Here is a 118,964-nt window from a genome sequence, read left to right on the forward strand (position 1 = left end):
AGACTGACCTATAAGGTCTGGATTATGATTGGCTGGCAGGCTTGGGTAAAAGGTCAGGCTGGAGATAGAGTTCAGGCAGGGGTCGGACAATCCCCAGGCGTCATTACAGGAACATGGCTGCTCGTGGTAGACGCTGCAGGAGACGACCCCACCTGGAAAACAAAACAGCTTCTGTCCAGGTTCACTTTTATTTCTCTTCCTACCTTCATCCTGCTACTGCAATCATCACTTGTTCTAATTAGTAGAATGACAAAATTCATGCATGTGTGTGTTCCCAGCTGTAAGTATGCACATTTATCTATACAATCTCCTATTCTAATGGTTGCAGTGATGGAGGAGTGGAGGTGTAAGCGGGCCTGTAATGAGAAGCTGAGGTGAGAGGGAGGAAGGGAGAAGCAGAGAGCCTGCTGGCTGAGAGGACCGAAGCCTGGGGCGGTGAGGTGGATCTCCTGCTGCGGAGGTTGTTTCAGCTAGAGTGATATTAACACAGGACCATCAGCTTTACTCATCAGTCTGCTGTGTGGTCTGGTACCACGGTAATCAATGTGTCTGCTCTGCAGATACATTCATCTGACATGTTTAATCTATTGTCTAGAGTCTTGTTTTTTGCTTTTAAAACACAGGAATAGAAGTAGCCAGGGAGAATAGTCATTTCTTGCAATTTGAAACAACTTGTTTCAGAGATGCTCTTGCATCAATATCATTTTCTTGATATGAGTCGGGTGACTTTCTTCTGCTTTAGAAAATTCCTGAAAACAATTAAACAGAAAAACATGGATGTAGAATCCATGACTTCACCAAAAGGTTTTCTGAAATATAGAAAATCAAATAAGATTAAATCATTTACTTAACCAGCTAACCTGTGAAGTCACTGTGAAGTGTCTTAAAGTCAACGCCAGGCTGCTTAAAGTACATTTCCATCGGCCTCGAGATGCCAGCTTCAAGAAAACTGTAGAGCAGTAATGTCCCAATTCCATACATACTAAGAACATACTATTTTAAGTCAGAAATGCGCTGATACAAGAAAAGTGAAAAAATAAATAATATACTCAAATATGTCAGTATGTATAAGACACTTGATTGATTTTTGGAGTGTGATGTTGAAGGATCTTCATCTATCTTTCGAAAAACGAAAGAGCTACTAACGGTAGGACAAATGTAACGAAATTGTGAACGATATAAAAATAGAATTAAAGAAAGTGTTAAATCTCACAGTTAGACTAAAGTCCATTATTCATCTTGAATCATTCCAACTGCCAAAACGATAGAAACAAATGTACTCATATACACACAAATACACTCACTATTTTACCTTCCATATTCAGTTTGCTGCTGCATTTCCTGATTCCCAGAATTCCACTGATGGAATAGGTGGACTCAGAGGAATATGCTGTTCCCATGGCAACAGATGATGCTGATGACACTGCAGGGTCAGAGGTCAACATCAGGAAACATTAGAGACACACAGATAGGCCAAGAGAGAGTAAAAGGAACAGATCAACTTACCAACTTCACAAGACTCGGGCTGGACTTTGTTTCTGATGATCCTGTAAAGACAGAAGGAACTTACTTAAGACTTATTTTAACAATCTGTGCTGTCAAACACACACACACACACACACACAGTCATCTACACCTGTTGATGGAGCTGATGCTGGGCACGCTGTCGTGGTCGCACACTCGCTCCAGCAGCAGCCTGTCTCGGATCTCCCAGGCGAACATGGTGGGGTTGGAGTGTTTCAGATGCAGGATCATTTGTACAACTCTTGGAGTGGCCACTTTGGGCTTTGAGCCTCCAATCATTCCTGGTATGATGCTTCCTGTCTCATTGTACCTGAATTCACAATATTGATATCTTTCAGCAGGGTTAACATTTTACTTGAGGAGAAAGTTTAATAAATATAGATGCTGATGTGAGTCATGCATCTATACAATTTGGAGAAAAAAATGTGACAAAACCACATGGTTTTAAGATTAAATTATATAAAAAAGAAATACATTTCTGAATAATGCATGCATCGTGGGATAACCACATAGGCTATATTAAATACAATTGTAGTAGGCTACATTTACACATGGATAGTAAAATATAAGGCTACATGTAAATAGATTTATGCATTTAAGCACAATGTATGAACATTTCCAAATGACATAAACATTTTAACTTTGTTTGAAAAGTGTTACACAAATAAAGGTTATTATTATTATTATTATTACATGTAACACTAATGTTAAAATATGTAGCGTATAAATCTACTTCATTAGCCTAAAGATAATAATGTATATTAATAAATAGCCTATATAAATAACCAAGCAGAGTGCCTTTACCTGACTAGTATTTTGCTGACACAGCCGTGACTGACGCGCAGGCGGCGGGAGATCTCACAGGGACGCACACCCCGTTGGGCGAGCTCCACGATGCGCTGTCTCACCAGGTGCGGTAACGGGCGCCCGTTAATGAAGACCCCGCCAAGTTGGTTCACCCCGCCGTGTCCTGAGCACCGGAGCGGATCAAAGAAACACCAATCACAATGAATGGCGGGCTACATACATAAGCGGTAGCCTATAACTTACTCTACGTAGCCTATAATAGGCTACAGGTGGCACCTAATAACTTTAATCTAATAAGAAACATCGTTAACTTACTGTGCGTAACGGTGAGCGGCACCTGTCCAAAGCGTCTGTCCATCACAGACTAAAAAAGTATTTAGTCGTGCTTTAGATGTTGTATGGTATAAAGTGTAGTTGGTTTCGAGGACGAAACATGTACTCATTCAACAGCTGGAAAAAATATTTTTTTAACAGCGCACTGTTCAGATGTTGTCCTGTATATTTTTGTTTGCGGTGCGTGACAGCAGTGTGCCTTCAGCACCTGAGCGGTGGACAGCACCAGCCTTTGATTGGACGCACATGCACGGGTGCACGCGCGCCATTATCTTTTTGCTTTTTGTAGTGAAGGCGCTATATGATATAAGAATATCAATCAGATTGTAGCCAGGATTTTAAAAGAACATACGCACCCACAAGTCTCAAAAAGTAGCCTATACATTAATTAGGCTAGATTTTTTCATTCAGTTAACTGTTCATTTACATTTTATTTTCCAATATGATGGTCCAAACAGTTATCAATACACACAGTGAACTGTGCTAAATGTTGAGTGGGCATTCCTAAGCCAAGTAGGCTATGAAATCGTGTTTCAAAGTCTTCTCCCATTTACCAGGAATCAAATTCCGGTGAAGAATTCCATATACTCAAGTATTTTAAGTATTTTTAGTCTAGAAATGTTGGAATCGGCCCATAAAACAAAACCAGCGTGCATTTGTAAGTTTGGAGAATGAAACCCTCCAAGTTCCCTGCAGAAAAATACCTAAGAAATTATCTCAATAGGCCTACATAATTTATTCTAGGATTCAGCCTGCAAGACTGTAAAACAAGAAGTGTGAAATATCATTCAACTTGTCATCATTCAGAGTAGCCTATCCAATTTAAATGTTAAATGTTAGTAGCCTATCTTGAATTAAAACAAAGAAAAAAGGTAGACCGCTGCCTTAGAAAGCATTTGAAAAAAATGACATATGTCATACTAAAACAAACAAACTAATTTGTACAGTGGGAGCACACTGAGTTCACCAAAGGAAAATAAACTGAAATTTTCCTAATTATTAACCTAGGCCCATATGCATATATTTGGGCATTATCATGTTAGCATTTTAACTAGACTATAGGCCAGTGGTGGAATGTGACAAATTAGCCTTCACTTAAAGTATTAGTATTAAATATTAGGCTGTAGATATTCTTAGTACTATTATGTAGGTCTACAAATATCATACTTTTTACTCCATTACATTTGTCTGACAGCTAGGCCTATATTACTAATTCCTCAACAGACGGATTAGAAATCGTTTCTATGGCAACAACAAACTGCTAATAAACTTAGTCATTTAAAATGTTTCCTTTATTAAATAATCATTTAACAATATTTATGAGTACTATATTACAAATGGTAACAAAAAAATACTCAACTCCATGGTTTCCGGGAGTGAACAGTCAACCTCCGTGTTTTCAAACGCAGGAGGCAGTTTTGGTTGTCCAATATTTTAACTCCCGGAAACGTCGCCGGTAAAATGCGTGCTTCAAACGTAAACAAGATTGCAAGTAACAACCCATTCAGTTGTATGGAGGGGATTGTTCATTGTGTGAGGTCGCAACCGGCATATAGGAAACTACAAACGGTAAGCACCCGTAAAGTGCCATTATAGACTTATTTCACTTGGTTGTGTTCGCTAATTAACGCTAAGCTCTTCGGCTACTACGTTAGCTAACGTTAGCCTGATGTTAACCCACGTGTTAATATATTTTCAATGTTTACATACTCGCCTTATAATTACACGTTTTAAGAAAAATAAACATAACCAGGCAATTTTACGTCTGCCAGGTGCTACCTAACGTTAGTTCTTAGGAAAAAAGTTGTACATTACTTAAATGAGCCAACACCGCTGTTTGAAAGCAGTGCAGTGAGCCGTTGTTGGGTGGAGCTGTGCGGCTGCTGTTTTTGAGGTTGTATACTATGGACTATAACAAGGAAAATAAAGATGATGATGATGATGATGGTAAGGAAGGCGGAAAAGACGACCGCTTCTTTATTGAGGACTCCTATAGCTCAGAAGGAGAAGAAGAGATTAAGTTCAGTCACCAGAAACATCACAGCAGCTGTAAACAAGCTGCACGGCTCAGCAGGGAAAGCTCTCCTCCGCTCCTCCTGGCGTTCAACATCACCTCTGGACGGCCACTTCAGCTCAGCAGTCCTACTTCCAGTTTGGACTTCCAGGAAGAAGAGAAGGAGGACAGTGAGCAGCCCATCGAGGAGTGGATGATCTTGGGAGGAGAGGAGCAGGTGGAAGACTCAAGCATCCAGCTCAACATGAGCTACTGGAGGAGCTCTGAAGATGACTCTGGAGATGAAGGTTAGACTATACTTGAGCTCACTCTATCATACTTTTTTATTTTTTATAGTAGTTGAATTTGCATTGCAGGAATCTAAAATGTTTAGGCTACCTGAAGGAAAAAGTACAATTGTTATGTCCAAGAGTGTCCAGCAACATGTGTTGAATGATATGCTTTGCCATGTAATATTTTAAAAAAATAACTATACAAGAATGAAACAAAAAAAATCCACAGCCTCTCTGTAAACTATGTTTAGGCTCAGGCAGTGCTGTTGACATATGCTACAACTGTGTGGCTTAACCTCTGAAGTTGGTGGATACAGTATGTGTGTGTAATGAGATTATCACTGTTTATTATCTCCTACAGCATACAAGATAACTCCATGAGCAGTAATATGTCATAGTCAGACATATAGATAGTGCAGAAGAGTTGCCTGCTCAGACAGTTATGTGTGTCAATGTTCCGACACGGGATATTGACAAAAGAGAGAGACAAAGAGTTCAGACGGAAATACATTTCTGTATTTACGTTTCATGCACATTTTTGTAAATCTATGGGAGTGCAATTTATTTATTAATAGTATTCAGAGACAGCATGCACAGATTTTTTCAGATATGCTCTACTTCACATTAGTGAAGATACTCATATTCACACCAGGGAGCTGCCCGGCCTGCACAACCACTACATCTTGTCTTGCCAGCCAGCAGCTCCACTGGAGCAGAGAGGTTTTTCAGTTTTCCACTTACATCTCACCTCAGTGATTGTTATTATGGGAAGGTGTTTTCTAAGTCCTGAGAGCAACAGCTTTTATAAGACCTTGGAAAGACTAAATTTACTAGGCTTTGGAAAAACCCCTGATCCATCCTTGATTTGTAAAAGTTTTTTTATTTTTTTTATTGCGTGTTGCATTTGAAGAGGTATCCTGCCTGAGAACCGCATGATTATGTCTTTAATTGTCGAGTACATTTACAAAACTTAGCCTAATGTTCTCCTTGGTCATTCTCTACATCATAGATCAGAATGTGAAATCAGTGAAGAATACCTGGGCTGTATCAGAGAAAGACAAGGTAACTTGTGATATCTATTAATTTTCAAGGTAACTTGTGATATCTATTAATTTTCAGGAATACTACAGTAGAGATTTTGTTGTTCATGGAAATGTGCATCTACTGTTATTATCCATGTTTCTGTTAAGGGGTGTCATAATTTAAAAGCAAATATTGTTCAAATAAATTGAAATGTGTATATTTAATCCATGCCTTTTTAAATATTGTCATGTTTTTGTCCTCTCACGTTATCCAGTGTGGTGCTTACCAGTCTCTGCCTAGCCGCTATTTTGCGGCTGGTCGTTCTCTGATCTGTAACATTTGCAACAGGACGGGACACATTGCCAAAAGCTGTTACTACCACAAGGTAAGGTTTTCTTTTACATACGCATAATATACTTTCACACCATCATTAAGTAGGTATAAAACATATATCACTGTCTTGTAGAAGAAATAGCCATTGAAGAAGTTTGATACAGTTATTGAATAATAACACTGATTCAGGTTGAAATACCTACCCAACTGCTGAAATGTCCCATTGATCTCCTGTTATAGTCCAGCTTATATCCTACTCTCCTTCTCTGTGTTTCCTGCTGCTCAATATGCTATCACAAGAAATAATGCTGTTAAGTGAAACCTTTTCTCTGTATGTTCCTGATGATTTTTTTTTCTCCTCCAACTGACTAGTCATAACAGACTGCCATAAATTGCACTAGAGAGATGTGTTGATGTAATTCCATGGTTACCTGTAGAGGTTGACTGAAAAGATCATAACACCCATCCTAACACTATTGTAAAACATCTTTTTTTGTATCAGCAGAAGTGTTCCACTTGTGTCCTTTGTGGGATCCAGGGCCACATCCAAAGGGACTGTCCGGGCCGCCCCTGCCCCACCTGTGGACTGCCTTTACATGGCCTCAGGCCCTGTGAAAGGCCCCCAGTGTGGAACCAACACTGCCAGCGCTGTGGGATATCGGGGCACCTCTCTGATGTGAGTTTGTCCGTTAGTCCCCAGGTCTGGCCCCTGTGGTTGTGTTTCTGTGTTGAAAGAAACTTTAAAAGGATTTGTCAGTTGTGTGTTGACATATTCTGTAGCCTCAGGCATGTGTGGGCCTCTTTTATGAAGTGTTATTTGACATTGAGCGGCTGTGGCTCAGTGGTAGAGAGGTCGCCTGAATCGGAAGGTTGGTGGTTTGATCCCTGGCCCTGCAGTCCCATGTCTTGCCCAAGTGTCCTTGGGCAAGACACTGAACCCCAAGTTACCCCCGATGCTGCGCATTGGAGTGTAAATGTGAGTGTTTATCTGATGAGTAGGTGGCACCTTGTACGGCAGCCTCAGCCACAGCGTGTGAATGGTGAATGGTTCCTGTACTATGTTAAAGCGCTTTGAGTAGTTGTTAAGACTAGAAAAGCACTATATAAAAACAGTACATTTACATTGGTAGTAACTCTTTTGTACAATGCTCTTTTCTGTATTCTTGCTCAAGAGTCATTTTCTCCTTTGCTTTCTGGATTTTCCTCAGGTCTGCCCTGATACATGGAGACAATATCACTTGACAGTGAGTTGACGTATTGCCCTTTTCTTATCTCATGTTCTCCACTAAGCAAGATGCATAATGCTTTTAAATAGGGCTGACAATTGATTAAATTTTTTTTAATCACAATTAATCGCATGAGTGCCCAAGTTAACTCAAGTTTTTATCTGTTCTAAATATATTTTAAAAGGGATATTTTTTTGATGCTCATTTGGTATTTGAAACTGGATGTACTTTGGGGGCAGTTCACATTGACAGCACATGCAAATAACTTTAGTCTTATGGAGAGAACCATCTGGAAAGGCTTTGAAATTCAACTTGCCATTCAAAAGACCCTTTCCTTTATCCATTTCTGCTCAAAGAGCTTTGTTTCTGCTTCCACTCCCGTTCATGGATGCATTATAAGACCCACTCCTGTTCTGCTGTCTCTTCTCTGAATGCATGGGTGTGTACTGATAAAACTTCAAATATATCAAATTACTTTTTTTCCACTTTTAAAAGTGTTCTTTGTTTGACCTTTATTCCAGATCCGGCTAGAGCTTCCAGTCAGGCCATGGACAGTCCATACCCACAAACCTAAGAAATGCCCCGCTCATTGTTTTAACTGCTCCAAGAGGGGACATTATGGCTATGTAAGTGGCTAATGAAAGGAATCCTTCTCTCACTTTTACCATTTCTTCTTGACTTGATTCTTGCCTTCCATAATGTTATCAGTCACGGCTGTGTCAGTTTTTTTTACACTGTCAGGTCTCTCTCTGCTTTCCTCTTCTTCCCTCTGTATACCTCTGTACAACATACTCTCCCTCTCTCTTTTATTTTGTATCTTCTTTTGGATTGGACTTTACTGTGCTGCTCTTCTTGCTCACTCACTTTCAATTGTATCTACTCTACTCTGTCGGTATCAGGAGTGCACCAAGAGGAGGATGATCAGTGGGATTTTTCCTTCACTGCCCTACGTTTGCCACTATGACACCATGGAGAATGTCCTTCGATGTCATACCAGGAAGCAGAAAAAAGCCAAAGGTTACAAAACGTATATTATAGTATAAACTATATAATTGTACATGCAATGATTACAAACACTTTCAAAAAATAGTGTGTTTTATCTGTGAACATTTCACTTTATGGGTATCATTGATATAAATGGGCTGGATAAAAATAATAGATAACACAATACAATTCAACAGCACCACAAATTGCAGCCTCCAAAATGATCATACAATTGAATAACACCTCTCTAAAGAAAATTACATCCATAAAGATAGGATTTATTGGCAGGACTGTTGTATTACACTACATTAGTATGAGCTACTGTAGGTGTACCTAATACACTGGAAACTAAGTGTGAATCCAATATTAGTCGCTTTTCAGCTGTGTTTTATCTGGCTGTTTAGCTACCATTATGTTCACCAGCTGGTTGCTAACTTTAGCTTTCTGCCGTTTGGTGCTGGGCAAGTAGCGTATTTTAGTTTTATCAGTTATTTAACTGGAAACATCTGCCTGCTGCGGACAATTTTTAGGTTTTAATGAGAGCAGTGAGTGTAAATCAAAACAGTAAATTTGCGGGCCGTAAAACCAACACAATAAATTGAAAGGCGCTTTGTGATCGGAGTTGGTTGATAATTGGCTGTGGCTTTGTCTGGGTGAGCAACCCCTTTTAACATTACATTTGACCTATTGTTTAAATATTAATGAGCTCAGCTGTAAACAACATTCTCTTTTAACTTATTGTTCAACTATACAGGCATACAAATTATCAAGTAAATTTTTTTCTATCAATGCTGTGTTTTCAGAGCTATTGAGTGCTGGATCACTGCCTCTCTCAGACCAGCAGCACTTGTCTGAACTAACAGGCGAGAGTGGTGAGGAGAATCAGGGGACGAGCAGTACAAAGCAGGAGACATGTAGCCGTGCTGGCAGGAGGAAGAAGTGGCCTGAGAGGCGCAGAGAGAGACGGGAGGTGAAGAGGCTTAGGAGAGAGGCTCAAGTCAGACGAGAAGGAGGACTAATGGGGAGATCCCGGTGGAACTTTGATGATGAATTTTGCCCTGCAGACCCCTTCAGGTCTGCACTCCACGGTCCCAAGCAATCCACACCCCCTCCACAGAAGAAGAGGAGGGATGAGGCAGGTGGCAGGAGCAGAAAGAGCAGAGAGGCCGAGAGGTGGAAGAAGAGAGGAGGGATAAAACGTGGGGATTTATATCCCCATGGTGACACAGACATCAGTAGTGAAAGCCTTCTTTCCCCAAAACAAAGAGTACGCCACAGACGAAGATAAGGAGTAACAAATGTAACTGGCAAACAAAAAAATATTTTGTCTTTCATTGATTCATTTATACAAAAAACTGTAGAATAGTATACACAGTTGAAGGTGCTCGTCTTCAGTGTAGCTGGTAAGAATGTACTTTTGTACTCTACTTAGTTAGTTAGTTAGTTAGTTAGTTATGTTTTATTTCTGTGTCATGCCAAACAGTTTGGCCCATCCCACATGGGATTACAAGACACCACAAATGTACTTATTTAACAAACATCTTCCTGTCGCATATACAAATAATTTGGAGAAATACATGAATACAAATATATACATACTTGTATGTACACATAAATACAAAATACAGATTTCAACATGCAGTATTTTGGATGGATTATGTTTTTACACACTATGCGTGCTTTTTTGGCTCATGTACTGTGTTGTAGGGGGTGTTTGTTATTCCCATAAATATAATGCTAGTTTTACAGTACCATGTCATTCTCTGTCAATAAAATACTTGAGGCGCAAAACTGTGATTTGCTTCTGTAAAGTAATATTTATATTGTAAAGACAACAACAATAAACATGGATTTCCAGATAACCTCGTTGATCATTTGTGTTCAAGTATAGAGGATTATTGTGTGACGCCTGATGCGTGAAACATAAGAATGGGGTTTTAGGTTTACGGAGAACGCTTTAAGCAACGACATATGTAGAGCTCATCTACCTGAAAAGCTGTAGGAAGCCAGTGGCGTTCAAAGCGTTGTCCTATAGTATTTCTGGTATGAAGCTACTGAATTATTAATGAACTGAGCAGCTGCCCGGGGTTTGCCAGGCTAAAGTAGTCAACTCGGATAACAAGCTGCTGCTTAAATTCGACCTTGACGGCCGCTAATTAAAAAAATCTTTCTTTGACAGATGTTGCACGAATTTTAACGTTTCCTTGCTTGTGGGTTAGTGTTACTTACTGACGAAAACATCGCGGGAACGGCCTGTGAAGAGCTACATGATTCTCTGTGATCGATTGGACTGACTTGGCAGAGATGTGGAACTCCCATTGATTGATCTCCACAACACTCCCCGCTGAACAGAGAAAACACTCGGTAGCGAATGCAAGAGGGGATTTAAATCGGACAAATATTGTCCTCGTTACTTGACGGATAAGGTAGCTATCGGTTTTCTCATGCAGTCTGAGGTAATCCGCTATTAGCATTGTTTAACGACTAGCCTAACATCAATACAGTGCGACGTTAGCTAGCTTGTAATGTCGGCACTGTTGGACTTGTTTTCCCCTCTAGACCCCGCTTCCTGTTAGCCTTGGGCTAGCTTGAAAATCGAAAATATGCTAATGAACGAACAGGTATAGTTAGCCAACGCAAAGGGGTGTAACTTTACTACTTACAGTAGACTACCGGTTGCAATTTAGCTGGAATTGATTCACGAATATATGCTGATAACTTTTTTTTTTACAGCCAGCTATTAGAGCAGCTGGTTTCCTTTAGTTTGCTAACGCTCGACAGCTAGCTAGCCATCTTGCTTGTGTTGAGGGATTTAAGTATTTAACTTGACAAGCTTTTGGTGGCAGAGAGCGAGCGATATAACTTCAGTTACATATTAATATATGCGGCAATGGTCTCACTTGTATAGGACCCAATTTCTTGCGACTAACGTTAATGCCTTAAAATACTTGGTTTTACTGTGGAAAGCCTGACAGTGTTTCACTGTGAGCAGACAATAGAGAACCGGAGACTTGCTGAGCTGTTGTTCTGGTAACGACGAAAACCACAGATAAATAACGTAGAGAAAATTGTATTTTGATTAATGTTTTGTTACATCGCATGCTGATATAAGTACAATACTTTTAAAATAACGTTAGCTACATTTGTAAGTTTATAAGCGGCAAAATAAATAAGCAGTTGACCCGCACAAATAGCTTGGGGGACAGTGGACGCTTGTGCGACATATGGACTGTTTCCCTGAACCCGCTGCTTTCAGGTATCTCATCTCATTATATTAGCTTACACAACCGCTTTATTAAATGCCTCAGAAAACACTCGCAGTAGCCGGTAGTCATCAGAGGTAACTAGGTGGATAGAGAGACGCGTAGAAGCAGTCTGAAGAGGGAGGCTCCTGCCCGTTTCTGGACGTCCATCTCTCCAGCCTACCTTCATCACGTCCATCCACCACCGCCCTCCCCAGCCATGGACCCCCCGAGGACTCGGTCACGGTCTCGGTCTGGTTTCTATCATTTCGGCAACGTTGGGAGTAATAGCAGTGGTAACGCGGTTGGTAACGGGAGCATGATGAACGCCAGCGGAGGTGGAGTGAGCTACCCGCAGCAGAGCAACCCTGGCTGGGCGCCGCACCACGGTGGCCGTAGCTACCCGGAGAGCCAGCAGCAACACACCCAGGGGAGCTATCTGTCCGCAGGGGCGCAGCGCCACTCCTCACACGGAGCCCACAGACACCCCGGGGCCGGTAAGCTGTGTTGAGTAAACAGGGCCTACAGCCCGGCTAGATGCATCATTACATACACTCACACATGATACACCCACTGAGGGATGCAGGCAGACCATTAGCAGCTTAACAGGCTTTAAGACATTTAACTAAAAGGCTTGGTGCTTTCACTGCCAGCTGTTGCTTGAAAGGCCAACTAATTATATATCAGGTGGTGTAGTGGAGACTATGCTTCAGAGGTTTGAATAGCATTTATTTAGGTGAATAGGGTAAAGTCGTTCCCTAAGTAACCATATATACTCACTGTTCAGAATATTTCATGAAGTTGCTGTACTTACTATTTTTGCGTTGGACCCCACGAAGAGTAGCTGCTACATTGTTAGCAGCTAATGGGGATCCGAAATAAAGAAAGTATCCACATGTTTGAATGCACTTATTGTAAGTTACTTTGGATAAAAGTGTCTGCTAAATAAATGTAAAGTATTTAATTGCCGGGCTCACCTGCAAATTATACTGGCCCTAAATAGGAATTTGGCACTGCAGAATTTCCCTTTGGATAGTCCAGGCATGGTGGTGCTGAATTAAGTCATATTATGTTACTCCTGTTGTCAAGGCACAGAGAAAGAAACCCTATAGGTGTAATTAATTAATAAACTTATATTATAACTTATATTAGAATTACAGTGATATGCTGAGATATATTCTATAAAAAGGTGGGTCAGTGGAAATCTTGTGGATTCAAACTAATATTGATGGCTAGAGAGCAGTATTTTTTTCACAGATTAGAGACATTTGGCCAGTGGTTTAGACTGCCTACATACTCTTCTATAGTCTTCACACAACCTACATTAAAAAAGTCTAATTAAGGAGCAGTTTGGAGCCTTTAACAAGCCTTGAAATAGTTTCAAGTTAAAAAAGAAAAAGAAAAAAGAATTGTAACAAAGAAACAGGAGTGAACAATGGAGTTGCTTAAGCATGTTGTTGGTTTATACACTTTGTGAAGTTATATGTATTTGCATTGCCCAGTATTATACAAACTGTTATTCAATACCCTCATGCCCCCAACAGCAATGGTTACTAACCCAATCCCAAAGAAGACAATGAAAAACTCCTTAAAACCTTTAAGAAGAAAGAGGAAGAAACAAATGAAACTGCCAGAGAGAAAATCCCAAGTGAGACTGCACCCCAGTCTCCTTTTTAATTGTATTCAACATGGACACCAGTCTGTTTAGTGTTGGTTTCCATTGCTGACCATTGAATAAATGTGACTGGAGGAACCTTCTGTAATACCAGATTGGATTCCCTCAAAGGCAAAAAAGTGCTGTGAATGAATGAAAGCAGGCTTTTAATGGGTCTTTGTCGTAATAGCATCACTGTTGCCAAACACCCAAAATAACCCACACAGAGGGGACATGCACAAAAATGCCAAATTAAGAGACTACAGAGAGGTTTGTGTAAATGACTTAAACAGTATATCTCTCTCAGCTGTTTGATCTTCCTTGATCTTCTTAACAGCTGCACATGGCTCTTCTTAGATGGCCTGTGTGTGTTCTGTGTGTAAGCAAAAATAAGAGTGAGTATGTTTAATTGCATAATACAGATTTCCTGTTTGTCTGTGCTTGCTTGTTTTTGTACGTACGTATGTCACAGTATTATGCCTCTTGGCATCACTATGCAGAATGTGTCAGGGTTGGATTTGGGGGTGTTAAAAATGTGTCCCTCTGTCTAGCCTGTTTTTTCTCCTCTTCCTCTCCCCATTATCAACTTGAGTTTTTACCCAGAGTAGCTTTAATAGTGAGTGTTGCATCCCACAACCTGTCCCTTAATAGGAACCAGTTTTTACAGATCTTCATTAATACTGTTATCACCCGAGATCTCTGCCGATTTTGTGGGTGAAATAGAAATAGTTTCTCTATTTTTGGCTGGTCTCTTCTAAATAATGGTTCAAGTCTTTGAAGAACAGGCTCAAATTGCAACTTGTTGACAGCTCATACTCTTAAGTTCACTATCCTGCTTGCCTGACTGGATTGTCTGTCGTAAAATAAATGGTGTCAGTCTTCCCCAGCAGTCATGCTAGGAGGAAAACAAAGTTGTGTCTGCTTGCCAACAGAACCCGTACAGTCTGGCTCACCATCCCCTCTCACATGGCCCCTGGGTTGAATTAGCATTAACAGACCTAGTTCTCCTCAAAACACATGGGTGGCTGAGGCCCAGGACACTATGAGGTCTGAAAAAAAGGCATGGTAGATAAAATAAAGAGATAAGCCAGTGTGTTGGCCCTACTGTCAGCTAGTCAGTCAACTGACTGTCCCTCTGTTCTCCGCAGCCGCTAGCAGGGCGTCTTTGAGCTGTCACTATCAGCAGACTTCACATGGCTCTGGAGTGGCGTTGCAAAGACAAGAAAGGGGTGAAGGGTTGCTTTAAGATCTGTTGTTTCTGGGGCTACAGAATGGGGTGTTTGAGGGAGGCATAGAGGGAGAAATAGAAAGATGTTTCCCCCCTCCTCTTTTTGATGATTAAAGGTTTTTGAGGGACTGCTTAGAGGAAACTCTTGTCAGCTGAGTTCAAGGACATCCTTCTTAAGCTGCTGAAATGTCTGTATGCGCATGCTTTGTCCAGATTGCACATGTGGTCTGCCAGATAAACAGCTGGGAGAGCATTGTGTTTTTCAGAGATTATGTTATGGTATTACTGCTTTATTCAGTTATGTGATTTTTTTTCTTTTTTTAGTATTTCATTTTTTTGGTGCTAATCTCATATCATTAGGGAGTCTTTTTTGTGATGGCCTGTTGATCTTTGGAGCGAGATTTTTATCTCATGTTCACCACAAGGAGATAAAACAAAAATGGGGAAGAAACACTGTACTGAGCTTTTGCAGAGCTAATAATGGTTCACTGCCTTGTTCAGGGACACACAGACTGCATGCCAACACACAACCATAATGGTTAGTTAGTTTTCTCCAGTTGGCTTAGGGCTGCAACTAACGATTTGCATTGACTAATCTGTCGTTAATGTTTTTTTATTAATAAAATGTCAAAGAACTGTGAAAATGCCTTAAACAATTCCCAAAACCCAAGGTGATGTCTTTAAATAGCTTCTTTTGCCCAACCAAAACCAAAAGATATTGAAGTTACAAAGATGTAAAACAAAGAAAAACAGCAAATCTTCACATTTGAGAAGCTGAAACAAGGTAATGGGTGATTAATGACTTAAACGATTACAGATTCATTTTCAATAGATTCATTATTTCGTGATGGTATTTTGGAGAAGAGTGATGGTGACAGTTGAGCTAATGACTGGAGACAAAAGTCATTCTCTAAATTCAAACAATGTGTCCTATGCAAAGACCAGAAGATGCTCTGGAGTGTTGTACACGTTTTGATAAGTGGATGTGTGTGGATGATGTGGATGTTTCTGTGAGTCTGCACTGACTTTTCATGGTAGATCAAAGGGAATGATTTGTTTGTGAGAACCAGAGGATTAGTCCAGTGTTGACGTCTTCCAGGGATGGCTCCCTCCTTTGTCTGCTTGTTAACAGCAGGACATTCAAAACCCTGTTTGAAAGACAGACCCTTGCTAAAGACAGAGGACTGTTAACTCTGTGAAGCAAGATGTATGATGCACTTTTTTGTTGTCACTGTTGGATTTTGTAGTGTTAAGACTGTGGAACTGTTTAAACAAACCAGCCAGGCTTCATGGTGATCCAATGAGTCTTAGAATGGAAAATCAAATCAAAGACAACCAGCTGCCTGTGTGTTGGTGTTGTTGTTGTACTTCTGTTGGCTTAGCAAGCATATGTCCATGTGTCTTGTGATGTTGATGTTTTTTCCTCAACCCTATCTTATCTGATTCAGTTTTTGTTTTTTTTCCCTCTGTGGCCTGCAGGAGGAGTGCTACATTTTCATCCAGATAATGTGTGCAACGACGATCGAGACAAAGTAAGTATGAAACATGAGCACTGCCTGTTGCCTGTGCTCTGCTCCTGGTTTGAATAGGATTTTTAGGTCATTGTTTTCTTTTCTTATTAATTCTCCCCTTTTTATCTATCATCTTTTTTGTTTTTTCCTGACCAACCATCCCCCTGGTACCTCCCCCCCCCTTATCCTCTGTGTGCAGATGGAAGACAGCCCAAGCCCGAAAAGGCAGCGTCTTTCCCAGCAGACCATGTTGGATCTAAATTCCGCCCCTCCCTCTACTCCTTCCTCTCCCATTCGTCCCTGGGAGCTGCCTCCCAGTCGCAGACCACACCCCCACTACATGCCAGAGAGATGCCACACGCCTGTTCGCAACAGACGCAGGTAAGTATACAAGTATAACAAATACATTTAATTGATTGTGTGTGTGTGTGACACAAAAACACATTACCATTATCTTCTTTATTGATCTGTTTAGCCTATAAGATGTACAAAAAAGACCTTTTCTGATTGATTACTATAAGAATAAATCAGATCGGTCAGAATGTTATCACACTTCTTTGTTGACTGATACTGCTAATAAAGCATTCATGAAAAATTAAAAATAGACCTGAAAGGATTAGTTGTAGACTATTTGTCGTTAACACAATTAGTCTGCTGTTTTGATTATTGCTTTATTAAGTCATTTTCTCTCTGCTACCAGACTCTCAAATGTGAAAAATGTGCTGCTTTTCTCTTGTTTTCTATTATTGTGAATTGATTATCTTTTGGTTTTTGGCCATTGGTTGAGCAAAACAAGACATTTGAAGATGTCCCTTTGGGCTTTAGAAAATTTTGATAGGCATTCTTTCACTGTTTTTTTTTTTTGTTGCCATTTTTTTATAGTACATATGTTTAACTGATTTAATAAAGAATGAATCATCAGATTGATTGCCTGAAATACATTTTTCAAAATTGGAGAGCATTTCCTCTTTTTTAAATGTTTCACATAGTGGGGATTTATACACAGATACTACTTGTGGGCTTAACTATAGGTCTTACTTGTCCTATTCTTACCTCAGATTTCATTTTGTCGCTCTCTTCCAAGTTTTGCATTTTATAATTCATATACAGTACATTTCTGTAATGTGTCTCTTTTTCCTTTTCTTCTCTTAGTGATCATCTATTAGAGCTGCATCAGTGTCCTTAGTCTTTCTTTTAATGGCTCCCGCTTCTCTCTTGTATCCATGCTCTATTATTTCCCTGTCCTCTCTGTCCCCTGTGCTTCATCTCTTTTCACTTAATAACAACTTTGATAAAAATGAATAAATAAAAACTTCTCTTGGGGAGGGCAAGTTCTGAAATAAGCATCAGATTGGTGAAGTTTGCATTACTGGTAAAAGGCGCAGTGCTGTACATTTTACCAATTGAGCATCTCATTCATTTCAATATGCGCAATACCCACAATCCCACACTGAAATTCAGGCCCTGAGATGAATTGATAAAGAAAATAATCATTAGTCCATCCGCCCTAGTACTGTATTTATAATAATGCAAATGACAAAAGCTCCTTTTATTTTATTTGTTTATTTATTAGGGACATTAACTATGACATTATTGCAACCACTTAAGTTCTTACGTTTTCCCCTCTTTCTTTCACCCCAGCCCTCCAATGAGACGCCAGCGTGGCCGGAGAGACCGTCTGACCCGCCACCACAACCACCACGCCCACAACAACCACCACCACCACCACCACTACAACAGCAACAACAACAACAACAACCACCATCACCACCATCACCACCCCAACGCCCACCATCATCATCACCACCACCACCTGCACTCTCACCACGGCCTGTCGCCAGGCCACCAGGATGAGAACTACCGTCACCCGGCTCCCCCTCAGGGCTACCCACCCTATAACCAGCAGCCGTCCCGAGGGCTGGGGCCCGGGCTTGAAGAGCGCCCTGGTCACCATCCCACAAATCCCTCCCCCAGGCCCCTCCACCAGTCACCGAACCTGTCTCCCAGGCTGCTGCACCCTGCAGCCCATCCACAGCACCCACACCCCCACCCCCACCCCCACCCATCCCAGCAGAGCAGTATGGTGCTGGACCTCCATGAGCAGGTGACTTCATGAGATGATGTGGCCTTGTTGGTGGGGTTAATAAGGGGAACAAAATGTACGGACAGCTGATAAAGGACTGAAATTATTCCAGTGGACCTCTGAAATGAGAAAACACGTCTTACTGTTAATGAGTGACAGAGATTCTCTAAGATAGTTTTGTTCTTGTTGCAGGTGAATGAGTTGAGGTGTTTAACTTCAGTCCATTGAATCTCATTTAAATAATAATTCAACCTAGTTCACATCAGGATTCACATCCACAAATTAGTGCTAGTTACAACATGGAAAGGCATTGCACTAGGTTAGGTTTATTTACTACCTAGATAATGTGGATCTAGTCTTGTAACTCCAGCTGCTCAGCTTTGGATCAGTCTGTGTTCGTAGAGTTGACTTTTGCCCTTTGATCTCCATATTTAGGGTTCAGCTCCAGTATCATATGCTGTGTCTCCTCCGGGAGTGCCACCAGGCCTGCCGCCGCGCTCTGCCCCTCAGCAGATCCCGGCATGCTCAGTAGTCTTTAGTGGACAGCACTATCCCGTCTGCAGTGTCCCTCCTCCTGTGAGTGTGTTTGTTTCCACATAGTACTGTAGCACATTCTCTGTTACTGTTGTTTTCATTATTTGATGTTATGACTAAATGAAATATTGCTGTTTTCTGTTTCTCTCTCTGCCAGGTCCTTCAGACTTGTTCTGTGCAACACTTACCCATGCCCTACCCGTTCCCATCACTGCTGTCCAGTGACCAGGCCTTCCTACTTCCCCCTCCTCACCTCCCCCATCCCCCAGCACACCTTTCCCACCACCCACCTCACCTGCCCCAGCCTGGACAGTTTGGACCCTATCCGACGCAGCAGGCCCGATCGGTGAGTAGGAATTCTTACGTCATGCTCGTTTCAACCTTTGACTTGGTATCACGTTCAGCTTTTGTAAAATATGGCATTTAATTTGAAACCTGAATTGTAAAGATTGCTCCTCTGTTTATTTGAGGATTTCTCACTTTTTGTGCAACTCTAAAAAACGTTTCCCCCTTTTTGATATTTACAAAGACAAGTTTCCAGTTGAGCAACAAGTGAGACTGTCAGCATCTTTGAGGGAAGCTTTATGAAATGTTTTACCTGCCATATAAAAAAATTCAGCAGCAAAGGTCTTTTACAATGTTAAAGCAAGATGGAGAATGCATATTTTATACATTTGAGTTGAAGCAATTTGTTCTGTTCTCCTTTAGTGTTTGCAAGCACTTGTAAGCTGTGCAGTGTTAGTAATAAATAAGGAAATGTACTCAAATAGCGTGTTTTTTCAAATGTATGCCTGCACAGCAAGCATCAAAATTACAGCAAAGTGAGTAAACTCCCTAAATGAAAACTAGGTAAATGGTGGTATTGCAGTTAAAGAAGAAATATCAGTGTTGTTCTTGGCTAAAATTACAATGGTGTTCAAATAAACAGTGTGTGCCAAAGTTTACAAAGCCTAAAGAAGATCTGATTAAATAGTTGGATGCTCTCTGAGATTCAGTATTGCTGATGTGGAACTGTAATACGACAGCTCTTTGCCAAAGGCTTTAGGCCAAAGTACGTGTGGCTGTTACGACCCCTAGAAAGGCACTTACAAAAGAAGTCCAACATAACCAAAATATTCGAGGAGTAGCAGAATTCTTTTTCTTCTAAACAATATGTTACAAATGATGGGACAGCCACAATTAACAAAAAGAAGGGAAAACACTCCGATCAACAAATAATGGGTAGTAGGATCTGGGCTCTCCTCTCTACCCTAATCTTTGATATTAATATTGACTGCTAATTAAAGCAGCTACCTAAGAATTGAATACAAAGCAATGCCTATTTAATTAAATTTGAGTAGAAAAAATAATTAAGTACAAAAGTTTGATCGATCCATTCAAATGTCTGTTAAATATATTTATGTACTATGTAATACGATTTTTCTATAATTCGTCCAAAGCTAATTTCTTATTTTCTCTTTATATTTCTCTTTTTTCCTTTATCGTTGTGTTCTTCGTCAAGTTTCTTTGTCTGTGGTTGAATAGTTTTTAATTGCTCCTGTTTCTGCGATCACATGAAATAATCTAATCGTCCACATATTTCTTCTCCACCCACCCAGCCGTTACAGAGGATAGAGAATGACGTGGAGCTGCTTGGAGAACACCTGTCTTTGGGTGCTGGGCTTCACTATCCCCCCGCCACCCACCCTGCCCTCACACCACACTCCACACAGCTTCACTTCCTCTCCCATGACCCCCTGCCACAGGAGTTCTTCGGAGTGGTGAGCAATAAGAATTATTCCATGCAAGTTTTATTTCTTTGAAGAAGTGTTATTTATTTATTTTTACCTTGAGTACAGGGGAAAATAAAAATAAAAAATCATGTGAATTATAAGCTCATGTATTTGTTGTCAACTGCCCAATAGTCCTATCCAAACTTTATTCCGCGGCGTCTCCCTGGGCGACGGTATCGCTCGCAACAGCCACTGCCACCTTCGCCTTACCACCCCAGCCTCCTGCCTTACTTCCTGTAAGTAGATCAGTACATGAACCTACAAAGATAAGACAGAAAAGTTTATTCTTTTATTTTGTATTGGCCAAATATACACTAGATGACCTGATATTTATTTTATGAAATATAAATATGGATTTTTTTTTTTGTGTGCCATTAACTATTCAGTGTAATCTTTTCCTCTGTAGTTCAATGCTGCCAGTCCAGCCCACAGGTCCTGCGATCAGTCTAGAGCTGGATGTAGACGATGGAGAAGTGGAAAATTATGAGGTTAGTCTTTATCTGCTTTCTTTTATTCTTATGTCCGTATGTTTGCTGGATACAGACTCTGATTCTTTTGTTGTTGCTGATGTTTTCTACCCCACAGGCCCTCCTGAACCTCGCTGAGCGTCTAGGGGAGGCCAAACTCCGTGGACTGACGAAGGGAGACATCGAACAGCTTCCTTCCTATCGGTTCAATCCAAATAACCACCAGTCTGAACAAACACTGTGAGTGCTGCCCCTTTTTGCAAATACCAGGTCATCACTTGTTGATGGGGTGAATTATTCATTATGTTCAATTTATTTTAATGTTATAAAGTTTGTGATGTTATGTGGCATACAGTATTTGTGTTTTTTTTATTTTTAAAGCTACAGAAAGCAGAAAACCACTTCAAAGCATATTTGGAAAAAAATTTAATGTCATCTCTGTCTGTTGGGGTTGGACATTGTGAGAATTCTTTTTCAAATAGTTGGTACACATATTCATAAAAGTATACATTCAAAAGCAACTATAGGTTTTCCTACAGTTGGTGCATGACTAGTAGTAAGAGGAGATGTATTCCATGCGAGTACAAGAAGACGATATCAGTAATTACAGAGTTAAGGGTATTGTAGTCTAACCTGATGACCAGTTAACCTAAATCTGCCTTGATGCCCAGTGTGTCATGTAAAAAGTGTGTTAAACAACAGCTTTCTTGTGTTCCCGTTCATTACATGCTAAATCATACCATTGTGTTGCAGGTGTGTGGTGTGTATGAGTGATTTTGAGTCCCGCCAACTGCTGCGAGTCCTGCCCTGCAGCCATGAGTTCCACGGGAAGTGTGTCGACAAGTGGCTGAGGGTAAGTACTTAGCCCGTGGAGCCTGCTCACTCACAATGTCCATGTAACGCATACACAGCCTCTGAGTTTATCTCAGGCTAATCATACATTGTTTGGCAATGCTGTAAGTGCCCCGGCAATGCTGCGTTTAGAGACTCGATCAGTAACTTACTGAGCAAAAACCTTATTTTTTTCTTTAAAGAAACAACTACACTTGCAGTCCAAGTACACATTAATTGACACAGGCACCTCTTAATTATAGGAGTGTAGTGAGAATCTCACTCTTCAAGAGATGTGTTACATAACAGAAACAAACATCAGGCTTGTTCCTACTGTAAATTCAGTACAGAAGAGTCAGTAAAGTCTGTAAACCACATAAAAGCCCAGGACCGAAAAGCTGTAAACTTCAACACTTGATTTCCCACTGAAAATGCTAAAGAAAGAAAAGACTCTCGAACACCAAGTTCCTGTGTTAATCATAATACAGTCTTGTGATTTAGAGGCATGGCGGCATTGCCCAAAGCATCAGTATGAATTGGGTAATGGGGATTACAAATCCATACAAAACTTCTTCCTCGCTGCTTTCCACTCCTTCTGCCCACCTGTCCACAATGGGGTCTAGAGCCTTCAGCCATTCTGCCCCTCGCCTTCGGAGCTCCCTCCCTCTATCCATCCGTATCATAGAGTCCCTCCCCGCCTTTAAAAACCTCCCTCAAAACTCACCTATTCCCAAAGGCCTACCCCACATAACTCCACTCCCCATTAAATTCATGGATATATTGCTTTGTTTTAATTTTCTATCTACATTTTTAAAAGTAATTTTTAATTATATTTGCCTTTTTAACTGTATTTTTGCTTATTTTGTTTTACTGTAAGGTGTCCTTGAGTGCTATGAAAGGCACCCATAAATAAAAATGTATTAAAACAAAATGGGAAAATGGGTCTAGCGGTGAGTTTAGTTACAGTCCAAATGCGCAGTTTTAGGAATGGGCATTTTGTGTGATCAATAACCGAAGTAAAGATGATATGTACCACCTTTTTAAAAAAAAAAATAATAAATAAAATCATTATTTCTGTTTCCTCTCTCTGTCCTCAGGCCAACAGGACATGTCCCATTTGTCGGGCCGACGCCTCAGAGGTCCAGAGAGACTCCGAGTGACCACATGGGGGAGCCAGATGCTCCTAATTGTCTTTGAAACACGTTCAGCATTACCTGCTCCTGATATATTGATACACATGTATGTGCTTACACACACACACACACACACACACACACCACTTTCTAGGGTTTTTGTGCAGCACTTTCTGCTCGTTTATTATCCTTTAAATCTTTGATCTGATTTTCATCACAGTTATTTTACTGTTCACATGAATGCAGGCCCTCACATCTTTTAGTGAATTACACCCTGCCTGACCATTGTTCTGCTGTGGTGTGGTGTGCGTGTGTGTACACATGCATGCACCACATCTGTGCAAGTGGTGTTTGGTCAGCCCTGCAATGCTGAGCGGTGGTACGTGACTGTGTGTTTTCAGTGTATGTGGGTGTGTAAGAGATTTTAGAGGTCCTGGCGCATGCCTGAGTTTCTGTTGTGTAGCAGACATGAGTAACGACATGGGAGAATTTTTGCTCTCGTGAGTGACTGACTTTACTTCCTGTTTGTACGTTTATGCACTGTCTGTCTGTATGCATACTCCGTGTGTATGTATGTTATAGACTTAAATCCTTTTCTCTAGTTTGACACTAAGGGTCCATGCTGCCACTATATTTCTTGGTTGCCTATTTGATCCATTTGTTTCTGTAGATTATTATTATTATTTTATTATTATTATTATTATTAATTATTATTATTGTTACTCAACCATTATAAGTGATTGTTTTCCTGCCTGGCAGTTACCTCATCATTCCGGCTTTGATCATCTTTCATTACAAGCGCTTCACAGCATTACTTTGAAACTAAGCACATTTATATATTTTTCTTTTCTTAGTAAAAATAAGTTTGTCTGTGACTTTGCAGTGGCACATGTGTTACATATATACATATATCTATATATACTGTATAAATCTATGAATATCTGTATACCAAATAAAAGGCTTGATATGAACTTTTTACAATCAGTATTTTTGTATGTGTGTGTATATATGTATGTATATTAGTTACTTCTATCTATCTATCTATATCTATATCTATCTATCTATCTATCTATTATTTTAAACGGCCAATTAAGAGCTAGTGACATAAGTCAGGTTTGGTTCTGCTAGAGTTCACTGTGTTAGATTTGAAGTGGTGGTATTATTAAAAATGACACTGACTGCAGACTGCTGCTTTGGGTGGCTCCATCTTTTCAGATTTTGGCCAGGAGGTGCAATTACTTCAATCTGCCACTAGGCGGCGTTACTGTTCTTCTAGACTATCATCACTCCACATCTGCCAGGTTGTTGTCCTTGTGTTATGTTTTGGTTCTCCTGACACATACTCTTTTACAGGTTGACAGTATGTTTTTATTGCAGATTGTTATGTTTGTAATAAGTAGTCACTGTAATAAGTAGGCTTTTTTCTTTGAATCAATGCCAACATGGCAAGACGGTAAGCACACCCGACATCACTCTCTTGGGGTTCCCATCAGACTCTTGACTGCTGTTACATCTGTTATTGTACTGTCACAGTACTCATAACGATCCACTCTAAAACGAGGGCAGGAGTAGGCAGGAATAAATTATTGAGTTACACACAAAGTAATTATAGTCCTAGGAGTTGCATATAATTACCGGAGTTGTGATAATGAGTCTTAATTCTTCTGCAGTCCAATATATAGGAATTATTCCAACTAAAAATACAACATAACTACATTAATATAAGCCAAGACCTAATGAGGTCAGCAACTAAGGTTAGAATTGTATATGAGGCTGAAACTGAAAGAACAAACTTGGAACAAGGTATTGGAACCAATAATCTAATCAAATAAAGACCAACTTAGTGAATTGAGAATTTATTTACTTTAAACCTACAATGCAAAGAAAAAAAGTCTGCCCACGTTAGTTTCCCCATTGTCGATGTACACGTCTCTTTCCCCGACTACACACAGCTGTTTCCCTGGCAGCACACACCTGTTATCTTGTGCCTTCTGTTACTGTATATACTAATACTTTATCTACAGATGAAGTCCAAAAGGCAGATGTCACCTCTAGGCTTTGCCGCACAAATGGCTAAATTTTTGCAAGCAACTTGCATGGAGCTGCTTGAGGCACAGAGAACACAAATGTCATTGTTTTTAACTGGACACCATTTACACAGCCTGTTTATGAAGAATGTGACGAAGCGGGCACACGCTACTGGGGACACTACAGTCTGACTTATAAAAGAACTTACGACAACATCTCTCCAAAGATACTGGTTTTGTGCATCTAGTAGTAAGTGCTTGTGTCAAATCTGGATTCACCCTTTGTGTTTGAAGGAGGCTACAGGAGCAAAATCAACCAAGACTATAAAAAAAAGATATCAAATGCTCAGCCAATTGTTACTTTAATTCCTTCAGCTTTGCTTTGCATTTCCCATACTGATTTTTTGTCATCTTGTACTGTATTTATTTGCTCATTTTACTCTTCTTCTGTGACTCTTCCAACTGGAATTTGCTATTAACATGACATTGCATGTTTGGGGTTTAATATGCCAAGTAAGGATAACCAATTTGAAAAAAAAGAGCAAACAACCTCTTAAAGAACAAGTTTGATCAGGTCATCTTTAATCCTGATGCAGATGTCCTTCAGTGACTTTGCGCTGTCCCCCTTATGCACTGTCCTCTGTTTACTTTCTCTTTCTGTTCTCTCCTGTCTCTCATTTACATGTTCTTCCTCTCCTCCTTTCTTTTTACTTATGCATCTTCTCTTCCAGCCCCCTCTCCCTCTTCACCACCCACTCCTTTAACCTGCTTCCGCTGCAGAGCAGTGAAGTGGAACTGATGGGGGATTTCTGCCTAAAACTGTCGGCCCAGTTACTTCTAACACAGGGAACAAACAACATTGGTCTTGTGTGCTTTTTCTTCTCCACTCGCCCAGTTACCATTTTATAACCGGGGTTGTAGGGCCACAAGTTGCCCAACTTTTTATGGCAGGTGAGTTCCACTTGATGTTGTAAAATTGCTTTTGTTCGAACACATTAAGATGGACTGCAAAAAGCAGTGGCTTTTCATTTCCCATTTACGTCCTGACTGCAGTGTAAAATCTGCATGAACCTTTAATTTTTGAACAAACTTTCCAAATTATTTTTTCTTACAGTGAAGAGTCCCATTGGTAACAATTCTTGCCTGAATGTCCTTCTCTTTGGCTGGTTATGCACTCCAGTCACTTGTGTGTGACTGGCTGACTGACTCAGGCTGTGCCTTGACTGAGGACATGTTCCAGGCAGCTTTGTCCTACATAGTGGCTGTGAAGAAGACTAACTTTAATTCAACTGTCAGTTGCAGGTCAAAGACAGGGGAAGAAGAAGACAACTTGCAAGTACAAGATATGATGATAAGATGTTTCATGGTGTTGCGAAAACAGTATCTGTATAGCAAAGTCACAGAGTCAATTTGCTACATTTGTAGCTGTACTTATCTGGTTATTGGCTCCTTGTATGTGTTTATACATGTACAATACATCTGAGTGTGCATTTAGACTCAATTATATTTCAAGCAGGAGAGTTTAAAGTGAAGGAGACGGTTCTCTAAAAGAACCACAGTGTGAAATAAGAGTCCTCACTTGTGACCTAGAGCACGCCTGGATGCAGAGGTGTGTTTGTGTTTGTATTTGTCTTTTGGTTAAGACATTTTGGCCTGTTCTCACAGTAACTACACTGACGTTTGAGTTGTAAGGGGGTATGATGTATGTGTATGATGGGGTAGAATTAGGTTTAAGTTTGGGAAAGGCTTAAGATAGAGCTAAACCTCAACAAAATAAATGCAAGTCAATACATTATCCTTACAAATGCTACTGTGTGTGTGTGTGTGTGTGTGTGTGTGCATGCGCATACAGTTGTAAATCGAACTTACCAGCAGCAGCAAACAGCTACAGGATCAAAGTGTACAATGTTTAACTGATCTGTGCCTCTCCCAAATGTTTTAATCTTTTGGAACAAAGCAAAGCTGGTTTGATGAAGAAAAGAAAACAGTTCTACAATTGTTTTAGAAAATGATAAGCCATGAACAGGCACCACCCTATTTTCTGCAATTTAAAAAATTTAAAATTTTGTCTTCTTTCATTTTTATTCTTCCTAACTCTGATGCCTGAACGAAGAGATGCAAGGCTTTTAGACCTCTGCTGTCTCCACTGCTTTCCTCCAGGCAGCCCACACTTTTAATGTGCAAGTGTGTGTATGTGTGTGTTGAGCTGACATGGTACATGGATTCTCCATCCTGCTTGTATATAAAAAGAAAGCGAGGGCACCGAGCTCTGCCTGCTTCACTTATATTCACACTCATACACACACACATGCTCACATGCATATTGCACACACTATTTTTCTTTCTCCCTTTTCCCCTCTTCCTTTATCTTCTTCTCCACAGATATATACTCAGCAGTGTGAGGGTTAACATGGATGCGTTAGCAGGGCAGGTTGTTCCCTGTCCATCTCCCTGAGTGAAGTGTGTGTGTGTGTGTGTGTGTAATATTTATTTCATAGGGATTTCCCCCTCTCTGTATGCTGGATGGCTACTGGCCATGTCATCAATGTTCTGAGTTGTCAGCGGCCATCACTGTCACTCGTGGGACACAAGGTGTGTGTGTGTGTGTGTGTGTGTGTGTGTGTATGTGAGTGAGAGTGACTGAATAAGGAAGAGAAAGGGATGAGACCGAAAGAGAGATTTAGACAGTGATGTGTGTGGATAGGTGGAGTGTAAATAGTGCAATACTGCGGGCTCAGTGGGAGTGTCAGCGTCAGGACGAAGGCTTTCCACTTGACACATTTAGTCAATGAGGAGTGGCAGAGTGCATCACGTGTATATGTGTGATATATAAACATTGTGTGATATACTGTACACATTTTGTACACTCTTTATTTACACTCTCTCACACACACACACACACACACACACACACACACACACACACACACACACACACACACACACACACACACACACACACACACACACACACACACACAGTGTACATGGCCAGCAGGACCCTCAGGTCATCTTCCCAGTCTGCTGAATGTGCCCTCTCCAGGGAGCTGGTATTAGCCATGTGGCACAGAGCAAAGTTCATGAAGTCACTTGTCAAAGTATAAATGCTGTTATCATTGTCAGTTGGCTTTGATGTTTTACAAAATATGTAATGATGAATTTCAGACCAAAACAGAAAATTGATTGCAGAGAAATATGTTACCCAATAATCATTTGGAATTGAAGGTAAGTTAAGCCCGATCTATTAAGCCTGTGGTTTCCAAAGTGGGGTCTGGGATCTGGGATCCTAGGACAAAATCTTTTCAAATCAGGGTCCATGGTCTAATTAGTTACTTACTTAACAGTTTAGGGGTCCTTGATGTGAAAAATATTGGGAACCACTGTTTTAAGCAATTGCAGTACAATGTAGGTTATCTTAAAACTGTGTTTATGTATTATTCAAGTATTGAAAAATGGAATCTGAGATACATTTTATTTTGTAAATTCTCATGTTGCTCTTTTGTCACAAATAATCACATACTATGATGACTTAGGAGTGTCAATTTTCCATGAAATGACTCAACAAAACCCTGCAATATTCTGGTCTACAGATGTTCGCAAATCTGAAAATGTTAAATTTTGACATGTTTAAAGGTCCCATGGCATGAAAATGTCACTTTATGAGTTTTTTTAACACACATATATATATATATATATATATATATATATATATATATATATATATATATATATATATATATATAAAATATGCATTCCCCCAGCCTGCCTATGGTCCCCCAGTGGCTAGAAATGGCGATAGATGTAAACCGAGCCCTGGGTATGAGCCCTTTGAGAAAATGAAAGCTCAGATGAGCCGATCTGGAATCTTGCTCCTTATGAGGTCATAAGGAGCAAGGTTACCTCCCCTTTCTCTGCTTTGCCGCCCAGAGAATTTGGCCCACCCATGAGAGAGAGAGACATCATGGCTTTCAAATGAGCAAAGTGGTAGTTGGTCAAGGCCACACCCTCCACCTTGCCCCCCCCCTCCCTCTCTCCTCTTCAATAGCTACAGACACATAAATGGCACATACTAAAGAAAGCTAATTGTGGGACTGGCTCTAGTGGCTGTAATTCTGCACCAAGTCTGAATTTCGGGAAAGAGACTTCAGATACAGTATTAGGGGACCACTACGGAAAGCATCCAAAGAGCACCATGTGATGGGACCTTTAAAATGTCTCACTTTGTCTCAAAAGCCTGAAAAAGAAGGTATGACAGATACTATTTAATAAGTGTTTTCTCTGACTTCTCCAGTATTGTACCATAATTCTGACAATGAACTTTTTACTTACAAGGACTAATAAAAATCACATCACTTTGCAAAACTGTTCTGACTCAGAAAGGCTAAAAATATGAACACGTGCACACATCATTTTGATGTTCCCTTTTCTGTCCATTTGGTTAACATGTTGAAGCCTCTGTGGTTATGGTGTTACATCAGTTTTCTCCTCTGATGTGATTTTATTTAAGAGTCTGAAAAGCGCACCTGATGCCTGCTGGGTTGATCATTTGCCTGAGGGTCTTTTTTTTTTATTCTGGGGTTTAATGTCGGCCCATGCCACTACGGCAGGTCAGGCCTTAGAAATACAATTTATTGCTGTAATTACGTGAATGTTCCAAGGCAGTTTTCTGATACAATGAAGATGGAAAAGTATTGGTTTCTGTCTCTAAGAAGGGTTGACAAACAGTTCAGAGTACCAAATGGGTCAACATTAGTCACATAAGTCACTCTCTGACAGTGATGTGCCATGACTTAACAGAGAGATTGTGGTTGTCTTGGTGCACCTGCTATTTTGTATTGTCTGATGCAATAAACAAACAAAATACACTTTCACAATTACAGGGTGAGATGTGGGTCATGAAGAAGAGTAACAGGAAAAGACGCTATAGACCCAACATATTTAATATTTTTGTTAACAAATGCATTGATGAATAAGAGCTGTCTATGTCATTGACAGCTCTTATTCTTATTCAGCCTGTATACCTATATACCAGGTTAGCAGGATGTCCCACAGTAAATTATTATAATGATTCAATAGATAATTAAGAAATATGTCACATCAGTTCTAAGCAAATCATTGCTGAGTACAAATTGTGTGTTTAGTTCTAACAAGTGTAGAATATATCTACAATGTAAACAAACACCAACTTTACCCAGAGGGTCAGAGTCTTGCACAGGGTCAGTTGGCTGTACATGGGATTCAAAGACTTTACCTTGGGTTTTTGGAAATTGTGGTTGTGAAAAATAAAAAAAATAAAAACATTATTTTATACATTGACATTTAATAGATGAACCAATTCTCGATTAATCAAGAAAATAATTGTCCGATTTATTGATAGCAAGCAACATTTTATCTTTGGGCTTTCAGTGTTTTCTTGTGACCATCGAATTTATCTCAACAAGTTTACTTTTTAAATTGCCACTAAAATCCCTTTTGCATGAAACCCTTGCACATTCCCCTATGATATGAAATGCTAGCATATGCATGCTCATCTTATTGTGTCTCCGGTTTTGTTACCATTTACATGTGATGTTGTGCATGTGTGTATTTTTTGTGTTTGTGTATGTTTAGTTTCAATTTTTGTTTGTCTGTTGCTTTTTGTTGACCATGTCATTTCAGGACGAGGTTTTGGCCTGGGTCAGGTGTGTGTCAGCCACAGACTGAGTCATGGTGATATAACACTTTACAGAGTGCAAACCTCTCAGTCAGTCGCACACACACACACACACACACACACACACACACACACACACACACACACACACACACACACACACACACACACACACACACACACACACACACACACACACACACACACACACACACACACACACACACACACACACACACACACACACACACTTTCTGTCTGTTCAGTGACTGATTTGTTGGCAAAAAGAGATGGATAGTTCAACTATATTCTTAGACATAAAGTAGTTAAGTAAAATTTAAATGTAGACTGTGTTTTAATAATTTATTATTGTATGTTTCACTATATTTCCCTAGACATATAGACATTTCTTATCAGCATAAAGCCTAGTCAATTACCAACTTCTGTCTCTTGGAGCAGTTTAGCTACAATAGCTTCCTCCATTTAGGACTTGAAGGTTAGCACTGTCATTGCTCTTGGTAAACTGCATGAATTTTTGGGTCATAGTTCACCAAAGTTGCTGCAACAAATGTGAGCGGAGTGACTTTGTCCCTTGCCAGTGAATCCACTGATTTCATTGAAATTAATTGATTTCACTGCAAGAGTTTGCCAAAATGCTTATGTGCTTTATAAGAATCTAATCCTGCTGTGAGTATTTTATTAAAAGCTCACTGTCACAACAGTGAGTATAAAAGGGACAACAGTTGGCTAATACTGTACAGTAAATATGAGATCATACAAAGGGATAACCTCTTTATGGATCAACATTCCTGGTATCATAAAAACCCTAAAGCGAAGCACCATAAGTCTGCCCTGCTGGACGGCAGCAGCAACCTTTTCATGCTCCAGCTCTGACCTATTCCATGGGGCTCACATGGTGTTTAACAACACACTGTATGTTCTGCCCCAGATAATTACTTCACATCTTGTTCTTTACGCTGCAATACAAGCTAAGTTCAACGTAAAGGAACTGTACCGATCTGTTTATATATATATGGATTGGATAACAGGAGGTTAGAGGTTTTACCTAGGCCAGTTCTGTGCTTCCACACTTGTGTTTCATTCCCCATCTGTTTAATACACTTGGGAATACTGACTAATGATACAAAGTACAATGTATAACCTTAATTCAAACTGTTGACAAAGTGGATTGAAGTAAGTTCGGTTAAGGGTTGAATTACTTTATTCTGCAAAAGCAAACACCAGAAATTACACTTGAACTTGACAAAACAATCTAGGTCCATTTAGTATATGTAGTAACATGGGAAGATCTGGTGGAAATGTGTTGGAGCTTTCATTCATATTACATGATCTTCAGTGGCAGATAGTGTTTGTCCATTTATCATGAAATGACACCAGCCATCTTTCCATTTAAATGTAACACAAATTTTAACCATATTTTGACACAGAGGCAAAGGAAATCGGCAAAGGAAAATGCAAAAAAAATATGCCTCTTGCAAAATATACTACTATTATGCGATTATTAGGTGTTGGTTCATCGAGATAACATTGAGAACAGCTGGTGGCGCTAATATTCCATTCAGGTCCTATTAAACCATTGCAGAAGAAGAGGGCGCAGCAAGATGACAACTAGTCAAATATGAAACGGTGAAAAACAATGTAGACAACATTATGTAAATATGGCATTTATGTTTTAAATAGTAGTAATAATTTGAGAAACATTCTCCTCATTGCTCCATACAGTCATGATGTTTTCATCTGCTTCCATTTTTTGTCTCTTCAGTGGACTGTAAGTCACACCCTTCATGTAGGCTACGTCATGACTTATTCGCAAAGTCTGTTTCCATTGCACTTTGTCAAAATGAACTGTGAAGCTCTATATTTTATACTTTGAAAAAGATGTTCTGACAGAAATCCACTCTGCACATGAATGATGGTAAACTGTATTTCCAGTTCCCTGTCTTTGTCTTTGGGGGTCAGCACTGTCAGAAATGTTATATTAATTTGAAGGATCTCTTTCCTGTTGACCAGCTGTTGCTCATTTACAATCCAAGCATTGAAAATGGAAGGTGAAAATGTTGCTTTAAGCAATTTGAATCCTGTCATCTTTTATTTAATTCAATTAACAACGAGTGAGTAACCAATCTACCAATGGAGACGGATCCACCTATAGCTTACTTTGGTTCACTGCTATTGAAACTGAGAGAGACAAGGAGAAGGATACAGTATGGAACACTTTATTATTCATGAGTGTCCATGTTCGTGTGAGTGCACCTGGAAATATGAAATGTAAAGCTACACTTGCATCTCATCCCAACTACGAATATATAGATGAATGAAAACAGACACACAACAAAAACGTGTGCGTGTAAACATATGTTTTTCAAGTTTTTTTGTATTAATCTGATGAAAGACACACTTCTGACCTGTCCAATCATGGTCAGCTGCTCTACCATGAAAGGATTCATTTGAAATACATTTCAAATGAAATACAGGAAGACTTACTCAGTTTATAATATTGTGGGCACTGACCTGCAAGAGGGCTTAGGATAACATTATAGTGATCAATTAAAAGTGTGGAAACTCAATTTGTTAGCAAAACATTTACAGTTGTTTGTTATATTTGCCTGTTAGGTTTAGATAAGTTACTAGTCTATTTTATGGTTCATGATTCTTAATTATTTTAAGTGCTTTCCTAAAAGTTCAGTCTGTAAATTGTACGTCTGGTAGTACATTTTCAGGGTTAAGGAGACCAAAGGTGAATAACAAAATGTAAAGTCATCCTTATGTGATTCACTTCACTGTCCGCCTGTAAGTGTTTTTCTTTCCTAAAATCAATGAAAAAATGGAGAGAAAAAAGTTTGATATCCAAACATGCTAATATCTATGATAAAACACCCACTTTAAATGTATCATTTTCTGAAATAATTGCAAATGCTTTTGTAAATTTAGCCCCCTGAAGTACATTATCTTCAGTCATGTCAACGTTCACCACCAACTGCTTTCCCCTCAAGTCTCCTCTTCATGCAACATTGTCTTATTTCTTCAACATTCCATGTGTGTAAGGTCCAAGCTTGTCAGATTGCTGTTACCTCTGGATTATGTGCATTTCTGAATCTTCTTTGCCCGCAGAAAAGATGACATGAGAGGCTTTATGTGGAGGAGGGCTGCTATAGAGACAGCATTTACAGAAAACCAAATCAGCCAGGATGTAGCAGAGCAGCAGGGTAACTCAGAAGCAGAATGGAGACATGTTGTAAGGCTGCGGGCTCCGTCAGAACATTTAATTGAGTTCAGCCTTAATAAGATTCTTGCCATTTTCATAATTTTTTTCTCCTACCCATTGGGAGCTCAGCAGGGGTTTCTATGCCTGTTTGGTTCAAGAGAGATGGGAGGAGAGCGACAGGGTATGACGAGGACTCAAGAAAGAGTGAAAGTTGGCGGAAGAAGAGCACTGGGAGGAGATAAGAGGAGCTGAGAAAGGGAGCAGGCACATGCATTACAAATAGACAAAAGTAGAGTAAAACTGCAAATAAAGGAGACAAAGACCGAAGGCAACGACGAAGCAACAAGAACATTAGAATGAGATAAAGATAGAGGATGAGATGCACTCATCACTACACATCCGGGAGGTCCCATCATACCGATTCTGCCCCACCAGAGCAGGACAATGAGCAGCTGTGACAGGCTACCAGTCTGGAATTTAGAAAGCCCCATCTCATACTGTCAGTCCAAGAAACAAATGTCCCCTAGTGATATGAATTTCTGATAACATTAATGCAGCGGGGGAATCGGCCACTTCACCGGTGCGCAATGTCTCTGACTACGCTGCCTAAAGGCAAACAAACAGTGTTAGATGAGAGGGAGGCCAGTGAGGAGGCTCTGTGGAGAGGAGTAAACCAAACAAACTTAATCCACTGAAATTATATACAATATGATGATGCAGCTGTTGGAAAATAGATGCATATGTTGTGAGTTTGCTGTAACAGCAGGAGCATGTGAAGGAGAAGACACATGCTGTAGAGTGTGTGTTTGTGTGTAAGCGTGGTACATCCCATACTGTACACGTATGGAGCTGTGTACGATGTGTGGTAAATTAGATTATGCTGGCTGAGTGCTGTGGTGGTGGATATCAGATTATCATTGCTGTAGGTAGTGAATTGATGAATGATTATGCAAATGTAAAACACTGAGAGCACTTTGACTACCAGACTGAACCAACGGTATGGATTTTATCTCATGAGCAGGCCCAAACGGAATCTGCAGATTTACATCTACAGTTTTCTGTGAAATTTAGCGGACTCTTTTTCTGCTTGTGGTGGAGATGTATTAACATTCAGAGTTAAATTGTAATTGTTTTTAAAATCTGCGAAAAATCTGCGGGGAATTCTGCGTCTGCAGATTCCGGGTGCCCTTATGAGGAAGAAACGTGACTAAATGACAAAAATCCTCTGAAGTTACAATTCTTGAGTTTTTGTGTATTGTATTTTTCATTTTCATTTTCATTCTTTCATATGCTGCACAGACACCCTTGAGGCAAATTTGTGATATTGGGCTATATAAATAAAATTGACTTGACTTGACTCAAAGCCCCTGCATACTCACACAGGTGTTTTCACGTACTTTGATTTAGGCTGATTGGACCTCTGGTAATGTTGCTGGAAGTAACTTATGTAATGTCTCTGACACTCATATCATGTCATATTGGATGGGTGGTAGAGATTTGTGTCATTGCAGAAGTTCAAATTTTGTGCACTGACAATGTAGCACAAAATTCAAATTTTGTGCACTGACAATGTAGCACAAAATACATTAAATTTGGGTTTGGCTGACAACCCCAGATTATTATTTTTTTAATTTTCAAACTTGTAGTCTTCAGACCAAACGCAGACTCAAGTGACATCACTTGAGGACATATAGAGACTTTGTCATTTCCGTCTGGAGCCCTAAAAGGCTTTATGCTACATTGTTTTTACGTAAAGAGTGGTACTCCCCAAGATCTATAAACACACTTTGATGAGTAAAATGAGTTCCTCTTAAAGCGCCAAGTCAGATGTATTCAGGATACGTCTGACTTTCTCATTCATAATCATGACTTGGGTGTAAACTCTTTTACAAGTTGGTTGTAACAAGTTGTAAGTTTAGTAAGTAAGTGCATAAAGTAAGTAAAGGCTAATAAGGCTAAATAAATGACAAGTGTTAAAGCTGAAATGTAAAGTTCTCACAAGTGCTTTGATGAAACCATGTTTATGTGTGTGTCTGTTAGTATGTTTGTGGGTGTGCATGGATGTCATGTTGTTGATCCTTCTACTATCAGTTATAGTATTTACAAAACATGGAAACAAAGTGTTCAGATTTTATCCTTTGAGTGTGTGTGTGTGTGTGTGTGTGTGTGTGTGTGTGTGTGTGTGTGTGTGCGCGCGCGCGTGTGTAGGTGCGCTTGCTGGCTGGCTCTTTAGAGCCCCAGCAGACTCCACAGCGAGCTCTAAGTAGCTCTGATTAAATTTGGTCTCCCTCTGCTCCTCTCCATTGCTTTTAGGATGCAGCGATAATGTTCATTAAGAGAGACGGGTGGAGACTTTGGGAGGCGGACGCTTCCATGTTGCTAAAGTGTGGCTGTAATGGGGAGTGATGGGAGGGTAATACAATTTGGTTAAATTTGGAGCTGTGACCAGAGGTTCATTTTATGGTGTGTGTGTGTGTGTGTGCATGAATGTATGAACTGTACAATGCCTCTGTTGTATGAGGTGAGGCCAAAGTTCAGGTGAGAGTTAGACACTGTGTTCCAGCATCTTCTCTTGACTGCACATGTTAGCATTTGTTCAGAAGTTGGTTGCTTTGCTTCTTTTTCCAACTCTTGGGAACACTGTCTGTGATCTTGGGAAATATGTTTATTTGCTTTCTTGCGGAGAGTTAGATGACAACATTGATACCTTTCTAATATCTGAGAGTGGTGTTGAACTCTCTCTAAGACAGTGAAAGTTAATTTCCCCAAATTTCCTCACCTTTTTCTCCACATTTATTGTATAAGTTTTTTTTAAAAAAGGACCACAGTCTACAGAAAATGTTTTCATTCTCTTCACAATCTTTGAGGATGGCAACCTCATTTTATTTCTTTATTTTATTTCCTCTCTTCCTCCTCTATGTCCACACAGTGGAATTAATTATCTGGAGTTGTTTTGTGAAGCACATTTAAGGCCATGTCTTCCTCCTGCTCATATCCCCATGGGGACGCAGTTATATTGCATTGACATGCATGCACACACACACACACGCACACACACACAGAGAGAAACTGTAGTTGATCTGATTAGCAGTTATTGCTTTGCTTCTTATTATTATTACCACGCTTGTCTTTGTTTTCTGATGAATTTAAACACTTGATCCAAGACTGAGATTTGACAATAAGCTATCAGCTTTGGTAGCCTCTTGATTTTAGGAGTCTTTTATGGGTCTATATGATGCGGAAGTGTCCTTAAACACTATTTATCCCCGGCTTTAACGTTATCCCTGACCCTGACCTTTGCCTTCCCTGTGGTGATGGTGGTGTGAAATCACAGTGGACAATTGCCCCATAGGGATCAATAAAACATACACATTCACATTCACTGGACTATTTCTAGTTCTGACAACACCTAAAGGTTGTCATGCTTTCTATAAGAAACGTCATGACCTCCACACCCTCATCCTTCCCAGCCTCAGTGAGGGAACAAACAACTGAGAAACAATGTGCTTAATGCAGATAGAAATTGACTTGCTGCCAAAGACTTGCTCCTATATTCTTTGGGTTTAATGATTTTATTTTGTCATCAGTTAACAGGGTACATAATTGAAAAAGATAACGTTTTCTTTTTGTTGTTTTAGCCACTGCTAAAAACAAAACAAAAAGGCTTTGGCTTCCTGCAGCTGCTCCCTCCTGAGCTTCTTATAGTAAAAGTATGTTTTAATTAACTTAAAGTAAATTTTCAATGAGGGGATTTCTCCTTTGATTAGAGAAGATAAGGTTGGTTTCAATGGCTGCTGGGTATTACAGTAAACGTCTTCCCGAGGGGGATTTCTGACTGTTATCGCTTCCTGTTTGTTGTCATGTCACACTGTGTCGATCGAGACGGCACAGAGTGAAACTGACGCCCGACGGGGGAGCGCACAGGGCGGGCAGGGCGATGTGAGGACCGGGGCGCTGAAATCTTTTATCTGAAGAATGGCCGCTTCGGCGATAACAGGACTGGCGTATCCCCACTAGCTCCTGACCCATATTCCCGGGGATAACGTTGTTTGCATCGCTCAATAAGAATTAAGGGAGACTCTGATCTGTTTCCGCTGCGCGCAATCACAGCTCCAGGACCAGCGGGGGAGTTGGTGCGCTCTGGCAGAAAGCATCCAGCCTCCTCCTCTCTGGGCTCAGTCAGTGTTGCTCTCCATGCCTCCGAGCCTCAGCTACCGGTCGTCATTAGCGAAATCCCTTGCAATGAAACCGCTATAATCCAGACTACCTTCTTATTTTTTTGTTTCACTCTTTACTTACTTCACATCGGGCGTAAGAAAGAAGAAAACCCACGCGAGAAACACTCTCCATCTGACTGCAAGTTTTCGTGTGTCTGTCGCACTGGAGGGGAGGAAGCGATGGCAGTCCCGGTGAAAGCAGCGTTATCTCTCCTGGTTATCACCGTGACAAGTGAGTTCAAATCTTCCCGGAATGGGACGGGGCAGGGGGGGCTTATATTTTAGGGCTTTAATTACACGGTCTTGGGCTGTCCATTGTAAAATAGCACACTCTCCCTGGGCTCTGTGCATGCCAATTAATATAGTAATAGTAAGTCTGGTAAGGGTTATGAATTAATTTAATTGAATGCCACATGTGCTTTGTAGCTATGACAAACCAAAGCTCCGCTCCTATAGGCTAAAGCTAATTCTCTCTGTGACTTTTAAAATTTTGCGGAAATGTTTAAGCAACATTTTAACTTTACAGGCAGCACGTGATACCGGAAAGCATGCCGGTGGGGAAATATAGTGGCATTTCCGTGCGTCAGACAGTTTAGCACGTGATTTTACAGCACGCCTCAATTAACAAACTTGCTCCTTTTTAAACAACAAACTCACGGAGTCATAATGGAATTGCCTAATACCCGCATGGTTGTGATGTTGGAAAAGGATGCAGTGCTTTTGCACATAATTCCCTTCCCTGTTGGATGTAGTGGCTCTAATTGGGGACAGCACACACCTACTTGATGAAATCTCATGACTGTGCCTAATGGCCTGTAGTGTGTGCCAATGCCTTCTGATGATAATAACAGGGATCTAAATGGACTGAACCTTAACTTAGTGCACTTCTACCAGATGATGCACCAGTAGAAGCATGTTCTTTTTTGTTTCTATCAATCGAAGCAATGCATGAGGCGCTTTCCATGGTCCTAAATCAGGCAGGGAGGGGAATCCCGTTTAGGAGCTGTCTATGGTGCTGAAATGGGATGTCAACGTGTCAATGCATTATCTGCTGCTGCAGCGCTCAACAGGGCAAACCCAAGGACCCATTGTGTCTGCTTCTTCAAATTCAATGACTGGACTTGATGGACTGGTTTTCATTGGAATAATGGCATGCTGTGTGCACATAATAGAAATATAAATTGATATAATTTAAAAAAAGAAAAGAAAAAAAGGCTAAATTAAAAATAAACTAGTCACATTTTGGGATTCTGTGGAAAATCCTCATTTAACTATCTGAAAAAGTTGGTAATTGTACAGAAAAACATACATTTATAATTAGCGAGGTGTGTTTATTTATGTCACTAAAACAGCACACACATTAAGTTCACTGGGGGGACATTATGCAGATGAAGGTCAGGTTTCACTTGTTACTCTGCTCTCTATTTACTTGTGGTTTGCCTGTCATTATAACCTTATGGCCCTCTCCTTTTTTCATTCCCTTCCACCTTACATGTGCATCTAAATCTTGCATCAGCAATATTATAAAATCCCTAAGTCTTCAGCTTATTTTAAGCGAGTCTTGATTTAGAGAGCACATTCTCCACACGCTCTAGATGAAGTTATCAAGTACGGACTACAATTTGTGCATTGGAGGCTCCTTCTAATTGTTCCCACCCCCTATTTTCCTTCCATGTGTAACCTTATCTTGATCATTTTGTACCTTTTTATTGTCTAACAGATCCAACTTGGTCTTATTTCTAGGACTTGTTCACTATCACCTGTGCTCTGTCTGCAGCTGAGGCATGGCATGCCTGTCACTCTTATCAAACTTCACTCTGGCTGCTAAAGTAAAATGACTAAATCCAGGCAGCCACTTTGTTGTGACGTATTTGCTTTCTGTCGTTCTGTCTCTTGTCACTCTTTGTGTAACTCGCAGTCTCTTCCTGCATGCCAAATTTCTTTCTTTATTTCATCTCATATTTTTCCTCTTATGCTGTAACTTATCTGACATGTTGAGTTCCTCATCACACACTCCTCTGTCTCCTGTCCTCTCTATCTCTCTCTCTCTCTCTGTATCAGCTGTAGTAAATCTGCTAATGTGTGCTATGGTTACACCTGATAAAGTGTTGCCGATTAAAAAGCTTGCAAAACGCCTCGGAGTGTAGGAGGGAAAATCACACGCTATCCGCGTGTGACGACTCAGACTCTGCTTCTAGCCCTTGGGTAATGCTTTACATGTGGGCAGAAATATGCATCTCTAAGTTTTGCCCTCGGGTTATTCTAAGGCTGTTGTTTCTCATGAATTTAAAATCTGCTTTCTCATAACTGCATATGTGTGTTGTGTCAAGAGAGCCTGGCACCAATGAGTCAACACTTTATAGTAAAGTATTAGTCATTGCGTTGGCACACTGGTTTGGATGATGGTCTTTGAATGAAAGAAAGGAGGCAGATTAAGGGAGATATTAGTGGTTTTCCAGCCAGAGAGAGCTGCATCAGATGTATTTTGAAGAAACTTAAGCAGTGGTTAAATGTGAGAGTAACACTCAGGGAGCTGAGAACAGAAGAAAGCCATGTATTCTGCTGCCATTATCTCACTTCTGTTCCTGTCGCTGCTAAGAGGAAAAGAGCAGAGCAGGACAGAAAGACATGAGGGAGAGGTTGTGACAGATAAAGAAAATCATTGGAGTAAAAGAATAGTTGGTTTTATCCTCACAGATGGAGCATGCACTGTCTCTGAAAAGTTTGAGGGCAAACAACCAACATAAATCCCATGAGATACTAAAAAACACATAGGCAGTAGATGCACTGTGAGCAATGTAAAATGTCTTGCTAGAACTTGACCATGTGGCTACAGATGCATATGAGTGGCACGTGGGTGTCTTTTAAAACATGACTGATATGGTCAGTGTACTGAGAAAAGCCAAAGACAGCTGAATCCTAAATTGTTTTGGCTCAAGAAAGGCCAGCCCTGATGCCAAGACATTGAATAATTCACTAAACTAAAAAAGAACCTACAGGATGGATCTCTATATACTGGGCTGATGATGACAGCCTGTCTGTCCATTTGCATCACCCAAACACAGCAGCAACAAAGCAAATGGACGAATGTTTGTTTTGTCACGTTTTACACATTCTGTATGTTGTGATGGAGACTGATGTGTTGATTTGATCTGGTTTAGAAAGGCACAGAGAATAATCTTTGATTGTGTTTGAGTCTCCGCTTGTGAGATGATGGCATTTTTATTTTTGCAGCGATGAATTATTGAGGTGGGGAGAGTGCAGCGAGGCAGACAAGAGTGTGTGTATATATGTGTGTGTGTGTGTGTGTGTGTGTGTGTGTGTGTGTGCATACATGTGTGATGGGACCTGCTGGTAGACTCCCTAATGCTCCGTCTCTACTTACATTTACCTCATACCATCTCATTTTAGTCTCATCTACCATTTTAGCATTTACTGTCAAACTCTTACATCACTCCATACAGCCCATACTGCACTTCTTCCTCAGTCCTTTCTACTTTGTCACAAACAGTAATTTGTCTTTCACGGTTTAGTAGTTTTTTTTGTTCTGGGTTTATCTTTATGCCCTCCTCTTTACATTTTAAGGCAACATGACATATCCTATTTCTCTCTGGCAGAAATCAGTGAGCTCCAGAGAAAAACAAAGGCTGAAGCCACTAAAGCAAAGGCCACACTGCAGGCCATGGTGGTTTGGATAAGGATTTGTTAATAAATAAAAGAAATTGTTTGTGCTTTAGTTTTTTCTAAACAATACCAAGCAACCAACAGTATATGCTATGTGCTGAAATTAAAGGGTTACTCCAGTGATTTAGTTTTGCCCGTTCATAAAGTGAGGGGACAACAAAAGAATGATCAAAATTGATGCAGCAAAGGCCAGATAGATTTTTAGTCCCTACGGATATAAAACAATGGTTCCTACAGTTCGCATGATGAAACTAATATTATTATTTTTGTGTTTGACCATCCCTGCCTGGTAAATAACCATGTCTTTTAAACGTCATTAGCCCAATGGTAATTCAGGCTTTCTGCAAGCCATCAGTGTCATCAGGGTTACTTTTTTTATTTAGAATTTATACACAGAAGACATGTTAATGTTATTATTATTCCTCATGATGCGTAAAATGAACTTCATGTGTGCAGTCAGTGGTATGGCCCTGTAATTGAAGCCATCATTCATTTTAGCGGCACAGATAAAGTTTGTAGTTCAATAACATACTAAACAGGTTTCTGACAGTTCTCTACATCTTTGCGGCCAACTTTAAGTCACTCCTTGGCGGTTTAGAAGCTCTTGCTTTTTATTGAGGCTTTTAATGCAATTAACAAAAGCACAACAACAAATAAAGCTGAAACAATGAGCTGGACTAACAGGATTTATAGACAGTGTCGTCTCAACTCCCAAGCAACCAAAAACTTGCTTTAATTAAGACAAGAAACCTGTGTACCATTATACAGCAGCTTGCGCCCTTATTGCATATAAACAATGAATTGTTGCCAGGATGTGATCCCCTTAAGCAAACTGTATAACTGTGATTTCCCATGAATCATCACCATAATACGGCATGATCCTATTTCATTTTATCAGATGATTATACTAATCTGGTAATTGTTTGATCCAACACTCCTTGCTGATGTTTGTTGTTTATTGTGTGTATATCCTCTTCTCCTTTAATGTGTCTCTGCCTCGGCTTCGTCTAATCCTGCCAGACAGAGCTCTGGGTTTCAGAACTCTCTGAAGACATTTACCCTCGAGGTTTAGTGTCATGTCATAGTCTCTCTGATGTCAGACACTTCTGCTGTCTCCTTTTCAGATGGAAGCCTGCTGGAGGTTAATCTGGACTGAGCAAGTGTACAATATATCTCTCTTTCCTTCAAAGCTCAGTGCCTCATTTTCACTTTGATCCTGACATATCTCAGAAAACATTTTCATCTTGGACATATTAGTGATATGACAGTTGGCAGAATTGCTAAAAAAAACAGTGCATGTCAAAATAAACAATATTTGTAGTTCCCCAAAAATGCCAACTGCACAAATTTGGGATGTCTAATGGTGAAGTCAGTTCAGACATGTTTGCACAGCTGTTTTAATGTGAATGATTGACAATACACAATGTCTTCTACTGTACATGTTGTGCCTTTTGCAGCTGAAATTAAACATGGCCATACAGCTGTCGTATAGCTGTCATATGTTATGCTAGGATAGTGTCAAACTCTACAGCTTAGACTATTCAAGGCAATTAGATGAGGGAAACCACTGCAAAACTCTTCAATTACAGAGGTTTTAGAATCAGATCGCCTCCAAACCTTTCATCAGTTTTTCTGTTGGATAAAGGTGAATTTTGTTGGATGACAAAGGCAGACCACAGTTTCCTCTGTGCTCGCTGTGGTCTGGACAGACGTCACTTCCAGTAGGCTACACAATAGACGACTGACAGTTTTTATCTATCGCTGCATCATCAACATAATTTCTTCCTACACCTGACTGGTCACTTGCTGAATCATCTGTCTTCCAGGTCTTGAATGGTTGTTTGAATGGTTGTTTTCAGATATAGGTCTCTAGCTAAAAGTAAGTTTGGCTGTGTGATGCTTAGTTTTCCAAAACACGTCATGAAACAAAAAAAACATATGTTTTAAAGCAGAGGTTCTCAATTTTCTTTCAGCCAAGGACCCATACAAATTAGAGAATATATTGGGGACCCCTTCATGGATGTCCCTTGGCCTATTTTTTACACTTCTATTAGTCTTAGTTATGTGAGAGAACAACACAAAAGAAATGTATTAGAAAGACATTAGACACGTGACTTGCCTTGACTTGTTACTGATATCAACAACTCAGTGAAGCAAGGTGTGGACATAAATGCATGCCTCACAGACAAACAGCGAGAGTAACAGCAAAGTTTACTAGCGCTGTGATCAAAGATATGTGGTAACAGGCAGGTAGGCAGGGAGGGTCTGGGGACCTGATGAGCAAATTGGGAGCAGGTGTGCAAGTGCTGGACAAGGAGAGAATGACAGGAAATATAAATGACTGGGGGACTGACAGATATTATTACTTCAGTGCTCAGCTGAATGTAAAGGTCCAGACTTATCCATAATTATAGAGATTAGTTACTTCTCTGGTGTCTTGTTCATGTTCCCAATATAACTATGAGATTAAGATTAATCTTTATTATCATACTTTAGCTACTTTTTGAAGATGAAGTGTTATGGTGAGATACACACTGTATTGACCTCTTATGTAATCCACCTCTCCCATTTCTTTCTTGTCACCTCCAGTGTATACAATATCAAGTAAATTAAGCAGAAAAGCCAAAGCCAACTGTCATGTCAAGCAAACTTTATTTATGAAGCACAAAAGCCTTCCAGATAACAAGGGATATAAAAACTGATAAAAGAAAAGAGGAAAGAACAGGTACAAGACACGAGAGAAAAGGCTTTTGACCGCTTATGAAAGCGGTTGTGACAGAGAGATTGTTGCTTGTATGGGAGCACAAGAGCAAACCAGGTTAGTATTTCTATTTTCAATGGAGGAAGATATGTAGATATTGAGCCATAAAAAGGTGGAAATCAGAGTCACAGTCAGTTTTATTTGCAATGGGTTCAAGTCTCCACATTTTAGGATTTGTTTCTATAATTTATGAGGTAGTTGTAGTAATATACTTCCAAAACTCTGCAATCATTGGGCAATGTCAGATCATATGTAAAAGATATGAAGCTTAGCGTAAGTTCAGTCAGGAAGACTATCTTATGTTACTCACTCATTCTCATTCACCTCACTGTACCTCTCTCTCTCCTGCTGACCATTATCGGCTGATTAGGGCTGTGTACTCTTTTAGTTAAACCAACCAGATTTAGCCACAATCTCTATCAGACAATCACCTTCTTGCTGTCAATACTTAAATGTTTTCCTTCGTTGCTGTTAGCTCTCATTTCAGTGTGAGTCGTCGTGACCCTCCTCTTCCCCGTTCACCTCCAGTTCATCATTTCCAGCTCCCAGGTCTGAGCTAACCAGAGCTTGCTCCTCTTCTCATTCATCCAGATCTCAGCATCCTCTTCAGTCATCACCATCACCACCAGTGTCTAGACTCCATCAGGGGTATCCCACAATACTCAAGGCTTCTCGACCCCCTCTAAAATGTGATGAATGAATGATGTGGGAATTCAATGATGTCACGATGAAGTCTAATCGCCAAATACTTTTCTCATGTATCAGTTCTATTGTGCTCATGTCATTAAATAATTGTTCACTCAAAATTAGGTCCCTCCTGATTGAACTGCTTTTGTAATAGTCAGTTCTAATGGAGCATTTTAATTGGAGAGAGTTTCTTTTCTTAAATACACAAGCCAAAACAAGGGACTCCAAAATTATTTCCCTAAGTTTAAAATGTATAAAAGCCTAGCAACGTCCATGTTTTAAACCATTCACTATCACTTGTGACCCAGACATTGTGCTTTGTTGATTAAATGGGTAAAATCAGCCCTGTGGTGGCTGTGTGTGTGTGTGTGTGTGTGTGTGTGTGTGTGTGTGTGTGTGTGTGTGTGTGTGTGTGTGAATGGGCATGTGCATGTGTGTTGGTTCAAATGTGTCTCATTATTGTCATATACTGTAGATTGCAGATTGCATGCATTGTTAACAAGCAATATATGCAATTTACACTATACAGTGAAATGCCTGGGTGGGAAGTAGGTATAGTTTTATATGTGTGTTTATGTGTGTTGGACTGCCATTAAATACACTGTTACATCATGTCTGTGATCTCACAAACAGATCAGAGACACGCACACACTCACATTACTCTCATTACACACGTATTACATCTAAGGACCTAATTGGTGAGCCTTACAGCATGAGATATAAACATAGCTTCACCTCTGGGCATGTGTGTGTTTGTGTTTGTGTGGTGTGTGTGTGTGTATACTCCTGTTATTTAGTTTTTTTTTTCATAATCAAGAGTTTCATTATTCAATGTAAGGCACCCTCAACACACCATGTTGTCCTGATATTAGTGCATCTCAATACTCACTCCACTGAGATGATGAAATTACGGAAGTCCTTTGATGCAGTTGTGCAGGGCTGTAGTTGGAAAGGTTGGACATTTTTTGAAAGGTATGTGACAGAATGAAATACATACGTAACAACCAGAGGATATTTTAGCCTAATGAAATAGAATACATTGAATAGCTCCCATGAGGCTTAGACAGATAACATTTATGGGATATAATGTTTTTTCAGAATTACTTACTAATGTTTTTTTAAAGCTTTTTGTAATGGTCTGAATAAATGAAACATACTACTAAATAATATGAATGTGGCAATATGTCAGTAAGTGTTGGTGTAAGGTTGGCCAAACAATGGAGAACCAACAGTCTGTGTGTTTTCATTCAAAACTGCAGACTGTTGGCTCATATAGTACATGATTGGACCAATGAACAATTACATAATACACATAGTTGTTTTTCAACTCTGTTTTTTCTGGTGTGTGTGTGTGTGTGTGTGTGTGTGTGTGTGTGTGTGTGTGTGTGTTTGTGTATGTGCAGCTGCCCTGTGTGCAGAGGTGGAGGAGCGGCTGGTGAGTCACCTGTTGTCACCAGACCGCTACAACAAGCTGATCAGACCAGCTGTCAACAATAGCCAGCAGGTCACCATTTACATCCAGGTGTCTCTGGCCCAGCTGATCAACGTGGTGAGGAAACACACACTCTATCCAAATCCACATATGCTGTTATTATAGATGCAAATCTTGCTAATTTAAAGGTCCCATGACATGATGCTCTTTGAATGCTTTTATACAGGCCTTAGTGGTCCCCTAATACTGTATCTGAAGTCTCTTTCCTGAAATTCAGCCTTGGTGCAGAATTACAGCCACTAGAGCCAGTCCCACAATGAGCTATCCTTAGTATGTGCCATTTCTGTGGCTGTAGCTATTGAGGAGGAGAGAGGGGCGGGCATGGTGGAGGGTGGGGGTGTGGCCTTGACCAACTGCCACTTTGCTCGTTTGAAAGCCATGATGTCTCTCTCTCATGGGTGGGCCAAATTCTCTGGGCGGGCAAAGCAGAGAAAGGGATGCAAGATTCCAGATTGGCCCATCTGAGCTTTCATTTTCTCAAAGGCAGAGCAGGATACCCAGGGCTCGGTTTACATCTATTTCCATTTCTAGCCACTGGGGGAGCATAGGCAGGCTGGGGGAATGCATATTAATGTTAAAAAACTTCATAAAGTAAAATTTTCATGCCATGGGACCTTTAGGATAATTCAAGAAAGTATATGGTGGAGGATTATTCTATTAGGATGAGTTCAGCCATCCACAAACCCTCATCCTGTCTGTGTTTCAGAATGAGAGGGAGCAGATTATGACCACCAACTGTTGGCTCAGTCAGGTTTGTGTCCCCACTCATCCTCTTGTTCTCTTTTCTGTGTGTGTCCAACTGTTTAAAATGCTTTGTTTTGCCAGATAAGGGTTGACTGAACCAGTGTATGTATTGCTATGCATGAACTGCTATGTTTATGTTTTTTTCTATTTGCATGTATGTCTCTTTTAAATTACTCTATTTCTAATGTGTGCATATGTGTGTGTTCACTTCGCCATCAGGTATGGACTGACTACAGATTAATGTGGGACCCTGAAGAGTACGAGGGAATCAAGAAAATCCGGCTCCCGTCACAACACATCTGGCTGCCGGACATCGTCCTTTACAACAAGTACGTCTGATTCTAAAAGACATAATGTGCATGTATGTTTGTGTGTATGTGTAAAACTAAGTGATTAAAAGAGGAACAAAACACAAACAATGAGCAACTTTATTCAAAAGCCCCATTTTCCTGAAATGTTTTCTCATATCCTCTTATTTTTTCTATCCTCTTATCTCAGTGTTTTATCCCACTTTTCACCTCTTTTAGGATAATGAATGCAACCAAAATGTTTTGTTAACACTGTCTAGACTGTCTGCAGAGTCTCATGATGATGAGTGATATTTTAAGGGATTAAAGATTACAGGTTTTACAGAAAGTTACAACATGGTTCAGGATTATGATATGTACATTGGATCAATACAATCAAATCATAGCCTTTACAATAATAGGTGTCAATAGAAATCAATGCACTGGAACCCCCTCTCTCCACATTCAAACTACTCAGTACAACAAAACATTGATGTGAGGAGTAAAGTTTTCACTATCTAAAAATCATCTTGCAGCTGTATAAAATAGTCAATCAATCAATCAATCAAATCAATACATGAGAATGTTACTGCTGTAATAAGTTCATTCATGGATAAATTAGCCCCACTGCCTCTATCCACTGGCAGACTCACCTCATCTGTCACCCATATAGGTCAACACCTGGGTCTTTTCCATCTGCTAGATTCTTTTAACAGTTTAACATTAACAGTTAATTTTAATCATAACATTATAGTTAGCATTACATTAACATTACCCACTAAAGTACGGAGAAAACAAGGTCTTAAATTTTAAGCACAATTTTGCTATCTACTTAATTTTAGAAATGGTGCTTTGATTGGTCTGTTTTTCTTGATTTAATTGTGATGGCTAGAATATGAGTCCTTATAAGGAAAATAATTCATTATACATAAAAAGTATTTTTATGTATAATGTTTTTTCTTCTTTCCTCTCCTATTAGTCATCTCACGACCCCTCAGATATAGCTTGTGATCCTTTGGAGGGAGCATAGTCTCGCATTGCCAGACCCCCCTCCACAGCACTGCGGAGGAGGGTCTGGCTAGTCCACACAGCATTCCGGGATAGGAGAAAAATGTGCACTTGTTTATTGGCATTTTATTTTAAACCAATCACAATTGTCTTGGGCGGCGCTAAGCTTAAGGTGACGCACATCCGGCCAAAATGAGGGACATGAAACATTGTCGACATAGACTAGAGGGAGCACAACCGCTAGGTTGGGAACCACTGGACTAATGGACTAAACTAGCTAACTGTATGTAAAGTAGTTAAAACAAGCTTCACCTCGAGCAGCTACAACAGTAAAATAATCCATGGCCATTGGTCATGCTATTTTTCTGTGGAATGAGTACTTAAGAATACTTAAGAATAAGTATATTTAGCAAGTAATACTTTTGTACTTTTACTTGTACATGGGAGATTTGTTGTACAAATGTCAATGTCTAAGCATCTGTCCCTATTCAAATGAAAACTTTTACTTAGAAAGTAAAAGATCAAAGTACTTCATACACCACTGGAATACTTTGATTGGGTAGATGCAAACATGTTAGTTAGATTGAGATAGCTAAAAAAACAAAAACAAAGAAAGATCCCTTTAGTTGTTCTGGAGCTTTCAATCATACCACATGATCATCAGCAGTTTCAAGAATAAAGAATGAACTTTGACAGGCTCACAGCTGTGTGGATGCGTAGCTTTTGTGTTTTGGTCAGCAGTGTTAGCCCACACTTTATACAGGAGTGGTAGGCATTACACTTTTATGAGCCGCAATTGCTGGGCAGTTAAAGACCCCATAAAGAGCATAATGGCTTAAGAGGCAAAATGATAGGAGATAATCAGCACTACTTTACGACTTCAGGTCGAGGTCTCTGGCCAAGTGTGGGGGACCAGAGGTTGCAGTAAGCAGGTGAGGCCTCTGCATTTTTAATTAGTCTGCACATTCACAGCAGGGCCCAAAGCATTAGAGTCCGAGTGTGATGGTTGGATTCCTGACCTACTTTATAATTGATAGGCCACTTATCTATAATGCAGCACCTTCAGCCTTGGAAAAAAGTCAGTCTCGGCAGATTTGAGGTAAGGGGGAGGAGGGCAGTTGTTGCCATGTTGCTGGGATGTGCCCCAGGTTGAGCTCCTCCCTTGAGATGATCATGAAACATCCTTTAACTTCCAACACACAAAACTGTTGCATGTGTCTCCTCTGCAGAAACACTGTGACAGTTATGATTCTGTTGTTTACGTGTACTAATGGATTTGACAAATGATTACATAGATTTCAACTAGAGAAATACAGTGGAGTGGTTCTCATTAAGTAAGGTGAGGAAGAGTGTGGAAGAACCTCTCAGTTAACAGCGTGATGAAGCTATCAGTCAAAGCACTGAAGTCACACTTGCATAAGGTGATCAGCTTCTCTATTCATGCTTCCCCATCACTGGCTCAGCTACCAGCTTTGTCCGCCATCCCAACCTCCTCCTTGTAAGCTAACCTTTTGGTATTGTTGATTTGACAACATTTTAATATTCATGTATATGTTTGTGAGGAGGTGGATAAAGTATGGATAAAGTATTCAGTAACAATTCAACAATCTAAAAAGCAGGCTAAATAAAGTAAGTTAACCGAGATATCCTCTTCTTGCCTCTTCCTACTAGTTTCTCTTTGAGTGCTTTTACTTAATATTTCTCCTTTTCTTTGCTTACCTCCTACCTTCTTCCGTTTCAGTGCTGACGGGACCTATGAAGTCTCCTTCTACTGTAATGCCGTAGTCTCCAACAACGGTGAGGTGGCCTGGCTCCCACCAGCCATCTACAAGTCGGCCTGCAAAATTGAAGTCCGTGATTTCCCTTTTGACCAGCAGAACTGCACCCTCATGTTTCGCTCCTGGACCTACGACCACACTGAGATCGATCTCATCCTTCTCAGTGATTTCGCCTCACGTGACGACTTCAAACCCAGTGGGGAGTGGGATATTGTTTCACTGCCTGGACGCAAGAATGAAGACCCTAATGACATCAGGTACCTGGATATCACCTATGACTTTATCATCAAGAGAAAACCTCTTTTCTACACCATCAACCTGATCATTCCCTGCATCCTGATCACGTCGCTGGCTATTCTGGTGTTCTACCTCCCGTCAGACTGTGGTGAGAAGATGACTCTCTGTATCTCTGTCCTCTTGGCCCTGACTGTGTTTTTACTCCTTATCTCAAAGATTGTACCACCCACGTCTTTAGCAGTGCCTCTGATTGGAAAGTACCTGATGTTTTCAATGGTGCTGGTCACCTTCTCCATCGTCACCAGCGTTTGTGTGCTCAACGTGCACCATCGGTCCCCCAGTACGCACACCATGCCTCCTTGGGTCAAGCGCATCTTCCTGTACCAGCTCCCCTCTTACCTCTTTATGCGGAGACCTGGTAGCTCCAACATCCGTGAGAAGTTCCGGAAAAGACACAAGCAGCGATCATACTCTGACCAGAAGCTGCATGGAGCCGAGGGAGGTTCTGGAAGTCCTGCAGGAATGGTAGATTCCCCCTCATCCTTCTTTGTGAACGAGGAGTCGGCCAAAAGCTACGGCTGGAGGATCGGCGACTTGCCAGAGAACACGGAGTTCAGGAAGAGGATGACGCTCAAGTGCAACATTGATGTGGAGGATGCTGTGGATGGTGTGCGCTACATTGCTGAGAAGATGAAAAGCGAGGATGATGATGAAGGGGTAAGTGTATCTGCATGTGTGGCATAGGTCTAAATATATGCAGCATTCTTCACAAACTTTTCTTTTACCTGCTTGTTGTTTGTTGTGGCAGGCTAGCCACAAACAGATAGATAGGATAGAGTAAAGTGAAGCCACACTAGCAGCATGGCTATATGGATAGCAATATTAATCTGTTGGCCAGTCCACCACTTCTCTGGGGCTACTGTTAGCTTTGTGTAAGATTTGTGTTTCTGAGTGAAATATCTTGACAGCTATTTATTGGTTTGACATAAGATTTGGTAAAGACATTCATGGTGCCCACTGGGTGGACTTTGTTGATCCCCTGACTTTCCATTTAACACCATGAGCAGGTCATAATGTTTAATTATGCAGTGAAATTTCTCAGCATTGACATGATGGATTGAGTCAAACATAAATATGATACATCTAATGACCGTGGTGATCCCTGATTTCTCCTCTAGGGCCACCATGTGGTTAACATTTACATGACATGCCTCAACAACTATTTGATGGATTGTCATAAAATTTTGTATAGACATTCAGGTTCCCACAGAATGAATTGTGATAACAATCCACTCACATTTCCTCTTGCACTATCATCATGTCAAAGTTATTATTTAATCCAATACTTTGGTTTACAACCAAATACTTGCCAAAACAAATAACATTATAGTCAGCATCAACTGTAGTTTGTGTTTAATGCTAATTAGTAAATGTTAGCATGTTAACACGACAAACTAAGCATGTTGACATTAGCATGTAGTTCAAATCACCACCTCTTTATGTCTTTGTGTTCAATTTATCTATTATTTTTTATTGATTCATAGTGACAGAAATGATGATGTTACAATACAAACTGTAACTTGTTACCTATTTTAAAACCGGACACAATCTGAACAATCTTCTTGGTCTGCAAATGTTGATTTCCTAGGCAGTACCACCTATGCTACGTGATGGATTTATTTAGGCCTATATAATCTCCATCCTATGTGTTTTGGAAATGATTGTGGTTGGAGTGTTTGCCTTTCACTAATTAGCTTAATTAAAGACTTAGTTATGTTTTATATCAGTGGTGATTCATTTGCACTGCATGTAATTTGATGCCCAATTAATTACACTATTGAGCATGAGGAAAACTAGCCACAACACTGGCAAAGACCAAAGCAGCTTTGGTACAAATGGTTTGCCCTCAGAGCAAATCCATCAACAGTGGTTTGTGAATTTGTTTACATGTTTTTATTATGTATATCAAAATATAAGCACCAGAGACAAAAGTTCCTATGCAAAAAACAATTCAGTTGACTTATGTTCAGGAAAGGAAACACAACAGTGGCAACAGTTAAAATATGACCTCTCTCTGCAGATCATTGAAGACTGGAAGTACGTGGCCATGGTGATCGACCGTCTTTTCCTGTGGATCTTTGTGTTTGTGTGTGTGGTCGGAACACTGGGCCTCTTCATGCAGCCTCTGTTCCAGAATTACAACACTCCCATTGATGAGATAGACCATAACTGAAAGCTGAAACATCATCATGAACTTTGAGTGCCCCCTTAGAAACAGAGCTCTGACAACATTTTAACACACATACTCACATGTCCACCTCGCACCACATGCTCACTGGGACATTATAATGATGCACTTTAGCCCTCTTCCACAACCTGCTCCCTTCATTACTTCCACTCCTTGTCCCCTTCATCCTCCATGAGCCCTCCTCTGCTCCACTCATCTTTAATCAATGGATAACTCTGGTTTATAACAACTTGGGTCATATTTTCATAGTGTGGCCATCATTCAATACATGGAGATCGTATTGTAACTGGAGATCTGGGAACGTGGACGCAACACGGTATATGTGCCCCGACCACTTGTTTACCAGAAAACCCGCAAACCCCCGGGTTAGCCAAACTTATTTGAATGAGAAGCAAAGGAGGCAAACAGTAAATGTATAACCTTAAATGTCTGTTGTACCAGCAATCAGAGTTGATTGACTTCCTGTTTCAACTTTGGCCTAGCTTACTTATCGTAGTTATACGTGCACACATACTTTGGTGTGTGAAATTATATCATAATCAAAAGAAACCATGGCCGAAACTATGAAAAGAAGCCCCAATTTATAATAAACCAGAATCATTGAAAACATGAAGTGGGATCAATATAGATCTGGAGTCTCCAATGATTGAAATGTAGCAGTATTTTAAAAAGAAAACCTTTACCTGACATTGTTAATTTGAAAGTGTGTTGACCTCCAATGCTGTTCACAAAGGTTACCTGGCCAACAGAAACTCAGGACTTTTTCTGTTAAGAACATATTTGGTTTTGCGCTTTTCTACCACCCTATCTCTCTGTGACTTAATCACATTCTAATGGCCCTAACATGACATTATTGGGGCCTGCATGCATACAACAAGCACTGTTCTTTGTTGACTCTAAAAGAGAGAACTGTTCTTTGTTGACTCTAAAAGAGAGAACACAAAGATGAACAAGCCACAGAAACAGAAACTCACAAGCAGAATTCTTTTGGAGATACGGGCCTCACGTTAACAACACATCCCCTGCAGAAGAGAAGATGAATCCCTTCTGTGTAGATACATAGAAGAAGATCACCTGCCTCTCTTTTTGACAATAGCACACATACTGTATGGATTTCTAATATTTGCCTTGAAAATTAGAGCAAGAGGGCACACAAAACAGCAAACTGTTGGACTGTTAAAATAAAAATGGGTGTGTGAGAGGGTGCCCAGCCTGTTTTTAGGTGGACTGATACTACTACTACTACTACTACTACTACTACTACTACTAATAATAATAATAATAATAATAATAATAGACTGATCAAATGTATGACAAGCTATTGTTGTGATGTTTAAAAGCAGTCGTGTTTTAGATGGAGTGACATCTCAATAGTATATAATATATATAAAAAATAACTAAACTTTAAACCAATGACCATTAGGCGTTTGTTACTTACTATGGTTCTTTTAAAGGTACAGTACACTTGTTTTATGAAAGCAGTGCCAGCCAGCATCCATCACCAAGGAAACCAGCAGCAATACTATTGTAAAGTATTTTATACACACCGACCTGGGGCAAATTAGACAAACAGCCTGGCTCTTCACTTGCTTCATCTTCCATCATATTGTATGCCCAATTGTTGCAGTCTGCTCTTATAGATATTACTTAAATCAGTGTCCAGTAATTATTTCCAAGAGGTATTAGAACTCTTCACAATCATCAGTCCCAATGCCGTCTGTCACTGCTACCAATGGTAGCCAAGGAATAGGTGTACTGTACTAATCCAGCTGTATCCTTTCATCTTTGTTTTTTCAGTGGATGGAATGAATACTTTTTTCTTTTTTTCCCACTGGCCAGTCATGTTGTTGAGTTTTGTTTGACTAGACAATAAATGCTGAGAATTACAGAAACTGTGATGGGAGCTGATGTCATTATAACTGGACCAATAAAGGGAAATGAAAGCAACAAGCAGACCTGATAAATCCTGCAGTCTTTCATTCAACATTATAAACATGTCTAAGGTTCTATGTTAAACTCTTTTTGAGGCATTGCTCTCTGTCTCTCCTCCAGCTTTTCCTCTCTTAAAAGGTTATTTGAATATCACCTCATTAAGGACATAACAAAGTAAAAGCTTAATCATCCTCCAGGCTCTTTTCTCCTACCTCACACATTTTCAGCCACATTAAGATGATTCAAAACTAAGCACAATCTCCAGGCAGCTGGCATTTTGGACAGAAGTTCCTGAAGTGTATGTCCTCTTTGTGTGTGTGTGGGAACTCTCCGGGGCCAGGGCTAAATGTTATAGTCCGCTGACTAAGGCTTCATTAGACAGTCTTGTATCCCCAAGGTTTGCAACTTCACCTTCTGTTAGCTTAAGATGGCAGCAAGGCGGCATTACGGCTAAAGGAACAGCATGTGAATGAATACACACATGCTCATTTGGAGTCTTATATGTTACAACCCTTTTTTTTTTATCAGATAGCAGCTGCTATTCTGAAATGTGGTGTAGACCTAAATGGGAGCCAGAAGCATCAGATACAGCTTGTTGGTTAGATGCCACTGATAATCATCTCCAACAATAGCAGCATTAGGTGACACTGTATAATCCCAAACAGATGTAATTGCAGTTACTAGTGTCTCCATAGATATTTTAAGATCTGTTTTTCCAGAACACAAATGTACATGAGATGCTAATACCGCATCATACTTTTCCAACATTATATCAGTCAAGCACGCACGCACGCACAGAGTCAAACAGTGACATAATCCTGCAAACATAGTGACAGCCATTGAATTTGGGTTTAGCTAATATAGCTCAAAGTTGTACCACGATCATCCCCTCATATGATTCATAAATTAGATACTTGACATCTGCATCAATTTCCATTAAGATAGTGGCCACATGAGGGTTAGGAGGGTTAGAGGGGCTGATGGGTGAAGGGGTGGTGTTGTTGGTGTTTATGTACTATATTTTGTCTGGTTTCTAAACATCATCATTTTCATTATTTTCTGTTGCATTGTTTTCTATTTTCCTTTAGTTACAAGTCAAAAGGGATCATTCTTAAAACTCTCACTGACCTTAGAGAACTTGCCATTTTCTATTTATTTGTTCTGGTCTCTTTTGGTATTTGATATCCTTTAATGCTTTTTTGTTTGTTTGTGTTATTATAATTTGCCTCCCAAATTTTGAATGTCCAGTTTCCGATGTCCTGCTGGCTGTCCGGTTGCCAAGGACGGATATTTCATTTCACTGTTGGGGCGAGCAATAAACATAAAACTTTATAAAGAGCAATTCCTGAAGGGGACACCAAAGGTGCCAAAAGTACTGCTATTATTACTGTAATATTATTAGATTCCTTGTGATGCGGCCTCTCGCGCGTATTTTATAAAAAAAACATGAAAGAATAAGTGTGAATCACATTAGTTGTTTGTAATAATCAGCTTAAGTATGCAGTGCACAGATCGTATTAAGCAGCGATAACTAAGGATGTTAAGTTTCTGTATGGAAGGGGCGGGGTCATTTGAACTGTTCTGCGCTGAAGCGATGCAAAGGCTCATGGGAAAAAAATATATGTTCTTAACGGTTTCTGTCCTAGTCCAAGTGTGTTTTAAAAATGTTCTGTTATCTGGGTTTTAGTGTTGTATGGTTGATTTAGTGTTCATGTTTATCTACATTTATTGTTGCACAACGACCAAGACCCGGGTGGAGACTGTTGGCGTCTGGGCAGTGAGTGAGTATTCGCTGGCAAACACACAGATTGGAAACTAGTAACTCTTTCTCCTGAGTGAAACTTTCCACACAGCACAGTACATTGTAAGGTCACAGTGTTTGCTTGTGTTATTAATGTTATGGTAATGTCTGTTTGAAATTAATGCATTGAGTACATTGTTCTCAAAGTCATACTGACATATAGGAAAAAACTATATTTATTTAAAGCTACATTGTGTAAGAATTTCTCCCATCTAGCGGTGAAACTGTATGTGACACCCAACTGAATATTTCTTTCTAGCCCCTCCTATTACGAGCCACTCCTACGTTGGCCGTATTATTCCAAGAAGTACGACTTCGTCCAGTGTAATAATAGTTTTACGTTATTTTGGTACCATTTCATTGCTAACATCAGCTATCAGGTTCCCAAACATAAACAAGCTAATGTTATTAAAGTATCAGTGCTATTGTTATTCTAAATATTAAAAACATATTGTTTTGCAGCTATAAGTAGAACAAGTGCTCGCAATGCATATTATTATATCACTTTAAATTATGTTTACAATGATATATTGTCCAGATGCCCAATTTCTGCCCATGATAACTCCCTCTGTTGGTATGGAGAGATTAGATGTCAGTGTTGTTGTCAAGACCACCTGTAGCTCTCTTCACAACAACACAGACACAGATTGGTTCTTTGAAACGGGCGTTTATTGCTTTGCTCTTCTGTCCTTAATGCATCCACGTCACGCCGTGAGAACTACATGAATGAACAAAGTAAGCACGTCAAATTAATTATACATTACCGAAGAAAATAAAGTACAAATTCCGCTTGGTTTCACATGTAAGATAAAATACCTCGTTGGCTGCTTGTCCTGAAAAGAGGTTCTTAAATCCTTTGTAAATCCTTCACAGTTCACTTTGACCTCCGACAACAGTGAAACTCCAACTTAATTAGCAGAGCGCTGTAACATGTGTACACGTTAGGTTTCCTTTGGTCCATTAACAAATTCCACAGAAGTGGAAACCACAACAGAGAACTTTAGTTCTGAGATAAACAAAAACACAATGGACTAAAATCTAACTATTACATCACATTAATTTTAACCTTTACATTAAACACATTTCCTATTTATTTACTGTATGAGAGACTATGAATATAAAATATAAATTTAATATGAATTTTGCATGAATTATGCGTCATAAACACATACACCACCTAAACCAATACCAAGTCATCACCAAGACCAGAGTGTATTGAGAACGAGACAAGACCAAGACTTTGAGGGGTTGAGACTGAGTCAAGACCAAGACCAGACCAGTGCCAGACAGCCAGAGCTTCTCCTGTCTCCTGAATTAACTTTCTTGGGAGTATGTGTTAAGGAGGCGGGAGAGGGGGTTAACAGTAACACATTTTATATTAGAAATCAGTCAATCAAGTTATTTGTTGCATTTGAAGCAGGAAGTTTTACATCCAATCACAGTAATTATGTTAACACATAAAATTAAACAATGCACAGACAAATTAGTGATATCCCTGTAATCGTGGTTTTAACAAGTCTTAAAATAAAATCCAGAGTCCTCTTTATCCAAGACCGAGTAAATATGCAGTCAATTCCGAGACGAGACCGAGACCTTCAAAAAGTGGTCTTGAGACTGGTCTTAAAGGGATACTTGACCGATTTAGCATTAAGCTTTGTATCAGCAGAAATATGGTAGTATTTTGTAATTACCGTGCTTCCCTCCCTCATGTGCCCCTGAGACGAGAGATCTCGGTATTGTGGGTCTGGAAAAAATCTTCCGATGACACAAAACGACGATTTTTTTGGCGTCATCGGAAGATTTTTTAGTCCAAGGCAATGGACTACAGCCAGTAGTAGGAGCTACTTCTGGACTGTCGTCTTTCTCCGAGAATTGCTGAAGCAAAACAAGCGTCAGCCATCTTGAATCCTCACTACTGGCTTCTTAGCAGAAAACTTTTACATAGATAGATAGATAGATTTATTCATCCCGAAGGAAATTTTAGAACAACAATTATGTGCATTCAAACTACAGCACACGTGTACCACCGGGATACATTGGTACAGATCGGAGAATATGCAGGACACTTTACTACAGACGGAATACTCAACACACTACGCGAATTTCACCCGCCGGCTATGGAGACCAGCGGTGTTGCTTGATGCATCTGAAGGGACATCATCAGCGGGGAACGATGAACGAGTGTGCCGGTGGAAAGATAACGCTGGGTGGCCAACTGTTCCATCAATCCTGCTTGCAAGTGTCCGCTCATTAGACAACAAACTGGACTACATCCAACTTGAATGAAACTCCCAACGCGAGTTCAGAGACTGCTGTGTTTTTGTCGTTGTGGAAACATTGCTGAACAACAGTGTACCGGACTATCCAGCTACCAGGCTGGCTGCTCTGTCGCCGGGTAAGACTAGTCGAGGTGGGCTGTGTTATCACGGACTGCCTGGTGCAGAAATGCTTGTATCCAACTAACTGCTAACTGCTTGTGGAGTTTGTGACTGTTAAATGCCGACCATTCTACATTCCACACAAATTTACGGCTGTGTTTACAGCCCACCAAGCGCTAATGCTAGTAGCTATGTGTTAGCTGAAATTTACGGAGCATATAATGTGTGTGCACTAAATGTAGCCTGTTTTGTATGTCGTTTTTATATAATGTCGTTTTTATATATTTTAATTGTGTATATTTTAAGGTACGGTGAAAACGTTTCGTGTATATGGTTGAAATGACAATAAAACACACTTGAGTTGAGTTGACTGTCTCACTGTCTGTAAATGGTAGGTGTGGCTTGGGAGTACAGGCTAAAGCAGCGAAGCAAGTGCATTCTGGGATTTGGTGTCTTTCATCCACATGAGCCAAAAACACATTTTCTGGCTTTTCTCGGCCTAGAAGCCACCATTTTCTAAACAAATTTCACATTTCTACTACATAAGTGACCCAATTTAAAGATATATCCATCTTTCCAATGGTGACATATCCCTTTAAGACCAAGACCGATCTCGAGTACTACAACACTGTTAGACGTCTATGAGTCTGGCAGCAAAGAAATTCTCCAGGATGGCATGTTTATAAGGAGGACTTTCAAGGAGTTTAGATTGGATAGTGCTAGCTCACATCTCAAAGATTTTAAATATGCACACTTCACCTATTGCTTGTCAATGGGAGTTTTTTTCAAACCGAAGCCTATATCTTAATCACCATGGAGCTGCTGGTGTTTGCAGCGGAAGGACATGCTCCCTATTTGTCCTCAGCAGGACATAGGTATCCAAAAATGTCAATTTATAAATGAGCTATCAGTTAACGGTAAATACTAAAACAAATAAAGTAAAAAAAAATTTAAAGCCTACCGTCAGTCCAACCAGGGCTGCAACTATTTTTAAATAGTAGAAAGTAGGATGCTTTGATTTCTACAGCTGTAAACTTCCCATCTTAGAGTTTAAATTGGCATGAAAATGCGTGAATTTGTTGTTCAATGGTGTCAAACGTCTCTCGGGCACCAAGTTTGTTAACTATGGGTTTAAAGAATCTACTGAATTTCAGCAGTACACACAATTTATACCTATATCTGTGTATTTTCATCCATTTAGCATTGTACTACTTCCTCGAAAATAGCTGCACCACCATTCTTCAACAGTCAACCAGAGAGAGAGTTGGTGTTATGGTCTCCAGGTCTGATCATGAAGTGTGACGGAGGAGATGAAACTGGATGGGTGAGGGAGGAGGGATACAAACAGGGTGGGAGAGAAAGAGAGACAAAGATATAAATATAAAGGGAGACAGGGATGATGAATGTCGTTCATAAACAAGAGACACAAAACCTCTGCAGTCTGTTAGGCCGGCAGAGGAGCCGACGTTAAAGACTGCTTAATGCTGTAGAGATCAATAAACATTTATTCTTCTCTGCAAGACAAACCCACATGCATAGGCATATATAATGTGCATACATGCAAACACAGATACACATAAAGGCACTCAGAAGCAGGCAAGCAGTCATATGCAATTGAAATATGTATTTATTGTACACTATATTGTCTTGTAAATTTGCGATAAATATAAGATTTTTGAACAGGATTCTGTGCAAAGATTAATTTTGTGAGGTTGGCTTTTTCATTCTTAGCCACAAAAGTTAAAGTTTGATCATGTTTTTGACTGGGAAAGCAGAACCAGAAACTTTCTGTGAGGGACGTATATTGGAAATGTTTGAGAAGTGGAATTGCATTAGTGTATCCCAAACATCACATTTGCTCATTTGAGATAGAAATTAAGGAGTAATCAGTAGGCCATTCAAACACAAACACACACACACACACACACACACACACACACACACACACACACACACACACACACACACACACACACACATACACACACACACACACACACACACACACACACACACACACACACACACACACACACACACACACACACACACAAGCACACAAGCTATCAGTGGTGAAAGAAGTATTCTGATCCTTTACTTAAGTAAAAGTACCAACAAGTCCTCTAAACCATATGACCACACAGGAGCATTTTCCTTCCTCATACCTAAACGTAGCAGTCACTGTTTTAACCATGTTGTTAATGTTGTGAAACAATCACAGTTTTGTTAGGTTTAGGCAAAAAAAAGGGGTTAGGGTCCACCGCAATTAAAAGTCCTGCATTTAAAACCTTATTCAAGTAAAAGCATGTAAGTATGTGCATAACACCCAAATTTGGAGATACATGGGCGGGAAAGTAATGAAAAATCTGAAAAATAAATGTTTCCCGTGTTTTATATTATATGAAAAAAAAATGCGGAGTAAAAGTATAATATAAAGTATTTTTTTTTAAGTATAAAAAAATACTTGTCTTTGAGATGTAGAGGACTAAATGTATAACGTATCATAAAATGGTTAATACTTAAGAAGAACCTTGAATTGGTACTTAAGTACAGCAAATGTACATTCCATCACTGCAAACTACAACCCTCTGTCTGCAACAGCATGTTTCTCTTCTCTTCTCTTCTCTTCTCTTCTCTTCTCTTCTCTTCTCTTCTCTTCTCTTCTCTTCTCTTCTCTTCTCTTCTCTTCTCTTCTTTCTGTTAACCTGCTGTAATCAGACTCTTAAATCTCCGGAGCAGCATGGTGAATGTCAGCAGTTTGATCTGTTTCCTTTAGTCGGCCGTTGCCCTCCATCTCCCCCATTATCCTCCACGGGAGATTCCTTTAGGATTTATACCTCTCTGTAGTCAGCTCTGTGGTCAATATTTATGAAGTACATTACTGCACTACAGAGTGTGTAGCTGTCGTGCAGTTGAGTCAGGTGGCCATCGATCCCCAGCTCTGAGTCGCTGAGCCTCTGAGCGTATAGGGAAAAGACGCAGAGCTTTGGTCCAAACACTTTTAGGTGTCGCTCTCTTATGTCCCCGCTGGAGCAATAAATATGTCCTCAAGTCTGCTACCTGCTGACAGATCAAGGTGCCTGCTGCTGCTCGCTAGTGGTCAAAAGAATCACTGCATAGGTCTCTCAGTAACAGTATGGCAGACGCATGAGACGCATGAGTCTATATTTATGACATATGTGGGATGCCATTACAATAAACACACAGATCCTTAAAGGTATATTCTGGGAATGATCAGTTATGGTACAAATTGCATGTTACATATGTATGATTTCTGCGTAAGGTGTTGAGAGTAAGTAAAGTTGTTGTCTTTATAGTATGGATCCACATTTAACTTAACTAACATGAAGTCTTAATCTCAGAGAGCATTTTTATGGTACGGAAGAAAAGTAAGACCATAATCATTTGAATTTGTATAAGAAACTGAATACCTAACAGCTGAAGAAATTAAAGTGAGAGAGAGAGGGGGAATGACATGCAGCAAAGGGCTGCAGGTCTGGGTCAAACCCGGGCCTGCTGCGTTGAGGAATAAACTTCTATATATTGGCACCTACTCTACCAACTGAGCTATCCAGGCACCTGTGAATACCTAATTTAACCACTACTGATTACTTAATGTTGAAGTTAAAATTCCACAGAATTTACACTTTGAAAACCATCATTTTGAATGTATGTGGTTTGAATATTGAAATTGCAAGTGGTTCAATTTCAAACACCTTTTTTTGGGGTCACAAACTCAGAATCTTCAGTCGCTTATCTGAACTTTTCCAACCCGCATTGTAAGAAAGAACCTAACCTGTTTGGACAGACATCTAATCAGTCTGATCGATTCCTTTCAGGCTCGATTGAAGTTTGAGTTTTTTTGTCTCAAATTTTCTCATCTCAATTCAAACAATCCAATATTAGCAACCTTAGTTTGTTGACTTTACTCAGCTTTGGACACTTGGATTTTATATCTTGATTTGTGAAACCTAAAAGGTTTTTAAAATTGCACCACTTACCTTGAAATGACCTTCTGGAATTTACAAAAAGGAGAATTCAAACCAAATAAATTCAGAATGATGGTTAGTAAGGTAAAATACTTGCTGTAAATACATTTGCATTTAATTTCAACAGCATATATTCAGTAACTGAATTTCACAATAAGGTACTCAGTTGCCTGTAAGATTCAAATTATTTGGGCTTTATGCTGCTTCTATATATAGAGCCACATGCACAGCATCTCCTGTTAAAGGAATCACTTTATTATAGATAAAGATATATGTAGAGCTATACATATGCCAGAGGAAAGCTATGAGTCCATCACATCCAGAGGTGTATAAAGTACTAGAGACCCATACTTGAGTAAAAGTACAAGTGCTCTATCAAAAAAGTGACTTGAGTAGAAGTGCTCTTTAAGCACCCCACTTAAGTGGAAGTACTAAAGTATTCAAAATGTTTTGTACTTAAGTATTGCAAGTAGTTTATTTTAAAATGTGCTACTCAAGTACTAAAGTAAAAGTACAAGTATTGTAGTTAATAAAGAAAGCAGTCAAATTTTGAATATCATATTGTTGGAGTTCAACTTTTTACTTAATATTAAGACAGTCACAAGCTGCACATTGCTGGATATGAAGGAGGTTTATGAAATAAACCCAAAAAGGTTCATTAATGTCACAACTGTTATAACTATTATTATCTGATATAACAGTGGGTTATTTATCACTTATTAACAAATACTGAAATAAAATGTGTGATGTAGTGGAAAGTTAGCAAGCTAGCAAAATACAGATAAACTAGCAGCTTCACATCACAGGGTGAAACGGTTAACATTCAGTACTCATTTCAGACTGAAACAACTCAGAAATAGCTTAATCTTCTGCAACAATGACTAAGTAGAAAGAGTACAAACTTACATCGTCTCTGACTTCTGAACAGGCGATCGCCGTAATGAAAAGAAACGCGAGGCGAGACTTATGTAATTAGCGTATGTAACTAACGCAGCCGTAGATACACACTCACTGTAACCTACACAGTCTCCGTAGCGTGAGGAATTCACAACAGTAACGAGTAACGATGCAGCACATAAAAAATGTATCAGAGTAAAAGTATTAAACTCATAGAAAATATGTACTCAAATAAAAGTGGAAGTAGGAGAAAAAAATAATACTCCAGTAGAGTACAGATACAACCTTTTAGTACTTAAGTGCAGTAGTGAAGTAGTTACTTTGTTACAGCTCTGATCACATCTACATCTTGTCAACTGTCTTATGTTATGAATTACATCATGTGCTTCTAATGTAGTACAGTTTGTGACAAAAAATGCCACCAGATATCTTGCAATATTCTTATGAGAGTCATAATAAGAAAAAGATTAAATATTCCATTTGGACACTTGCCCCTAGGCCACCAATGAGGATTGCAATGACTATTAACAAAATGTTCCTAACACATTTTAAACTGATTCATAAAATATTTAAGCAATGATGAGCTGATCATCTGTGATGGCAAAAGAAGCTCAGACAAACGTCAGATTTCATCTTAGGACAAACTCGAGAGGATAATGACTAAGCTTTGTGTGGCTGTTTGACCCCTCGGGCTGCAGCCGTTTAAATGAAAATGACACTGTTTATTCAGAGAAGAAGAAGGAAAGCATAACACGAAGCAGAATGGAGTTGTTAGCATGATTTTAAATTTTTTTGTTTTACAATATACATAAAGTTGCTGCTCTAGATTTTATGTGTGTGTGTGTGTGTGTATTTGTGAGAGAAGGGCAGTTTAATTAGCAGCTTTATGCAGATAACTGTGATTTGAGCAGTGAAGGGACTTTAATTAGTTGCTGGTGGCTGCAACAGGCCACAACATGACCAAGCACACTGCATATAGTGGACGTTTGGTGAATGGAAAATAGGAAGAAAACTCTGTGGTGTTAATGGGTCTGCTGGAGTGAGAGAGACGAGGAGGGAGCAGTAAGAGGAGTGGTGGAGGAGATAGGGAAGGAAGGCTGGGTGAATGCTTGAGGGTTGAGCGGGGTCACAGAGTGTAGCGTGACTAGCAGAACGGGACAAGATGTGGGAGGAAAGTGGATGCTCAAAGCTTTTAAAAGGGGTTGTTGGAGGTTGGTGAGAGTGGAGTAGTGGGATTAAACAGAGGAGAAAGAAGAAGGGGATCATGGGAGGAAGGCTAAACTGTTTAGATGGGGTTAAAGGGTAGGCTATGGAAAGAAAGATGGCGAGAGGTCAGAAGCACAGTTAGGAACTTTGAGATTCCATTTTAGTCATGTTTCTATGACCAACAATGAAATGCCAGTCAACTATTTAATACTTGACATAAATGCATCAATTAAAACTGAACTGCATGGTTAAATGTTAATAAACATGTTGCGTCTCACTGCAGACTTTTTCTGTATTAAACCAGACTGTGAGCTTTCCCTAACATATCCATAATATATTATATTATATTATATATAATATATATTATCAATAATACATATCATAATGCTATAGACACTACAAGCATATATTGTTTTGCAAGATTAGATATTTTGGTGTAAAACAAATAAAATCAGTCAACATTTTACCGATACATTAATATCAACATTTAGTAATAACTTGCCAGATGTGTTAATTAACAAAACTGTAAAGTTTGTGGGCTTTAAAACTGAAACACAGAGCCGAAAGACGCTAAAAGATCAGTAAAGTTTAAGGGAACTGTAGAGTTAAGTACCACTTAACTGAACCACACAATGATTGGTGCAGCTTTAAATGTACTGATGGGGGGTGGGTGGATTATATATATAAACTTGCAACAGACACAACCTGTTCAATAATACAGGTTACTGATCAGACTTGCTGCAACATTAGACCACAGGTTGTTTAAAGGCAGACGTCGCATCAGTGTGAGTGACAAGTAACGAGGTGAGACTGTAACCAGTTGAGAGGAAGAAGAAAAGAACTAAAATTGAACTTAATTAGCAAAGGAAAGACTATGCTCTGTTTTCTTATGGCCACCAAAATAAAATGTGAAAACGAGAAACCAAGGTCAGGAAAATGAGTGATTTAGAAAGACAGACATATGAAGGAAGGAAGTTGGACAAACGTACTGTAAATACAGATATAATACCCAAATAAAGTCAGCTGAGTGTACACGGTTGATGAGCCAAGACAGTCCTGTTTGACACACTTGCCTACATCAGACCCTCAAGGTCTTTCTGCTTTGTCTGAGCTGTCTGACCAGATGCCTGCTGTTATTTAACAGTGTGTCTGGCTGAGAGACACGAAAGACACAAAAGAAAGAGATAAAGTAGTAGTAGTAGAGTGATGAAATACAAAAATAGGGTGGTATGGAGAAGAAGGGTAAGAGAGTGTTTTCCTCTGTTCGCCTGCTCTGGTGGAGAGTAAACAGTTCCAGGATGTCACCTCAGCTGGAATCACCGACCGAGTGTTTGTGACACTGGAGGGCAATAGTCTCCTCCTGTGAACCTGACTAATTCCTGCATCGCTGCAGATGCTCTGTCTCTTTCCCTCTATTTTTTCTTGTATGCATGAGCAGTTCTATGTATCATGTCTGATTTAAATTATTTGATTTAACGCAGAAGAGAGACACATTCATAATGTAATCTAAAAATCTAATAGATTGATAATAGACTCTTCTATTCTCTTTTTTAATGGAAGACTCTTAATGGATTCCTTGGATATTCTTTAATAGCCAGTGTTGTCTTTAAAGCCATTTTTTTTAATCCAGGTGAAGTCAAGTCAAGTCAAGTCAAGTCAATTTTATTTGTATAGCACATTTAAACAAACAACAGTTGACCCAAAATGCTTTACAGATAGAGCAGGGAAGGCAGAAACAATGTGCCTTAAAGATACATAATCAAGTGTGCAAGGTACCATGAATATAGTTAAGCAAAGCAACAATTTAAATAATGTAACATAGAATAAAACAACAATGGAACAACATTTGTAAATACAAAAAGATAAGAAAAAGTTGAGTTCAGTTCATAGCTCTGAATCTTAAAAAAAATAAAATAAAATTAGGAATCAAAGGGAGTTAAAAGCAAGAGAGTAAAAATGCGTAGAAGCCATTATTACTTCCCTAATTAAATCAAAACTACAGGTATAGCAAAGAAGAAGAAAAGGCAGAAAGGAAGGGAAACTTTTAATATTGGTAATAAAAGAGTTTAAAAAAAGGATCTCTTGTCTCTGTCCAGTCCGTGCCGATGGGTGGAGACTCTTCCTCAGCATTTCTTAGCATCTCGCTGAATCTGCAAATAGATTCACTGGCTCTGTCACACTGACGCACATCAAGCAGCCAAGTTGCATCCTTGTTTTTCTTATGTTCTTCTTTTAGTGACACTCCCTTGCCGTATTATGTCAACTCTTCAACATTTCATGCTCAGCTGTGTATCTCTTTCTCTATTAGCTGTCCAGATGCCTTTAGTTTTCCCATCATGCCCTCTCTGCATCAGTCTCTCTCTATATTTCTTTTATCCATATATTTTTTATCTATTCTTTCCCTATAAAACACATGTTTAACTTTGCTTTTTCTTTTCTCTCTCTGTTGTTCTTTTGAAGGCTGCTTCTGGCCCATGAGAGGCATTTAATCAATACAGTTTTCAACCTTCCTGAGCCCCAACAACAACCTAACTGACAAAACAGTGCTGAAAATTGAGGACTGGACAGTTTTACAAGTCTTCAGCCTCTTGGTTCCTGACCTGCCAGCTGCTAACATGCAAGACACATTTACAATTAACAACCAGTATGGCAGCACACAGGTCCTATTCTCACATTACTGATTTTTGTTAATTGTGGTGGCAGTGTGAAACAGGAAAACACACAATAGCGTGTCAAACATGATACAAAAAAATTGCTCTAACCTCTCAAAACTACTATCTTTGTCTCTTTATATTTCGTCCCTAACTATTTTTTCCTGGTGTGTATTATGTGTATGTCGACACTGATATGTGTGTGTGTGTGTGTGTGTGTGTGTATATGTGTCCATGTACAAGTATAAACTCGTTATAAATAGTAGTAGTTTTTCTGCCAGGTAAGTGGGTTTAGAGGAGTGAATATGTGGCACAAATACATCATATGCTGCTGAATACTAAAACATATATACACACAGATACAATCATGCACACAAGCATGAGTGTATTTCATGTAATTTCATGAATTATTACTGTCTGTCCATCCTGTCATTTGTTGCATTATAACACATCACTACAGTGCATGCACTGATTTTCTTTTATAAAAGATTAATTTAAGGAAGTTGGACAAACACAAAGAAGATACTTTGGATGCATATCTGTATACTGTTCTCAATGATAGGATACAATCATGTCAAGTTGAAGGATTTTTATATTTTACTCCCCAAACTCAAAGCATAGTGCAGAACAAAACTACAGATTAAAGATGTTAATAATTAAGTATATTAATTCTAATGTTTACTTCAGTGTGTGAAACCCACTACTACTGCATGTTTTCTTTTAAAGATGAGATTAGTCTGGACTCGCATGTTCAACCGTGCACTTTTGCATGCTGCTGCTATGCATTAATAGTTTTCCATTATTTGAATTGGGCAGAGTTTGCAGCCTTCAAGACTCTATTATAGAGCAGCTAATGCTTTAAGCTGCCTGTGCATTGTTATGCGTACAAAATCAATTAAGTGACTAAATAGGTCATTTACAGCTCAGCAGTGAAAATAAGTGATCTTACTGTGTGTGTGTGTGTGTGTGTGTGTGTGTGTGTGTGTGTGTGTGTGTGTGTGTGTGTGTGTGTGTGTGTGTGTGTGTTTGCTGCATCTTACTCGATAGAATTATATTGAGTAGAAGTGAGAATAATTCTTTGGTTTGTATTTTAGTTTAACTTTCTTTTCAATTTTCTGAGAAATGACGCCAATTATTTACAAACATCTACATAATTTTGATTATTTTAAACTTAAACTCTATATTCAGGGAACATTTTGCCGTAGGCTATTTGTACAGAGCTCTTCACGATCAATCAGGCAATCAAACATACAATAACAACTTATAATTTTTTAAGGAAACAGGATTGCAAAACTAAATATTAGATTCAATATTGAAATCGACATGCAGTGGCACTGGCGGTCCTAGAGCCATATTTGAAAACCATTTCATTATTCCAAACTTAGCCTATCACATGTGAGTCACTGTGAGTCAGGTCGCTAGGTTTGGCCCCTGGGTGAGAGGGTGTTGTTAGTGTCGCGCGGGGACGAAGGGAGGGGAGAGAGGAAGGCGGGACGTGCAGAAGTTGTTCATGTCGGGAGAGCGCACCACGAGTCCAACATCTCCACGCTCGGGAGCGTAAAGGAACATTTTGCTCGAATCTTGAGGCTTCACAGACGTCTGTAATGCGTTACTGACAAGACTTCAATCATCAGCATCATCTTTATCCTCAGAAAGCATCGTCAAGCGTCAATGTATCAATGACTTTCTCCAGGAAACTAACAACCGCCCTCCTGCTGGTGCTCCTCGCAGCGCAAGGTAAGATACAGCGCGCCGTCAGTCAATGCTGGGCTCGCAAAAAGTAGCATTATACTAGTTACTTTAGGAGTACCATCATCTTATTTAGAGCTCATGTGAAATGTGCTCAATACATTGCTTTTAAATTGTCTTTAGCCACCCCCCACCTCGAGTTACCTCCCATTTGCGCTCCGTGAGATCCGTAAAAACAAACAGCGCTTTTGCCCAACCGACTAAATTGATTGACCAAGCGTAAACATGGTTATAAACGAAACTTAAGCGTGATGATAAATACGTTTCTGCTGCAACTGGCAGTTTGTACAACATATTCAACATACTTCTTACATTATTAAGTCGTTGAAAGCTCAGGAGTGCAAAACTCAAAGCAGAAAATCAAGAGCTGATCTTGAAAAAAGCCCCCCATTTTAAGTGCATCCTTTGCTGCTCTATCAAAAGACATATGCTCTACCTCAGGATGGAGATAATATTGTTTTTTCCATTCTTAGTAATGTGCTTGCCTGATAAAACCCACGTGCCTGGGAATTATAATATCCTATATTCTATAGAAACTTGTATCGTCATTGTAACATTGCAGGAAGGGACTTAGGGTTTAGTTTCCTTTTGGACATGATGGTCTGTGATCGTGACATGTCTCATTAAAGCTGACACCTCATCCCCTGGAGCTACTGAGAAGCAGCCATACATGCGCAAAACGAGCCGCCACATGGATGACATACGTTTCTCCAGCAGCAGCAGTAGCGGCTCAATGAATTCCGATGTTGATTTCATTCCTGGATCCTTCAGATGTTGAGGGCTCTCTCCATCCACAGAGGTCAGGGTTAGCTAGAGGCCAGATGCAATGGAGCTCTTGGGGTTCAGTGTCTTGCTTAAGGACATTTAGACGGGGTTTTGTTCTTCAACATTACTGCCTCATTTAAGTAGCTGTGGATGAACAAACTGAATTGTTTGTTCATTAGATTTCTATTTTTCAATTAGATGAAAATAAATCAGGGTAAGTAAGTGTTGTCTTTAGCTCAGGCTAGCTGCGGCTATCCAACGTATTCTCATCAATGGGTTTCTATAATAGTGTACAGAGACAGGGCTTGACATTAACTTTTTTGCTCACCAGCCACTGGCTAGTGGTTTTCCAAAAGCTACTAGCCACTCAGCAATTTCACTAGCCAGTTTTTTGTGGAAAATTACATTTTAATTGAATAAAGTTGACTACGGTTTGCTACAATTAACTTGAAGAACCAGCTTTACAACCCTTTTGAATGTAAATGAGCACTGTAAACACCTAAATCAAGACTACATAAAATATAACACTGCAGTCATCAAATATTCAGCTCTGATAATGTGTAAAGATCCTTTTTGCGCGCGCTGAACAGAGCTCTGGGGGATATTTTAAGGAATCACAGCGGCTTGCTGGTCTGGTGTACCGTATGGGCCACCGTACTCCAGCCATGGGCTGCTGCTGCACACTCGGTCACAGCTGCGTTCCTGTGTCGGAGGGTGGCACAGTAGGCAACTCCAGCCACCAGTGTTAAAATATAAAGGCATGCCACCCGCCAAAGAGGCTAGTGAGAGTGACTTTGTTAACCGTCAACTGCCAAAATCTACCCACATTTGGAGGGTTGGCAGGTACTAATGTACACAAACCTATGCACCACAACTTGTATGATATTTTAAGAAATTATGGTGACCGGTCATCATTAGGTCTACGTGACAGTAAAGTTTAGCCAACAAGGTGACTATGAGATGGATACCGGTCACCGGGAAGTGACGGTCGTGATAGTGATCGTGACAGTTAAGTTTAGCCCGACAAAAGGTGACTATGAAATGGCAACGTGAAGTTAAGTTTTAGCACCAAAACCACTAGTTAAGATCAGAAAAAGTTTGTTGTTTGGGTTAAAACACAGCTCACCTTAATTAGTACTTATGGGACACAAACATCTGTTTCCCAGGTGAATTTTTGTGTTTGCCCCTAAAGTTCTTCTGGAACACAAATGCTGCTCCCCGGTTGAAAGTCCTGCGTTCTCCGGTCATAATCACTACGGCCAGTAGAGGGCACTGCCTTAAATAAAGGACAGCCTGGGTTATCTCACCAGCTAACTTTCACTTAAGCTGTTTTTACAGAAAGATGTTCATTTCAATGGCATTGTATTTTTTTATATATTAAGACAGATACAAAGTCATATTCAGTGTCTTAACTCAATTTTGACCAAATGTGTAGTTACTGTGTTTTCCATTTTTAGGGCTCCCCATAGCCATGGTGGGTATCTCTCATACTAAAAGTCGTCTTCGGTTTGTCCCATACAAACTAGACATTTTTTTCTGGGAATGACACAGTGTGCTTTGAACAAACTGTGGGAGGAGTAATTATTCTGGCTTTAGGTTGAATCACTGCCAGTTTTTTTTCACTTTAAAGCTCAGATGGCAGCAGTGAGTTTGTCCCAGATGTGGTGCCTGGAGCACACTAAGTACCTTTGTGTTGTAATGCTCCAGTCGACATGTGAAAGACACTGGCTTCACACATCCTGTAACCTGATGCAGACTCAGAGTCGAGGGAAAGGGATGTGTCGCCGTATGACAAGTGGGATGGACTCTCTCACTCACTATGTCATTCTCTTCAGCTAGAGAGATTTGCTGCGGCTAACTGCTTTGTCACTTTGCCCTTGAACTGAGCGAATTTCAAAAGGAACAAGAAATTGGTGCCGTGAAGGGATGACAGTGTCAATGCTCTTCACAGTAGAGCAGATTTTGCTCAAGTGAGAGAAAATCGACTGTGCTCATGTTTGTTAGTGGTGGCTAACTCAACTATTTGGATGGAAAAATCCCAGAAAACGGAAGTATTTTGCCCTCACCTTCCTCTAACCACCACTCTGTCCTACACCTTACCTCCACCCTTCCTTTTCTTCCCTCAATCCCTCATTGACTGTGTGGGCTTTTGTATGATTCTGTACAGGGGCTGCGTATGCAGATAAGTGCCTTAATAAAACACATTGACAGACACACACACACACACACACTCCCAGTGGGGGTCCGATTAGCAGGCTACAGAAGGTATTGTCTCATGCTATCAAGGATAACGGAGGAAAAGCTGATCCTGCAGACCATGGGATTGGGTATTTTAGTCGAATCTGGCTGAAATAACTAGGAGGTAAGGAGCGGGAAATCTGTACAGGCCTGTACAGCATGGTGCCTGTTAGTTGGAGTTATGGCATTCACAGCCTGTGTGATTATTGTAGGACACAACAACATATTTCAGGATGGGATAGTTTCAGTAAGATTGAGATTGAGTGATTAAAATGAGTGAAATTGCATAATGCATTTCCCCACAGCCTACAACCTCTCCAGCAGAAATAGCTGAAAGAATTGTCCACCCATGCTTGCATTATACTGATCTGATCCGCATTATGTTTCAGGCTTGACCTTTTATCTTACAGTGCTTTTTAATATGCTCCAGCTGCATGTCGACAGCGTAAAGAGCAGTCACTCCAGGATTTCACAGGCTTTTTTTGAGATTGTTGTGCCCCAAAATGCCTGATTTTGTAAAAACATTCATTACCAGTTGGGATGTCTTTTGTATTTTTGTTGCACTGAAGTTTGCGAAAATTGCAAAAAAAATTGCGATTCTTTTTGGTATAGTTCTTTAAAAATAAAAAGGAAAATTGTTTTGGGGAGAACAAAATTACTATGGGCTGTTACTAGGATGAGTTTTCCTAGTAACCTTACCAAAAAGGCTCAGAATGCTGCAAATGTTGGTATAATATGAAAATGGCTGGTGGATTTAAGACAACAAATTATAATTTATTGAATGAATCAAATTTGAACATATGTGTGGCTTGTTGATCTTTACATTGTTAGTTAATTTTCTAACCTAGCCTGGGACACATATTCATACGGTTTGATAAAGTACTTATTGGATTTTAACTTATCATTGCACTTCCAATAACGAGCGGAGCTGTCCTCAATTTAGGTCATCCTGTACGTCTCATCTCCGGTTTTTCCTGCATCCACTGTGTGTGTTTGTGTTTGTGGGGCAACTGAGCAGCAGCACCGCCCGCTGCAGAGAGCCGACAGAATTGAAATGGCAGCAGCTTTCAGCGACTTTAGTTACAGCGTATATTGATGTTAAATTGTATACAGGTTGGCAGGACGATCTGAAATCTTTTGCACGGTCTTTCGCTGTACGTTTTGTTGGTAAATGTGAGATATTCGAGTCACACACGTCTTGTCTTCATATCAGAAACAAGGAAATGAATTTGGCAACGTATGTGTGTTACGTCAACCCGTTCTCACTTGGTCAGTGGCTCTCAGAGTACGCCTCAGAGTCACATACTGACGCGAAGTCTGGCACGTGGTACTGCTGGGATTGGTTGAATTCACGTGAATTGTTGCGATCCTGACATCGCAAAATCCTGGAAGGACTGAAAGAGGATCTGCCTTTTTAAAGTTCTGCTCAAGAGAGCAATAAGTGCAGTGAATAATTTAAAAAATACTCCAGTGAAAAAAAAAAATGTCTTCACAATGGAGGCTGTCATGTGGCCAACAATCAAATGTTCTTTTTTCACCAGCATTCAAAATGGTTTATATTAAGCCCCTGTGGCTTCTATCTAAGTCTGCTTGTATGGAGTTGTCTGCTTGCATCGCAGCATCATCAAGCATATTTGCTCATCTCCCTCTTCCTGAGCTTGGAACTACAGAACAGCAACCTGGTTACTCTCCCAGAAGCAGTATAGTTGCATTAAAGTCTGACAGGCAATCAGTGTGTATGTTACTGTGTGTGTGGCTTAAGGAGTGTGCAGGGGCTTGAGGATCCTCTTAACGCGATTGTCGTGGGATTATTGCAACCAAACCCCTATCCCACACACACACACGGTGTAACCACCACAGGCAGAGGCAGCCGACTTATTCCATCCCCTATGGATTGGCTTAAACCATCATACTCCCCTCCAACCAACACCACACACACACTTTTATTCTCTTTCACACACATACACAGACATCCTCCTCCAGACAGCCCTGCTGCCTGATTCCTCTGGGACATCCAGGTCTTCGGTGCTGGCGATGAACTGAGACAGGCTTTAGGATGGAAGGAGAAAGGGTGAGAAGTAGGAAGCTAGAGAAAAGTTTCAGCATAACAACAGATGCCGCAGATGGACGACTTTTTGCACCCACTTTTCTTCTCCTCCTTACCTGTTTAAATGTTCTATTGACTGGCCTCAGTCTTTCCTTTCATTAGTTGTTTTAATGCTCAGTTGCATTAGTTGTCGTTACTTCCTTATCGGCATGTTTGGCAGTAGCTAAGTGTGTTTGTTGTCTTGGTACTGGAACAGAAGTCGAGGCTCAACAACTTTAAACGTTGATGGTTAATTAACAGACAAGAGTCAAGCTCTCCTTCTCATAGGTCCATACAACAATCAGTAATACATTTTGCTGTTAGTTTCCCATTGTGAATCTTGTATTTCATGTGTTGTTGTCTTTCTATCCCACGTCTGTTTTTGCCATTTTCAAGAGTGATGTTGGTCTCTGTATTTTGGTTGTCTGCAGTCGTCTCGTTGAATTCCTAGTTTAGTTTGATCTTGATCTCTGAGGTGTTGAAAGCACTCTGATACCTGAAAATAGCCAAACTTCATCCACGCCTATCACCAGGTTGGGCTTTGCCATGTTGCCCACTTGCTGAGTGATGCAGCCCTCACCGATTGCCCTCCTGTATTCTTCAAAGTTCTGGCCTTCCATGTTCCAACAAACTACCTAACCATTATTTGAAGTAGGATTTCAGTTTGCTGCAAAAAACAATGTCATAGCTTCCTTCTCAGAATCCATCAGTAGTACAGCAGTGCAAGTCACCCATTGAGCCATCCAGCCATTTTCCATTAACTTACCCACATCTGGGTCATGGAAAATAGCACTGCCCAGCATACTTTCTTTAAGAATTTTCTTCCTCTGATGGATCCTAAAATATTTTTAGGTCATTGGGAACAGTGGAAAATGTAATCATTCCAACATGTGCTGGTTATTTATAGATAGATAGATAGATAGATAGATAGATAGATAGATAGATAGATAGATAGGTAGATGACTTTATTAATCCCCAGCAGGGAAATTAAGGTGTCTTTGCAGCCAGCTACCTGCCCCAGAGTTTCTCCAGAGGGAGGAAGCTGCATCATTATTGTCATTTTAAGAGACTCTTGTCAATACGGAAGAGCAGGAGCTCAACACTCAGAAGCTCCTGCTGCCTTAGATCTTCACTCTGCCCTGAACAATACCTACAATTTGAACAACAATTGAATAGTTTATAGCAGCGTTGCTTGAACATCCAGGAATATATTGTCATTTTGCTAAATCTTCCATGTAGTTTATCTCTTGACACAGAGTTACCTATTTTGTGAGATTGAGACGTATATTGTAGAAAAGACACGTTTTCCCAATGGTTTGAAAAGATGGGGGAATGATACAATATTTATTGTGGACTTGGGCCACAGAAGCACAGAGGTTTTCAAAACCTTTACCCAATACTGATTCACTCAAGGCTGCTGGCATACACGATCAACAAGCCTTCTCCAGCCTCACTGCAGGGGAGATAATCCGACATTAGTTCTGATTAGTCTATTATCTGCAGCTGCGACAGCTGCACTGTAGAGAACCACCACAACCGCCCTCTGAAGACAGACACAGCTCCCAAACTGAGTGTTGCAGCAGTGCATTTTTAGCTCCTGCTGCAATAGGAACTTCTAGAAATATGACAATATGTAGCTACTTTAATAAGCAAATATATGGTAATATATGGTAATCCCAGCCGTTAATGCTGATAATCGGTCCCATGGAAACACATTGTTGAATCTGTCATTCACCTTTTCTGTAAGTATTGAGTTGTATTTTCTTAATAAGCTCTCACTTCTTTTTCCCTCACATCCACATGTTTGCCTGGTGGGCTGCCTGGCTATCTATCTACTCATCTCATTCATCCATGGATGAGTTTAAATGACATAAACAGCATCTGAATTCTTTGTTGTTTATCTCATTTATTTTTTAGGGAAATTTTACTTGGTGTCATCTCTTTTGATCTTGAGTTAGAGGGGATGAAAGTCCCTTTGCTGTTTGTGTGATACATAAGAGTGAATGTGAGGGAAGTGTTACGCTAAAATGTAACTACACAATATACATTTATTGTTTTTCGTTTCCAACACCCCACGACTGTCAAGTATGGCCATTATTAGACTGATGATATCAGCATTAAAGGTTCCACCTGCTTAAGTTTTATTCTTAGTAAACATTCTATGGGATTGAGCTACTTAAATTTGCTGTTGTCCTATTAGAACATATTTACATTTGGAGAAATGCCCTCTTTTTTTTTACACTGACAATATCTTATACTCAGAGAATCTGACCTCAAAACTCCCACATCTTCTCAGATGAAAGCATGAAGCCATTGAATTTCATGCATCAGTGAAAAAAATCATATGCTGTTCAGAGGGCATCGCATCAAAGGTGAGTGGACATACTGTACATTAATAGGAACATGTGCATACACATAGGGGCACACACAGTTTCATGTATGTACAATATATAGGCGATCTCTCATACATGAAGACACATAGGTTTAAAACATGCACTGTATTGTTTAATGGGATGGTCACAGCACATACAATAATCACTGAAAAATACTCTTATGCGTCACTCAGCATGTCACAGTAAGGCCATCAAAAACCCTAGAGAGTGAAGACACACTATCTAGCTGTTCTCTGCTTCTTCTTGCTGTCACTTTACTCCTCCTATCTGTTCTCTTCGTTGTTTCCTCTCTCTCTCTCTCTCTCTCTCTCTCTCTCTCTCTCTCTCTCTCTCTCTCTTTGTATCTTTTTTCCATGCACTCACACACTGTCAGCAGTGTATTATTGGAGGGTAATTAGTTCATAGTGTCCACCACTTGCTCCTAGGCTCATCCTGTTAAGTACATGCCTGATCAAAGAGCCTCCCACAGGCCACGGCTCTTTCTGCAGCTTTGAGCTCCTGGAGCCACGGGAGACGGGGACAAACTCACATTTGGCTTGCTAATCCTAAATCAATGTGGTTATTTAAGGGTGAAATGCATGACTGCTTGACTTGGCTTCATCCATGTCAGAACAAAGCCTCATCACTTTGTTAACGAATCAGAAAGGCAGAGGAGGGAAAGAATGCACGTCTGGTAAAATGAACTGTCAAGCTGATTTCATGTGGTTTTCATCATCACAGGCAAAGACAGTTCTGTCTACAATGATTAACAACTTTCTTCTAAAGCTCGAGACTAGGGCTGCACGATTATGGCCAAAATGATAATCACGATTATTTTGATCAATATTGAGATCACGATTAATTATCACGATTATTTGTTGATTTTAGCCAAAACAAATTTTATTGTCACATAATTATATAATTATAACTGCTTTTACATCCATATTGTGCTACATTCCTACTAATACATCCATATTGTGCCACATTCCTCCTTTATTGAAGGATACTGTGAAGGAGTATGCCATTTCAGGTGTTGTGCGACCGCTTTCCACACATGCATGTTTGCCGTGAAAGATACAGGCAACGCAATTTTCTGTTCACGTTAACGGCGCATGTGGTGCCTGGTATCTACCAGACGAAATAGCTACGCGGATTTCTGTGGCTCATTACACTGCCACTTACATGTCTGCGTTGCGCTCTGATGCTCCGAAACCCACGTTAGAGGCAACATAAACATCACTGCATGTCACGCTAGTAAACACTAATAACACGTTACACAGCAGGTAACGTTAGCCTACCGTTAGCCACAGTAGTAACTGGATTAAACACGGCTAAAATGCTGACTGCTAAACAGTGTAGTGTGTCTGTATTTCAATGTATGATTCCAACAGCAGGACGTCCAACAGTCTGCTGCTAAAGCTATGAGCTAAAAGACACAAACTAGCACTGGTCACTGCTGTTGTCTGAAAAACAACACAGCCGGGACAAAATGTTGCGTTTACTGGTAAACTGGTAAACATTGTGACAGGCTTATGATGACCGACTGCTACCTGTTGTGGAAATTTCCTCACGTTACTCTGTCCTCTGTGACTGTCTACATCTAGAAACTAAGCTGCGCGGTGCAAGCAGGGAACAGCTCTGATTGGCTCATGGAGACATGTGATCAGACAGTGGTTTATGGCGCGCTAGATTGGCTTTGCAAAAACTGTTCTATGAACGGAATGACGCATTTTAAATATCGCTCGATCACGCAAATTTGATCGTGGGAAGCCAATATCGTGATCGTGATTAAAATTCGATTAATTGTGCAGCCCTACTCGAGACAAATGAACTGACACATTATGTTGGTAGCTTGCAACGTGGCTCTAGCGATGTTGGTTAGTTCACCACATTGCTATAACATTTTGTACAGACATTCATGGACCCCAGATGATGTATCTTCATGACTTTGGTGATCCTCTGACTTTTTCTCATGCCACCATGAGGTTTTGTCGTTTTGAGTGAGATGCTTCGACAACTATTGTATGGATTGCTATGAGATTTGGTACAGACATTTATGTCCCCCTCAAGATAAGTTGTAAACTTTGGTTATTTGGCTATGTTTTATCATCAGGTCGACATTTCACTTTGTCCCATTCTTTGGTTTATGACCAAATATCTGCAAAATTAATGACATTTCCATCAGCCTCATCTGAACTTTGTGTTTAGTGCTAATTAGCAAATGTTAGCATGCTAACACTAAGATGTTGAACATGGTGAACATTATTATATAGCATTGTGAGCATGGCTGTAGATTCTTAGTCTTGTGTCCCTGTGCACTTTTGTGAGACATGTTAGCCTTGCTATAAAATATACATCATCTAAGTAATATATCAACGTTTTATGAACCTATTATGTTGAAAATATAATTCCACAGCTGGACCAGTAGGAAATGCTCTGGATTTTAACTTTAACTCGCTCACTGTCTGTTACTTTCACATGCAAACTCATAAATGCTCTCTGTGCCACACAAATTAAATCCTTACATTAAATGCTGTACATGAGTGCAGTGAGCAGTGTGTGCGTGTGCAGAATTAACTGAGGTGAAAGGGCAAAGGTTATAATTAATTTTCTTTAAATTAAGTCGACTTAAGATCTTCAGTGGCAGAGCAAAGAAGGGAATTAGTGACTGGCCAACAGAGAAAAAAAAAATATTGTCTTCATTTTCTTTTGTCACAGTGAACAAAAGGTCCAATTAATTGACTGATTATAATTGCCCTGGTTTCCCCTTGCCCAATTAGAGGCTTAAGCAACTTTCTGTGAGTGCAGTGAATCAGGGAGCAGCGGGCAGTTTTAAAGGTAGGTACCAAGAGCTGAAATTACACAAGCGTCTCAGGAGAGAGGCCTTTTCATTAAGCTTTAAGATTCAACTCTTCTATGCCAGTGACCTCAGAAAACTTGAGTTTTGAAGCCACTTTAGTATAATGCAAATTCTTACCCGTAGAGAACTAGATCTGAAGTTTTAATTATCTTAGTTAGTTAACTTCTTAGGATAATTCTGCCTGTTAGAATGATACTAACAATTTCACTAAAGTAAGATAAAATCCCCAAATGGTTCTGGTTACTTCATCAGGGTGGTGATCCTGATCAGGGTGGTTAGTTTGATGAAAGCTATGCTGTGGAAAATGTTTGGGGGAATAAACATGATGGGAAAAAGGCTTTGCGACCTGATTTTCATTTACATTCATCTTTTTATCAGTGGACTTCACAAATAGCTTATGCCTCCACTAGTCTGCACCCCACTGTGTGTGCTCTATATGAACTTGAGGGAGGGAGGGAGGGAGGGATAAAGATCAAAAATGTATTGAAAGTGTAATATAGGAATACATTTTTGCATATTCTCCATTTTGCTGTAGCATTCTATTCATTTTTATGTGAGACTAAATATTGTCCAGAGTCATATCTGTGTTTGGTCATTGTTTTTAATGTGCACCAGATGTTGTGATTATGTAAGTGTTGGGAGTGTTTTTGAATATTTTAGCTCGGTCAGCTAGGTCTACCCCTGAGCTGTGTTAGCCCCCTGTGAGGTTAAATTAAAATTAAGTTAAAACCTGTAAAATGTAAAAATCTTAGGGGATGTGCTTTAGATTTAGATTCTAACAAACTAACAAGGGATAAACTTCAATTACATTTTTATTTCCCCGGCTTCGGCATGTCTGATTTTGTGAACATGAGCAAATGAACAACTCTCCTAAAATGAAAAGCCAGACAGACCGTAATCTGAGATGTCTGCAAGATATTCATCTACGGGTACTCCCGATGGATGAACGGCTTTATGAATTTACTGTATGGACAAAATATGAAATAACATTTCAGCATATACTGTAGGTTCCTAAAAAGAATGATGTTTAATTAAAGTACCATCCTACTGAAAGTACATTTTTATCTAAGGTGTGTGAATGCATTGGGTATAGTGTCTTTTGGCAGTGGAAGACATGCACAGTACTAATACTGAAGTCTGGCAATGCTAGCTTAGATCAACTAGTTGTGTAATATGACAGGCTGTTCTCATAAACCACAGTCACCTTTTGTCGGCTAAATTTAACTGTAACAGCTGCTGTCACGACCGTCACCTTACTGTGACTTGTACCCGGCTCACAGTCACCTTTTCTTGGCTAAACTTAACTGTGACTGGTCGGCTAAACTGTTGGCGGTCGCTGTAATTTTGAATGATATACGAATTTTTGTGCATACGTTCTCATACAATATCATACAAACCTGTTAATTAGAATGGGTTGAATCTGTACGTTCATAACCTACACAATATTATTGTTTCTCCTTGTACAAGGTTAAGTAAAGACATGACCTAAAATTTATTAAAGTGCTCATATTATGCTTTTTGGCTTTTTCCCTTTCCTTTATTGTGTTCTATATCTTTGTGTGCACGTTATAGGTTTACAAAGGGAAAAAGCCCAAAGTCCACCCCAAAGGCACTTACCATCTCCAACAGAAAACACTTTTCACAGACTGCCCCAAACAGCTCTATTGTAGTCCAGCCTTTACTTCCGTGACAAACGTGCGTCACTTTGTAATATGTTATAATGCTCGCCTAGCTGCTAGCATGGCACGCCCTCATACTCTGCTTCTGACTGGGTAGTAGTCCTTACCTAGCTACTGCGCATGTGCGACTCCCAACAAAAATGGAATAGTGGGATTCCTCACTCTGTAGCTAAAACAGAGAGCTCAACACACAGGGTGAAAAGAGGAGCTGCAGCAATGTGCAGTACAACAAAAATATGGTGTTTTTTTTTTTAAATTAAACCATGTAAACCTATTCTGATATAACCTCTAAATACAATTATGAAACTGAAAATGAGCATAATATGAGCACTTTGAGATATGATCTTTGAAGATGATGAAGAGTAAATTGACAGGAAAAAAAATAAAAGTAAGGCTGTGAAACAGTTTTACAAGCTTCTGGTTTGTAGAAAGATAACTGACTCACACAGAAAGAAAGTGTTCCATCAAAGTACCCATATTTTATTAAGTTGTTGCCAAGGAAACCTTTTGCCTTTTCAGTGAATGTGGCTATTTGTGTGTATATGGGCTGTGACCCATATGCCCTATTGATGAAGCACATTCTCTTCAATCTCTAAAATGGTACACGCCACCCAGTAAGTGCAAGTGTAATGGAGTTCTGACATTGAACTGGCCAAATGTACCAGCTACCCAAAAAAAAAAAGGGTAACAGAGAAAAGGACATGACACAGAAAAATGGGATGAGGACACAGTTAAAGGAAGAGAGATTATGTTCATGTTATTCTATGATAATGTACTGTGTAGAGGATATAGCTAATTGAAGCCACTGGCTCAGTTGTTCTGACACGCTGGTGGTGAGTGTGTGTGCAGTCCCAAGTGAGGCAACATTTTCTGCTTGGACAGGCGTGGGACTATAAGCCATCCCAGGCACCACTTGTGGCGGTTTTCCACAATATGACCTTCAGTCCAGACTTACAAAGCCTGCACACACACACAGACTTCTTTAGACTAAAACTGGCCAATGGCACACCAATGCTTAAAGCATCTTGTGTTTGGAGATTTCCTAAAAGCTTGCAGGCTTTGTCTTCCCTCTGTAAACAGGCCATATAAACACCTCTCAAAATGCACTTCGATCTCTCATAGCCTTCACCCCCATCCAGAACAAAGAGACATTAATTTAAAGGGTCTAAATCAAACTAAAACACATATTCCTACTACCCTCAGTGGAATCTAGACACAGATGCTTATATATAGGTTTATTTGTCTGTCTGTGGTAGCTACAAAGTGAAAGTGAAGACAGTGGGAAAATGTTGAAGCTGTTCTGAAGATGATGTGGATTCAATGTGACTGTTTCCTTGCTTAATTTCTCAATATCTTTTGGAAGAGTGAAACATGTCTAAAGGCTTTCTGGTGAAATGACCCCTTGATATGAGAACAACCATCTCTATCTTTTTCTTTAGCAGACATCATTTTGAGTGGCTGACTTTAAGTCAAGTCTAATTTACTTACACTTTTTCTCTTAAGCGGCTCCCCGACACCACCACTTGTTCACCTTTGTGACCACAGCAAATGTGAAATGGCAATTACCAACTTTTGACCATCAATGTGAACCACAAGCAAGCATAGAAAAACATGGACATGAAGCCTGATTTAGGGTCCCTATGAAGGCATTAAGAACTCTGGATACTGTGTGGCGCCCAAGAATCATCTTTACTTACAATTTTACTACAGAACTGCAATGACAAATGGCAAATCCGCTGTGGTCCCCATAGATGGCTATTGTAAAAGACACATCCTTAAATCCGTTGAAAGGACATCTTGAATGGCACACAAGGTAATTTATTACTGTTAAGCTTATAAATAATTAACTTGTACATATTTTATATGTATGACTGGTTGAACTGACCTTTACCATCTCCACTCAGGATTTCCCAAATACCCTAACATACACTTTAGAAGAAGTAAAATTAGCATTTTGTTGAAAAAAACATTCTAGAGAAAAGTTGGGACTTCATGAATATAATTCAGTACAGTCTGAGATTGAGTGCTGAGTAAGGGAACTACATCTTAAGTCACCTCTGCATTTGATTGATGATCCCCATTACAATGTTTTCCCTTCTCTCAATTCCCCTAAATGCATACCTCGGGACTTTGGTGACCCGAGACTATATTACACCCTTTCCGATATGATTTTAATATATGTCTTGATCCATGTTATATGAGTGCTGGGTCTCTAAAGACCCAAGGTATGTAGGAATGTTTGAAAACACACCCATGTATTTAAGGATTTAACTGTTTTTTCTTCTTCTATTATCAGGCTGTTTTTCATCGAAGGGGGAGGACAGATTATTTCGGAGGTTGTTCAGGAGGTACAACCAGTTCATCCGGCCAGTGGAGAATGTATCGGATCCAGTCACAGTGGAGTTTGAGGTGTCCATGTCTCAACTGGTTAAAGTGGTAAGAAGTGGATAATGAACAACTCATTGTCTCTAAACAAAGAAATCATATGTTTTATAAAAGCATCCTTTTCTCTTGGTACTAATTCACCCTTTTGTCTTTACAGGATGAGGTGAATCAGATTATGGAAACCAATCTGTGGCTGAGACATGTGAGTGACGTTTATCCTTTATGTGATGTCATTAATGATGACACATTATTTTTCTATCAGGCTTTTTACTCATGCTAAGTTTTGTCTGTCTTTTAGGTGTGGAATGACTATAAACTGAAATGGGCCCCTGTTGACTACGATGGGATTGAGTTCATACGAGTTCCATCCAATAAAATTTGGAGGCCAGACATTGTTTTGTACAACAAGTAAGTTTTAGTGCCCAAATGCAAAAGAAGAACTCCATGCTCAGCTACTCTGAGAGAAATTCAGAATTAGCCCTCTAACTTTTTCATATTTTCTTTACTCTTCTTCATACACACGCTACTTTTATTTACTCATCAGTGTTTCCTTTAGGATTTTTTTTAGCAGTGGGGGCCGGTCTGTCCGAACAACAACCCGACTCGGAAGAAAGCGAACGTTTTGACAATAGTACATACATGTGCAAAAAGTACATCAACACAACAGTATGTGGAGTTAAACTGGACAGGCCCAATAAGCTCTGAATATTTCTACTTGTTGTTAAATTGCAATGGGCAGTGCATTATGTCTACATTGTGCATCTGCCCTATTTCTGATGTGGTGGCAGAAATGTTGCCATGGTGGGCCGCCACTACATAATCAACATAGAGGAAACACTGCTCATGCTCTCCATCTTCTGATCTTTTGTGTTAAATGTTGTAATGGCCTTTAAGTAAAATGGTATTTACATCTCTCGCAGTGCTGTAGGTGACTTCCTCGTGGAAGACAAGACCAAGGCTCTGCTGAAGTTTGATGGCACCATCACCTGGATTCCTCCAGCTATTTTCAAATCCTCCTGCCCCATGGACATCACCTACTTCCCATTTGACTACCAGAACTGCTCTATGAAGTTTGGCTCCTGGACCTATGACAAGGCCAAGATCGACCTGGTGCTCATTGGCTCAAAGGTCAGAGGGCATCTCTGGGTCTTAGGGAGAGATCCTTGTCATCTAGCAGTCATGCAAATTTATTCTACATGGCATGTTTACAACACAATATTTTATTTATATTTGTTAGAATCAGGTTTATTGCCAAAGTAAGTTACACTTACAAGGAATTTGCCTTGGTGGTTGGTGCATACATAAAACATAACAAACATATTAAACCAGGGGTCTTCAAAATTTTGGAGCAGGGACCCCCTACTACATATTGTATAAAATGAAGTTGTATATTAAACTGGGTCTGCAATAACACGTAGGGCGCCCTAAAGCCTTTATACATACCTTTTTAGCGCATAGAATACTAAGTTATTAAAACAATACTTGTTGGCATGATTTTATAAATCATGTTTTAATGTCAACCAATCCTTTGGATCCACTGTACCTGTGGATGGCTACCTTAGTGACTACCTTACTCATTAATGGGTTTTTTTCTCACAAATAGGCTGATTTATATTTGCTAATATGTTGGATTCATGGTACATTTTCATTTTTGAACAAACTTTCACACTTATTACAATAATTTGGTGGCCCTACTGCAGTAACTCTGAGGACCCTCAAGGGGTCCCGGACCCCTGTTAAATATCTCTGTATAAACATTAATATGAACTATGTGGCAACCCAGGGGACCTGAACGCCAGATTCACAATGAACATAGGAAACACAGAGACAGTTGCCTTAAACAGAAAGTGTTCTTTAATGAAGTAGCTCGGGAAAAGGGTAATGGTACAAACTGCAACCGGATTGGCTGACCCGTTTCCCCTGGTTTGCCACAACTAAACAATAAATACAACAAAACAAATATACAACATATATAATATATATATATATATATATATATATATATATATATATATATACATACTTAATATATATATTTAGTCGGTGTCAGTGGGGGTCCGAGGCATTGTTGGTGAGGTTTTTATGTCATGAGGTTTTGGTGGACCGCAGCCTCCTGCCAGAGGGGAGAGGTTCAAACAGTTTGTGTCCGGGGTGAGAGGGATCGGCTACAATCTTTCCTGGGCGCCTCAGCGTCCTGGAGGCGTACAGGTCCTGGAGAGACGGCAGATTGCAGCCGATCACTTTCACAGCAGAGCGGATGATGTGCTGCACTCTGCCCTTGTCCTTAGCAGTGGCAGCAGCGTAGTGTAGAAGTGACAGGTTGAGCTTCTTTAGCTGCTGCAGGAAGTACATCCTCTGTTGTGCTTTTTTGATGAGGAAACTGATGTAGCTCCCACTTGAGGTCCTGGGAGATGATGGAGCACAGGAAGCGGAAGGACTCCACAGTGTTGACTGTGAAGTCACCCAAGATGATGGGGGAGAGCCGTGTGTCGTCTACAGACCTGTTGGCTCTATAGGCAAACTGCAGGGGGTCCAGGAGTGGGTCAGTGAGGGATTTGAGGTGAGACAACACAAGGCGCTCAAAAGACTTCATAACCAAGGAGGTCAGGGCGATGGGTCTGTAGTCATTCAGTCCTGTGATCCTTGTTTTCTTGGGGACCAGGATGATGGTAGAGGACTTGAAGCAGGCTGGTACGTGGCATGTCTTCAGTGAGGTTTTAAAGAGGTCTTTTTTTTTCTTCTTTTTTTTCATATTACAAGGAAGGTTTCAGTACTGAGCCACAAATACCCTTTTATGTGCTCATATCATCTTTTAAGACAAAATGGGACCAAGTTCTATTAAATCATTTTATCCTTTCATGCCATAAAACATTTAGTGATGTGTCACAATTTACAAGTGGCAACTTTTGAACATTTGATCTACCTACTTCTTTTGTCTCTTTAAACTGACTTGTATTCATTTTCACACAAAAGCTGTTGGTTTTAAAACATTTTTCCCTCAGAATTACTTCTATTGACTTCATATTTGCACTTCTTCAGGTGAACCTGAAAGACTTCTGGGAAAGTGGAGAATGGGAGATCATCGACGCACCAGGATACAAGCACGACATCAAGTACAATTGCTGCGAGGAGATCTACCCGGACATCACCTACTCCTTCTACATCCGCCGCTTGCCTCTCTTCTACACAATCAACCTTATCATCCCCTGCCTCCTCATCTCCTTCCTCACAGTGCTGGTCTTCTACCTCCCGTCTGACTGCGGCGAGAAGGTCACCCTGTGTATCTCCGTCCTCCTCTCCCTCACTGTGTTCCTGCTGGTCATCACTGAGACCATCCCTTCGACATCACTTGTCATCCCTCTGATCGGGGAGTACCTCCTCTTCACCATGATTTTTGTCACGCTCAGCATCGTCATCACTGTCTTTGTGCTGAATGTCCACTACCGCACCCCTATGACTCACACAATGCCGGAGTGGGTGAGGTCTGTGTTCCTCGGGGTGCTGCCCAGGGTGATGCTGATGAGGCGGCCTATCGACCAGGGCTGCTCCCCCCCTGCCAGTATTACAGGAGGGAGCAGCGGGGGAAACACAAAGAGGAAGAACAGCATAGGAGGAGGAAGTGGCTCAGGAAGTGTGAGTGTCGGGGGTATAACTGGAGGTGTAGCGTGTGCACCGCTGGATGGTTGCACAGGAGTAGGAGGGGCCGCCTCAGCTGGCAGCTCCATGAACTGTGTGGAGTACGGTGAGATGAACCGTGATGTGAACCGGGATATGAACAGGAGGTGCCCCTACAGAGGCAAGGAGGTACCGACTCCTGTCCCTCCCACAATGGTGCCTCCTCCTCCTCCTCCTCCTCCTCCTCCCCCCCCACAGGCACCTCCGACCCAGGTGCCCCAGGAGTCAGAGTTGCCCAAGGTGCCAAGGCCGCTAAATGCCCCTACAGCTGTCAACGCTGTTGTTGCCTTCTCCTTGGTGTCTCCAGAGATCAAGCAGGCCATAGAGAGCGTGAAGTACATCGCAGAGAACATGAGGACTCGCAACAAAGCTAAAGAGGTACAAAAGCTTGAGTTGTCTGTGTTGAAATGATAACTGCATAATAAAACAATACTTAGTACTATTTTTATACGTATCTCTGTGGCACTATATTCTTAGCAGTCAAACATTATCATATCAGTAAATAATATATTTCTGTTTATATTTTTGACTGCGACTAACAACAGAGTCACTGTATCTTTGCTGTATCTTGACCATGGAAGCAAAGTTATAGATACAGTCCTGAATTGCAACTACAAACATAAACATATAGCAGAAAGACACAAACATAACCTTTAATTACTATATTTATGGGGACTTGTACTGAATTGCTTTCATTCGCTGTGGGTGCTATAACCCGGCTGATAGGCAAAAAAAAGGAAATAAATACACACAATTGTGGTGGTGAAATTGAAACAAATTTATTTACAAAAGTAGTCAAATATACTGATTAATAGTGTGAAATGATTATTCAGTAGATCAGTGGTGTTTGTGAGTGAATGTGTGGTGTTGTGTGGGATAAATTAAGGATAAATAAATCAAAACAAAAGGAAGATGTGGTGCAGAGCCATCACAAAGGCTGTGTGAGTTCTTAAACTTAACCAAGACCTAATGCCCTAAAATAAATGGTTAACCTTGTGGGGACCAGAGTTTTGTCCCAAGATTGGTGTGCGCAGAGTCAGTCCCCACAATGTACACAACACAGCAAAGCTATGCTGTATGTGTGTTATCTTTGCAGTGTGTGAATTTCTACCTAGCTTAGTAAAAGATGTAGAAACCATTTACACAGCACTATAAAGGGAGTGTAAAGCTGCTTGTGCGTTGCAGATGGAGAGCTTTGCATTTGCCTCCTGCATACTCTGGATGGCCCTGATATGTTTGTTGCTTCAGCTCCATCTTTTCTTAGCAAAGCTGGGATCTTTCTTTGATGCATGCAGAATAGCTCCTTCTATAGGACACAATGGCATTATGGTCAGTGCAGCCATGATCCTATTATCCACACCTGACTGATCAAGGGATACTCTGTCAGCCTCTTTTACACATAAACACACACACACACACACACACACACCTTTTAGACCTACAGCTGTGTTGACACAGTAACATCACATCACATTTCACAATTACCATTAAGCAAAGGTCGCTGGGACTATTTTCAAAAGGAAAGTGCTACTGCCTATGTATTTGTGTGCCATAGATATTTTGTATTTTTTCCTACTTATACACACCTAAATTTCCTTCTTTTCCTCAGGTGGAGGACGACTGGAAGTACGTTGCCATGGTCATCGACAGGATCTTCCTGTGGGTTTTTGTGACCGTGTGTGTGCTGGGAACAGTGGGACTCTTCCTCCAGCCACTCATTAGCTTCTTTCAATGAGAAACTCTTCTTTGTCCTGTCCATTTGTCCCTCTTTTTTTTGTCTATTTCTGTCTGTCACGTTATCCCACTTGAATTACTTTGGGAATTATCCCTGTTGCAGCTCTTTCACATCAAACACTTAACTGTCTTCTTTTTCCTTCTCTGGCGTTCTGTCTCTCCTCTCTCTGTCTCATGCTCTTCTCTGGGACTCCATCATCAGACATCACTTCTAGCTCTCAGCTGTTTCCTCACATGACTTACCCTGATTTCCCCATGTCATCTTTGCCTTGCCCTCTCAATGTGCACGCAATGCTGTTACCCAGTCTCTTCCTCTCCAACAATGTTATTTTCTGACATGATAATCACATCTGCTCTCCTTCCTCTTTCCCTTTCTCAGTTTTTCTCCTCTCCTCAGCCATATTCTGACCTGCCCCTGCCTACAGCTTATCTATTCAATTTTGTTCGTTCTTCTCTGCATTTCCATTCTGTGTTTTACTGAAAAATCCATTGTTATTGTACAATCTTATACAATATGTTACAATGTCAGGTAATTATTAAAGTAATTATTATAATTGCTCTAACAGAACGTCTTAATAAACAGGAAGGGATACCTGAATACCTTTTTGTGAGTTTTGCAGTAGGACTTTGGCGTTGTAGGCCAGTGCAATAAGACACACTTTTGAGAAATGTAGTATATCATTTCTGTGTTAAAGACATATACTGACAGCTGGTAATAATAAGTATGATGTTGTGATGTGAAGGTCATCTGATGGCTGGCACCTGTACATATGTTTGTAAAATAAAAAAAGATTTATGCATGGCTTCTGAGAAGGATGCTATGGCTGTACACGCAAAATGTGTTTTCCACGTGCTCACACTAAACTGGCCTTTGCACATCAAGTTCATGTATTTCGTATGGGGTCATCCTATAACAATGATTACGCACAGAAACCTTGCACACTGAGTCTTATGCGTGTTATTACATGTATGTGGGTGCAATGAATAGTGCTCGTCCCAAACAGGGCTAATTAATTAATGGCATTAGCAAGAAGCTATCGTTTAGCTGCCTAGAGCTTAATCACTTTCTAATCTTTCATACATCCTTAGGTTTGCGATCAGTACCTACCATCCCTGATTCCAAGCTGTTCTGCAATCACCTGCCACAACCTATCTTTAAATTCTGCTTCTCTGTATTCTTTACTTTGTTTATCATAAAGTGCTTTGTGTTGGAAGACGTTAAATCAGTTTATCAGATGCCATTTTGGATGATGACGTTTTGCATGTACGGTGTCTCTGAGGGGTCAAACATCTCTCTAAAGGCTTTTGATGAATGCGAAATTAACAAACTTGTTCCAAAAACTAATGATCGCTGAAGGTTTCGGATTTGGTGTGTGAAGGCATTAAGTTTAATAATTACGCATCGCACATGAATTCACAACTTCACTGCAAACTTACAATCTATAGAATCTCTTTGAAATGTAGATTAAACTTGTAAAAAGATAAAAAGCCAAACGGTCTCATGTAATTTAATAATAAAGAAGGTCCTGGACTCAAACTGTGTGTGGAGGTTGCTATCGTCTCCCTGTATTTGTGAGGGCTTCCTCTGATGCTCCAGTTTCCTACAATACTGTAGTCAACTTGCCACATATGTACCCTGCCTCTTAACATCCTTTAACATTTCAAAAGCAGCTAACTTATTATGCAAAGAATATTGCAACATATTTATCAATGTCTTAGTACCATAGCATACAATTAATGGTAAAACAGTATTCTGCTTGAATTGAATGTTCCCTGATATTTACCAACTTAGGGCAGGTCTGGTCAGATGCATAATTATTGAGTTTATGTACTATAATATTGAGGCAATATTAGCCAATATTAGCCAATGTATTTATAAGGAATTGGATTTGTTTTTATTATGTTCACCTACAGCAGTAGACACACTTTTTGTTCTGCTGTTGTTGGTAAGCATCTATAGCATTACATTCTATTTCACTTCTGGATGTGTTAGTTTTAGCAAATGGCACAAGAGCCAAATATCTGTCAGTGACAGATGATTCTGGTGTGTGTTTTCTCGTTATATAACAGTCTTGGTGATTGGTTCTAAATCTCTGTAAAGACCTGTCTTATTAAGTGAGTATGTAAGATTTGTTAACAACAGCAAGCACCACTGACCATCTAACAGTCAAACACTTTGTGACTGGAAACTCCCCTGAATAAATATGTGAGGAACTGAATGAATATTGTTTCGTCACTCACACACAATACATCTTTGAGCAAGACATTTCACCAGCTTCTGCAGCTGGGACTCGCAATTACAAGAGTACACTTGTAGCAGGCAGTTGGTCATTATTTTATAAGATAAATTAAAAGTGAAAATAGATGTTTTTCAGGACGGCCAGTCAATTTTGAGGTATGTCTCTGATCAGGAACATTTGCTGCATTTCTCTCTCTCTCTCTCTCTCTCTCTCTCTCACTCTCTCCCCCTCAGCTAATTTTTTATCATCTCTATACTCTCACCTATCTAATGAAAGCATAAACATTTTTTGGATATTGCTATGATGTACTGGTGGATTTGTTCAACAACTATGATTTTAGAAAAAATATTTGAGGAAATTAATTTTTCATAATCACAGCAGCAGTTTCAGGGTGAAATGTACAGTTTTGCTGTGCTACTTGAAGAAACAACTTGGACACACAGTCAAACATACTGATGCATGTTGGGTGAAGTGGCCAAAACTGCGTCTCCAAAGCAAAAGCACAGCAAAGCATTTTTCCTTTGAAGCTCCCCTCTTTCTCTGACTTATCCCTCTTTCCCCAAAGGTCACGGGTGAGTCTGAATGTGCCTGTCAGCACTGACACACACACACACACACACACACACACACACACACACACACACACACACACACACACACACACACACACACACACACACACACACACACATTGAAAGTTGAGAGTGGTGAAGATACAGTCCTTTCCCCCTCCAGCCAAATTGGAGTCTAGCTCTGGCTTTGAATTGGTCCATCTTGTGGCTCCCAACAACCAATCACACTTAATCCTTACTAGCGAGTACTGAATGAGCGTGTGGACATTTCTGTGTGTGAATGTGTGTGTTTGTTTGTATGTGTGTGTGTGTGTGTGTGTGTGTATGTGTGAGTGTGTGTCTCTGTGTGTGTTCAAGAGGGGACAAGAAAGAATACACTTGTCACCTGAGGAGGTGAGAGTGAGAAACAGAGATTGTGGGCTAGTGACAGTGTGCATCTATATGTGAACTCAGCAGCATGGATATTGCTACATGTGGATTATGGGATGGATCATGGAGTCTAGTTATAAATATGGAGATGTAGCAGCAGCAGCAGCAGTTGTACAACAGCCACACATACTATCCCATCAGTCTCAGTCTGCTGCCTGACAGGGTCACATCAGCGCCTGGCTGCCACAGAATGAAGAGATCAGCCAGAGAACCAGCTACTTCAGCTATATTTGGACTATTATTGTGTGATGCATGCAATTTTCCTCCATGGCTCTCCACCAATTTATAGGGTTGCCCTTCAAACCTTTAACAGGGAATGAAATAGTAATAGTTTTTCGAACACTTTTCTGTTCAAAATCTGATCCACGCTAACGCTCCCAATCCTCCTAAACGCAGACATTTCTGGATGCCACTTATGAAATATTTTGAGTAAGACACAGCAATCAGCTGCTTGTAGAAAGCTTCAGCCACTTTAATCTGAATTTGTAATGGAGTGAGTTTGCTATTTTGATCTATCTTGAATGACTGGACTTCAAGTACTTTGTGGCAGCCGGAGCAAAGCAGAGCACAGCAAAGCTCCGGGTGCTAAATTGAGGGATAATACATTATTAAGCCAGCTACATGGATGAATATTTTACATGATTCTTCAGAGGACAAACTTGTCGCAGTGCATGCGTCTGTAGGATCTAATTTCATTTGCTTTTTGTAATCAAACTTAATAGTTCTATTACATTTTTCACTTGTTTTACATCTTTTTTTGCAATTTTTGAAAAGACCTTTTTAATTAAATAAAATAGGTTATTCTTGCCCCTTTGTCTTCATTCTTGTCCTCCTCTCTCTGCCTCTTTCTGTCTTTCTACAATGGTTTTGGGGACCCTGTCTAGGCAAAGCTGCAATGAGGGCACTTCTGCAGTGGAGCATGCTGGGAAAAGTTTGGGTGGGGTTGAAGGATGACATGGGGGCATATGGCGGGTTGTGAAGAGGTGGATGGTGAATTAGGGTATTCTCTTGTGTCGTCAGGAGCAGAACGGTACGTGCCGGCGGCCAGTCGACCGTGGATAAGTAAAAGAGACTCTCCTCTAAATAATTCATTTCAATGGGAGTCTTCTGAACAATCATGCACACACACACACACACACACACACACACACACACACACACACACACACGCAGGGTCTTCTCATACACATCAATGGTTGCTTCTTGAAGTAGAAGACTGCAACACACACACATGCTTACAAAGAGCAGACTTCTAATTTTACTCTCTGATGAATATTTATAGATGAAGAAACATTGTCTTAGAATTAAGAAAAAGCATTTTGGTGGAACAACAGAAAATGCTTCTGACATTTTTTGTTTGTTTTGAGAGCAAACATCACTAAAATGGTTAACTTTTTTGATAAATAAAGACGTGATATGCATTTTATTTTGTTTTTAAATATTTATTGCCATCTTTGCATGACCTGTACTGGTTGAACAGGTAAGATGGGCAGCAGGGTACATGACATTTTCTTTTCCTTAAATCTTTTGATAATAATACAGTAAGGTAAAAAACATTGTCACTCTATATCACCCTAAAATAGCTGCATTGCATTTCTTCAGTGGTGTTTTGAAATTGGTCTGCACCCAGTAACATAGTGGCATTCAGTGCTTGTTTGGGAAATGTAAAATATAACTAGGAAAAAATGCAACTTAGACCTGTGCTGTGTAACCTGCTTTTTATGACAATTGCTACAGCATCAAGGAAGCATGATAACTCATGCAGCGTTTGAGTCCTGGTGTTTGTATGTAGAGAGACTACCTGCTGAGATCTAAGGAAATTCAAGAAAACAAAGCAGACAAGCAATATCTAACACAAACCCAGAAGTATTTCACACAAAGGAGGTTAAATAGAAGCAGAGAAGGAGGAAAGAAGAAATGCACTATGGAAGGAGATAACACTGTTTGTAAATAGACAGTTTGAAGCAAGGACACTGGTTCCTTCATCGTGCTCTTCATACATCTGATTCCTTATGTGGCTGCCTCATGCAGTCACACATTGTCACACTCCGTCACCAGGTTGTGCCACGTCTTTGTTACTCAAAAATGAAAGTAAAAGAAACTACAAAAATTAGAATAAAGTTGCACAAGAAAACACTTACAGAAAACCATCCTTTAACATAATTTAAACAGTAAATAACCTTCTCATCAATGTAAATAAGCATATTCCCCAAAATGTTGAACTATTCCTTTAACTCTTTCAACTTTCGTAGTAAAAAACACTTTTCCTTTTTTAAGTACCCTGTTTTTTCATAATCTAATTTAAATGTGTGACACAGGACACTGACCCACAGGATCCATGGTGCTCTATAGACAGAGCATCAGCAGCTTGGACAGCAAACGTGGAAATCTGTGCCTGTGCCATTTCAGCAACTCGAACAGCAGCAGAAACAAAACAGAACGGAACCCTGAAAACACCTGTGAGTGCTGTGGCACAACTGTTGCTCGTCAAAAACTGTAGCTACCCTCAGATTAAAAAAGAAGCAGGCAGGCAGTCTATGAGCTGTTGCTGCACAGCAAGAAAGTCTCCAATTCAGACCTTCTGAATCACAAGAGAGACATTTGTTAATAAAACAACCCTGGTGTTTTAGCACAGCTTAGTCTGTGTGTGTGTGTGTGTGTGTGTGTGTGTGTGTGTGTGTGTGTGTGTGTGTGTGTGTGTGTGTGTGTGTGTGTGTTCCTTCTGGTTTTACACCACACCATAAAATAATATCTTTATAATATTAGAGTTTCTCACTTTTGCTTAAACACATATTTCCTGAAATAAATTAAGCTTATATTTAAGGTGATGGTCCATCCCAAAAAAATTAAATGGCTGAAGGGTGGAGAAGGTAGCTGTGGCCAGCATGAAGTCAAGTCTGCTAAATGGATACCAGGAGCCGAGAGGTTACAGCACATGCCATTTAACCGCAACATCTCAGGTTCGATTCTGGCCTTTGTTGCTTGTCACTGTTAGAAAGAACACACATGGCATTTGAGATGAGGAAACAAAGCAGGGTTGGTGTAAATCCAGTGATGTCATTGTCCTTCATGATGAACAACAGTTGGATGGATTTTTAGGGCCAGAACAACTGTTCTGTTGCATTTGCTGTTACAATTTGATGACGTTCAACTATCCAATTGCTCATAACGTGTGTTAGAAAGGATATAAATACAATGTGAAATCTTCTGCCAATAGCTCAATGGAGTCAAGACTTTTTTAATGGCATCGCCAAGGCTTTATGTGAATGTGACACACTGCATATGTGGGTGTGTGACAGAAAGTGCCTCATTATCTGTCTGCCTTGTCCAGAGGCAAATGAAGGTTACACAACTTTTCTGTTACTCTAGATGACAAATGGAGACAAGTAAGCACTGTGAACTCCTCATGGGCACACAGAGACAGACACTGAGAGAGATGAAACGCACACCCAGCCCTCCTCTTTGTTGACACTGGAGCACATATACATACATGTCTACACAGAGATATACATAGCCATATACACACACACACACACACACACACACACACACACACACACACACACACACACACACACACACACACACACACACACACAGGCAAACACACTCACAAATACACAGCATATGCAGGCCGATAAAGTGAAGACACATGAAAATGCAAATGCAGATAACACATAACATAAGCACATGCCCAAATACATTAATGTGAGACACGCATGCATGTATATGCACAAATACAGGTGAGACACGCACACAAAGCACAGCTGACTCACATCTGATGACAACATCTTTGGTGTGTGAGTACACACACCAAATATGTTGTCATCAGATGTCATCAAATATCATGTTGATTACTATAAAATAAGTATTTGGAAATTGTTAGACCAATCAAGTAAGTCAAGCTGACATTTGCTCTAATCTTAGGCAGTTTTTTATTTGTCCCTTAAGGCACCGCTTGTTAAAAAAGCTGTCATATTTCTTTATTTAAGAGAGAGGTTCTGTCACTTGAGTTTTTCTTGTGAGGCTACATAGGTGCTTTGAGCAAAATAATAAGATCAACAACATGCTCACAGAGACAATGGAAAAAACTGTTCAGACACTGTCATCATTTGTTTTAATTATCTTTTGTTAAAAATATATTAAATCTTTTAAAGCATCAAATGATACCTGTATTGTTACACTCCTAACACACACACACACACACACACACACACACACACACACACACACACCATTATTATTTTACATGGCTGTTTACATGGTCCTTAGTCATTCCTTCAGTACGTTATCTGAAGGAGACAGTATTGTAACACTGTCTGGCAGGCATTAGTTTCAATCAGCGACCTTTTCTTCTCATCGTATCAGTCAGACAAAGACCAAAGGAAAATCCGAGTGAGACGTCTAGATCAAAGTGTCATGTTAGAGGTCAATAAATATTTTGTGTGTGTGTGTCTGCTGAGTGAGAAAGCTTAGTTTGCTGCTAACCAGCAGTGCCTGACATTGACATTAAACTTGGTCTCAGCCACTTTCTTTCCCACACTTTTCATTTATTTATTTCACTCCATATTCTTCTCTCTTTTGTGAGTTTTGACAACATTTCCAGTGACTTTTTCCCTCTCATCTGGCCAGAATCTTGCCATCTATTTTGTTCTTCAGTTTTATGATGATTAAAATATCAAATAACTGAACTCTTGCATTTTTGATGAGTGGGGAGTTTGCATCCTCTTAAAGCTACTTTGGCTTCAATTGATACACCAAAGCTTTGTGGTTATCAGGGTTTCTGCTTAAAGTGCTGGTGCTAGTATTAGTGGGCTAATAGTATTAGCATGTGTGAGACCACTGGCTTTGTGTTTTGCTTTGAAGCTTGTGTGAGATTTGATTCCCCTTGTTATATCCCCCTTCTGCTTTTATCGCCAGTTTTTAAAAACCCTTAAAATAACAAACAGATTAAGATTAAAACCGTGGGCCTTGGGAGACAGGGCTGTTTCCTCAGATTTTTTACATATTTCTGCTCCAAATAAAATTATGCAGACGTTAATTATGAGCTCAATAACTGGCTGAGAAAACAAAAACAACACTCACTCACTCACACACTAACAAGCTCTGACGTGGCAAACACACACATGCAGAAAATATATCCTCCATTCTTTGTGTCTTCTCTCTCACACACACATTACTGTATCTAACACACATGCATACACCGTGCAGCTGCCCACAGTCATTTGGGAAGGGACAGGTTTCCAGCCCGCGAGAATTTATGTTTCCCAGTGATTAGAGGCGAGGTGGACGGGGCGATCTCGGAGGCAGCAGCTGCCCGGCCCATAGCTCCAAGTGGAGCAGAAAATCAGGATAATTTCGTTGTGATAATCAGCCTCCCGTTATCCCCCCAATAGAGGAGAGTGAGAGAGAGAGAGAGAGAGAGAGAGAGAGAGAGAGAGAGAGAGAGAGAATGATCATACAAGAAAATCTGTGCTTCATGCCTGGTTAGCTTTAGAATATAGGCCTACGTGTGTGTGTGTGTGTGTGTGTGTGTGTGTGTGTGTGTGTGTGTGTGTGTGTGTGTGTGTGTGTGTGTGTGTGTGTGTGTGTGTGTGTGTGTGTGTGTGTTTTGTTGGAGTCTGTGTGTCTATATTCTGTGGTTCCAAAACTTGAGGAAATGAAGCTACAGCATAAGTTCAGTCAGTAAGCCTTCTTTATTTCTCCGGAGTGTCTATTTGCACCCCCGGTACGAATAGCCTCGGCCACACAGCTGGGCTATTTACACCCTGTGACGTAACAACAAAAAAACGTTGCTCGCGTGCACCGAAATCATGGCGGACGTTCATCTTCCATGACCGCAGAAACTGGCATATTAGGGAAGTTTTGTCTCTAAAGTTTATAACAATTTAATTTCTAGCGGAAAATGGATACTACAGTTGCGCTTTCTGTCTTCAGTGAAAGCATACAACCGTTAGTTTGTTAGTTAGTGCCTATTTTTTGGTATACAGTATGGTTACCTAGCAACCGAGGCTTGAAGAAACCAGTTGGTAAAAAGTTGTTCAACTTCCTGAAGGAACTGGTAGGTGAGTGGTTAGTGCACTTACCTTTGGTATGGGAGTTTGGAGTTCTATTCCCTTGTGTGGTGATCTTATTTTTTTAAATTGGGATTGGATAATTTGCATGCAATTGCGAAAGTCAGGACCCGCGAACGCGTGCAGGGTGGTAGGGGAAGACTCATGAATATGCCTGCTCTGGTTGAGTTGGTTAGGTTTAGGCAAGAGGAGTGGGATGGTTATGGTTAGGGTAAGAATGTCAGGGCGATAATATTCCAAAAAGGTGTAATACATGAGTAGTATGGATAACTGTGTGTAAATATATGCCAAGGTACTGTAAATGCACAGGGTTGCAAATAGCATACATTGATATTTGTACCAGGGGTGCAAATAGCATACACTTCTAATTGTACCAGGGGTGCAAATAGCATACACTTCTAATTGCACCAGGGTACAAGCATACTGCTAATTGTACCAGGGGTGCAAATAGCATACACTTCTAATTGTACCAGGGGTGCAAATAGCATACACTGCTAATTGTACCAGGGGTGCAAATAGCATACACTTCTAATTGCACCAGGGTACAAATAGCATACTGCTAATTGTACCAGGGGTGCAAATAGCATACACTGCTAATTGTACCAGGGGTGCAAATAGCCTCACCCTTATTTCTCACGCTTCTGCATTCAATCCTCACACACATGCTCACTCATTATTCATTGCTGTCCTGTCTGGGGCTGTCAATTATCATATCAGCTGCTCTCATCAGCTGCTCTCATCTATCCAATAGCTCAGCGACACAACTACATTGTTAGCCTATCATCCTGCTGCTGCCTCTGTTTAAATATGCTTCTCTTGCCTTTAGTACCTTCATGCTGTTGTTATGCGCGCGGTAGGTTCTCTCTGTTGTTGTCAGCTGTTATTGCAAATGGTTGCAAATGGCAATGCGCCCCTCCACCTCCCCATCACCACCAGTCTTTGCAGATTCTTCAGTTCCATTAGCCTCATCACAATCATCAGCCACCACCACCAGTGTCTGGACTCTATGGATGGGTTTATCTTGCTGCTGCTGAGGGCAGACGCCCCTCAGTTACAAATCCACCAAAGACTTTCTGCCAAGACTTAAATATCGCATATCTTGTATAAATAAACATTCATCTCACTTGTCTCTCCTAATTGAACTACATTCATTGCCATATCCCTCTCTTTACTGCCATTTCTAGCAATGCAGACACTTTTTTTAAGAGATCAGTCACAGAGGTTTCTGTTTGGACATGAAAACTTTACATCTTTCCAGAAACTGTGTCCCAGTTCCTTTGGATAATACACAGATTTTACAGTCAACAGTTTTTACTGGAACTGGAAGACCCAATGAAAACTATTTACAATGAACTCTGTAGACTTCCAGAGTAACCCAGGAATTGCTTCTGGTCAGAGTTTACAACTCATTTTTTCACTGCTTGTAGCAGCACAAACTAAATTCGGCACACCTTCACTGTATTGGTGTGAGGCACAACTTTCAGAGGTGGATTCTTAAAATGTCTGCACATGATACTGAAACTACTTGCATGGTTCAAGACTGCTATTTTATTTTTTATTTTTTAAATCTTACCTGGACAATGCACATTTATCAACAACACTGCAGATATGCAATTATTAGCCAAAGGGCTAATTTACAACGTTGGCCAAATGTTAGATTAACCATTAAGGCAAAAATATGAAGCAGCCGAACAGAGGATAAAAGATAAAAGGAGTGACGCTAACGTCATTCAAAGTAATACATGCAAAGCATGTAAATGCAAGCAATCAATCTTGTATCTCCACTCATGTTTTGATGAGTGAATGCTGGATTCATGACAGCTATGAATTGTCATCATCATTTGACCCCAATGCACTGAGTAAAGATAAATCATCTGGCAAATACGTGGAGACCTCTTTTCACTCACGTTTTGGCAACAGTATGGTGAAGAGAGACCCTTCACTGTTTCCTGGCTGAATGGGAGCAAATCTTGTAGAAAGCCTTCCTAGATTATTTGAGGCAGTTAAAGCCATATTTTAATTCTTTAAGATGTGTGGCTGTATTGTTTAGGTGTCCACATACTTGTGACCATGTAGTGTACCTACACATAATCAAACATCAGGTAATAATTTTAGGCATGTTCATGTGGCACACAAGTGGAAGGGGGCAGTTTATTAGACACAATCCTGAACCTGGAAAAACATTCACAATATCAATGATTTTCCTTATCAGTGTGTGAGAATTTGCTCCATGTTGTGTGTCTTTGTGCAGGTGTGTGTTGGGTTATTTGATTGCTAAAACCAATGGTTTGGATGGTTATTTATTTGATTGAAAACAGTAAGCCGCCAAACTTGTAGACGCTTGTTTCTCACCTTAACTAAACATGTTCCACACACAGAAGTCTTCTTTGCCATACACTTTGCCTACACACTTTTGGCAAAGTGTGTGTTTGTGTGGGGGTGATGTTAATGAGTTTCTGTTGCTCTTAGTGCTCTTTCTCTGTTCTTTTTTTCTTTCTATCTCTATCTCTTTCTGTGTGTGAATCAGACCTTCTGTTCGCTATTTCTTGTCCTTTATACAGATTGCTAGTGCCATTCATGTTTAGTCTCTTGTTTTTTTGTGTGTTTAAAGGGTGGAAAAGACTAGAAAGAAAGGTAAGTGTTACATAACTGTGATGCAGCATTTGGTCTCTCAACCTGCTGCACTAACAACAACTCACAAACAGACACGCGCTGGTCTTTGGTGATGTTCCCATGAGTCTGTGGAACCTGCTGGTCACTACTCTCACATATGCTCTGTCTATACTGTAGGTGCAATACATGAATGCATAGACAAAGAAATGCATCCCCGGATAGACAATGATCCTTTGGCTGACTGAGTATCTGAAACTGGAAACATGTGGCTGTGAGAGAGTGTGCTGTTTGTGTGTCCATGAGACTCTCTTACGGCAGCTGATTCACTGATAGGACACGACAGGCCGTACAACAGGGAAACTCCTACACAGAAGTGAGTGTGTGTGTGTTTGTGTGTGTGTGTGTGTGTGTGTGTGTGTGTGTGTGTGTGTGTGTGTGTGTGTGTGTGTGTGTGTGCACGCGTGGGTTCCATCTTTGTGTGGGCATGTACAAGATGAAAAGTGTTTTATATTTAATTAAAATGTTTGAGTTCTGTACTTGTGAAGTGCAAACTTTGAAAGAAGAGCAGCATTTAACATTTAACTGATTAAATTTTTCCATGGCCATATCTGATGTTAATGTTTTTGTACTGAAGCAACTGAATACTTACATTTTGTGACAAGTGCTCAATATCCGTTAAGCCGGCAGAATGACATTTTTCTATGATTTGTGTCAGGGAGAAAAGGCCTCTGGAAAAGTATAATGACTCTGTAAAATGGGAAATAATGCACAACTGCATGTGTAAGCAAAATGTTAGAAGATAGACTGTTGTATGTAGGTAGAGGACAATACAGTATCACACACCACGATCAGTAACAGCAAATGCGATTCTAGCCAAAGTACTCACACTAGGCCTATTGAATAAACGTCATGATTAATGTTGATTTTAAATAAATACACATTAATACAATGTCACCTTAAACCTAATACAGTAAGAACAAAAACAATTTGAATATTATAAGTCATTTTTTCTCCATTACATGCCTGTTCTATAATCTCTAAATCACAGATTAAGATGTAGCTGGAGGGGATCTTTATGGTCAATAACAGAAAAGGCCTCTCCTGTCTTGTACTCTCTAATAACATGATGTCCTGGGTCAGTGTTCCAAGTAGCGCCCTCCAGTGGTTGAGCAGTGCGTCTGTATATCTGCCAATTATACTGCTGGCTATTACTCAATACATGGGGGGCATGGATTAAGGTAGCCTACTGTAGTCTATAAATCGCATGACTTCCAGGCTTTTTCCACAACACGTCCTACTTCTATATTCCTAAAAAAGAAACAATACAAATATTACAAAAGTCTTTATATGTGAGCAAGTTCCTCTAATACCTTAGTGAAATGTGCAAATACTGTACACATTTTTACAGTACAATGTCACAACTTAAAGTATCCTTTTCAACAATGTTTTTTTATACACATTAGACTCTAAAAACTGGTAGTGTTCCTGAGCAGACCAGCAACACTACAGCTAAAACAAAAGAGCGGCTTTTAAACTCCACGCCTCAGCATCACCCGGGCATCCCTCCCCCTCTCCCTCCTCCTCCTACAGAGAGCCGCTCTGCTGACCGCCGCTCCCCGTGACGCCTCGACCGGAGTCACAGCATACGGACACCGGCCACATGCGCCCTCACACCGAGTCCCTGCTCTCTGTCAAACTGCAGCAGACGACTTGTTTTCTGCATGGTGTTGACCACAGCTAATGGGAACCTCGGCGCCTTTGCCATCTCGGTGTGTGTACTGTAGGCTAGTCCTTTCCTACTGAATAGCCGATAGAAACAGGAGGCTGCAGGAGCGCTCGCTCGGACCGGGAGGAGAACACCATGAAGTTGGCGGTCCTCCTCCTTCTCTTCTTTCCGCTTTCCCTCGCCGACATCCCCGGTAAGAAAACTCTGATTTGTTTTTACTAAATATTTTTGAGTATCCACTACAGTGTTGTTTCTGTTTGGAAATACGGACAGACAGACCATGTGGTGATTCATGTCTGATAAAGATTCAAATCAGCTCCGCATAACCTCCGATGACCTCGTCACCCGAAAAGTACAACCTACTCATTCATTGCTAATCCAAAAGTAGTCTATTGTTGTTACTTCACAGCATATTTCGCGTGTATTACTTACGTAGCCTACTTATTACCTATATCTCATTTTCTGTTTGTTATTCTAATTGAGCGCCCTGAGGCAAATTTATGATATTGGGCTGTATAAATACAATTTGTTGGCTATTTCTGCTCCAATAAAACATTTACAAACAAAAGCATTTCCTGTTTTTTGGGGGTATTTTTAATTGTAAAGACAATAATAAAATAGAAATATATTCTTTGGAACCAAGAAAAGTAATCAGATAGTATCAGTTATTTCCACTGCACTCCTGCATCAACCAGATGATATTTTGAGCTGTACATCAGTTCAAGAATGATTTGTTAGTGCCCAGCTTTGTTTGTCCTGAAGCTATTTGTCATCAGACAAACCAGGACACAGGTGTCAGATGTCAGTGTTCAGCTCTCAGTACCTCTTACAGAGTCCTTGAAAGCACAGATAGAGGTTATCCAATAGGACTAAAATCCCCTCTAACTTTGAGGTTTGATGTTTGCTTTGTGGGATCCTTTACATTTATTCACCCCTGAGTCCAGTCAGATGATGTCAGACAGATGTGAAGCCAGAGGAGAAACCAGCAGCAGCAGATCCACACTCCTCACCACACACATCAGCTCTTGCACTTGATGTCCCCTGTGTCTTACATTATAGCTGTTTCTTGTCAATAATACTGTCTTTGTCCCTCTAGAGATATCATATCGCCTCAGGCTGACTGATGTGCTGACTGTCCAGCTTATGTATCTGTCCCCTCCCCCTCCATTTGTAACACAGTGCAGAGCTGCATCATTCACTTTTCATCCTCTCTTGTAGTCCAATGTATCTAGCATACCTGCCTATATAACAGCTGGAGGACTAATGTTATGATTGCTGTGCACGGAATGGAACTAATGAGTTGAATTAGCTAAATCTGTTAATTTACCATTTCAGTTTGAGGAGGAGTCCATGGTGCTGGAACATATTTTCAAAGTTTTAACCATCTTTTCTTTGCGCGAAAGCTCTTTTAAAGGTAACCTTATAAGGCGGAAGAAATTCAAAGCATTTGAATTTCAAAGTGCTGCTGCCAACCCAACTGTAGCTGGAAACTTTTCGAAAGACCTACTTAAAAGATAGTATCACTCTTATGTTAGAGATGAAAGAAAGAAGAAGAAAATACATGAAAAAGGTGTTCAACAATAAGTTAATTGTAATTGTCTATTTTCCAATGCTGTCAACTGAAATGGCTGTAAAAGTAGATGTTTGCTTTTTTTTTGTCGGTGAGAAAGGTTTACTCTATTCTACTTTATTCATCAGTTTACACAAAGCATGTGTTAATGTAATTAACAGATGCTAATCCTCCTTTTTGTTCCAGCTCCGAGTGAGTTTGTGTCCTTGGCGGAGATGGAGGACACCCTACTGAAGAACCTTTTCCAAGGCTACCAGCGCTGGGTCAGGCCCATCCAGCACGTCAACGACACTATTAGGGTACGCTTCGGACTCAAGATCTCCCAGCTGGTTGATGTGGTGAGAACACACCTGCAATCACATACACATATCCATGCACTTCTGTATTCATGAGGAGATTTGTAGTTTGGATCTCTCTAGTGGATCTAAAACTTTAAAAAAATGTACAGTATGCAAGATCTAGTCACTGTCCTAAGTACAATATGTTTTTAGACTAAAAGGTTCATCACATAGACATGCATTCAATTATTATTTAATTACTTTTGAAGCTACTTAAGGAGAAAAGAGAAGTTAAGGGGTTAAACCCAACTATTTCTCTAAACAAACACCTTATTTTTAACCTAATATTTAACCTCATCATGACTCTCTCTTAAAGAATAAGTCTGGGATCATTCCATATTTTTGTTATTGGCAACAAATCACATAAAAAGCCCAAACCAACAATGAATAAATCCTACTTATTGTCTGTTTAGTCAAAGCCTGATATAGCTTTTTCTTCTGTGCCATAGACATCCATTCTTATCCATAAACTGGAGTCGTTGCCACATATACTGCCCTGCTTTCAGAAATAACTTGCTAGTGCAAAAGTCTGTAAACTCCCCAGCAAATTAACAATTTACTCATTTATGGCCTAAGTTTTCTAAAAAAAATACTATAGGGCTTAGCTATTTTAGGAAATCATTTAGCCTTTTTGTTAAATACTGAAGAAAAGAAAGAAAATGTATATATTGTGTATATATTGTGACCAGTTTTTGAAGATTTATGTCATCATTAGGAATCAATAGGCTTGACACTGCGATCTACAGACATGTGGTGGTGAAGCAGGAAAGTATTTAGAGATGGACTCACACATTGTTGGTTTTGGTCCTTTTACGGGATTAGTTGACAACAAAATATTGAACATTTCCAGCTTTATCCTTCAAAAGAAGATAATATGTTAAAACATGTGGAAATATAACAAGAAGAACAATATAGATTATTTTTTAACTGAGAACCACAGTTAGATGTGGTTGGTTCTCACTTTTTTTCTTTTGTTTTCAGCCAAGCAGTGTCGCTGTCCGTGGTGCTGAAACCGAACAGACCACTGGCAGCTTCACAGTGGGGAGCTTTCCGGGGTCCTGAAATAGATCTGGAACACTCACTTCATATCTACAACCACACAGTCTCTGTCTCTGGAGTGTTCCTTTAATATTTCAGAGGCTGGCTTTGATAGGTTGAAATGGCTTAGATGTCCAAGAGGAGAAAACGGAGGATGCTAATGGTGGAGACGCTCTTCTTGGCTTGAAATATTCATCGCAACCAGTTTACATTTAACTCTTCATCCTTCCACCTAACACACAAGTGTGCTAGGCAAAGACAATCAGTGATTAATTAAACAACGCCACCTCATGGCTCTGCAGAGAAGAAAGATTTAGGTTGATGATGTGTTGGATTTTGGAAAAGAGAGCTAACCAGAGACACAGCAGCTTGGCTATACTACTGTATGTACCTCCCCAAGTGTCTCTGGGCTGCTACTGTACATGGCTCTGTATTAGATTATGGTTCACCTCTGCTCTATGTGATCACCAAAACATCCAACTCAGTCTGACAGCTGAGGCCTGGTCTGGATACACTGAACAGCCACATCTTTCTGTATATCTCTACTGTGTATTACTCTTAAGTCTTTTGCTATCAGTCATTACCTTATTTTTAAAATTCACCTCCACTGATCTGGAAATAAACCTGTGTTAACCACTCTCCCTCTTTCTATTCCTGTCTTCATCTATTTACCTCTTTCTGCATTTATATTGCTTCAGCTTCACGGTTCCCTGCACCCACCTCTTGTTTCTTTTTCTTGTTTGCTAAGGAAGTGGTAGAGGCAGGTACATGATATTCTGTCTGATTTCATGGCAAAGGCAAGGATAATTTAGTTTACTTCCAACCAAGCTTCTTATTTAGTCCACTAATCAAATCTAACATTGTGATGGAAGCACCCAGATCAGAAATGGTTTGTGCTTTAAACAAGTAACATACAAGTAACATACAAAAAAGCAGTAGATTTTCTTGCTTTTTCTTTGTAGAGATAAACATATCCATGTAAACATAACTGATGTTGTTGATTTAAATGATCTTAAACTATGAATATGTGTAATTACGTGTACCGTATCTCAAATGTTTTAACTCAAGTGGGTATCACAGTACAAAGGCAGACCCAAATGCACAACTTGGACAGGGAATCACAGGTAAGGAGATTTTATTGTTCTCAGAACAAAGCAGGCAACGGTACAAAAGGTAATAGGCAGCAATCGTTGTCAGGAGTAAGGCAAAAGTAAAAAAACACTGGAGAATACACAAGGGAAATAACACTGGAGAGAGTGACACGAAGAATAAATAAAATAAAACAGGAAGTCCAAAAACACAAAATAAGAGTGGAGCAGGAACGTGACAGTGGGTGAGATCAGTGCCTCTTTCACAGCCAGGTTTACTTTTTATATCTGGGTCCATTTATTTAAGAGCTTAACAATAATGTTGTAAGAGATACTAGGTTTCAATCGTGTGTTTTGAATGTTGGTGATGTTCAAACCGTTTTGTTTGAATTTTGATCATAAAAAGGTGCCTATTTCCAACACACTATTGTCTTGCTTCTGGGGGTCTATCTCCCATTTAAAATATTACTCTTTTGTCTGTTTTAGGATGAGAAGAACCAGCTAATGACAACTAACGTCTGGCTTTGTCAGGTGAGCAAGACACAAAAACCAACCAAGGCGAAATGGTTACAATCATTCTTACCATTCGTATCCATAGGTCAATAAGCAGACACAAGCTAATAGTTATTATACATACTGCAATAGTCTCCCCTGTTTCTGTTCTGTCTGATAAATGTAAATACTTTTGGTTGTATAACACAGTAAAGGATTTTTGTAAAGTATTTTCAAATAGACAGTACAGAATTTGTAAAATTACAAATACAATTCTTTGTAAAAGTCTAGACTATTTAAAAATGAGTTGCATTATGCAATAGGGCAATATACATCCGCCATTTCCTTCTGAACAAGTCCTATTAAAGGTTTGTTTAATTTTAGTATTTCTTTGGGGTTTTGTTTGTTTATCAGGACTCTCTAGTGTACGTGATCCAATTCCAGGGGCAGAGAACTTAATAAAATATGTTTAATCAATTTTGATGGCTATAAATGCAAACAAAACTCAGAACTGTATATAGGTCTAACAATACTGCATCCTGGGTCCTGTGTTTGTGTTGACCAGGAGTGGATCGATTACAAGCTGCGATGGAATCCAGACAAATACGGAGGAATCACTTCCATCAGAGTCCCCTCTGAAAATATTTGGCTCCCAGACATCGTCCTCTATGAGAAGTAAGAATGCTCGAATGTGCTAGGATACAACTGACTGACGATTACCTTCATGTGAAACTTAAAGGAGAATTCCGGTCGATTTCAACACGTAGCTCTGTTGTTTGTAAATTTGGAGTGCTGTCAGTAGCGAAAAAAACGAAAACAATCGGTGTTGCCTACACCGTGTTATCCTCCTGCTAGCGTTAGAACCCAGGAGGCTGAAACCGGGCAAGTTTTAAACGTGCTTTAGCCTCTTAACATGTTTGAAATGTCATTACAAGGCTGCAGTAGATGCATAAAAGTTGTGCTAATTCAGCTCTGTTTAGTTCCGGTGTTGAAACGGCAAGACGAGTGCTTAGGGACCGTCTACAAAGTACAACACCGAAAAGAGATATTTATTAATTTAATGATTAAATAAGGTAGTGTCTCTAAACATACCTCAATTATAACTTGTCTCCTGCTAGTTGTACCACAGTACTTACTTTAAAAAAATGCCTATTTTTTAAAATATTTTTGTATCTCTTTTCGGTGTTGTAGACAGTCCCTAAGCACTCGTCTTACTGTCTCAACACCGGAACTAAACAGAGCTGAATTAGCATAAACTTTTATGCATTTCTTTCACATCTACTGCAGTCAGATTCACTATGTTCACTCGGAAGGAATCACTTCACATGGGTATGCACTTTTAATGACATTTTGAACATGTTAAAAGCACGTTTAAAACTTGCCCAGTTTCAGCCTCCTGGTTGCTAACGCTAGCAGGAGGATAACATGGTGTAGGCAACACCGATTGTTTTCATTTTTCCCGCTACTGACAGCACTCCAAATTTACAAACAACAGAGCTACGTGTTGAAATCGACCGAAATTCTCCTTTAAACAAGACACTCTGCCAGTATGAAAAGTACAGCAACAAAACGGTCCATATACTTCTATATATAATTTTAGTATAGAATCAAATTTTCAAGATGTAACAACGTTTTAATACTCTAATGTTGGCACTAATCTAATGCACTAAAATACCGGTTATGTAATACTGAGTTATTATCACAAGTGCTACGTTCATTTAGTCCATTCATTTTCAGTAATACATACTAATAAAAATAGGATAATATATAAAAAGTCAATATCAATACAATCACCAGATACATATACAGATATTCTGTAAATGTGATTCTGAGATTAATTTTCTGAGTTTTGTTCCATGTTTATTCAGTGCTGATGGGAGGTTTGAGGGCTCCCTGATGACAAAAGCCATTGTCAAGTTCAATGGTGCCATCACCTGGACGCCACCTGCAAGTTACAAATCCGCATGCACGATGGACGTCACCTTCTTCCCATTCGACCGCCAGAACTGCACCATGAAGTTTGGCTCCTGGACATATGATGGTAACATGGTGGACCTGGTCCTGATAGACAACCAGGTAGACCGGAAGGACTTCTTTGATAATGGGGAGTGGGAGATCCTTAGTGCCACTGGTGTCAGAGGGAACAGGATGGACGACATGTATTCGTACCCCTTTCTCACATATTCTTTCATTCTGAAGAGGTTGCCGTTGTTCTACACCCTCTTCCTCATCATCCCTTGTTTGGGTTTGTCCTTTCTGACTGTCCTGGTGTTTTACCTTCCCTCGGATGAAGGAGAAAAGCTGTCACTCTCCACCTCTGTCCTTGTGTCGCTCACTGTGTTCCTCCTGGTCATAGAAGAAATCATCCCCTCCTCTTCCAAGGTGATCCCGCTCATTGGAGAGTACCTGCTGTTCATCATGATATTTGTAACACTGTCAATCATCGTCACTGTCTTTGTCATCAATGTGCACCACCGCTCCTCAGCCAGCTACCACCCCATGTCGCCGTGGGTCCGTAATCTCTTCCTTCAGAAACTCCCAAGGTTGCTCTGCATGCGTGGACACACCGACCGCTACCACTACCCAGAGCTGGCTCCCGAAAGCCCCGAGCTCAAGCCTCGCTCTGGAGGTCGGAAAGGAGGCCAGAGGGCGAACAGCGGAACTCAAGGACAGACAACTTCTGATGGGAAGGAGGACGAGGCCTGGGCGACCATGTTGGACAAGGCTATCTACTCGGTGCGTTACATCAGCAGACACATCCGCAAGGAACACTTCATCCACGAGGTGGGTTTAGCTGGATCAAGAAAGATTGAAGTAATCATTTCAATAGTTCTGAGGGCTTAATGTTTATATATGTTGCTGTCTACCATCTCCTATTTCTTCTATTTCCCAGGTGGTACAAGACTGGAAGTTTGTGGCCCAGGTGTTAGACAGGATCTTCCTGTGGGCTTTCCTCACCGTCTCAGTACTGGGCACTGTCCTCATCTTCACTCCAGCTCTGTACATGTTTTTTAAAATCCCTCCTCCAACTGCAAGCGAGGATCCACCTTCAAACTAGTACTTTAGCAATAGCACACTTCTTTCACTGATGATCCACCTTCAAGAATCTATGAGCAAGAGGAAGCCACTGCTGGTGTTTTGTAAAGGAGAACGTCGACTCTTTGATGTTAGGTTTCTTCTCTAGATCCACTGTGTAAAATGTTCTCATTAAGTCATAATGTATACCTTTTATGCACATAGTATATTTCAAATTATTATGGTGACATAATGTTTTGTCTATAGATAAAAAAGACAATCTTAGTGAAAATATTGCTTTTCAGCCAGTTATAAAATTTCCAATTCTACAAATGGTAAGTGTAAGTAGCATGCAGCTATCACAACACTAGGTTACACATAAAATAAGATAGATAATCCTTATAAATAGTGTTGATCTTTGAAAAGGTATTTAAGCTAAAATTAAATGAAACATGAATAAAGGAGTAAAAGGAGAACTTCATTCAGGATAATAAACTATTTTTTATGATTACTTAGCTGTACTTAGCTGTACAACGACATTTCATTTGATTTGGTGTATGGGTGGACCATCTAACAACATCATTTGAACTACCTTTCACATTCTTAAGAAATGCAACAACCTGTTACATGTTTGCAAAATCTTTGAAGATGTTAGCATACGTTATGGGGAATAAAGACAATAGGAGCTCTAATTTGTGATGTTGGATCTCAACAGCTTGTACTGTTTTTTTCTGTTAAATAATGTGTCCTTGTCTTTGTCACCCAAATACAAAATTTGCTATATTTTTTTATCACTGCAGTTAGTTAAACCATCTCAAACAACATAATACATAGTGTAATAAATAAATGAAGACATGGAATGGGCATTTTTTCTCCAATTACACAATCCTTAAAAGTATTTGGATTGTTCATATGTACTTTATCACACTAATAAAGTTTTAAATACATTATGCTTTATTTTTCATAATTAGTGCCATATTTATCTCAATAAAACTTAAAGTTGTCCAAATTAGCATATAGAATGTTAAATTAAAAGAAAAATGAAATCACAGATGTCACAGATAACAAAGGAACAAAAAAAGGACAGTACTAAAAAAATATATATACGCAGTGGGTGAAGTGATGGCCTCACCTAGTGGTAAACCAGAGAAATGTAGGAACCATCTCAGAATGCAAAACACAAACATAATTATTTTTCCCCAGAAGAATTGAAAAAAAATATTTAAATCAAATCTCATTTCCAAAAGCAGAACATGCAAGATTTGCTAAGGATGGATATATCAGGGCTGTTTTAATACTAATTTGAGTGTTCAACATCATTAATTGCATGCAATGCAATGCTTTTATTATAGAACACTGACAATCCTAAGGGAATAAAGAAGAATCTTTACAACTATAAAAAAAAAACGTTTCCATTTGCTTTGATTTATAACTTTTATTGAAGAAAATGTTTGATTGTAGGCATCATGGTTCTAAAATAATCAAGCTACTCTAATTTGCAAATGTTTAAAATGAATATAAAAAACACATATTAAACTGCAGATTTTACACAACTGCAGCATTTTATATTAAGGGTAAAAAGTTCAACTCATCATGGGATATTACATGTCTCTTTATCTTATCTATTAAAATGGGCAACAGAAGTGTAGCCTTAAAGGAATACGCCACCGTTTGTTGAAATAGGGCTTATCACGGTCTACCCTGGCTGTAGATAGGTGGGCCAATGCATTTTTTGTCTCAGTGCAAGTAATTAGGTTGTTTTTTTGTCTTTTGTTGGCTCACTTTTACTCACAACATGCTAACTGGCAACATAGGATTCCATTCACTATGCTAAGCTAGCGGTGGCGCTGCCGGTGTTGCATCGGACTAAAACAATGCATGCACAAAAAATGCGTTGGCCCACCTATCTACAGCTAGGGGAGACCGTGATGAGCCCTATTTCAACAAACGGTGGCGTATCCCTTTAACATGTTATTATTTGTTGCCAACAAAAATCATCTTATGCACCCTTTTAACCATAACCATTTTAAACTCTGATGTCCACTTTATACAGATCCAATGTAATGTATGTAATATGTTGAATGTATTCCTAAATTACATTAGGGTAAATGTTTTAGCTTTAACCACCAGGAAGCACTGTAATATGTTTGACTACAACAGGATTGCTTCTCTCCTTAATTTTCCTCTTTTTATTATTTATCTGTGTTGATCCGTCTGACTGTCCAGGTGAGCTCGTGCTTGGCGCAGCATCTCCATATACAGCCTGTTGTTTTCCCTGCAACATAACCAGATAGAAGAAAAATATCTGCTAAATTATATTATTTTAATAGCATATAAAAATCAAATTATAGCACTCAGTGAAAGAGGCACTGCTCAATGATAACTGAATAATAAATTGAATAATAAATATTTACCTGATTGCAAATCTATTTAATTTAATTTTAATCCAATTAAACAATTCAGAGTTATTAAGTAATGAACTTGGTGGATACTATCTCATGTTAGTGTGGCACGCTCTTAAAATGGGAAGAAAAAGGCACTAAAACTGCCTTCACTTGCAAAATAAAACACTACGATGTCATGGTACTGGAAGGCACATTGAAAATGCCAAAAACTGGTTTGCTGCTGATTATCTCACTCACGTAGCCACAGAGCGGTCAAACATCATGTTACTCATGTCCATGTAGTACTGTGCATCTGTTCGTAGTGCTGTCCAGTACTCGTTTGCCTGAGGAAGAAAGACGCTTTGTTATAGAGACCCCTCTTTAATCGATGAAAATGTCTTGGTATCTATGTCTACTTATTGTAGTCTATGTATTCACACCACACAGCGACCTGTTCCTGAATGGTGTAACCCCACTGGTTCTGAGAGTGGTGCGGATCCCAGTATCCCGACTGTCTCTTCAGCCTGATGAATCGCTTTGCCTGCTCTTCCTTCATGAATGGGGCAGCAAAAGCCCCTGAACACAATGTTTAAAACAGATAACTGCATTTTAAAAAGAGATGACAAACATGTTCAGGGTGCAAGACTAATGAATTACAGGTAACAGAGTTTTCATTTTGAATAATGAAGTCATTCTTTAACATTCACAATAACAACATAAAACTAAAAAATCAGATCAAAGTTCACTAAGTTTACTAGGTCACTAAGGTCATGTTGAATAGTTGCTAATGTTTATAGATCACGTAAATGCAGGGGGATTCCAAACATATTTAAAGTAACCAAATGACATTGCTCATTAAAGTGGATTGTCAAGGCACTTAATCTAAAACATCAACACCTTAATTAAACACAATTAAGATTCATAAACATGTAGTAGTCAATCATGAAATTGTTTGACTTACCACTCAAAAGAACAAACAGGATCACAAACTTCATGTCTATAAAAGTTAAACAAATAATGTTTCTAATAAGAAAAAGTCATGATTTATAAACTATATAACACACACGTGCATAAAATAGATTTAAAAAGAGCTAGCAACTGCTTGCTTTCATTACTTGTGTAAATCTTAGCTCAATAAATAAGCCGCATATAAAGAAAGAAAAATAATAAAGTTCTCAAAAAGTAGCAGAAATGTGAGATTTACCTGCAGTGTGAGCAGTGAGCAGTTGATCTGATGAATTGCTGGCTAAATGTCTTCAGAGCTAAAAAAAATCTCTCGTCTGAATGTGAAAGTGAACAAGAGTTTCTTTTACAGGAACCAGAGAAGACTGAATGGCTTCAAGCATCATGCCCGGACACTCAAAGTAACCACTTATCTGGGTGCCAGAGCTCTGACTGACTGTCCCAAAACACACACTGGTGCTTGCCCACAGGGCAGGCTCTCAGACCCAACATAAATACATACTGTCTGGACTAACAGTCTCTCAGTAAAATAATACATTGCAGGACTCTATTTTCCAGTCAGCATCTTATGAAGTTTAAGTCATGACAGCAATCTGGTGTGTCAGTAATAAACTTCATTCACACTTATTTGAAGTAAATTAGCTTTGTTTGCTGTAAATTGTTTTAAAATGTGTTTTTCAAATAAAAATGCATTATTATATAAAATATTTTCACAACAGGTCACAAAATAATTATAATATGTGTGTTTATTAATATACATAGTGTTGTGTACATCAACATTTCTTCCACTGGGTGGGGTTCTTACCATCTTTATGGTTGGTAGACAGTTCACCTTTCTGCTCGGGGTATTCAACCCATCTGTGACACAGGTTTCTTGTTTTGTAAGTCAGAATCGAACCTGTGTCAATGGACTGAAAACAATCTGTAAGCAGACCTGTTTAACCCTCCTGTTGTCCTCAGGTCAAGTCTGACCCCTTTTCAAATTTTTCTATATCAGAAATGTGGGTTTCTTTCAACAAAATTGCCCAAAAATAACATGGACACAGCGCTCTTCGCAATTACAATTTTTAAAAAAAACGTCAAAGAATGTTAAAATGACATAAAAGTGACAAAAGCGCCAAAAACACTGAAAAAAGCAACTAAAGGCATTGACGGCCTAGAAAACGGCAGAATAAAACTTTGAAAAAAGCGTCAAACAAGGCACTAACAATGTTTTAAAAAGCAACAAAAGCATACAAAAAAAACATAAAAAAATTTGAGAAAAGCGTCAAAAAAACGTGTCAAAAAATGTGAAAAAAGTGTTGATTTTCAGTTTTGACCCGAGAGGACAATACAAGGGTTAAAAATAGTCCAAGGCAAAGTAAAAATATGTAAGCACAGTAAATTGTGGATGTGAAATTAGGAATAGAAGTGACAAAAGATTATGTGATGGATTTAAAGAAAAACTTAAAATATACGCAAGTGTACTGTATGTAGCATTACCGAAGGGAAGGGGGATTTAAAGACTGGTTTTTGAGTCAAGAAAGGCTTGCTAAGACCTCGGAAATTTCAAAGCAGGTCCCAAGAGAATTCATTTAATTAAGTTTCTACTTTGGAAGGTGCTGCATTAAAAGCTCACAGCAGGAGGCTTCCTGAGAATTTCTTCGTGTGATGTAATATTTACACTCTCGCTCAAACAGAGATGCAGCCACACGAAAATGACCACCTTAAAGCTGAAGTGAGGATAAGAGTTGATGCTGACAATAACTAAAGGTCCAACAGAACAAAACTCATTAATGATTTAAATTCCTTCTATTTATGAACCTAAGCATCTCTAAGTTTGTGTATAGTGTGACAGTATTTTAGTGCATGTAATTGTATGAACCCTTCTTTGAAGACCTCTTTGATCACCCACACAATGCACAACTCTTGTTTGCGGCTGTATGTGTTTTCCAGACTGTATGACTCTGTGTCTATCCCTCACCCTTGTGTGCACTGCTGACCTTTCCCAGAGAAAACTCATAAGTGTGTGTGAGAAGCGTGACCTTTCTTTGACAACCCATAATAAGTCGCCACCTCGGCAGTGTTACAGAGATGATGGCTGGCTGGCAGCAGGACAGCAGAGGAACTGTTTCAGGGGGACCAAGATTCACTTCACCGTGTGGGCGTATAGTCACAGATAACCTACAACATGTATTAGAGGGCAAAAAAAGCCTCACATTAATTGTTTCTTAGTGCACGTATTTCTGAAAAGATCCCAAATGACAAGTATGAATGTAAAACTACAGAAACAGACATAAAACACACACAGATTCCCAAAGCATGCACAAATACACACAGACCTTGGGTAGCTCTGGCACCCTTGTGCTCTCTGCCACAGCAAAAGCTTTGTGTCTTCCCCACATCAAAGGTAGCAACTCAGACAAAACTAAAACTCATCTGACCCAATTCTATCACAAACACACACACACACACACCCACACACACACACACCCACACACACCCGCACACACGCACACACACACAAACACACACACACACACACACACACACACACACATAAACCCTGCTGGGACTAGCGAATATTTCAAATATTTGATTTGGGAAAACATTACATAACATTTTGTCAATTTGTTTTACTGTAACTTGTGTTTGTGTGGTGTTCACATATATCATACACATGTTCTGAGTGATCGGATCACATGTGGACAGCTCTAGGTGTTACGATCTGATCTTACATAATGTATATGTTTTTGTATATATACAGTATACTGTATATAAAGTATATATCTCAATCATCAGTAACAAGTAGGCAGAATTGGACAAGCAATTCCAAGGGCCTGCATGCATACAGTGCAGTACTGTCAATACTGTAAATAGTCTTAAAGGTGGTACATGGGACCATAGAAACAGTGTCTGGTAAACAGTAGTACATTACAGTAAAGAATGATGATGAAATATTACATCCATAGATAATGTAGTCTAATGAGTTCATGCTCCATTCTAATTGGTGACAATGAATCTCGTTATCTTGAAACTTTCATGATCTAAACATGGAATATTGTTTGTCTGTTTCCATGCAACTATGCATTAAGAGTAATGCAACAGTTACTTATCATTTTGAGCAGTTGTATGAATTGATAGTTAGATAATTGTAATGGAATGAGTAGACAATCATCTGAAATGTAATGTGTGAATTGCTTTTTGAAATAGTAGTATTTTGATGTTAAGTTGTGTCATATTGAACAGATGATCTTTGTTAAATGAACAAATGATCTTAGTTGTATGTGTATTGCATCCAAACAATTGAAACAAGTGTTAGAGTTTAGAAAAAATGTGTATTTTGATCATTGGTTGTGAGTTTTGTGTCTGGAGTTTTGAAAAATGGCGTCAAGGTTCTGAAATTAGTGCCAAAGTGATTGCAAAAAACTGCCCAAAAATGGACAGAGAGAAGAAGGAAAGGAGAAGAAGGAAAGAAGCAAAGGTGGCTTGGCTGGCTTCAAAACTTTGAAGTCCATTAGTAGAACACTTCTCATTCATAAAAGATAGATAATTGTTGTTTACATCCTATCAGTAGATCAGTGCATCAAAAAAAACAAAATATGATGCATCTTTCCTATCTGTCCCTATTTGGAGAAGGATGGACAGATTGTAGGCGTACTACTGAGGGGTTAAAAATGTAAATTGGGGATTCAGATTCACTACAGTGACATGACTTTTTAGAACTACATCTACAAGTATTCTCTGATATTTGATGTTAAAGCAAATATAGCTTTGCCTGACACCTGAGAGCCAAAACTCTGAGGTGCTTTTGAGACGTGTTCCTGCTTTTGTTGCTTTACTTGATAATTGTTAAATATATGGTAAAAAGAATTGAGGGTTTGGTTTTGGATCTAAGTTTTGGCTGAAAGAGACAAGTCTTTTTTGTTGGGGGGCTGTTGCATTGTTTCTCTGGTGTGTGAGCATGTGTTAGTAAGTGCTTGCAAGAAGAAGTGGTCTAATACCACTGGCACATGACTGCTTCTTAGATGATACGCTCGTGTTTCATTGAGAGGGAGAGAAAAGGAGCCAGGCGGTGAGAACATTTGCACAAATGTTCAGCGTTCCCCCTCATCGACTGTCGGATCCTATTTCCAACTGAAATAATAAATAGGTAATTTGATTATTAGCCAGGCTGGCATAAAAAGGTGACAAATACGACACAAATGCAGTTGATGAAACTCTTTGTAAAATTGTGAAGTGGGAAATTGCAGTGTGACACACGGCGCATTCATAGTCTACAGCTGTGGGAGAAAGAGGTTTGGGTAATCTGTGTCTACTTCAAGGGCCAAAGTTTCAGGCCTGGTGGTGACCAGCGCTGAGGAAAAACTGAAATGAGTTGTGTCTTTTTTGTGTGTAGCTATGACTCCATGGCGGCTCATCAAGCTGTAAACACAACGTTGACAAATTATGAATTTATAAAGTTGATATGGTGAATGTGTTTGCAAACCATTGCTTATTTACACACCCAGCAGTCACAGAGCAACACTAACATTTATTTGATGTTTTGTCTTTGTCCACATTATGAATGTAAGTCTAATATAGACTCTCCTTTTGGTCTATTTTCCTTAAAATGCTCCGCTATATTCACCAGCTAGTCACTAACTTTGTCTGTCTGCCGTTTGGTAGGCTACTGGGAAGGTAGCAAACTATGGGTTTAACAGCGCTTTAGAGCAGAAGAAGAAATTGAGAAACAAATGAGTAAAGTTCTGTCTGTAACCAAAACGCTATAAGACAATAAAAAGCTCCCTAGAGGTGAGAGAACTGCAGTGCTGGGTGAAAATTCACTGTGGGTTCGTCACAAGCAACCCCTTTAACATTATATACTAATTTAAACCATTGTTATAAGAATATTGATTAGAGCACAAACAACTTCACGGTGATTTTAAAATACTAGAAGTATCGTTAAAGTTTAAATCAACTTAAATTAATCACATAAAACAGATAACTTCTTGCTTTGAAACTTGCAAGTAAGCACCCTTCTGGC

The 118,964-nt window shown here is 39.8% G+C and overlaps 7 protein-coding genes across 8 annotated transcripts in view; 5 read left to right on the forward strand and 2 right to left on the reverse strand.

Moving 5' to 3' along the window:
- LOC120566537 (paired box protein Pax-5-like) overlaps positions 1-2,689 on the reverse strand; it is a 2,935-nt gene extending 246 nt beyond the window's left edge. Inside the window, exons 1-6 of the mRNA XM_039813062.1 lie at positions 2,647-2,689; positions 2,329-2,494; positions 1,637-1,834; positions 1,507-1,547; positions 1,313-1,423; positions 9-152 (exon numbers count right to left, since the gene is read on the reverse strand). Coding sequence (XP_039668996.1) covers positions 9-152; positions 1,313-1,423; positions 1,507-1,547; positions 1,637-1,834; positions 2,329-2,494; positions 2,647-2,689 — 703 coding nt within the window. The remainder of the gene's footprint in view (positions 1-8; positions 153-1,312; positions 1,424-1,506; positions 1,548-1,636; positions 1,835-2,328; positions 2,495-2,646) is intronic.
- A 1,403-nt stretch (positions 2,690-4,092) lies between these two features.
- LOC120566710 (zinc finger CCHC domain-containing protein 7-like) lies at positions 4,093-10,378 on the forward strand. 2 transcript variants are annotated; one of them, XM_039813311.1, is made up of 8 exons: positions 4,093-4,965; positions 5,960-6,012; positions 6,248-6,358; positions 6,809-6,982; positions 7,515-7,550; positions 8,054-8,158; positions 8,432-8,549; positions 9,320-10,378. In XM_039813311.1, exons 1-8 carry the CDS (start codon positions 4,569-4,571, stop codon positions 9,802-9,804), a joined length of 1,479 nt encoding a protein of 492 aa, XP_039669245.1. In that variant the 5' UTR covers positions 4,093-4,568; the 3' UTR covers positions 9,805-10,378. The 2 variants fall into 2 exon arrangements, with proteins under 2 accessions (XP_039669245.1, XP_039669246.1); XM_039813312.1 differs by having other exon boundaries at positions 4,094-4,965; positions 6,812-6,982.
- Positions 10,379-10,815: 437 nt separating this feature from the next.
- LOC120566709 (RING finger protein 44-like) lies at positions 10,816-23,955 on the forward strand. Its single transcript, XM_039813310.1, has 12 exons — positions 10,816-12,255; positions 16,120-16,172; positions 16,351-16,532; positions 17,793-18,255; positions 18,670-18,810; positions 18,926-19,114; positions 20,367-20,528; positions 20,673-20,776; positions 20,947-21,028; positions 21,126-21,247; positions 21,761-21,860; positions 22,936-23,955. Exons 1-12 carry the CDS (start codon positions 11,979-11,981, stop codon positions 22,996-22,998), a joined length of 1,938 nt encoding a protein of 645 aa, XP_039669244.1. The 5' UTR covers positions 10,816-11,978; the 3' UTR covers positions 22,999-23,955.
- Positions 23,956-37,676: 13,721 nt separating this feature from the next.
- Positions 37,677-54,984, forward strand: LOC120567432 (neuronal acetylcholine receptor subunit beta-2-like). Its single transcript, XM_039814404.1, has 6 exons — positions 37,677-38,326; positions 46,630-46,775; positions 47,425-47,469; positions 47,682-47,791; positions 50,499-51,489; positions 52,853-54,984. Exons 1-6 carry the CDS (start codon positions 38,275-38,277, stop codon positions 53,003-53,005), a joined length of 1,497 nt encoding a protein of 498 aa, XP_039670338.1. The 5' UTR covers positions 37,677-38,274; the 3' UTR covers positions 53,006-54,984.
- A 14,366-nt stretch (positions 54,985-69,350) lies between these two features.
- On the forward strand, positions 69,351-91,636 carry LOC120566694 (neuronal acetylcholine receptor subunit alpha-3-like). Its single transcript, XM_039813282.1, has 7 exons — positions 69,351-69,611; positions 83,920-84,059; positions 84,166-84,210; positions 84,307-84,416; positions 84,929-85,136; positions 87,048-88,061; positions 89,293-91,636. The coding sequence occupies exons 1-7, from the start codon at positions 69,554-69,556 to the stop codon at positions 89,416-89,418; spliced, it is 1,701 nt and encodes a 566-aa protein (XP_039669216.1). The 5' UTR covers positions 69,351-69,553; the 3' UTR covers positions 89,419-91,636.
- A 9,959-nt stretch (positions 91,637-101,595) lies between these two features.
- Positions 101,596-111,467, forward strand: LOC120566696 (neuronal acetylcholine receptor subunit non-alpha-2-like). The gene is made up of 7 exons (XM_039813285.1): positions 101,596-101,718; positions 102,936-103,264; positions 104,828-104,979; positions 107,592-107,636; positions 108,163-108,272; positions 109,466-110,381; positions 110,491-111,467. The coding sequence occupies exons 2-7, from the start codon at positions 103,207-103,209 to the stop codon at positions 110,653-110,655; spliced, it is 1,446 nt and encodes a 481-aa protein (XP_039669219.1). The 5' UTR covers positions 101,596-101,718; positions 102,936-103,206; the 3' UTR covers positions 110,656-111,467.
- A 1,081-nt stretch (positions 111,468-112,548) lies between these two features.
- Positions 112,549-114,294, reverse strand: LOC120566697 (uncharacterized protein C3orf85-like). The gene is made up of 5 exons (XM_039813286.1): positions 114,201-114,294; positions 113,958-113,993; positions 113,448-113,572; positions 113,255-113,340; positions 112,549-112,887 (listed from the first exon to the last, which is right to left on the reverse strand). The coding sequence occupies exons 2-5, from the start codon at positions 113,989-113,991 to the stop codon at positions 112,809-112,811; spliced, it is 324 nt and encodes a 107-aa protein (XP_039669220.1). The 5' UTR covers positions 113,992-113,993; positions 114,201-114,294; the 3' UTR covers positions 112,549-112,808.
- Between the last annotated feature and the right edge of the window lie 4,670 nt (positions 114,295-118,964).

The sequence above is a fragment of the Perca fluviatilis genome, chromosome 10 (assembly GCF_010015445.1).
Source record: "Perca fluviatilis chromosome 10, GENO_Pfluv_1.0, whole genome shotgun sequence".
Taxonomy (NCBI): Eukaryota; Metazoa; Chordata; class Actinopteri; order Perciformes; family Percidae; genus Perca; species Perca fluviatilis.

Excerpts from the sequence above, each read along its gene's own strand:
- LOC120566709 (XM_039813310.1), top strand. The coding sequence starts at position 11,979 with ATGGACCCCCCGAGGACTCGGTCACGGTCTCGGTCTGGTTTCTATCAT. Across the intron at positions 16,533-17,792 it reads CCTGTTCGCAACAGACGCAG|CCCTCCAATGAGACGCCAGC; the intron begins GTAAGTATACAA and ends CTTTCACCCCAG. Across the intron at positions 20,777-20,946 it reads AGCCTCCTGCCTTACTTCCT|TTCAATGCTGCCAGTCCAGC; the intron begins GTAAGTAGATCA and ends TTTCCTCTGTAG.
- LOC120566710 (XM_039813311.1), top strand. The coding sequence starts at position 4,569 with ATGGACTATAACAAGGAAAATAAAGATGATGATGATGATGATGGTAAG. Across the intron at positions 4,966-5,959 it reads AGATGACTCTGGAGATGAAG|ATCAGAATGTGAAATCAGTG; the intron begins GTTAGACTATAC and ends TCTACATCATAG. Across the intron at positions 7,551-8,053 it reads GGAGACAATATCACTTGACA|ATCCGGCTAGAGCTTCCAGT; the intron begins GTGAGTTGACGT and ends CCTTTATTCCAG.
- LOC120566697 (XM_039813286.1), bottom strand. The coding sequence starts at position 113,991 with ATGAAGTTTGTGATCCTGTTTGTTCTTTTGAGTG. Across the intron at positions 113,573-113,957 it reads CCTGTTTGTTCTTTTGAGTG|GGGCTTTTGCTGCCCCATTC; the intron begins GTAAGTCAAACA and ends CATTGTGTTCAG. Across the intron at positions 112,888-113,254 it reads TTTGACCGCTCTGTGGCTAC|GGAAAACAACAGGCTGTATA; the intron begins GTGAGTGAGATA and ends GTTATGTTGCAG.
- LOC120567432 (XM_039814404.1), top strand. The coding sequence starts at position 38,275 with ATGGCAGTCCCGGTGAAAGCAGCGTTATCTCTCCTGGTTATCACCGTG. Across the intron at positions 46,776-47,424 it reads TGGCCCAGCTGATCAACGTG|AATGAGAGGGAGCAGATTAT; the intron begins GTGAGGAAACAC and ends TCTGTGTTTCAG. Across the intron at positions 47,792-50,498 it reads GACATCGTCCTTTACAACAA|TGCTGACGGGACCTATGAAG; the intron begins GTACGTCTGATT and ends CTTCCGTTTCAG.
- LOC120566694 (XM_039813282.1), top strand. The coding sequence starts at position 69,554 with ATGACTTTCTCCAGGAAACTAACAACCGCCCTCCTGCTGGTGCTCCTC. Across the intron at positions 85,137-87,047 it reads TGGTGCTCATTGGCTCAAAG|GTGAACCTGAAAGACTTCTG; the intron begins GTCAGAGGGCAT and ends GCACTTCTTCAG. Across the intron at positions 88,062-89,292 it reads CTCGCAACAAAGCTAAAGAG|GTGGAGGACGACTGGAAGTA; the intron begins GTACAAAAGCTT and ends TCTTTTCCTCAG.
- LOC120566696 (XM_039813285.1), top strand. The coding sequence starts at position 103,207 with ATGAAGTTGGCGGTCCTCCTCCTTCTCTTCTTTCCGCTTTCCCTCGCC. Across the intron at positions 108,273-109,465 it reads GACATCGTCCTCTATGAGAA|TGCTGATGGGAGGTTTGAGG; the intron begins GTAAGAATGCTC and ends ATGTTTATTCAG. Across the intron at positions 110,382-110,490 it reads AGGAACACTTCATCCACGAG|GTGGTACAAGACTGGAAGTT; the intron begins GTGGGTTTAGCT and ends TCTATTTCCCAG.